The sequence below is a fragment of the Culex quinquefasciatus genome, chromosome 3 (assembly GCF_015732765.1).
Source record: "Culex quinquefasciatus strain JHB chromosome 3, VPISU_Cqui_1.0_pri_paternal, whole genome shotgun sequence".
In the NCBI taxonomy this organism is placed as follows: Eukaryota; Metazoa; Arthropoda; class Insecta; order Diptera; family Culicidae; genus Culex; species Culex quinquefasciatus.
Genome location: NC_051863.1, coordinates 41,956,933 through 42,094,118, shown reverse-complemented (window position 1 = coordinate 42,094,118; position 137,186 = coordinate 41,956,933). Strand labels below are relative to the sequence as shown.

At 38.4% G+C, this 137,186-nt stretch overlaps 21 protein-coding genes and 1 long non-coding RNA gene across 27 annotated transcripts; 15 read left to right on the top strand and 7 right to left on the bottom strand.

The window, feature by feature from the left end:
- Positions 1-807: 807 nt before the first annotated feature.
- On the bottom strand, positions 808-1,497 carry LOC6050687 (general odorant-binding protein 19d). Its single transcript, XM_001867216.2, has 2 exons — positions 1,381-1,497; positions 808-1,319 (listed from the first exon to the last, which is right to left on the bottom strand). Exons 1-2 carry the CDS (start codon positions 1,435-1,437, stop codon positions 924-926), a joined length of 453 nt encoding a protein of 150 aa, XP_001867251.2. The 5' UTR covers positions 1,438-1,497; the 3' UTR covers positions 808-923.
- Positions 1,498-3,192: 1,695 nt separating this feature from the next.
- LOC6050686 (glutamate receptor ionotropic, kainate 5) lies at positions 3,193-5,831 on the top strand. 4 transcript variants are annotated; one of them, XM_038264788.1, is made up of 5 exons: positions 3,193-3,281; positions 3,341-4,021; positions 4,077-4,263; positions 4,317-4,725; positions 4,790-5,831. In XM_038264788.1, the coding sequence occupies exons 1-5, from the start codon at positions 3,197-3,199 to the stop codon at positions 5,285-5,287; spliced, it is 1,860 nt and encodes a 619-aa protein (XP_038120716.1). In that variant the 5' UTR covers positions 3,193-3,196; the 3' UTR covers positions 5,288-5,831. The 4 variants fall into 4 exon arrangements, with proteins under 4 accessions (XP_038120716.1, XP_038120718.1, XP_038120717.1 ...); XM_038264790.1 differs by lacking the exon at positions 4,790-5,831 and having other exon boundaries at positions 4,077-4,392; XM_038264789.1 differs by lacking the exon at positions 3,193-3,281 and having other exon boundaries at positions 3,987-4,263.
- On the top strand, positions 5,604-11,985 carry LOC6050684. Its single transcript, XM_038264787.1, is given in 6 exon segments — positions 5,604-5,698; positions 9,844-10,324; positions 10,326-10,522; positions 10,581-10,767; positions 10,824-11,241; positions 11,300-11,985. Coding segments are annotated over 6 exon segments (1,881 nt in total). The 5' UTR covers positions 5,604-5,625; the 3' UTR covers positions 11,825-11,985.
- On the top strand, positions 7,195-8,653 carry LOC6050685. Its single transcript, XM_038264793.1, has 2 exons — positions 7,195-8,066; positions 8,339-8,653. Exons 1-2 carry the CDS (start codon positions 7,412-7,414, stop codon positions 8,545-8,547), a joined length of 864 nt encoding a protein of 287 aa, XP_038120721.1. The 5' UTR covers positions 7,195-7,411; the 3' UTR covers positions 8,548-8,653.
- Positions 11,986-12,641: 656 nt separating the features above from the next.
- On the top strand, positions 12,642-15,496 carry LOC119770258. The gene is made up of 5 exons (XM_038264792.1): positions 12,642-13,316; positions 13,373-14,017; positions 14,078-14,264; positions 14,325-14,724; positions 14,783-15,496. Exons 1-5 carry the CDS (start codon positions 13,253-13,255, stop codon positions 15,287-15,289), a joined length of 1,803 nt encoding a protein of 600 aa, XP_038120720.1. The 5' UTR covers positions 12,642-13,252; the 3' UTR covers positions 15,290-15,496.
- Positions 15,497-16,427: 931 nt separating this feature from the next.
- Positions 16,428-18,291, top strand: LOC6050683 (glutamate receptor ionotropic, delta-2; the record flags this gene model as incomplete). Its single annotated transcript, XM_038260753.1, has 3 exons — positions 16,428-17,348; positions 17,400-17,987; positions 18,058-18,291. Coding segments are annotated over 3 exons (1,719 nt in total), but the record flags the coding sequence as incomplete, so codon positions are not given.
- On the bottom strand, positions 18,270-21,132 carry LOC6050682. Its single transcript, XM_038265877.1, has 5 exons — positions 20,554-21,132; positions 19,791-20,504; positions 19,549-19,735; positions 19,079-19,490; positions 18,270-19,020 (listed from the first exon to the last, which is right to left on the bottom strand). Exons 1-5 carry the CDS (start codon positions 20,624-20,626, stop codon positions 18,505-18,507), a joined length of 1,902 nt encoding a protein of 633 aa, XP_038121805.1. The 5' UTR covers positions 20,627-21,132; the 3' UTR covers positions 18,270-18,504.
- Positions 21,133-22,815: 1,683 nt separating this feature from the next.
- LOC119769440 lies at positions 22,816-23,525 on the bottom strand. Its single transcript, XR_005278355.1, has 2 exons — positions 23,099-23,525; positions 22,816-23,030 (listed from the first exon to the last, which is right to left on the bottom strand). It is a non-coding gene; the product is annotated as an uncharacterized LOC119769440 (long non-coding RNA).
- Positions 23,526-27,576: 4,051 nt separating this feature from the next.
- Positions 27,577-38,393, top strand: LOC6050680 (forkhead box protein A1-B). The gene is made up of 5 exons (XM_001867209.2): positions 27,577-28,352; positions 36,372-36,822; positions 36,887-37,076; positions 37,136-37,693; positions 37,754-38,393. Exons 1-5 carry the CDS (start codon positions 28,268-28,270, stop codon positions 37,982-37,984), a joined length of 1,515 nt encoding a protein of 504 aa, XP_001867244.2. The 5' UTR covers positions 27,577-28,267; the 3' UTR covers positions 37,985-38,393.
- On the bottom strand, positions 31,632-34,697 carry LOC6050681 (glutamate receptor ionotropic, delta-2). The gene is made up of 5 exons (XM_038261876.1): positions 33,830-34,697; positions 33,076-33,774; positions 32,835-33,021; positions 32,363-32,774; positions 31,632-32,302 (listed from the first exon to the last, which is right to left on the bottom strand). The coding sequence occupies exons 1-5, from the start codon at positions 33,900-33,902 to the stop codon at positions 31,784-31,786; spliced, it is 1,890 nt and encodes a 629-aa protein (XP_038117804.1). The 5' UTR covers positions 33,903-34,697; the 3' UTR covers positions 31,632-31,783.
- A 9,170-nt stretch (positions 38,394-47,563) lies between the features above and the next one.
- LOC119768933 lies at positions 47,564-48,613 on the top strand. The gene is made up of 6 exons (XM_038260752.1): positions 47,564-47,738; positions 47,789-47,997; positions 48,059-48,194; positions 48,250-48,355; positions 48,417-48,524; positions 48,604-48,613. The coding sequence occupies exons 1-6, from the start codon at positions 47,732-47,734 to the stop codon at positions 48,611-48,613; spliced, it is 576 nt and encodes a 191-aa protein (XP_038116680.1). The 5' UTR covers positions 47,564-47,731.
- Positions 48,614-48,747: 134 nt separating this feature from the next.
- LOC119768932 lies at positions 48,748-49,311 on the top strand. Its single transcript, XM_038260751.1, has 2 exons — positions 48,748-48,921; positions 48,986-49,311. The coding sequence occupies exons 1-2, from the start codon at positions 48,748-48,750 to the stop codon at positions 49,286-49,288; spliced, it is 477 nt and encodes a 158-aa protein (XP_038116679.1). The 3' UTR covers positions 49,289-49,311.
- Positions 49,312-49,528: 217 nt separating this feature from the next.
- LOC6050679 lies at positions 49,529-52,437 on the top strand. Its single transcript, XM_038260750.1, has 7 exons — positions 49,529-50,611; positions 50,708-50,885; positions 50,943-51,078; positions 51,138-51,243; positions 51,303-51,807; positions 51,869-52,162; positions 52,227-52,437. The coding sequence occupies exons 1-7, from the start codon at positions 50,589-50,591 to the stop codon at positions 52,416-52,418; spliced, it is 1,434 nt and encodes a 477-aa protein (XP_038116678.1). The 5' UTR covers positions 49,529-50,588; the 3' UTR covers positions 52,419-52,437.
- A 21,308-nt stretch (positions 52,438-73,745) lies between these two features.
- On the top strand, positions 73,746-80,078 carry LOC6050675. Its single transcript, XM_038260748.1, has 12 exons — positions 73,746-73,830; positions 73,888-74,023; positions 74,089-74,188; positions 74,251-74,752; positions 74,816-75,109; positions 75,169-75,357; positions 77,885-78,544; positions 78,599-78,734; positions 78,788-78,896; positions 78,954-79,452; positions 79,505-79,798; positions 79,858-80,078. The coding sequence occupies exons 1-12, from the start codon at positions 73,780-73,782 to the stop codon at positions 80,059-80,061; spliced, it is 3,174 nt and encodes a 1,057-aa protein (XP_038116676.1). The 5' UTR covers positions 73,746-73,779; the 3' UTR covers positions 80,062-80,078.
- A 1,309-nt stretch (positions 80,079-81,387) lies between these two features.
- Positions 81,388-84,605, top strand: LOC119768740. The gene is made up of 6 exons (XM_038259665.1): positions 81,388-82,611; positions 82,671-82,806; positions 82,869-82,977; positions 83,030-83,531; positions 83,594-83,887; positions 83,947-84,605. The coding sequence occupies exons 1-6, from the start codon at positions 82,003-82,005 to the stop codon at positions 84,181-84,183; spliced, it is 1,887 nt and encodes a 628-aa protein (XP_038115593.1). The 5' UTR covers positions 81,388-82,002; the 3' UTR covers positions 84,184-84,605.
- A 45-nt stretch (positions 84,606-84,650) lies between these two features.
- Positions 84,651-87,146, top strand: LOC6050674. Its single transcript, XM_038260747.1, has 6 exons — positions 84,651-85,250; positions 85,306-85,441; positions 85,498-85,606; positions 85,666-86,167; positions 86,225-86,518; positions 86,572-87,146. The coding sequence occupies exons 1-6, from the start codon at positions 84,651-84,653 to the stop codon at positions 86,809-86,811; spliced, it is 1,881 nt and encodes a 626-aa protein (XP_038116675.1). The 3' UTR covers positions 86,812-87,146.
- On the bottom strand, positions 86,790-107,824 carry LOC6050673. Its single transcript, XM_001867203.2, has 8 exons — positions 107,714-107,824; positions 107,469-107,642; positions 98,310-98,421; positions 98,156-98,240; positions 91,627-91,775; positions 91,518-91,570; positions 87,105-87,140; positions 86,790-87,048 (listed from the first exon to the last, which is right to left on the bottom strand). Exons 1-8 carry the CDS (start codon positions 107,783-107,785, stop codon positions 86,854-86,856), a joined length of 876 nt encoding a protein of 291 aa, XP_001867238.2. The 5' UTR covers positions 107,786-107,824; the 3' UTR covers positions 86,790-86,853.
- LOC6050670 (general odorant-binding protein 72) lies at positions 96,972-98,088 on the top strand. 3 transcript variants are annotated; one of them, XM_038259667.1, is made up of 5 exons: positions 96,972-97,076; positions 97,161-97,361; positions 97,449-97,527; positions 97,589-97,677; positions 97,737-97,934. In XM_038259667.1, the coding sequence occupies exons 2-5, from the start codon at positions 97,287-97,289 to the stop codon at positions 97,932-97,934; spliced, it is 441 nt and encodes a 146-aa protein (XP_038115595.1). In that variant the 5' UTR covers positions 96,972-97,076; positions 97,161-97,286. The 3 variants fall into 3 exon arrangements, with proteins under 3 accessions (XP_038115595.1, XP_038115596.1, XP_038115594.1); XM_038259668.1 differs by adding an exon at positions 97,935-98,088 and having other exon boundaries at positions 96,999-97,361; positions 97,737-97,879; XM_038259666.1 differs by having other exon boundaries at positions 97,000-97,361; positions 97,737-98,088.
- A 207-nt stretch (positions 107,825-108,031) lies between the features above and the next one.
- On the bottom strand, positions 108,032-120,043 carry LOC6050666 (glycosylated lysosomal membrane protein). The gene is made up of 4 exons (XM_001867198.2): positions 119,727-120,043; positions 119,360-119,626; positions 119,132-119,293; positions 108,032-108,946 (listed from the first exon to the last, which is right to left on the bottom strand). Exons 1-4 carry the CDS (start codon positions 119,808-119,810, stop codon positions 108,272-108,274), a joined length of 1,188 nt encoding a protein of 395 aa, XP_001867233.1. The 5' UTR covers positions 119,811-120,043; the 3' UTR covers positions 108,032-108,271.
- A 1,458-nt stretch (positions 120,044-121,501) lies between these two features.
- LOC6050665 (zinc finger protein 271) lies at positions 121,502-124,550 on the bottom strand. Its single transcript, XM_001867197.2, has 3 exons — positions 124,265-124,550; positions 121,983-122,692; positions 121,502-121,923 (listed from the first exon to the last, which is right to left on the bottom strand). The coding sequence occupies exons 1-3, from the start codon at positions 124,415-124,417 to the stop codon at positions 121,617-121,619; spliced, it is 1,170 nt and encodes a 389-aa protein (XP_001867232.2). The 5' UTR covers positions 124,418-124,550; the 3' UTR covers positions 121,502-121,616.
- A 336-nt stretch (positions 124,551-124,886) lies between these two features.
- On the top strand, positions 124,887-133,650 carry LOC6050667 (histone H4 transcription factor). Its single transcript, XM_038264027.1, has 6 exons — positions 124,887-125,342; positions 125,404-125,584; positions 127,440-127,922; positions 127,985-128,183; positions 132,549-132,666; positions 132,737-133,650. The coding sequence occupies exons 1-6, from the start codon at positions 125,004-125,006 to the stop codon at positions 133,520-133,522; spliced, it is 2,106 nt and encodes a 701-aa protein (XP_038119955.1). The 5' UTR covers positions 124,887-125,003; the 3' UTR covers positions 133,523-133,650.
- On the top strand, positions 128,333-129,659 carry LOC119770006. The gene is made up of 2 exons (XM_038264028.1): positions 128,333-128,966; positions 129,043-129,659. Exon 2 carries the CDS (start codon positions 129,073-129,075, stop codon positions 129,490-129,492), a length of 420 nt encoding a protein of 139 aa, XP_038119956.1. The 5' UTR covers positions 128,333-128,966; positions 129,043-129,072; the 3' UTR covers positions 129,493-129,659.
- Positions 133,651-137,186: the final 3,536 nt, after the last annotated feature.

Sequence of the window (137,186 nt, the reverse complement as noted above, 5' to 3'; positions counted from 1 at the left end):
ACGCAGGGTTCAGTTTTAAATGGATTCATGTGTTAAAGATCGTTGTTCCCCAGATAAATTTAGATATATTCTAACGTTAATTTAACGTTGATGACTCACTTACAGTGTTGATTATGATCTCAACCATCTTATTTAGTTTATTATGTGACATAAAAATACAATTTCAATTGCAACATATCACAAAGTAGAAGAAGAATTATGGAAATTTCAAGACAAATTATTAACAAAAGTGTGTCAAAATGGATTCGCAGATTAATCAGAATGCATTGTTTAATGCATATAAATAGAAATTAGGTTCCAGATCATTCAAATTTCAAATCTGTTTGTTGAAATCTTATGTGAACTAGCAGCAGGTGCTCTCAGGTCACGTCACCAGTAACACGTTATTTTAATTAACTTGTTTGGCAATTGCAGGTTTGCATGTATAAATATTGGCTCAGAAATAGCCCAGGTAATATTTTTGGCTTTGAAAGAAATTGCTTTACAAAATTGAAGTGGGTGTGTGGTCTATTATGCCAATTGACAAAATCATTACAAGACTTGTACTACACTTAGTGTAAACAGTATTGTATAATTGATAAATCAACCATGAAAAAATATCGTTTGCAAATGACGTCACAATCGTGTTACGTTATATCGTGTTCATAAGCCCGTCCCATTTTGATAGATAGATATAAAATAGATAGATTATGAGGTGGGATTTGCTATAATAAACAATCGACAAGTTAAAACAACAAACTATTTTGTTGATACAAACAGGCCTGATTTTTTTGCGTGTAGTAAAATTTAAGCACAATGCAAAGTGTAATACGGTGTAATATAATTTATTGCGGCAATCAATCCATTTAAATGCTCGTGATTCATTTTTATAAAGTCAATTAGTACATGCCAGGGTCATCACACATCAACAACGAATGCTCTTCTCACCGATCCACCTTCATGCCCCGTTTTTCCATGCCCTGTTTGACGCAGGTCATGATGTCCACGGCCAGCTGGCACCGGTTCTCGTTCGCCACACCGTCACACTCCTCCGCGACCTCTTTGGCGTGTCCCTGCTGTTGCTCGTCATTTCCCACGGCCATCAGCATGATCTCCAGAAAGCCCTGCTGGAGAAACTTTTGCCCGTCGGAAACGCCAAACTGTTGCTGCACGCACGAGTGAAAGCATTTCTGCACCTGGCTTTCCGGCATGACGTCATCTATCATGGCTTCTACGTCATCGTCGGACGCCCCCTCGGCTTCCTTGCACTTCTGGGTCATGCTGCGGAGCATCTGTTTCGCCTGCTCCTTGGCCTGCTCTTTGTCTGAAGCCTCATCGGCCTTTAAAGATATTTGGGGTTTTTGTTCAATTTTATCCATTTAAGTTTTCAAACAAATTTACCTGAACGTGTGCAAGTACGAAAACCGTCAAAAACAACGCCACTTGCAAGCGATTCATCTTCGCTGTCCCAGCTGCCCATCCAGTGGGACAATTCCCTGTACACTGTGGTCGACTCCCACAAGCCATCGGTGTTTATAAAGCGCTCCGCTATTCAATCATGTAAGTGTGATCACATTTCCTATAATTATTCATGCGTCCGATTACCAATTGCATGACCATGGGTCATTCAATTTAAAGCTGAGCTTTTTTTTACTCAAGTGGGTGTAGGTTAAGTCCGTGGATAACGTATGAGTAAAATAGGGGCAAATGGGGTGAAAGTGCATTTTTTTACATTTTTAATTTGCCCTCTCTTATGTTGCTTAGCTGAAGGTATCGCAGATTTGGTTTAAGCCCGTGATGTTGAGCCAGTTTGATGACATTCGAACCGGGCAATGAGATAAGAGTGAGTCAGCTTAATTACCTTTCAGTTTTGTAATAACGACATCTCGTTGTAATAACGTGGGGAAACAAGCAATGTCGTCTGCTATCACCGAAAATGATTTTGTTCCGGTCTGTGCTGTACGACACTGCTCGGGGTTGTTATTTATTTTTATTAATTATTTTATTGAGACATTCAAACAGTAAACCAGCACTTTATTTAAATTCAATTGACAAGAACTTTTGTAAGATTTCGTTTACGGATTACATATAGCTAAGGCTCCCAACTCTACGGATTTTTTCCTTACCGTACAGATTTTCGATCCTCTCCGAGGATTTTTAACAGGCCGGAATTTTTGTACGGAATTTTTTGCATGGTACGGATTTGTACGAATTTAAACAACTTTTTAAAAATTTCATTGCTTTTTTGATTGGGCCAAAGTTTTTGCTAATTAGATATTTATGTTTTTAAGCAGGGGTAAATACCGTAAACTGGGGTCAATCGGGACACATGGGGCGAATTGGGACAGCAGTTTTAACCATGTTAGAGCACAATATTTTGATTTTTCTGGTTGGTTTCGGTTAGAACAGACTCTGGCCAACAATATGTGTACATCCATTTCCAAATTTAAAAGCTTTAAGTGCTCTAAAAACTGCTGTCCCTATTCAGACTGTAGTCCCGATTCACCCCAGATTACGGTAACACGGAAATACCAAATTTTGGTATTACTTGTGCAAATACCACCGACCAAAATGTGCCCTTGGTTGCCCAGTCATAAATGGTAAAATACCATGAAATCATACCAAAGTTTTGTATGTAGAAGGGCACAACAACATCAAACCATGTTATTCCAAGGGTAAAATAATACCACAAAATAAAACCATTTTAATACCAAGTTGAGGTCTTCTGGATTTTTGACATTGCTTGAATATTCCCGTTTTCATTGAAAGCATTCGCTTTGAGACATCATTTCAGCGCAAATTTAATTATTTTGTCAAAATTTGGTGTCCGACCAGTTTTAGCTAGTTTTGGCCAAAATCGACTTGCGATAAGATGGTGCCATGGTTTCGAAACTGTTTTTGAACTTTTGATTGTTTTTAAATATTATTTTACATGCCAAAACGGACTTTAAAGGGTGGTACTGTTCTTCCGCCACGAGACATCGACAAATGGGCCTTAGGGACTAAGATTACCCATCAAGACTAAGTTCCACGAAAATTGCAGAGGGCTGGCGACAACTGTTTCTGATTTCGTGTGCGTTGGCAGGGTATAACCCCTTTTTAATTACAATGCAAATTCATTATCCGAATGAGTATCATAGCACATATCACGCTCTCCTCACTTTCAGCTCAAGCCGTGACTAAGCAGTATTGTTAGTATTTACTTGATCTACGCACAATGCAGTCACTAAATGAAACTCACAGGATCATTAGTGCGCAATCCAAATTTTACAATTCCTACGAAGGGCTCATTAATCATATTCGTAAATGTTAATGTTTACATTTTCTAGAACTTCACTGATGATTTTTTTTTATTTTGCAGTGGTTTTCTACGTAGTAGAATTATTCACCGTTTGTCGAATTTCCAGCAATAAAAGTTCTCTTTTGAGCCGAACGCCAGGTCCTTCCATTCTGCTCACTTTGGATTCCACCAGCGAAGATGATCAATTGCTGATGGGAATCGAACTGGGCTGCAACGTGTTTGTTGTTGAGCAAGAGTTTGTCGAAGCTTTTCTGGATCGCTTTGTCCACGCACATGATCAAGCAACGTACAGATATACCAACAAAACAGTCTTGCTTCTGCTTGATCCTTACCGACCAGAAAGTTTGAACCAAGTAGCAGTGCATTACGCGTTGGATGAGATAAAAAATTTGTTGGTTTTCGAACCCAATGAGCTAAACCATACGATTAATCTTCGTAAAAAACGCTGGATTTCTAAAAAGCAAGGCTTTGATCTGCCACTTTGGAAACGGTTTGACCTGTTAAATGTTCCATCACTCGAGGACGTATTAAGCCTTTCCGGGGAATCAACTAACCTTTTTGGAAAAAGTATTCGATTTGCCACCTTCAACGTCATTCCTCACATAATTTTTGAGGAAACAAATGATGTTACATTTCCGATTATTCGTCATTCAAACAAAACATACACATTGGATGGTCTGGACGGATTGTTTGTTGTTGAATTTTGTAAACGGCTGAACTGCACCGTCGAATTGATTCTCGGTAAAGCTACAGGTAAGGAGCTCACGCAGTATTGTGTTATAATGAACCTTTACAGATGAAGTCAACATGTGGGGAACCATCCATGAAAACAAAACAGGCAATGGGGTGATGGGAAGTGTGATTGAACGAAAGGCTGATGTTGGGGCATGTGCTATGAGCAGTTGGTTTCATAGCATCAAACATTTGAGATTCTCAAAGGCTTTTCTTAGAGGAGGCGTAACCTGCCTTACGCCTAAACCAGAGTACGTATTGTAATTCTTTGTTTTTTTGCAAAGGTTTAACGAATAATTTTCAGGATGATCATGCCTTGGAAAACTATGGTCTTGGTTTTCACGGATACCACTTGGTTTTTGATTTTGATTACGTTTGGTCTAGCAGTTACTGTATATTTCGCCATAGCTCGCACTAGCAATGATCAAGCTAAATATCGTAGTCTAGTCTGGAATGTACTCAACGTCCTGTCGATATTCATGTTACAATCAACTCACGTCCGTACACGTAGTCCGTCTGAAGTCATCCTATCTTTGGCGCTGTTGCTGTTCGCGCTCAACCTCTGCAACATCTACACCAGCAAAAATGCTAGTTTTAGAACTATTCCACCCTATAAAAATCCAATAGATACCATCGATCAGCTTGCGGAAAGTGACATCACCTGGCTTCAAGCTCACGAGGCGTGGATTTCCTCGCTGAAACTGTCGGAAAATGTCTGATTTTTTCTATAATTTTTCAATGGAACAAAATACATAATTCAGTATCATCTTTTTTCAGCCCACAATTCAAAATTTGATATCCAACTTTAAGGTATACCAACCTCCAGAATTACTTCAAATGGCAAATGAAGGTGGCATTGGGTTGGCCATAGGTCGTCTGCAAAATGGTCATCTCATGCTGGGAAGCTGGATAACAGTGGAAAATGTCCACCAATACAGACTTATGAGGCAGGACCTGTACTACGAGTACGAAGTTGCGATGGCCACCAAAACTTGGCCCCTGATGGACCAGTTTGACGAGTTGATCATGCGTACATACGAGGCCGGCCTGCGTTACTTCCAGGAACTGCAAGTCATCTACAAACACAGCAATTATGTTGTACAAACTACCCTTTTAAATTCTCATTTGCGTGCACCGAATGCACCCCATGCACTAGGGGTGATGCACCTGATGGGAGGATTCTTCATTCATGGAGTAGGAACCATGGCCTCGGTGGTCGTTTTTCTCGTGGAAAAGTTTACCATAAAATTCCGTTCAGTAGTCCAGCAGCAATGATTCAAGAAACATCACGCTAAGTTTAGCACTCCAATATTGGATTAGAGAAAAAGGTCACCGAGCAAACCACTGTTTGGTATCAACACAGCTGCTTGCACAAGGAAGAAATACTGCACATTTTCTTCGGACCCACCAACATCTTGACTAGTTCAAAAAAATTGTCAACATCGAATCTGTTGACGATCCGCCGGTCAACACGGGGAAATCGATGTGAAAATTTACACAAAATGTTTCCCAAATAACAACAAAAATGCTACCACTTGCCACTATAAATGCCACCGAGAGGTAGCCGGAACTGCTAGAAGTATTTCTGAACAAGTGAAAAAGTGATCAAAATAATGGAAGCCTTGGAAAAAGTTACTTCGGAGTTGGTTTTCCTAACCAGCCAGGAAACGCTGTTGTCAGAAATTTGTAAGTTGTTCAACTCGCAAAAAAACTGTTTTTTTTTTTGTTTCACTGCACTGCAATTTGAACCCTTTTAGTAGGATATTGCTCGTTAAAAGAGTGAAATAATTTATAAATAAAAGGTAATGATTTAAAACGATTCCGCTCGTTTTTTTTCTATTATTTTATTGCAAAAATATTTTTAGTATGAAAAATAACATATACTTTCACAGAGTGTGATATAATTCTATTAGTTGTCTGGCAATGAAATAGGACACAGTACAATTTAGCGACTTAGAAAATTTGCAATGTGCTTCTTTTGGACTAGCACCCTCCTAAGGATGGTAAACCTTTAGCTTAATTTGGACCGAAATTTAGCCAAGCTGTTCCATAGACAGAATATACTTTTCCATTGTTTTCTAGCAAGATTAATCTGTGTAATATTTGAGAATAGCTAAAGTTTAAGCAGACAGAATCCTACCAACATGATTTTTGTGGCCTCTCAGATTTTTTGTTTAAACGTTTTCATAAAAAAATAGTTCAATTATGTAATTTAAAATATGAACACCACTCAACTCACTGGCTGTTAAACTTCTTGATATCAATATCTGCAAATTAACTTTTTAGTCCCTGGAAATATAATGCTTTGAATTTTCGTTCTATAATTTGATATCTCCTGCTCTCGACGGTCCCTCAATATCGATAAAGAGAGATTGCACAGTACAACAAATTAATAAAAAATAATAAAAAAAATATGCATGTCACACAAACGAGAGTATAATTTCGAATTGATATACTCTAAAACCATATTGTTATCTAACATAACTAGCACCTAACCATACCAGCATAGGAAACTCTTAGCAGAGAGGTTGAATCGGGTTTTTTTCAGTTACAGCGATTCAAGACTTTAAAATAAGCAAATTTAATTATTATAGGACCTTTTCAAATATTCAGCAAGTTTTTTATTTGAACCTCAACATATTTTTTCTTAAAAGCCCAAGTAATAAACATTCTTTTGGAACGCGGCATTCTTTTGATTCAGCCATTCCGTTTTTTTTTAAATGTCCTTTTTGCGAAAAACCGAGATTCCATTTTTTTCAGCCAGGGAACTCCCGTGCCAAATTTGAGCCAGATCGAAGCACTTTCAATTTGGGACCATCCATAAACCACGTGGACACTTTAGGGGGGGGGGGGTATGGCGATTGACCACGCATACAAAAAAGTTTTTTTTGTATGAACAGTTGTCCACGAGGGGGAGGGGGTTTAGATTTCCAAAAAGAGTCCACGTGGTTTGTGGATGGTCTTCCTGTTTGACTTGGAATTGCCGGTAATAAAAAAATCAATCAAAATCAAAAGATTCACTCGTAATAAAATCTAGTAAAATTATCAAAACAGCAGATGCAATAGAAGCCGTAAATCACGTGTTCTGTGATCTTAGCATTTAAATTCCCTTTTTAACAATTAATTTAGTGACTGTTTTGCATTTTTTTAATTAGACGAGTTGGTGGTAGTCTAAGTATAATTATAAGAAAGATACAAAAAACCAGAAACTGTGTTTTTCAGTCTAGTCAATCCATTTCTGGTATTTTTTTCAGCCGTAAAAAAACAAAGGTGCTTCTTATTCTTTTGTGGCTTATTAAATGAAAAAAATGTATTGAGAAAAAACTAACGGTACGTGGCGGTTCATGTGTAATTCCAGTATCAACCTATTTTGTGGGAATTTTTACTCTATGCAGAGTGATGGCCCAGCACAATTTTACGAAACGTTCAACGCACGTTCAAACCGAGCTTCCCTTCACGGTAATCCATCTCGAACATACGCCCGCAATTCAAGACAACCCACTGTTCCAGGCAATCGAACTTGGAAGCACTGTTTTCGTTGTTGATGAAGACGCTGCCCTAAGTTTTCTCGACAAGTTTATTCCGTTTCATGACTATGCAATGTTTAGAAATCCTGGAAAATGTCTTATAATTACGATTAACTCTGTCGGTGCTGAAGCTAGTGATCTACTGGAGAAAATAAAATTGCATCCAACAATTCTTGAGATTGCGAATTTGCTAATCGTCGTCCCGAATGGTAAAGTGTTTGAATTAATTACACATCGTTGGGTTGGGGATCCCCCGGAGGCATTGGAGTTGCTACATTTGGATACCTATCAACCGGACAGTGGCACATTCGTTGATGGCAATGACCTGTTTCCGGACAAGATGAACAATCTGATGGGTAAGACAATCCGGCTTGCGGCATTCTATCTGCTCCCTTGGATCATGATGCGTCAAAAAGATGATGGAGTCGTACGGTATCTGAATCAATCGTACACTATAGATGGGATCGACGGGTACATGCTGGTACAGTTTTGTATACGATTCAACTGCACTTGGGATTTATCAGTTGGTAAGTGGCATCGACACTCATCAGTAGCAGAAAGCAAGAGAAGTTCTACTTGAGCTCTTTAAGATATGTATCTACAGCATGGCAGTTTGAACTGTGGCAGGATGGAACCCTCGTCAAATACTTTACCGAACCCTTACAGAAGGTTTAAGCAAATTTTATTCTGACGCGGTCTACACTACTATGCTGAATTAAAGAGCTCTTGTAGATTTCATAAACTTGTTGCTACGTGGAGTATGTGAGTTTGAATAAACTCAGCTAAGAAACGATTCTAGATCAATACTGGCAGTATGGACAAGTGTTTGAGAATCGGACCGGAAATGGAATGACCGGGGCCTTGGTCGCACGAAAGGTAGATTTTGCCCTAGCAGCAATGGGTAGCTGGTTTCAACTATTCAAATACTTCAGCTTCTCGATTTCCATTCAGTGGATCGGGATTACCACTCTGACTCCAAAACCCAAGTATGTGCTTAACGTTAGTTAAAGGAAAGGATCAGTTACAGTGATTCCATTGCAGATTGATACCGGCCTGGAAGATTATATTTCTGATGTTCTCCGGACCAGTGTGGACTTTGGTAATAGTGACATACATATTTTATTCTACCTTTTTATATCTTCTACCAACTGAAATTGGCCGCAACTCCGCCCGTAATAAGAAGGGCATCACATGGAACTTGTTGAATGTATTTGCCGGTTTTTTGTTGCTACCATCTGTTTCCCGACGTAGCCGAGCTTCGGAAGTTATCGTTTCCATCACTCTGCACATATTTACCCTCATTGTCGGATATGTATACATAGGCCAAACCCACAGCATTCGAGCATTTCCGGTGTTCCAACCTCCGGTGGACACTGTTAAGGACTTGGCATTAAGCAATTTAAGATGGAATGCCCCGCACGAAGTGTGGACCTACATGATTAGCCAATCTCAAGATGTAATGCCTGTGTAAAATCCACATTAAGTCCCTACTAAAAGCAAGCCTCATTTTAGCCGTACATGAAAATGATTTTGTCGGCATTTCACGTGGCCCCGATACCAGCCCTAAAGACTTTAGCTGACGAAGGCAACGAACCACTTTGTATGGCCGCGCTTCACAACGGAAATTTCATGGTAGGATCTTGGTTCACGGCTGAGAACATTGAAAACTACCGAATGATGTCCGAGTACCTGTATTTTGAGTATGACACAGCATATGCCACCAAAACTTGGCCATTGCTGCCGAACTTTGATGATCTAACCGGTTGGATGCGCGATGTTTGTCTATTCCAGTACGTGGAGTTGGTGGACGTTTTCCGCTACATGGACTACAGGGTGCAAATTTCTATCAAACATTCCAGAGATCGGCAAAAGAGTGAGCTTAAACCGTTTAAGGTTGGAGATATCGAGAGTGGTTTGATTATCATTGGAGTGGGGTACTTCATGGCCTTTGTTTCGTTTATCTTTGAGTTTATCTTCAAATATTTTGAAAGAAAACGTCTAGTCAAAAGACTAGCCGCAAAATGGAAAGCCCGTGTCAAACATGATCGTAATGCAATATTTTTAAAATGAAATTGATAAACCAAACGGTTAATTTTTTATGAAGACCTTATGCTAATGCTACAATGACTTGATGACTATTATCAATAAAAAATCACATTTGAAGCACATTCCAGTTTAAAATTTTATGAAGCTATTAGATTTGTTCAACTCACAATATCACCCAAGTAACTAAACGACTTTCAAAAATGTAATACAAATATTACGAAAGGGTGCGAATGACTAAACTCATTGATATCTTTCCAGTGTACACGTATTTTTTTGGAGTCTATACCGTGTGTAGAGTTATCCAAGCGAACATCCACAACACTCCGTTACCAGCGATACAAACCGCTTTGCCAATGACTGTCGTAAACTTCGATGATAAAAGTGCCAACAGCACTTTGATTGATGCCATCAACTTGGGAAGCACTGTGTTTGTAACCGATGAAGGATCTGTACTCAATTTTCTTGATTTGTTCATCCCAGCCCACGATGAATGTTTGTTTCGAAACCCGGTGAAATACCTGATCGTTTCCGTCGGATGCACTGGATCTAACCAAAAGCAGCTGCTCGACGATATCCAAAACCATCCCGCAATTCTAGAAATAGCAAATCTTCTACTTGTCGTCACTGTGGACAATTCCTTCGACCTGATAACACATCGTTGGGTCGGTAATCCACCGGAATGTTTTGAATTCTTACTGCTGGATAAATACTATCCAAAAAATGACACATTTCTCAACGGAGCCGAACAAATTCGACGACTTGAAGGGTAAAACAATGAAGGTGGCAACGTTCTACTTGCTTCCGTGGGCAATGATGCGCAAGACGGACGACGGCATCGTGCAATATCTGAACCAAACGTACACGATCGACGGGTTGGACGGACACATTTTGGTTCAGTTCTGTCAGTGGTATAACTGCACGTGGGATCTCTCGGTGGGTATGTGTATCAATAATACAAAGTATTAAAGGAACTATAGATTCACTTGCATCTCCAGACCAGTACTGGCAGTACGGACAGGTGTTTGAGAATCACACCGGAAATGGAATGATTGGAGCTTTGGTTGAGCGCAAAGTGGACTTTGCAATCGGCGCTGTTGGTGGCTGGTTTCAACTGTTTAAATATTTTAGTTTTTCAACACCAATTCAATGGATTGGAGTTACCAGCTTAGCTCCAAAACCCGAGTAGGATTCAAAAAAGAGGCCTGAAAATGTTGACCTCTCTAAATTATTTTTTGCAGGCTGATTCCTTCTTGGACCATTATCTTTCTCATGTTCTCCAAACCCGTCTGGTTCGTTCTGATCGCTACCTTCATCCTTTGTTCATTACTGTTGTACGTCATACCAAAAGTTATGAACCCAAATGACCCAACAACTCAATCCAAGGATCTATCGTGGTGCTTCTTAAGCGTCCTAGCATCATTACTATTGTTACCAGCACCACTGCGAAGGAATCGACCAACCGATGTCATCTTTGTAGTCGCTTTGCTCAGCTTCTGCCTTCTTGTTGCATCGATCTACATAAGCAAGATTCATAGCATTCTGGCGTTTCCCATCTTCCAGCCGCCTATCGATACCATCTACGATCTTGCCGTCAGTGAAATCCCATGGAACGCACCTCACGAGGCCTGGATGTATGCCCTGGTTGGCACCGAAAATGTAACTCTTTGAACAGTCCCTTCCGGATCACCTACTCATGTTTCTACTCATTCAACAGCCCTACGTCAAGAAAATCCTGACCACATTTCGCGTGGCACCGATTCCCGACCTGCACACCAAAGCCAACGAAGGCTCCGAGGCGCTGGTCATGGCCGAACTCAACTACGGTCACTACATGGTCGGTAACTGGGTCACCGCTGAGAACGTAGAAAACTACCGGCTTATGACTGAGTTTATATACTTTGAGTACGACACCGGATACGCCACAAAGACGTGGCCGATGCTGGATCGGTTCGACTATTTGACCATGTGGATCCGGGATGCCTGTCTGTATCAGTACGTTGAGTTGAACGAAGTGTACAACTACATGGACTACTGGGTGGAAACTTCTATTGCGCACTCCCGGGATCATCCACCGAACGAGTTGAAGCCATTCGTGGTAGAAGACATCACGGGGGGACTAATCATTTTGGGCATAGGATACCTTATTGCAATTGTAGTTTATGCTTTGGAAATAATTGTTCGTTTTGCTAGGAAGACAACGGTTACTAGAAGAGTAGAATATTTGTGTAGACTTTCTTAAACATTGAAAAGACAGGTTTACTGCGCTGAACTATAATATATAAATATATAAATTCAAAAGATTTTATTATAACCAACAGTAGATTTCACACAAAAAATGTCGTTTCACCATAACATGTCAGGGTGGCAACATGACATTAAAACTAGGGCCAACTCCTTGTTTTTATTTTTCAAAAAGCCGTAAGAGCCATTGGTAAACAAAGTCCTTTTTGCATCGGTATTCGACCTACTTACGAAAAACCAATATCAAAAATGCTCGAGATTGTTCATCTACACGTTCTTCAAGTGCCCCATACTTGATATAAATGAAATTTTGTTTCATTTTCGAGAAAAACGAAAACTAATGTCAGAGGTCACAGTGGCTCTTACGGCTTTTTGAAAACTCACCCGAGAAATACAGATTTATCTGTATAGAGTTATCTAAGCCCGCGCTCACGCACACTTGCACACCATTTGTTTTGCTGGTCGGTACAAAATTTAACCTCAATCTTTTTCGTGTACGTATACGCAATACATGCGCACGTAGATAACTCTATTAGACAGATTTTTTAAGTGATTAGGTCATACAGACACTGTTTATACAGAAAAACCGATCTTATGAAAAACATGTAGATATACAGATTTTCCCAAATTTTAATTAAAATTAAATAATTCCATAGGTCGCCTTCCCTAAGGTGTCGTGAACCACCGCTTACGAGACATAAGCGTTAGTACTAGACTATGTGGCTCGGACATATTTCGAGCAAAATCGTTTAAGATTCAGTAGAGCGTAGAAGTTTGTGTTGCTGAAATTCAAAAATATATGAAGGGATAAAGAGCTGTCAACTTTGGCTATGTCAAGTATGAGATTCTTATGACACCTCTGTTGAAGACCACAAAACGACCCATGTTTAACCACAAAAGTTATCAGGGATACGATGTAAAGTTTTTATGTAAAACTAATTTCCTTATCTAATCAATCACCAATGCAGTCAAAGATATTTCTGAAGCTGCTCCTGAACCTTAGTCAATTTAGCTCATATTTGGCAATAACACTTAATTTTGGAAATGATATTAGACAAAGGTATGGGCCAAAAAGTATTTATTTAGCTGTCACTCTTTAAACACATTCCACCAATCCCGACACCCCCTAAGAATTTGCTGAATTAGTAATTTTATCATGTTAATCAATTAGGCTTTTCAATGTTAATACTTCTAATTGCACATAGGGGATGCACACATCTGAAGAGGAGCCAGACGATGTGCAGTTGATAAGAATGTTGTAAACACTACGCAATGTTTTCATTAATTTAATGAGTTTATAAAATCGTACAACAAACATTTACGGAAAGCAATTATTGTAGTATTGGCTCATTAGGTCACGAATGTTCAGCTATAATTACTGGTTCTTTCAATTGTTACTCTTCGTGGTACGAGTAGTTCGGAAGAAATGGAGGTTGAAGAGGATTTAAATCAAAGTGGAGAATCCGTTGAGTTGTTAATAAATTACATCTGTAAGCACACTCCCGCAGTTTCAGCTAACCTAATTTAATTAAACAAAAATTTGCAGATGCTTTACTACCTCTTGGTAGCTATACTATTTGTCAATTGTTTAAATATGATGCATTCCAGACCAACCTTCCTAGCATTCTGATCAATATGAGCAAATCGAATGAAACTTTGAACACACTACTAGTACCTGCTATAGAGCAAGGTTGCTCTATATTTTTAATAGATCAAGCAGTGGCTTTTACATTTCTCGATTCTTTTACCATGGCACATGATGCAGCTATGATAAGAAATCCTAACAAAGTGCTGATTATAACAGATATAAAAAACGAGTTGGAATTGGAAGAAATTCTACTACACCCATCTCTCCACGAAATAAGAGATGTGTTTGCGATTTTATCCGCTAACGAATCAGTCTGTCTTTTAAAAATCGACGGACAACGAAAATGGAAACAAATTTGCGAATGGATACGAAACGAAACCATGTCTATGGATAGCAGTGAAATGTTTTTATCGAACAAAGCACACCTGGATAATCGTGTGATAAAACTTGCAACGTTTGAAGTAATTCCATTTATACAACTAATCCCCCGGGAAAATGGCCGATCAGTACTAAACAACAAAACATATTTTATTGACGGTTTGGATGGTAGATTAGTCGAAGGATTTTGTGAAGCTTTTAACTGTACTTGGGAACTTACTATAAGTATGTACAAAAGAATGACTCTGAAAAAGTTGATGTTGTTAGTTTTCTATTTGCTTGCAGAGCAAGAAGCCCAGTACGGTAAATTGTACGGAAATAAAACGGCCGATGGCATAACTGGATCGCTGTTAAACAGGCAGGTTGACGTTGCAATTGGAGGTATAGCAGGATGGTACCATCTTCACCCGTTCTTCAGTTTTACAAGTCCCATGCAACCGATTAGCGTGACCTGTTTAACGCCACAGCCAAGGTTGTCATTCTTAAACATTAGGATAAGTATGTCTTCCAATTAAATTTTCTTTTTTCTCAGGCTCTTACCATCCTGGACACTTGCAATACGGATTTATAAGCCACAAGTTTGGATATTACTACTGGTTACTATTGTCGCCATCATAGTTTTTACTCACGTGCTACTGAAACTTAACAATGTACTACATAATTTGCTTCCCATACCTTTTCAAGTTATTGGAGGACTTTTGCTGCAACCGGCCAATCTTCGTGTTCGGTCAACTTCCGAAACGATATTTTCCTTCTCGCTCATCACCTTTCTGTTCCTTGTAACAAACATGTACCTGGCAAAAGCCGTCAGTATGAGAACCAACCCTGCGTATGCTGCATCCATCGACACCGTTGACCATTTGGCGGCCAGTGGATTACCCTGGAATGCCCCGCACGAAGCCTGGAAATATTCAATTCTTTCATCCGAAAAGGTAAACCATGATTACAATGATCGTTTAAAATCAATTAGCTAATTTTGCACCCTTGAAGCCTTCACTCCGGCAACTTTTGCAAACTTTTCGTGCCCCAGATGTTTCCAAACTTGAGCAAATTGCCAACGAAGGCGATGAAAGTCTTGCAATAGCTTTCCTTGCCTACGGACACTACATGGTTGGTAACTGGATAAACACTGACAACGTTGCGCTGTATCGATTGATGCAAGAGGACCTGTACTGGGAGTACGAACTAGTCTGGACAACCAAAACGTGGCCCATGTACGACGCGCTCAATGAGTATATCATGCGCATCGTAGAGGCAAACTTGCAACGTTACGAAGAGTTGATAGTAGCTCAACAGTATCTGAACCACCGCGTCCAAAACGTTATCGCCCATTCAACTGATAGAGTACAAGTACATCGAATAGTATCAAAGTTTCAGAACATAAAAGGATACCTGAATCTCTTTTTGGTAGGTGCTACTATAGCATGTTTAGTGTTTGGCGTTGAAGTTCTTTGGGAGAAAAAGAATGATATTTTCAAATGGTACAAGGGAAGATAAAAACTAATTATGTAAAACTGTGTCTTAAAATTGCAACACACCAAAACGCAAAAATAAAGCTTTCTTAAATTTAAACTACACAAGGATCATCCATAAACGTTGTCTTGAAATCCGAAGCTATCATTTTTTTGTTCGATCTTTGTATGGACCTTAGTCATCTTAGTATGAAGAATAAACGCAAACAAAACGCTCACGTATTCAGCGAAAGAAGCAGACATTTTAGCTTTCCCCACCTTGTTGAAGAAAGGCCCCACCACTCGAAAAATGAAATTCTTCATTGCACCTCTCTTGACGTATACATATCGACTCAGAACAGACTAACTCGTCACTGATGTTGATTATGACCGCATTAGTGACAAATATGCCTCAAAAAGTTACATATCCTCGTATGGATTACCTTTCAACAGCTAATTTTTTCGAAGTGGGGAGAGAGCTTACTGGTAGGAGAACGAATTGAACAGAGAAGGTAAAAAAATGTAAAAAAAAACCTTCGAATAAGACGCAAAACATTCGATACACATATTTTAGGCCAAACAGTTTAAAATACTTTATGATTTTTTCTTCTACCAATGGCTAGTTTTCATGTTCCTGTCAAGCACGTATCAATGAAAATGTGAAATGAAATTCAGAGCAGAACAGTGTAATTGACTGACCAAGTTGTCGACAGCAAAACTGTTTGCACAAAGGATTTCTTTCAAATTGGCGTCAACAGGATCGAATTACAAGAGAGTCATTACCCTAATGGTATCATTATTGGTTGGTCTAGCTGTGAATAGTTGGTGGCATGAAATTGAAACTATTGTGCAACATTTATCACTTCAAGTGCAGCAAAGCGCCTTGTAATTGGTTTTGAAAGGTTAGTTTAATGGTTATAAAAGGTGGTTCGCAATGTTTCCGATCGCTTAAAGTCAAAATGTTCAACGTTAGTATCAGCTCTTGGAATACAACAGGTGAAAGTAACTTCCTGGCAGTTTCGACCATATTAAGTTTGATAAGTAATTATATGTTTTTGCATGCTTGAAAACTTTATTAAACACATCATTCAGTTCCACAGTATTTCAACGATCTCTACTGTACCTGCTTTATCAGCAATACAAACGATATTGATTTCGAGCTAAACTTCGAGTTGTCTCAACCAGTCATCTGGATCGATATAGAGAAAGCTAACAGTGAAGACCTCCTGTCCAGCATCGAGAATGGCTGCCAATCGTTTATTTTAACAGAAGATTCTTGGTTGCCATTTTTCGAAGGCTTCTGGTATCTACACGATCGAACCGTTCAACGTTTTGCTAACAAGAAGGTCATTATTGCGCTAGATTACGACTCGGAATACTTCAAAGTTGAGCCGATTTTCGAGCACGTTGTCGTGCACGACATTCCCCAACTGCTGGTAATTGTTCAAGTAGAAGATGATCGCATAGATGTTGTCACGAACAAGTTCACGGGCAGAGATACTCAACAGGAGGTTATCCTCTTGGACAGCTTCGTTCCTTCTTTGGGAACGTTTCTGTATGGAAATGAGCTGTTTCCAGACAAACTGTTGAATCTGCAGGGACGATTCTTGAGGCTAGCAATTTTCAACTACTCTCCGTATACATTTTGGAACGAGGTAAACATCAGTTCAGATTCAAATGCATATTTCGAACACGAAGCAAGTCTTCAAGTGGACGGTACTGAGTCGAGAATATTCTCACTGTTTTGTGATACCTTCAACTGTAGCCTGGAAATATCGCTGGATGAGGCCGGCGAGTGGGGTGAAATATTTGACAACCGCACCGGAAACGGTATTATTGGGGCGGTCGTTGAACGGCGTGCCGACATTGGTGTAGGCGCACTGTATTCGTGGTATCACGAGTTTACGTTTTTGACGCTGTCGAAACCGATTTCACGGACGGGGGTAACATGTATAACGCCCAAGCCAAAGTTGCTGAGTTCCTGGATGACACCGATCTTACCGTTTACGCCCAACTTGTGGGCGGCTGTTGCGGTTACGTTTGTTCTGGCAAGCATCTTTGCACTGTTTATCAATTTCATGGTGAATAAAATCGTCTTAACACAGGTAAGCCTTAAGATGTGCTGTTTATTAAAAACTAAATGTGATACATTGCAGGATATACAAGTTGATATCTGTGAATCCTTTATGATTATTGGTAGCATGTTCATTCTGCAAACTGTGCTTCTTCGGATCAATCGAAACAAGTATATCTCTCAAATGGTGCTTATTGGCTCGGTCCTGTTCGTTGGGATGATGCTAGGGAATGTCTACTCCGGAGGGCTATCCAGTGTGATGACAATTCCCCGTTACCAAAAACCGATTGATACCTTACTCGATCTGGCCAACAATGACCTGCATTGGGCATCAACACACGACGCTTGGATCTTTTCGATACTGATGGCAACCCAGCCGACCATCCTGAAATTGCTGCAAAACTTTGAAACACATCCTAAGGAAGTGCTCCACCGGCACGCCATTCAACAGGACTTGGCCTACAGCGTCGAACGGCTTCCGTATGGTCATTTCGCCATCGGCGAGTACATCGATCGCGAAGTTTCGCACTATTTTCACCTGATGATTGAGGACATTTACTGGGAGAACTGTGTCGCGATGTCCACCAAAACGTGGCCCATGATGGACCATTTGGATGGGTTGATATTGCGCGTGTTTGAAAGTGGCATCCAGCGCTACTGGGAACTGCAGGTTTGGGATGGCCTTCAATGCGCATGCTCCACGAAATACACGTACACGCAATTCTCAATTTGCTTTATAGGTGGTATCGAAATACGCAGACAACAAGGTCCAGCTGACCATCGCTACTTCGCGCCACCAGGAGAGTAGCGGACCGACGATTTTGCAACCCTCGCATCTGGTTGGTGCATTTCTTCTGCTGGCCTTCGGATTGGCTAGCGGATTTATGATCTTCGTAATGGAGATAGCGGTTGGCAAGCTGCACGGTGCAAAATGGTTCCATCAGGATTGATGTGATTACCTTCATCGATGATTTTTCCAACACTTATATTAATATAAAGTAAACAAAAACGTATCAACAGAACAATAGTGCTATTTAGGATAAACATTGACTAACTACTTCAAAAATGTTTTCTTTTTAAAGGTAGGTGCAAATTTCTAACCCATTATCAAACAATACTACAATGTAATACAAAATGAATTTTTAAATATATCGTCACAAAACTATCCTCAAACCTGAGGAGTTCAATCAAATTACAACAGGTTCTTTCAAGGAAATCGCATATTTCTCATACCTCACCCTTAAAATTTCTCCCAAGAAAGCAACAACCGACAGCAAAATTCCAGCCCCCAAAACCATAAAAGCAGCCAGCAAGTCCTCACATCTCATGGGATGCGGCAAACTTCCCTCCTGGTCCTGCGAGTGAAAGATCTTGATCTGTACCCCATAGTCCATGTACCGTTTGGCAACGACCGCTTCCTGGTACGCACGAACGCCGGACGCCACAATTCTCAAAATCAAATCCGACAACATGTCCTTCAAAGGCCACGTCTTGGTAGTCATCGACACTTCGTACTCAAAGTAAAGATCTTCCGACATCATCCGGTACTGCATGACGTTTTTCAAAGTTATAAAGGTTCCAATCATAAAATGTCCGTAGTTTAGCTTGCTCACGGCAAACCCAACCTCACCTTGGTCAGCCAATTCATTCATCTCTGGAATCGAATGAATCCTAAAGTTTTCAGCAACCTTCATTAAGTAGGGCTGTAATTTAAGAATAAAATTAGTTAAAAATCACTTCTTCCTTGATGCATTATCTTACATTCTGCGTCAGCAACAACGAGTGAACCCAAGCTTCGTGGGTTTGAACCCAAATCAAATCCTTGTTGGCTATGTCCTCCACGGTATCAATCGGTGGCTCAAACAGTGGAAATGCCCTCAAACTGGCGTTCTTCCCGATGAAAATATTTCCAAGGTTAATGGTGAACGCAACCAGTGCAATCGAAAGTATACATTCCGACATGGATCCGTACAGAATCTTGGCCCCGTTGAACAGAAAAATGGCCACCACATTCATGGCGTTCCAGCCAAAACTTCTGCGTTCGGCGTTAGGAGATGGATCATGGTGTGAAAGAAAGCTGTACATCCCGATACAGCAAGCCACACTAAGAACACTGCAAAGCCAGACACTCGGACTGAACGCCAGTGCAACGGTTTGCCACGATGGGATCATCCTAAAAGTTTAGAAGTTTAGTTACTATAGAAATGGTTTTCAAAAATGACTCCACTTACCGTGGTCTTGGAACGAAACAGCCGATTCCAACCTTACGAATCGTGGCCGTGAAGCCAAAGAATCGATGAGCACTGACCCAGGTTAGCAGAGATCCTATCCCAACATCTGCTCGACGTTCGGCAACGGCTCCCATAATTCCATCCCCCGTCCAGTTGTCATAGACCCTTCCCCATTCACCGGCTTGATCTACAGCAAAATTTCTATTTTATAACATTATTACCACCTAAGATTCTAAGCTTACCAATTGACAAATCCCAAGTGCAGTTGAACTTCATGCAAAACTCAACCGCCACTAACCCACCCATTCCATCGACTTTGACAGTTTGGTTCTTATATGTGGCCAACCATTGACTGCCCTCAATCGGCGTATATATGAAATGAGGAATCAGTCGAAAACTCGCTAGTTTGAACAACTTTCGCGCCAAATTAGTTGTTTTATCTGGGAACAACTCATTCCCAAGCGCAAAGGATCCATTCACCAGATAAAAGCTGTCCAGAAAGACCAACTCCTTTGCTTCCTCTACTGAGGACACGTATCGATGAGTCCACAGGTTAATCCTGTCCCCGGCTGGATTAACCACCAGAAATCGCACAATATCTCTCAACGCTGGATGTCTGCAGATATCCTCCAAAAATACCGCACCATCCACTTCAGCCTGCGGATCCCGCAGCACAATGACCGTTTTGTTCGGATTGCGAAACATGGCCAAGTCATGGCTGCGAATGAATGCATCGAGAAAGATTCCGGCCAACTCCTCATCCATTATGAACGCGTGACAGCCCAGATTGATCACTTCCGTTAACTTTTCCGGATTGAAAGGTGCTTCCGAGTCAATTTCTATCTCAATCGACACCAGTGGGTGGTTCGGAAAAGCTGCAAATTTTCTTATGAAAGCATTCATGTTCTTGCTTAGTAATAGACAAGTTGCGTACAACTCCAACATGTAGGTTGAAACTGTAAAAATTACAATTATTTTTGGGATAATTTCAAGTCGGACACTTACAAATATGAGCAACCAAACTTTGCAAAGATGTTTCCATGGGCTCCCACGAGAGAATTTCCGTTGAATTGTCCATCTTGAACCTTTTTTTGACTTTGATGCTGACCACGCACCATTTTAAAGGATTTGCGGTAAAAAAATGCAAAACAATTGTTTGTTTTGCAAATTGGGAACGACCATCTTTGGTATCGTTATGAGGGGTTGGTCTAGATATTTACATGTTTGTGTTTTCCTGCAAACGCAAATAGGCAAAGTTGGCCCATGAGACGGTTATGCTTTATAATGCAAATTGAAACGTGGCGTTCAAACAGCAACAATCATCAAAGCAAATGTTTACCCAAAACACGTGCCATTATCAATAAGGTTATACTTTTAAAATAATTATATTTGTAATGAATCTGAACAAAATAGGATCGCATCTTATTACATTGCTGAAAAAACGTATTCAGTTTAGTCAAAAGCTACCAATTTTAAATTCCATGCACACTGTCGGCATGCTGATTTTGCTAAAACTCTAATCATGAACAACTCACTGTTATACTAATCTTTTTTTATTTACCAGAAATCTTTTGTCAAATGTTGGCCAACGCAAATTTCATTTGAAGTTTTTGTCCCCCTCCCCTTCATAATATTTCCAAAATCGGGCGAACAACAAAATAAAAAAAAACATTTTTTGATTATGAGTCTAGGCATGCAAAAATACTGGAAAAATAGAGACGACTTCCCAACGTATGTATTTTTGATCACGGATTTTCAAATGTTTTAACGGTAATATTTGATGAATATTTTGTAAAAAAATAACTTATTGTTTTTAAATGACCATTACACAAAGTTTCCAAGGAAAAACTAATTTCTACTCTTAAACCTTCAATGTCTGGAACAACACAACAATTACTGCATACTTATTATTACATAAAGTATGCAAAATTACATAGGCCGTTGCAAATATTTTTTTTAAGTTTATGTCCCTCGACTCTGGTTAAAGTCAGGCACAAAAACATTTGAAAAAATAAGTAAAATGCATTATACACCAGCCCAGTTGATTTACATTCACTTCTAGAGATTTTTTTTTAATTGGTTAGGTAAACATATAAAAGACAATAGCTTATAGGACCTTTAAAAAAACACTGGACTTGTTTTCAAAATACCCAAGCACAGACGAAATAAGTAAGTAATAGATAAAAATAAATAAATAATAAACAATTATCAAATAAATAATAGATAAATAATAAATAATAAATAAATAAGTATTAAATAAAAAATAAGCAAATAAAATAGTAGTATTGTAAATATCATGATATTCGGTGGATTTCTCAAGGGTTGACACATTGGTAGAAAATGTTTGATTTATTGAGGAAGCGCCTTAATATTTTTACATATTTTGGAAGTGCGTAAAATTTGCCATAATAATCAACTGTCCTGTCCTACGAGCGCATATGAAACATTACAAAGGGGGAGAATATTTTATTGAAAAGGCTTTGATTCTGCTTATTCAAACATCATAAATAAAAAAAACATAAAATTGACTGATGATTATATTGCCATCATCAATAATTGAGAAAAATGCTTTACATTTCGGGACGTTACATGCAGCCTTTTACTAAAAGGTTTTTTTTCCTTGCGTTGTGACGTCACGCAAATTCTCAATGCTGTATCCTTGCGAATTGACCGATTTCTATCTACCCAGTTGCATTTGACGGGAAATTTATCAGGATATGAGCTTTGAAAAAATAGTTCCTGGAGAAATTTAGGGTGTTTGGAGGTGGATTTGAGGTGCATTTTAGCTGATTGAACTGCCCCTGATCGCAAAAATGTCCCACATGCATTTTCATCGCTTTTGAGTTATCGTGTGCTCTTTCAACGCGTTTTCAGCTTGTTATTTTTGCATATGGGACATTTATGCGAACATGGGCAGTGAAGTGCGTGAAAACATGAATCCAATCACAACATCTATTTTACTGTTGAAATTAGATTTGAAATTGTTGCACAGGTATACCACCCCGGAAAATGTGTTAAAACCAGTTTTTTCACCAAAAGGTAGCCTTATGTGTGGGGCAAACTTGTATTGCGTTTTTAACAGCCTGCGTGCTGTACAAGTATGGGAAATTTATGCCAACATGGACTTTTTATTACGTTTGAAATTTACATTTATTTGAGAACCGAATAAATAAATTACTTTTATAGAACCGAATAAATAAATTATCATCACGCAATTTTGTAGCTGATTAAATTTCAATAATGTTTTATAATAATAGCTGTTTTTGCGATGATAAAGTTTAAACAAAATAAATTTTAATTTTTGTCGAATATTCAAAAATGGAACAAGGCACGCCAAGTGTTAATTTTGTCAGCATATGTGCGCATGTCCGGATACGCCCCCTCACCCGTCCTAGCTGGGTCTGTGTGCGGTGAGATGAAATCCAACAGATCCTAATTCCATGGCTTCTCTTCCTTAGCAAGGTGCTCAAGGCAAAGTATTCCTACAAAAATACAAGTTTTCCATTACTCAGCAAAAAAAAAACAGTCCAAATCAAATTCGTGAGCAAACATGTTTTCCCAAACGTATCCGACAAGCACCAAATCCATACTGAACGCCTATCCTGGGACAGGTACGCGAGGCGATTGATAAGTAAACACCTCCACTTTATACATAACTGGCGGGCTTCTAAAGTGGCACATAAAATTATCATTGCCACTATGCTGTGTCCTGCTGACCAGAAACTTTCAAAAGAAGGGCCATTCAACAACCCTCGCACCACTGAACCGATTGAGAATCAGATAGCCGGTCCCTCCACGTGCAAGTTGTGGGACATTTATTATTCTGCTTTTTCTCCCCCTCGTTTTTTTTTCTCATTCCCACAAGACACCTGCAACATTTTGTGTCCATTCCGTTCCGTTGCAGGAGCCCAGGATCAACGCTCGGTGGTGGACTGTCCGTAATTGCGGCACACACATGTCCTTTTTTACCTTTGTTTGTATCGTTTTCCCTCTACGTATAGGGTAAGAAGTTGAGAATAGTTTTGGCAATGTCTTTTCAACTAATAATTTCGTTACGTGCAACGTTACAACCAACGCATTGGTGAAAAGTTCAACTGCACGGTAGCTTTCACATGAGTCCAAACAACACTGCTAGGTGATTCGCAGCGTGTACACGAAACATAATTGATTTCAAACTTTCTCTGCTGTAATGTTGTGTGTGGTGCAGTTTTCTGTCCATAATTGAAAATTCGGCTAGTATTCCGAGAAAAACGCGTTTTAGTGTTTATCACAAAATCTCCGTCAAGGAAATTTCCCATAAGAGTGGCATATTAGCCGTTTGGTTTTTCGCATCGGCAGCCAAGTCTAAACACTATTTCAGTGAAATTCGAGTTCCAGAAGATGCGTTGGAACATCCTCTACCACCTGGTGCTAAGATCTCGTTTTTGCCAAAAGTGGATATTAGTCGTTTTTTCAATGGTGGGCAGTTTTGGGCTCATGAAATCTTTATAAAGACTAGAATATTGTTTTAAGACTCTATAAGCTCCGTATGTTTATAAGACATTTTCAAATAAAACCCTAGAATTAAATCATTCTGATGAGCAAGCACTCAAAAATAAGTGAAGAAACTCGTTATTCCCATGACCCATGAAGAGTATCGGGGCCAAATTTACAAAGCGGACTCTGTGGCTATTTCTTAACTTAATGTTAACACTAGTGCGTCCATCTCGGGAATTCCCGGGACAAAATTCATGGAACAAAATTCCCGGGACAAAATTCCCGGGATTTTTCCAAAAGCGGGAATTCTCGAATTCCGGGATTAAAAAAAACGTGTTTGGTCTGGAAATTCAGCTTAGGTTGTGAAAACAGATGGACAGTTAAAACTTAAGGAGTTATTAGACTACGACAAACAAAAAACAAACTCTTTGACAGTTTGGCAGTTTGCTTGCTATGTTTCTTTGCCTGCATTTGTTTGCAAAAACTTAAGCCTGCATACATTTGCCTTGTTTGCGAGTTTCCTACAAACAATTTCGCAAGCGTGGAAAACTGTCAAACATATAGTCTGATAGCTCCTCTATAAATCGCATTTAAATTTTTATTTAGCATATATCAGCATAAATTTTAGTTATGAGAAAAAAAAAATAAATTTTGTTTACAGATCCGCAAAATGTTTGGCGCTTTAAATATTTATTAGTCAATTTTATATATATTTTTTTATAGATTGAGTATTATATAAATGTACTAAAAAAATGAATTGTTATATTTAATTATTTTTCATTAAAAAAATAATTAAGACAGCTTTTGAGCCGAATTCGTTGCATGATGTTTCTATTTTTTTTTATTGATGTCGGTAAAAACAATAACAGAATAAAAAAAGTAGTACCCCAATTTCCAAATTTATCGCTCTAAAATCTCCTGTACCTATTCAGACTATGGTCCCTATTTTTTCCAGTTGGTGGCAGTGACTCAAAGATAATTTTTAAAATATTTGTAATAAAAAACATGAAATTTTAAACATTCCTGAATTTTTACATTGACTGGCATCATTTTATTTGTTGACGTATTTTTGATTACATTTTAAACGAAATTTATTAAGCTTTTCCAGTCATGTCATATTAAATAATAAATAAACAAAAATATACAGTAGACACTTATTCAATTTGAATCACGTTGGATTAAAAACTGTGGTATATTTAAAATCCAAAGCAGAACAAAGAACTTTTTTTGTTACTGTTAAGCTATCGAAAAACTTCTATCCTTGTTAAGATTGAAATGTAAATTATAACCAATTAATAGTTTCGTGGTAATTTTATGAGTTTAAGCATGAAAAACATTACAAATGCAATAAAAACTAAGATTTTCCCGGATTTAGAAAATATTTTTCCCTTTTCCCGGAAAATTGGACGCCCTAGTTTACATGTTAAGGTTAATGAAAACCTTACCTAATTTTTATGATAAGGTCCAGCTTGTGACTATACACTACCTTCCCATTACTAAGCATTGAACCCAAAACAGAAACGATAGCGTTGGTCTGAACCGGGATTTGAATTCCGATCTACCGTTTACGCGGCTACGTGGCTCGGTCATTCAGCACTCAAATGGATGCTGAAAAATAGTCAACAAGTCAACGAATAACACCGCGTTCTAATCTAATAAATACGACGATAAATCGAGAGTGCTGAAAAAAATCTAGTTTTACATTAAGTTGCATTTAGAGCAGTTCTCACAAATTTCGGTCATTCGATTTTTTTTTTGAATTTTTTTTTTTTTGAGTTAAATATACTTTATTGAATCTTTCTTATAATAATGACATTTAGTTTACATTATAAGTGGTCAGCTGTGGCTCTTCAGCTTTAGTTTGCTTTTCGTAAGTTAAACACTGTTCATTTTTATAACTTTAAAAGTATATGATTTATCATTTTTGTAACACTAGGTACAATGAAGAGAAAAAAAATTGTGAAGAAAACATAACCTAACCTAAAACTAACTTAAACTAAACCGTAGACTAAACCAATCTCGATTTTTTTGTATTTTTTAATCCGACTGAAACTTTTTAATGCCTTTGGTATGCCATAAGAAGCCATTTTGCATAATTAGTTTGTCCATATAATTTTCCATACAAATTTGGCAACATTCAATATTACGCCGTTTTAAAATGTGAGTCTTGGTTTAAAAATTTTGAAAATATTTTTTTCGAAAAGATCGAAAAATTTCACAAATTTTTCATATTTTGACATTGAAAATCGGACCATTAGTTGCTGAGATATCGACTTTAGAAAAAGGGTTGTTGTTTGGGTTCATTATCATTTTTACAATTCCGGAAAAAACCCTTTGAATGAGTCCGGGAAATTCCGGAAAATTTTAAATTTATAGAATTTTTTTCTGATCTTGCCTCTGATTGCACCAAAAGCGGCTATAATAGTAATAATAAGTGTGAAGATCAACTAAAAGCTTGACTGCATGTCAAAATATTATACAACTACAAGTAAATATTTTTTTCCCTGCAACTTCCCTCCCTTAAACGATCTTGTCAACATCGTTCATCCATGAAAAAATCGCAAATCTCTAAAAAAAATGCACAAAACTGAATAAAATTTCATATTCCTTTCCAACTAACGGATGCTAAACGCAAATTGCCACCTTATGTTTCCAAAGACATTTAAAATTCAAATTCTTGAGAATCTTCGTTTCCTTCCCTGAGACATCGCCAACCATATGGTTGCTTAAAAAACTCGAAAACTTTAAAGTTCATCAAAACTCAAGCATATGTTGCATGTATTTATGCAACACACAGAAGAAAGGTAGGAAAAACCGTGTCGCAACCTTTCGTTGCTTGTATTACACATCGCACCGTTCTGGTGGAGAAAAAAAAGTATAAATCGTCATTAAATTGCCTTATGTACAAATTCGGACGTCCTATCCCCACACAGCTTACGGACGTATTCCGTCTGCTACTCACAGAACAATCCAGCCAGAGAAACACATCGATTCGCTCGAATGCACCTGTGATGAGCCCGCTCGTACGTGGCCAATCGATGTTCATCACGGGTGTAGGAGGGACTGGGGTCTCACTTTCTGGATGTTGATCTTTTGTAGAGCTAAATGGTGAAGGAAGTTTTATTTAAGTTTTGGATAAATAATCAAAATAAGGTATTTCAACCATACTTTAAGTCAGAATGCAAATCAACCTTACACAAGTAATGTAGAAACAACTTGGAGTCCAACTTAAATCGCTTGGACACTTGAGGGTTAGAATACATAAAAGCTACCAACGGCATAGAAAATTCCTCCCTGGGCAAACACATGCCTGACGTCAGCCCGTCCACCTCGCGACCTCGCGGCTTATATACTTGCGTATAGGCACAGCCGCGGCGTCACTTCCTTACTGCACGCTTCACTTGTTCTACCCTTCTCACGTGCAAGGGTCCTTGCTGGCGAGCTCCTCTCGGCCTGAACGCCGCTCGCTGTTGACAGTATCCCTTTCTACGCCGCCGTTTGCTCACTTACCTGGCCGTCCACTTTGTTCCAGTTGTCCGGGCTTACTCACGCCGCAAGTCCTGTACGTACAGGATTGGTCAACGAGGACCTTTTTGCGCTCTCTATTGTAGTAACTCTCGGTAGTGTCTCGCGGAGAACCGTGCGAGAGAACAGCCAGTTGTCCAGTTGGAGAGCTGAGGTGTCCAGCTCGTGAGCACAGGCGTCCTCGGTCAGCGTTCTTCTCTCCAAAAGTCCCCAACGACGCAGAACAAAAGATGGTGGACACCAGGACGACGTTGGTCAACTGGACGTGCAGTTTTCAAAAGGATTAAATCTAGCTAAAAGTGTTGATTTTTCATCAAATTTCGGGATACACACCAACTTATGAGCTGTTTGTAACGGAAAAAGTTCAAAATGTTACGCTCCACTTCCGGAAGAGTGAAAAAACTAGAACATGGAACCATGTTGTGTCTTTCTGTGTCTGAATAATTGATCAGCCACCTTCACAAGAAAAATTGTTTTTAAAGTGACATCAGCCTTTTGGCTCAATAATTAAATGAAAGCTCAAACCTAAAAACTTTGAAACAGTGAACCAAACCTCCGTCCGATGGTCCAGAAAAGTTCAAACCCCAGTCCAGTAACCTAAATCGCAGACTGCACCAAACCCAGCGAAAAAGAAGAAGAAATCCAAGGGGGAAAAAGCACAAGAAGACCCCAGTCGGGTTCAGCGTCCGCCTCAGGGGGGCCTCCCCATTGGGCCACGATGACGCAACTGGAGGATGATGGGCTGCTCAACAATCTGCTCAAATTTCCCGGGACAATCATCCTCTACAACAACGACCTGAACAGTAAGTTTGGCTGCTGGCACGGACGGAGAGACAAAGAGAAAAGCTTTCGCACTGCGTAATAGCGCTTGGGCACCGTGATTTGCATAATTGGAAAAAAAGGATTCGGTTCTTGGAAGGAAACAGTAATTATTTAATGATGATGAGTGAGAGAAAGTGAGGTTGCCAAATTACTTTGGAATAAACAATAGTATTGTTAATTTTGGATGACCTAAAACATTTTACACATCAGTTTTATGAGGTCATTCCGTTGAGTGAAATTGTCAAGAAAGCCAGATAACAATAAGTGGTACTATTATAGTACAATATGGAAAAACTATAACTTTTCTATATTGTCATCATTAATTCATTGCCATTAATCCATCAATATTGTACAATTTGAAAATGGTGGTGATGAATTCATATTACTTCTTTTTTGCTTGATGTCTGCTTGACTTGCAATATTGTAACAATCAATAGAACAAATTACTTCGCATTGTCATAAAACTGGATGAAGAACGAAGAAAAATCTTCACAGTAGATAATTTGATAAATTGTAGGTTGAAAACGTTACTTAATCCACATTTAGGTGGTTGGTGCCTACACAGTAAAAATTTGTGTAACGAATATTTTTGGTACCGTAAACCGGGGTGACTTTGATAGGATTGCAATTTGTTTTTTGAATATTTTTCAACAGGTAAGGTTTTACTCAAGATTATTATTTTTAAAACATGTACTGGGGCAGGCCACACAAAGTCCATGCACTATTTTGGAAAAAAAAAGTTTTTTCAATAGAGTTTAGAAAAATAGTTACGTTAAAAATTCTTAGTTTAAATTCCGGGGTGACTTTGATAGTCATAGTTTTTGTTGTTAAAATCATATTTAAGATGTTCAAACTTTATGTGTACGTTAAATGTACCATCACTGAAGTTGCTGGTATTGTTTTTAAGAAAAAAAAATGTTTGTATTTAGATGTTTAAGTTTATAAGCTTTTTAACAAAATAAATATAAATTTTAGGTAAAATTGTTAAAAAGTCGGAATTTTGCCTGAAATTTGTAAAAACTAGTTTTGTTTATAAAATTATACTGAATTCGAAGCACTAATCACAAGTTTTCGCATTTTACATGAAATTTGTTCAACTGAAATTGCCTATAAATTTGGAGATTTTTTTAAATTGTGTTTCAAAAACACATATTATTTATTATTTACAAACTTATTTAACCTTCTCCTAGTGGAAAATTGTCCAAAAAATCCTAAAATGCATTCCGTTTTCCGATTCAAAATCATGTTCATTGAGAAAACCATGACACTTTGAGAAGTTTAAAATAATTACTTTCATCAACATTTTCTTAACTACAGTTAACTAACTTTTTAAAGTTTCCAAAATTTTAAGAAAAGTTCTTTTTGAGGTTCTTTGAACACTTCTCTACCATAGTCAGAATGATTCTAAACAATTCCGTAAGTATTTTAATTATACTCTTCATTTTGCGGAAAAATCGCGAACCTATCAAAGTCACCCCGACTATCAAAGTCACCCCGTTTTACGGTACTTTTGTTAAAAACATGCGGTTTTGCAAAAATGAATGACAAAACAAATTTTTAAGTGTAGTTTGACAATCAAACTTGTAAATTGTTGCTGATTTGCTCGAAAATTTGATAAAAAATAATAAGTTTTTGCAGCACCCCTTTGGACGGACATTTCTGTTGCCACCTTTTAGTTCTTTGGATTAGCCATGGATAATTTCACAGTGTAATAAACAGGGCAGCTACCACCACGCGGCGCCACCGTTTTATCTAAGCATTTATGAATTTATTATGGAAATATTGTTCCCAAACCAATCGCTACTGCTGCTAAAACATCAAAATTTATAAAATTAACATAAACAGGGGCAAAACTGGGACTACAGTAAGAATAGGGACATCAGTTTTAGAGCACATAAAAGCTCAAGAGGCAGTATTTGTAAATATTGCTCGGTTTGTTTTAGAGGTCGTATCGATTTGGATGAAACTTTCAGCGTTTGTTTGTCTATACATGAGATGAACTCATGCCAAATATGAGCCCTCTACGACAAATGGAAGTGGGGTAAAACGGGCATTGAAGTTTGAGGTCCAAAAAACATAAAAAAAATCTTAAAATTGCTCGCATTTCAGTAAAACTTCATCATTTCCAACTCTCTTAAATGCATTCGACAGATCTTTTGAAGCACTTCAAAATGAGCCATAGACATTTAGGATTGGTTCAACTTTTTCTCATAGCTTTTGCAAATTATCGTTAAAAATGGATTTTTTTAAAACCTTAATATCTTTTTGCAACAGCCTCCAGCACCCATACTTCCATAGGTCAAAAGTTAGGGAATTTCATGGACTATTGAAAAGTGTTGCTATTCGATTCTGTTATTTTTGGTACAGAAAAGTAGGCTATTTCGTCGTTCAAGAATGACAGGAAAAGTAAGTAGTTTCACGTCGGAATTGCAAAAAATATTTTTTAACAATTTGTTGGATTAGGGGTAAAACAGGTTTTCGCCTACTTGATACAGCATTTGACGTATTGACCACAGAGTAAATAAAATCTATTTCTTTTTTCAAAAATGTTTTATTTAATTATTTTTAAAACAAATTTACAACTTCAATAATTATATCTAACGTGAAATTTTCCTAGGATTCCGAATATCACAAAATTGAGACCAAAAAGTGCCGCTATGGGAGCCTACAGGGCAAAAACTAACGTTGTAAAAAGTTTGTAATAGAAAAATCGAAAAACTATGACAAAAACTACGATTGGCCAAAAAGTTATTACCGTAGGCTTATAGTCCATGAAATTCCCCAACTTTTGACTTATGGAAGTATGGGTGTTGGAGGCAGTTGCAAAAAGATATTAAGGTTTTAAAAAAATCCATTTTTAACAGTAATTTGCAAAAGCTATGAGAAAAAGTTAAACCAATCCTGGATGTCTATGGCTCATTTTGAAGTGCTTCAAAAGATCTGTCGAATGCATCTAAGATAGTTGGAAATAATGAAGTTTTACTGAAATGCGAGCAATTTTAAGATTTTTTATGTTTTTTGGACCTCAAACTTCAATGCCCGTTTTACCCTACATCTCTTTGTCGAAGAGGGCTCATATTTGGCATGAGTTCATCTCATGTATAGACAAACAAACGCTGAAAGTTTCATCCAAATCGGAGCACCTCGATACGACCTGTTACAAATGTGTAAATCAAATCCGAAACTAGTCAAAAATATCCAAATAATTGTTCATTGGTCCACATGGGTTAAGGGGAGATCTCAAACTTAAAAAAATGTCCGCGGCCCTCAAGGAGAGAAATCATCTATTTCATCAGCATACAAATATATTTGAACGTAGATTCTAAAAGCAAGAAGCAAAGCTTTCTTCATTAAGCTTTAAAGCATAAGCCACATCTTCAGCCACAATTCAAACCCAAGCTCACGTAACATCTCACTTGAACACGACCCACTTCAAGTTCTTGGGCATCCTGCTCTCAACCCAGCTCCAGGTCATCTCGCCAACGAATGTCACCAGTGCCACCACAACTCCCGCCCCCAGCACAATGAAGGGCGCCAGCAAGTCTTCGCAGCCCATCGCGTGGGGTGGCACCTCCTCGCGGTCCTGCGAGTGAAAGATTTTGATCTGCACCCCGTAGTCCATGTGGCGTTTGGCCTGAACCGGCTCCTGAAACTCGCGCAGACCTCCGTCGTTGAAGCGCAGTATCATATCCGAGAGCAGGTCCTTGAGGGGCCAGGTTTTGGTGACCTTGGAGACCTCCCAATCGAAGTAGAGATCCTCCGTCATCATGCGATAGAGCATTACGTTTTTGGCTGTTATGAAATCACCGATCATGAAGTGACCGTAGTTCATCTTACTAACGGCAAACCCGACCTTGCCTTGGTCTGCTAACACGTTCAACTCGGGAATTGGGTGAATGCGATAGTTAGTGGCAACCTGCATCAAATAGGGCTGTAACGTTGGGATTTTGCTTTGAGAAGTGCTATTATTAACTGCATAATTAGTACTTACATTAGAAGTTTTCCGCACCGAATGTGCCCACGCCTCATGGGTGTGGGACCAGATCATGCCCGCTTTGGCCATATCTTCGATGGTATCTATGGGTGGATCGAACAGTGGAAAGGCTTGCAAGCTTGCATTCTTTCCGATGAAGATGTTCCCAAAATTGATGGTGAACGCAATCAGGGCAATCGATAGGACACACTCGGACAACGAACCATACAAAATCTTGGCACCGTTGAACAGAAACATGGCCACAACATTGACCGCGTTCCAGCCCAAACTTCTATGCTCGGCCTCCGGAGATGGATCGTACCTGGAAATCAGATCGTACATTGCAATGCAACACACCACACTCAGGACGCTGCAAATCCAGACAGTAGGACTAAACACCAGCGCGACTGTTTTCCACGTGGGGATCAAACTGCAAATTATGGGTTTAAATCATACTCGCTGTTCAAAAACCTTCATCAAGATCACTTACTGAGGTCGAGGAACAAAGCAACCAATCCCAACCTTGCGCAGCACCGCTGTAAAACCCAGATATTGATGGCTAGTCCACCAAGACAGCAACGAACCTATTCCAACGTCCGCACGACGTTCGGCCAACGTCCCAACGATTCCGTTTCCAGTCCAATTCTCGTAGATTGTTCCCCACTCACCAAGTTGATCTGAAATTATACAGGGCTAATGCTCTTCAGGTTCCAACTGTTCGCCGGACTCACCTATCGATACATCCCATGTGCAGTTAAACTTAATACAAAATTCTGCCATCAGCAAACCACCCATTCCGTCGATTGTAACGTTTTGTCTGTGAAAGGTAGCCAACGGATACGGATCATCGGTTGGCTTTACAATGAAATGTGGAATAAGCCGGAAGCTTGCCAACCGGAACGTTCTCCGTTCCATATTTAGCAGTTTGTTGGGGAACAAATGGTTACCAAAGACAAAAGTTCCATTAGATAACAAGTAGCTATCCAGAAGAATCATCTCTCGTCCCCTCTCCGATGTCGAAACATATCTATGAGTCCACAAGTCCACTCTATCGTCCTTCGGTAGCAAAATCAACATATTCACAATCTCCCTCATCGCCGGATGGCGATGGAACATATCAAAAAGGACAGCCCGATCAATCGCAGAGTCAGAATCCCGCAGCACAATGATTGTTTTGTTCGGATTACGAAACATGGCCAAATCGTGGCTACGAATGTACACATCCAGAAACGTTTCCAACACGTCCTGGTCCATAACGAACGCGTGACAGCCCAGATCGATGAACTCGGTCAACTGTTCCGGTTTGTGCCCTTCCGGCGACATCGTCGCCAACGGATAGTTGGGAAACAGTGCGAACTGGCGTATGAAGGCCGTGCGATTCTTGCTCAACAGCAGGCATGTCGCGTAAATCTCCAGCATGTACGTTGAATCTTTGGAGACAATTTTAATTAGTCGTTTCAAAATCTTGTACAGCGGAACACTTACAAATGTGTGCAATCAAAGCTTGAAGCCCACTTTCTAATAGATCACCAGAGGAAGCTATTGCTCGGGAGTCCATCTTGAAACCTATGAAATTATGGCTTTGTGAACCTACCTTTTATAAGCAAGCTTGAAACCTGTTGCAACATGGCGGACCAACCAGAAAACTAATATTTGGATTGCGAATTCGAAGAAGGTTCACATCGGCTAAGGTAAAAGCTCGTATTGGGGATTTTTTAATCCAATTTCAAACATATGGCACAAATTTAACAGCACCAATCAAGCTTATATCAAAAATTAAAATGTTTAATTTTGAACAATATAAATGTCATTCTAAGTACGTTCGAGCATTGACCACATTACCTTAATTTTTTCGCTAGTGCAAATATTTTCTCTAAAAACGAAAAGGGCTGCTGTTCCAATTTCAGAATTCAAGTGAACTGAACAACGTCTTTTTGAAAGCTCTGTTTTCTGTCCTCACACTAATTGTCAATCTTTTGAAGTTGACTAAAATGAAACAATGTTACTATTTAAAAAAAACTAATCAATTTATTTAATTTATTTCTTTGTTTAAGCATTATTTGTATACAACTACAATTATGAGCTCAGATATGCACTACCTTTCAACAACTGATCAATGAAAAGTATTTCAACTATGTTGAGAAAATATTTTAAAAAGGTTAGCTTAACTTGAATTTTGCTTGGTACTTAAATGGTATTATTTAATGAAAACTAAAATTTCAATATTTTTCAAATAGTTCACACATTTTAGGTAATTTTAGCTTGTCTCGAATTTACCCAAAAATTTTACTTAATAAATCGTTCACTTTGATAGGGGTCATTCTCCGCCAACTCACTCAGCAGTTGCCCGACCCCTTTTCGATTTGCGTGAAACTTTATCCTTAATGGTAATGGCCTATCTACAATCACTTAGCTTAGCATAGTTAAGTAAAGTAAAACTTAGAAAATGTACACAACTTACGGCCGTCATCCACAATCAACTTAGAAAATTTGCTGGGCTGATATACGTTGCTATGCAGTTGTTTGTTTACCTTTGATATGGAAACGTCAACTTACCGTAGATTTTGAAATTTTCCAAACCATACGTCAAGTTTCTAATTTTATTCCTTTTCATTGTAGAAGATCAGATTCATTTCCATTGATTCTAACTCCTAAGCTAAGTGAAATTTTCTAAGTTAAGTGATTGTAGATAGGCCATAACTTTTGTCCCTGATCATGGATCCGAGGTCAGTTTTTTGAACTACCTTTTGAACCGTGACGGAGGGGTGGTTTGACCCCTTTAAAATGTTCATTTAATTTTTTTGTATATTTTGTAACTTTGAAGGGTTGTATAGCAGATAGTTACATAATTTTTTATATATAAATAAAAGGAATACGCTTACAACCATCACGAGTTATCGCGATTTTACGAAAAAAAATTTTTTTTTAAGGTTACTTTTTGCGTTTCCTTTTTCTAACACTATTTAGGATACAGTTTCACGCAAATCGAAGAGTTGGTAGATAATTACCCAAAGACAAAAAAAAGAAATAATTTTTAAAAAAAATAAAGATTAGTTTTAAAAAATGGACCTAATCGAAAAAAGTCTAGATTTGTTTATATGATTGAATTTTACCAGTTTTCAAATTTAGCTTTGTTAGTTCTATGACACAAATGACAGAAATTTATTATTATTAAAAAAATGCGAATTATCAAAAAACATTTAAACATGACGATGTAACTTATATTTAGAGAGTCAATGGACAAATTTGTGGATTCATTTAAAACCTACGTCCAGTGTTGCAAATGAGTGATAAAAAAGCTATCAATAGATTATCTCTGCACCAAAAATATCCGAGAGTATAGCGGCCGTCACTGTAGCTTGTGAGATCTCTTCTTGTGTCTCGTGATTCCCAGCGATGTCATTCTCTCTCTATCACTCCTCCCCTTTTTCTAGACTATGCGCTCTCACCGCTGAGTCTCTCAATCTCTCCGAAAACTGCAATGAGAGAACGCGAGATGGCAATTAGGAGCCGACCACGCATGACGTCCTGTTAAACTGCGTTTGCGAAATTGGTTTTGTGGCGGCTTTTGTGGTTAAACGCTGTTGCGGTAGCATGATCGTGGAAGCGGGAATGAGAGAGAAAAGGAAAATGTCAATCGCGAGTGGGTAAACACGAAAACGTGTTCGGCTATGTTCGGCGCTGAGAGTTTCAATGAAGAGAGAAGAGCAGTTGTATTTGAGGCATGAATATTCAGGCGAGATAATTGTAGTTGCTGAGAGCTGATACTTTGATATTTTAACAACCCTGCCTACGTCCTTTAAAAAATATACGAAACTGACAATTTAAAATAACAATAATGCAAATCCATTCAAATAAAACCTGAAATTGTTGGGCGATAGCTAACTTGAAAACACACAAACAAGTTCATATGAAATCAATTAACTTGGGTTACATTAATAAACAATCAATTGATGTCGAAGTTCTCGATTTCGCAAAAACGATTTACAAGAACTAATGCAAACACGATCCCCCTTTAACCCTCCAGCCTACAACTATGTCCTGAACGGCCACAACTCGATTCCGTTCACGGCGGCTAGCACAACCACCCTGCCCGAGGGCGTGCTCGATCTGAATGGCGCCGTGTCCATCAACGTCGAAACAGTGCCGTCCGAAACGGGGTTGGCATCGCCGGGTTCGGACGCCGGAACGGGATCCGACCTGCTGCTGGCGCACCACGGCGAGGACACCAACAGTGCCAGCAGCAGCAGCAATGCCAGCGTCGCCAACGAGTCCATGGCCAATACCAGCGTGGGGAGCATCCCGGACCAGGACTACGAAGGGGATGACATGGAAGTGGACGACGATTCCGAACCGGAACTGACGAACCTTTCCTGGCTAACCGAGCTGAAGAACATCACCAACCTGACACCTTCGGATGTTCCGCAGACGGATTTGCCAACGGCACGGTTCAACAAGTTCATTGCGCAAGTGCGAAGGTAAGTCGTTGGGATCGATTGCTTTATTACGGATTGCAAAACAACTTTTTTTTTTGGTTTTCAGGAGTCGTGAGACGTACGACAAGCGCAAGGATCAGTACACATCGGTCGCAAGTTCTGGCGAGAAACCACCCTTCAACTATGCCCAGATCATTGCGATGGCCATGCTGGAACAAGGACGTATGACGCTGAAGCAGATCTGCAAGTGGATACAGGAGAAGTTTTCCTACTACAAAGTGCACAAGAACTGGAATGTAGGCTTGCTTGTTAATCCTTTAGTTCAACGTAATTCATCATCTCTATCTCTTTTCAGAACTCAATTCGGCACAACCTTTCGTTGAGCTTTTACTTTACCAAAGTTTCACGAGCCAAAGACGAAAAGGGAAAGGGTGGATACTGGGAGCTGTCGATGGATGTGTCCAAAAGTGAACGAAAGCGGGTTCGGGTTCGCCACCGGAACAAGGGCAACTCGGCCGGTTCTTCAATCCGCAGTCGGAACAGGTCTCGCAGAAGTGATGCCAGCACTTTTGATACGGTTGATGAACCAAAAGGGCGCGCGATCGACACAAATAACAACAACAACAGTCAGGCAGAAGTGATCCACTATACAGCCACCAGTGCCGAACCGATCGTAATTGATGATCAGATCATACAAAACATAACCATTGAAGCATTGGATTCTTCTGAATCTGAAAGTGCTTCTCCCGTGGCAGATCATACGTCGGCTGTTAACGAATCTCCGGTTTTTGCCATCAACGAGGATCAACTGATCAAGACCAGCACGCTGGTGGAGAACTGCAGCATCAACTTTGACTCGATCATCAACGCCGACAATGGCTCAAACATTTTCACCAGTCTCAACGTTGACGAAGTGAGTAGCGAGAAGCACCTCCCAAGTCTGATAAGCTCTAATCCATCTCTTTTCTCGTAGATATTCTCCGACAACGAGATCCCGCAGCCCGCCAACGACGACATCATCGTGCCATTCTTCGGCACCAGCGGCCAGCAATCAATCCAGACCGGGCCGAACGTGATCGTCGAAACCATCCCCTACTTCCTTCCCGACATGGGCACCTTTGACGAGCAGGACTTTGGCAATCTGATCAACATCAACGAGCAGGAGATTAGCGACGAGTTCCTGAACGAGCATGGATTCTTGTAAATCGCGTAACACGACAGATGTTGCGTTTGAAGTTTATTTTTTATGCGTTTTCAACCGTAAAAATTGGAAACCAATGTGCATTCGTTGGTGCCTTTCTCAACCAGTGTTTAGTCCGTCCAAGCCATTAACATTAACACAAACACACATTCGTAACCAAGGAATGTAATTTCTAGTCTCTAATTGTAAAACTTAGGAAGCTTAAGGATGTGGGAGGAAAAAGAAAGTGGAGTGAAAACGTGCCGAGAACGCACCCACGCATTGTGGGTGGTGGCAGAAGTCTGAAAAACGGAAATCACATCTTGTCTTAGCTGTTACTGCTATGTTTTGTAGTGAATAAGGCATGATACGTAGTGTGATTAATAAAGGCACAAATACATAATTTCTGCACAAATTGACATCAGATCATGAACCTGAGTTTTATTTTTATTTTTATTCTTTTCAACGGGATCGCTAGGCCGGGGTCCATTTATCGATATCTCTTGGTAGAAGGATTTTATAGGTTCTACGAATTAATTTCCAAAATAAACCCTATCTTCAATTAAATAACTTTTCTTCATTTCGCACCAAATATTTTTTTGGCGAAATGAGGCAGGTGTTCAAACCAGACAGTAGTTCTGATTCACCCCAGTTGACGTACTCTTTCAGCATCAATGAGTTTTTATTCGTTTTATTGTGGGCGTTCTTTATTTTTTTGAGTATTGGATAATTGTTTCATAAAATGGAAAAGTTGTGGAACGTTAAAAAAGTTATTGCTATATTTAGACAAATTTAAAAAAAAAAAAGTTGCATTGTTTGGATTGTTATAAAAACTGAAAATGAACATTTTATGATTTTATCTTGCGATAATAAAAACATAAATCTGGTAATAAGCATTCCATCTGCATTTTTTTAATTTATATGAGGGAGGAATGAAGTTCTTGATAAATAAGCGCGAAGGGGAATACGAAAAGCATGAGAACCTCTTAAGTTCAATAACAATATATTTAGATTAGAATAAAATAAAGCTGCATCGGTTACTATCAGGGCCGTGCACAGGATTTTCGAAAGGGGAGGGTTTTCTCGAAAGGGGCGCATGGGGTGCTTGTTTAGATTGCGAAAGGGCGCTAACAGTCAATCTTTAAACTCAATAAATAATACTTTGGTATATTTTACATATATTTTGCTGGTTCGAATCCCGCGGCGGACGCTCTAAAATTCTAAGTGTAAATATGGGTATCCGGCGCCGTCGCTCTGTGCCTTACTCAAACAGGGCGGCGAAGTCCTTGTAGTTAAAAGGATGACAGTGGTTGGTCTAGTCCCGGGTGACAGATATAAAGTCAACTTCGTTTTTTATATATTTTACATTGGTGCAACAAGAGACTACACTTTTTGAATTGGTGCTGCAAATCGTGTTGAATAGCACCATGAAGGGGGGGCGTTAATTCGGAGTTTGAGCGAATTTGAGATTTTTGCGCAAATGAGAGTTTTGGCGTAAATCGGAAGAGGCATGGGCCGTTCACTTGTGGAGCGTAAAACGGGGTTTTAGTGAACAAGTGTAGCGGTAATTGCTCAAAACAAGTTTTCATAAGTTTTTTTTTTAATATTAAGAGTAGTTCTCTACGATTTCGCAAATTTTTTTCACGATTTTTAGCTTTTCATTTTTTTGATTTGGATGAAACTTTGCCATGCACCATGCATTCCATATGTCAAAAGAAGCACAATTGCATAATTCGTTTTTCTATACAAATGTCCATACAATTCTGGGGCCGGTCATATTATTCATCTAGTTTAGGAGATATGATTTTTTTTAAGAAAAAAAAACGTAAAAGTGGACAAAAATTGTTGAAGCAATTTTGTTAACAAAATGTACCGTTTTCAGGTTAAAGCTAATTTTAGGACTGCATTTTCAATTTATTTTGGTTTCTTTTCAAGAAAATTTTGTACAATTTTCTCTCTGAAACTTTCAAATCGAGCAATTTGTTTCTGAGATACACAATCTCAAAGAAATCAAATCGATGAACTTGATTTTTTCTAAGAGTTAACCCTTTGCTGCCCAATTTTTTTTAAATTTTTCCCTTGTCATTTTGAGCAACTTTTGTTCTACGAAAAAGTTTACGTCTCTTGTTTTTTGTTGTTTTTGTTTCATTAATAGTTTTTATATTTGCATTTATCTTGTTTAGTTGATATTTGTTTTTGGTAGTATTTGGCCTATTCTAGCACCTAATTTGTCAAGTTTTTACAGCATATTTTTCATTATTTTTTTGTATGTTTTTATTTTTTTTACTCTAGAACAAACCATTATCATTTAAATTGTTAAAAAATGCTTAGAGGTATAGTCTGAAATAATAGAAAAAAAGTACAGAAAATATTAGTGAAAAACACAGCCAAGAAAAATTTTCATTTTTTCAAACATTGGTAAAGTCAAATAAAACAAGTCACACGTTCAACCCTAAAAAAATCAAATTTTAAGAGTTCACCTTTCCAATTCTTTTTAAAGGTCGAAAATTGGTAAAAAAAAAGATTTTTGGCGAATTATTAGATCGAACCCCGCCTAGAGGTGGGGTTGGGTTGTAGCTGGATAAACTGAAAGTGTTCAACTGATCATAACTCGGAAACTACTGGTTTTCAATCGACTTTTCTTTGCATTCCCTATGTCAAAAGAAGCAATTTTGCATCATTTGTTTTTTCATGCAAGTCTCCATACAATTTTGAGGGCTGGAATGGGTATGTAAACGTATGAAATTTTGTATCTTTGGACGGAATTTTCTGAAAATCTGAAAAATAAGATAAGAAACTTCATTTTTGGGTCAAACATTTGTAACAGATTTTTTGAGTATAAAAAATTAAAAAAGATAATTTTGAATATATTTCTATCGATTCCTTGACTTTTCTGAAGAAACGTCCTAGAAAATCGATAAAAAGTAACAAAGTTGCTACAGGAAACAAAGATATATTTCGATTTACCCCAGAAAATGTTCCGAAAAGGCACCTCTCTCATAAACAAAATTTAAAAAATGATAAAATAATTAACATATTAAAAAAAATACTATCAACGCCTGAATAGCACCATAGAAATGATGAAAATATTTTGAAAATTAGATTTCAAAGAAAGTTTCACAACACGTAAAAAAAATAATCAAAAAAAGTTAGCTAAAGCAACATAAAAACTAACTTAATCCACCTATGTGGTTGGAGCCTTCCTCACTCATTACCAACAATTGCTGATTTGATGGGGTTGTACACAAATTTCATCTATTTTTAGATCCGGATTAAGAAAGTACATAAATATCACTTAATGGACATATCTCGAGACAGGGTTGCCAGATCTTCAATGTTTTGGACTCGTTGGAAAGGTCTTTTGATAACCTAACCAAGGATGGGTCGGATGGTGGATCCGGACATAGTTTACATACATTTAAGTAAGATCCGGCTTCCAAAAAGTACATAAATATCACTTAAATGGCCATATCTCGAGACAGGGTTGCCAGATATTCAATGTTTTGGACTCGTTGGAAAGGTCTTTTGATAACCTAATCAACAATGTGTCGGATGGTGGATCCGGACATAGTTTACATACATTTAAGTGAGATCCGGCTTCAAAAAAGTACATAAATATCACTTAAATGGCCATATCTCGAGACAGGGTTGCCAGATCTTCAATGTTTTGGACTTGTTGGAAAGGTCTTTTGATAACCTAACCAACGATGGGTCGGATGGTGGATCCGGACATAGTTTACATACATTTAAGTGAGATCCGGCTTCCAAAAAGTGCATAAATATCACTTAAGTGGACATATCTCGAAACAGGGTTGCCAGATCTTCAATGTTTTGGACTCGTTGGAAAGATTTTTTGATAACCTATCCAACGATGGGTCGGATGGTGGATCCGGACATAGTTTACATACATTTAAGTGAGATCCGGCTTCAAAAAAGTACATAAATATCACTTAAATGGCCATATCTCGAGACAGGGTTGCCAGATCTTCAATGTTTTGGACTTGTTGGAAAGGTCTTTTGATAACCTAACCAACGATGGGTCGGATGGTGGATCCGGACATAGTTTACATACATTTAAGTGAGATCCGGCTTCCAAAAAGTGCATAAATATCACTTAAATGGCCATATCTCGAGACAGGGTTGCCAGATCTTCAATGTTTTGGACTCGTTGAAAAGATTTTTTGATAACCTATCCAACGATGGGTCGGATGGTGGATCCGGACATAGTTTACATACATTTAAGTGAGATCCAGATGTATGTGAAAACACATTTTTATACTACTTATTGAACTACTTATCGAAACTTCAATCTTTATAAAACTCGATCTATGGGACCCTTAACCAAGTCGAATGCAACAGGTTCGGGTCAAATCGGTTCAGCCAGTGCCGAGAAACATGAGCTAGTTTGTTGGTCACATACATACATACACACACACATACACACACACATACACACAGACATTTGCTCAGTTTTCGATTCTGAGTCGATATGTATACATGAAGGTGGGTCTACGACGTTTTTATACAAAGTTCATTTTTAGAGCAGGATTATAGCCTTACCTCAGTGAGGAAGGCAAAATGATAAAAAGTTGCGCCTTGAGATGAAATATTTTTTTTAAATAAAACAATTTGACTACCTTTTTGAAAATAAAATTTCACTAGAGGTGGCCTCATGACAAAATAAAAAAAATGAAAAAAGTAGAGCAACATAAAAAAAGATCAAAGATAAATATTTTAAAAATAGGATTTTACCAGCGGCGTTTTGTTGATAAAATTATTTGACTATCGGCGCTCCTCAAGCTATAAAGACTATTCAAAATTAGTCAAACAAAGTTTGCCAACCGGCGCAAAAAATTGTTGTAGCTAGAACGCTAAACAGAATTTTTATTTTTTTATGTTACCGTACGCCAAACTTTGTTTTGCTCTTATTAAACAGTCTTTATGTTGCTAGAGGGGCGTCGATAGTCAAACTATTTTTTGTTGAATGTTTTAATTTTGTCATAATAGCGTTTCCAGTAAAATCTTATTTTTAAAATATTGCTATCATTTTTAAGCTGCTTTGGGCACCGATTAATCATCTTTTTTTTTCAATAATTTTACCAATTTTTCCCCACTCATAAGGGCGCCTCCAGTAAAACTTACATATTGAGAATTTACATAAAAATGTTTACGTCATAGGGGCGCCCCCATTCCATTTTCCATATCGAGAATTTGCATGATTTTTTAAGTCGTAGGGGCGCCTCAAATCAAAATGTTCATATCGAGAATTTGCATGATTTTTTTTTAGTCATAAGGGCGCCTCCAGTCAAATTTTCATAAAAAATTTGTATGATTTTTTTAAAGTCATAGTCACGCATCCATTAAATTTTTCATAGCGAAAATTTTCATGATTGTTTAAGTCGTAGGGGCGCCTTCTGTCAAATTTTTGGTATTGAAAATTTGTTCTAAAAATTTAAGTCACAAGTTGAATTTTCATAATAAGAATTTGTATGATTTTTTAAGTCATAAGGGCGCCTCAATCCAAGTTGCCATATCGAGAATATGCCTTTAAAGTCGTAGAGGCGTCTTCAGTCATATTTTTACATTAACATTATTTTTTTAAATACATATTTAAAAAAATAATTCATAGGGTGCTTCAGTCAATTTTTCATATCCAAAATTTGCATGATATTTTTAAGTCGTAGGGCGCCTCCAGTCAAATTTTAAATGTTGAGAATATGTTTAAAAAAAATTAGGTCGTAGTGGCGCCTCCAGTTAAATTTTCGTATTGAGAATTTTCATAAAAATGTTTCATTCATAATTATCATAGGTCACATTTTCATAATAAGAATTTGTATGATTTTTTTTTTGAGTCAAAAGAGCGCCTCCATTCATTTTTTCATATCGAAAGTTGGCCTGATTTTTTTAAGTCGTTAGGGCGTCTCCAGTCAAAATTTTATATTGAGAATTTGAATTGGAAAAAATTAAATCGTAGGGGCGCCTCCAGTAAAATTTTCATAATTTTCATAAAAAAAATTTAGTCATAGGGGCGCCTCCAATAAAATTTTTCATGAATTTTTTGAAGTCGTAGGGAAGCCTCCATTCAATTTTTTATATCGTGAATTTGCATGATTTTTTTAAGTCGTAGGGGCGCCTCCAATTCAATTTTCATATCAAGAATTTTCATAAAAATGTTTTTGTCATAGAGGCGCCTGCAACCAAATTTTAATATCGAGAATTTTCATGTTTTTTTCAAGTCATAAGGGCGCCTCCAGTCATTTTTTAAAATATAATTAATATGTTTTTTTAATGTCGTAGGGGCGCCTCCATTCAATATTTCATATGGAGAATTTGCATGATATTTTTAAGTTAAAAGGGCACCTCCAGTCAAGTTTCTATATTGTGAACTTTTATTTTAAAAAAATTAAGTCGTAGGCCTCCAGTTAAATTTTCATGATTTTCATAAAAATGTTTAAGTCAAAGGGACGCCTCCAGTCAAATTTTTCATATCGAGAATTTGCATGATTTTTTAAGTCATAAGGGCGCCTCCAATGAAATTTTCATAATAAAATTTGTATGATTTTTTTAAAGTCGTAGTGGAGCCTCCAATCAATTTTTCATATCGAGAATTTGCATGATTTTGTTAGGTCGTAGGGGCGCCTTCAATTCAATTTTCATATCGAGAATTTTCATAAAAATGTTTAAGCCATAGGGCGCCTCCAGTCATTTTTTCATAATAAGAAATTGTATGATTTTTTTCAAAGTCGTAGGGACGCATTCATTAAATTTTTCATAGCGAAAATTTTCATGATTTTTTAAGTCGCCTCCTGTCAAATTTTTAATATTGAGAATTTGTTTAAAAAAATTAAGTCGTAGGGGCGGCACCAGTTAAATTTTCATAATAAGAATTTGTATGATTTTTTTAAGTCATAAGGGCGCCTCAATTCAAGTTGCCATATCGAGCATATGCCTTTAAAGTCGCAGGGGCGTCTTCAGTCATATTTTTACATTGGGAATTTGTATTTAAAAAAAATAATTCATAGGGGCGCTTTCAGTCAATTTTTCATATCAAGAATTCGCATGATTTTTTTAATTCTAAGGGACGCCTCCAGTCAAATCTTTAATGTTGAGAATATGTTTTAAAAAATTAGGTCATAGGGGCGCCTGCAGTCAAATTTTTCATATCGACAATTTGCAAGATTTTTTAAAGTCATAAGGGTGCCTCCAGTCAAATTTTCATAACAAAATTTGTATGATTTTTTAAAGTCGTAGGGGCGCCTATATTTAATTTGCATGATTTTTTTAAGTAATAAGGGCGCCTCCAGTCAAATTTTCATAACAAAATTTGTATGATTTTTTTTAAAGTCGTAGGGGCGCCTCCAGTCAAATTTTTATATTGCATATTCGTATTGAAAGAAATTAAGTCTAAGGGGCGCGTTCAGTTAAATTTTCATAAAAATGTGGTAGTCATAGGGGCGCCTCCAGTCAAATTTTTTATATCGAGAATTTTCATGGTTTTTTCAAGTCATAAGGGCGCCTCCAGTCAATTATAATAAAATTAATATGATTTTTTTAAAGTCGTAGGGGCACCTCCATTCAATATTTCATTTCGAGAATTTGCATGATTTTTTTAAGTCGTAGGGGCGCTTCCAGTCAATTTTTTATATTGCATATTCGTATTGAAAAAAAAATAAGTCTTAGGGACGCCTCCAGTTAAATTTTCATAATTTTCATGAAAATGTTTTAATCGTTAGGGCGCCTCCAGTCAAATTTTTCATATCGACAATTTGCATGATTTTTTAAAGTCGTAGGGGCGCCTTCAGTCAAATTTTTATATTGCATATTCGTATTGAAAAAATATAAGTGTTAGGGGCGCCTCCAGTTAAATTTTCATAATTTTCATAAAAATGTTATAGTCATTAGGGCGCCTCCAGTCAAATTTTTCATATCGATTTGAAAAAAAAATCTCTTTGGCATTTTAGCAACATAGCTAAAAAAAATCGGCCCTTCGGGCCGAGGGGCCCATGGGGTGTAACTAACTTAATTTGCCAGGGGGGGGTTAAACCCCTAAAACCCCCCCCTTGTACACGGCCCTGGTTACTATACTTTCAGGACCATCCATAAACCATCCATTTTAAATTTCGTGTTTTGCCTTTGAATGAACATATTAGTGTACTTGACCATATGAAGTTTTGTAAAAGGTGTCTAATTTTTTCACGAATGATTGATTTACACACAATTCCAGATAACTTTTTCATAAGCTCTTTTAGATTTATGTAACAAAAGCATTGCAGCGACGAGGATGATAAATAACTTATCCATCTAATTATTTTTCATTAAAGCCGATGCAAATATTTTTCTAAGTTTTTGTTGCTCGGCTTCGTACAATAATTTTTGCAATTCCGAAAAACACCCATTGAGTGAAATTTTAAGTCAAAATTTTTTTTAAATAAAAAAAATGTTGAAAAGTGTTACTTTTCAGCATTTATTTTGGAAAGTGTTGCTATTCGATTCTGTTATTTTTGGTACAGAAAAGTAGGCTATTTCGGCGTTCAAGAATGACAGGAAAATGGAAAATTAATACTTCTCAATACCATACCAAAGTTGAACTTTTCAACACTAGTATCGAAAAGTAAAATTTTTCAATTTTTTTTTTTATTTGAACTGTGAATTGACTAAACACATGAAAGTTTGACATAAAATTTCATTCAAGAGTTTTTCGGAAATTCAAAAAATATTGTAAGCAACTCGTTGTAAAACTTGTTTTTTTTTTCAGCACTCGTCGTATTTATCCAACTAGGTAAAACTCGTTGGATAAATGAACAACTCGTGCTGAATAAATCTTCTTTTTGCAACTTGTTGCTAAACTACTATTAAACGCAGGGGAATGCGATTGCACTTGAATTTTTGAAACTTTTGAAAAAATATTGTTTTGTCCCCTGTTTTTCGGGTCAACTTTAAAGGGGGAGGTGACAAAAACTTTAAATAAAATTTGTACCATCCTAATAATTCATAAAATAAAAAAAAATGCTGAGTCATTCGTTCTTCAATTTCGAAATTATTTCATTCACTATGGTTTCAATCAATTTATCCCTTTCAGAACGGAGCGGTTAAAAATCATAAATTAGACACTATTCAATTTTGTTTTTGTTTTCACAAGGTGACCTTTGTAACAGTTTGAATTATACACTTGATTTTATTGTGATTTAAGTGGCGTTGTGAACATAAAACGTTCATTACCACATTTTTATGCAAAATCAGACTTCAAGGGTTTATCGATCGCTTCGATAAGGCAATTGAATGTCAGTTTATTATAATATACTAAACAATAATGAATTATTTGTCACATAAACATACATATAATGGGATAGTGATCTAAATTCCACTGATGATTTTTCCACAGTAAGTGCAATGGAGTCACTTCAAGGTTTACTTCCTTCAAATGCCGCCGAATCCGCGTTATCATCTCTGATTAACAGTGTAGTGTTAGCTTTTATGACTGAGTATTTCAGCGTTTGCATAATAAGATCTAAACATGACAAATTAACACTTCACATCCCCACGCCATCGTTATCCATCCTGGTTGACGGCAATTTTGCAAGTAACTTTCAGCGAGGAGTTGATGCCGGATGTCAGGCGTTCATCGTTGAAAATGAATCAGTTTGGCCGTTTCTGGACTCATTCACTGCGGTTCATGATTTTTCCGACCAAAGATTTTCAGGAAAGAAGCTTATCGTGTTGCTGGATGGACTCGATGTGCAAACCACAGAACGTCTATGTCAACATTATGCCATGAGAGGTAAACCATTTAACATGTTTTTTTTTCATATTTCTGAATGTATGTTTTAGATTTGCCCGAGGTACTTTTTATCGTATTGCAAAGCAACAATTCCATTGAGTTCTACACCACCCGTGTTTTGAGCAACGGGCCATTCAATACAGAACTAGTGCCGATTTCTCCTCCAAACTATTTCCCGGACAAATTCGAAAGTTTAGATGGCATACCAGTACGATTTCATACAGTCATGTATCCTCCCTATTCCTATTATGAAAGAACGGTATGTTATAATCAAGTAAATACACAAATCAATCAACGAAGTATGTGATGTGCACTTTCAGACTGTTGAGAAGGCAAATGCCTGGTCCAGATTACCAGACGGTACAGATGTAGTCCCAATGTTCATAGATGGACAAGAATCTCTCATACTTGTAGAATTTTGTCGCAAACATAATTGTACGGTTGAAGTTCTCTATGGTAAGAAAGAGTCAAAAGTTTTAACAGCTTACAAGTTTACGTTTTGGTTTTGTAGATGATGACATGTGGGGAGAAGTGTTTGAAAATCAAACCGGCACAGGCTCGTTAGGTGCGGTAGCCATGCATAAAGCCGATATTGCTCTCGGTGCCATCTATTACTGGTATAATGCGCTGAGATTTGTAATGGTTTTCCCTTTCAATTATCGATTAATTCTGTTCTAGCCTGGACCCTTACAATTTTACTACATTTACAGTTTCTCTGAGTAGGTCTGGCCTCACCGTAGTCGTTCCGAAACCTGGCATTCTTGCTCCATGGAAAACTCCATTCTTGTCCTTTTCCGGATTACTTTGGGTGGCAGTAGCAGCGTCATTCGTCGTGGGTCTTTTCTTTATTTGGTTTCTCGGAAAGGCTCAGATAAAACTTGTAGGGAATCTCACAAGGAATGTGCAATCAGTCACTGATGCAGCTATTATGTTGATTGGACTTTTCATGGAGCAAGGAATAAACACTCGGCCACGTGAACTAGCCTCCGGTACAGTACTTTTTGTTTCGATGTTATTCGCTGGATTTATGATTGGAAACATTTACACCGCTGGCCTTGCAAGCATTATGACCATCCCTCAGTACGCGAAATCAATCAACACTGCTCAGGATCTCGCTGCTAGCGGACTTCCTTGGGGTGGTACGGCAATTGCTTGGATATTCGCAATATCAACTGCTAGTGAGGTATATTTCTAAAATTGAAATGGTTAAAAAAAATCACTTATATAAACACACACATTGCACACAGGCCTACCTTAAAACTATCGTCAGCAATTATCAAGTTGTTGAACCGGAAACCTTGACAAGATACGCAAAATTCGGAAACTTTGGATTCGTTGGTGAACGCACCGAATTTGGTCACTTTGTCCCGATCGATTATCTGGACGAGGAATCTTCCCAAATGCTAAGACTGCTCAAAAGTGATCTGTCCTGGGAAAACTGCGCGGCAGTTGTTTCGAAAACAAGCCCAATAAAGCCTCGTCTGAACGATCTCATAATGAACGTCCGCCAGTCTGGAGTTCAGTTCTACTGGGAATTGATGGTAAAATAGTTCTGAAATGCTTTAATGTTCAAATTAAAACAAGTTTGATTTGTAGGCTTCCAACAAATATCTAAATATGGCTCACGAGAAAAATATTTTGAATGGAAGACAAACCAACAACGAAAAAAAAGCTAAACAGCTGACTGTGTTCCACTTTCTGGGAGCTTTTCTGATACTTTTATCTGGATTTGTCATTGGCAGTGTTGTGTTCGTGGTTGAAATAGTAAATACATTTATTTTTTGAACGCGAATACTGACACATGAAGTGAAACACATGGAGTGAAAAATTGTCCAAATTTAGTCCCGAATAACTCCCCAAAGTTTGGCAACGATTGGTTTAGTCTTTACTTGGCGCAAAGCGATTCAATTTCTTATGGCAATTTGTATGTGAAAACATTTCTTTTTCGGATTTTGATATTAATAAAATTTATACATGATTAACCTTTTAAAAGTTGCCTTCCTTAGAAGTCCAGATTGAAAGGTTCAGCTTGTGGTACAATGAAAGTGTATAATTTAAATTTGCTCGATTTCAACGAAGATTTAGGACAACGTCATGGAAAAATAGGTAATTTTCTATACTGCCTTCTATATTAGATCGATTGCTGTGCTCAGTTACATTGATTGGATAGAGTACACACATCACATCTATTTTAAATAAGCGAGTTTTATATGGAAGGATCTACATGTTATTGCAATTATGATGTACATTGATACTCATCAAGTCAATTTAGGCCGCGGTGAGTAGCTTCGCTTTTAGACTTATCAAAATGACTCAATAGAAAGAACCCGTTATAGAAGAATCTACCCTACAGAATCTGAGCACGTGCTGACTCGTACAAAACACGTGCTAATATTTTTGCAGTGATTGGCAATCAATTTTGGCATTGATCAGCTAATATAAAATAGAAATAAAACCTACTCGTTACAGTCATTCGTCGCGTATAATGGAACTATTTCAACAGCAGCTCGGCACAAGTGTCTCAGACTCAGCACTGACAACGCTTATTCAGAACATCGTTTTGGCATTCATGGCGGAATATTTTTGCGTTTGCGTAATAAAATCGAAAAACCAAAGCCTGAATCTAAACATTCCTACGCCAGTCGCGATTATAACGGTTGATATCGACTTCAAGGAGAATTTTCAGCGAGGAATCGATGCGGGATGTCAAGCATTCATCGTTCAAAATCAATCGATTTGGACGTTTTTGGATGCATTCATTCCCATTCACGATATTTCCGACCAACGATTTACTGGGAAAAAGCTTATTGCTGTACTGGATAGCCTAGATGCTGAAACCACCAATCGTCTATGCCAGCATCCCGCTATGAATGGTAATGAAAGAGCTAACTTAAATTGAATACTTTTAAAATTTTAACAACGTGTTTAGACTTAACGGATGTACTTATCATTACATCACAAAACGTCAGCAACATTGAGTTGTATACTACACGCATATTTAGCAATGGATACAAAGATTTGCCTGAAATAGGAATAGTTCCAGTTTCTGCTCCCAACTACTTTCCAGATAAATCCAGAAACTTAGAACAAAGAGCTGTTCGGTTCAGTCCTGTTCTATATCCTCCGTTTTCGTTTTACGGGAATTCAGTGAGTTATCGAAAGCAGGGCATTCATTTATAATAGTACAAGATTGTTCCCTCACAGACCAAGGAAAAAGCGAATGCCTGGTATACTTCCAGTGATGCTTCTGAAGTCACACCAATGGTCGTCGACGGTCAAGAGTCTCTGTTTCTTGTTGAATTTTGTCACAAATACAACTGTTCGATTAAAGTTGTGTACGGTATGATCTTAAGTATATTTTAAAAGTATTTCAAATAATAAGTTGAGCCATGATTAAAGATAACGACTCGTGGGGAGAAGTGTTTGAAGATCAAACTGGCACTGGATCGTTAGGAGCCGTTGCAATGCATAAAGCCGATATCGCAGTGGGCGCCATCTACTATTGGTTTGCTTGGACAATCCTTTTTAACTAAATTTATTTTTTAAATAACTGCCTTCTTTCAGGTTAGGCCCATACAAATTTAGCACATTTACAGTTCCTCTCAGCAGATCCGGTCTCACTGTAGTCGTGCCGAAGCCAATCATTCTTGCTCCATGGAAAACACCCTTTTTGTCATTTCCACTTCTACTCTGGATAGCGGTAGCAGTTTCATTCGTCGTGGGAGTATTCTTTACTTGGTTTGTCGAAAAAGCACGCATCAAAATCTTGGGAAACTCTTCTCAAAATCCTGTGTCAGTAAGCGATGCTGCCCTCTTATTGATTGGTTTATTCATAGAACAAGGTGTAGACACGCGACGGCGGGATCTGGCATCGAGTACCGTGTTGTTTGTTTCGATGTTATTCGCTGGATTTATGATTGGTAACATGTACAATGCTGGTCTAGCGGCGGTCATGACCATCCCGCAGTACGGGATATCGATCGATACAACATACGATCTTGCTACCAGTGGGCTACCCTGGGGTGGGACGGCAATTGCCTGGATATTTGCGATATGGAAAGCTACTGAGGTACATTACAAAACAATCACATGATTGACATTGAAAATAATCACTCCAATATCGTTTCAAGGAGTACCTCAAAGTGATAGTCAACAATTACCAAGTAGTCGAGCAGGAAACCCTTGTGAAGAACGCCAAATCAGGAAACTTTGGATTCGTCGGAGAACGGACAGAGTTCGGCCACTTTGTACCGGTAGATTATCTGGACGAAGAATCTTCCCAAATGCTCAGATTACTCAAGGACGATCTATCGTGGGAAACCTGTGTCGCACTCGTTTCAAAAACGTGCCCATTCAAGCCTCGCTTGGACGAGCTGATTATGAACATTCGCCAATCGGGCGTTCAATTTTATTGGGAGTTAATGGTAAATATATGTCGTTTAACAAGTTAAAAATAGTTATAATAATCAGTGCTACAATTTGTGACAGGCTTCGAGCAAATATCTCAACATGACTCACGAGAAAAACATTTTAAATGGAAGGCAAACAAACACTGAAGAAGAGGCAACGCGCCTGACGGTGCTGCATTTTGTCGGAGCATTTTTGATTCTAGGGACAGGATTTGTTGGTGGAAGCATTGTGTTTGTACTTGAAACAATTTACATAAAAGTGAGAGCATAAAAATCAACATTCTCAAAATTATTCATTCTTTTAAGTGTAACGTCATGATTCGAAAGCCGGACACTTAGTAGCCAATTATTTTTGTATTAGCTGGCAAAAAAACATGCAATAAGTTGTAAATGTATAAATATCATTAGGAAATAGTATAAACACTCAATTTTAAGAGAAATCATGCAAAATATGTCTTTTCTAACAATTTTTCATTAGAATTTTAAAATTTAATGACTTTATATGCTTCGAATCCAGAACACTAATAGAAGCAGATTCGAATTCCGGACACTCGTTTTTTCTTACAAATCGCACAAATTTGGATTGAAATTTTAGTGAATGGCATTCTTTAGGTCTCAAATAAGCTGTTAACATCAAAACAATCGATACCTTGTATAGAATTTTACTAGAATTTAAGGTAATCAGAACCATAACTTTCTGCTTTGCCTTCCCGGTGCTTCGCAGGCCTCTGAAATATTTCAGTGAAATGTTTCTCATTTTTGGTAAACTGATATTTTTAATTAATTTAATTGTTTTGGCATTGACTACAGCATCCAAACCAATTTGAAATGGAAGTTGATGTTTGAATTCAACAAATAATACAGTTTTGACACTTATTTTGCAACATTATATCAAAATAATTGAGATGAGCTGTCCGGGTTTCGAAGCGTTCGGGAATTCAAATCATGACGTTATTTATAATAATTATACTAACAGAAAAAAATCATATACTTTGAAAAAAGTAGAATAAAAAAATGAAATCCAACTACAAATAATCTTTTTGCAAATCTGTCGTGAAACTTCTTACTTTTCCTGCCATTCTCAAACGGTGAAACCAAAAAAAGTTCTACTTTTCGCACTGAAATGGGTGCTGAAAAGTTGTACATTTGGCACTTTAAATTTAGCACTGACACCAAGTGCAGAGCTTGCTATTGCTGCCCAGTGCTAGTGCTTTTATTTAGCACTCCCATTCAGCACTCATACGATTTTTTTAATCGAATAAAAGTTCCGAAACAATTTGGTCTATAGCCACCGCGAACTGTTGTAACTGCAAAAGACTTTTTCGAGATACTTCCATAGACAAAGACTTGGAAGGCCGTAAAATCTTCAAAGTTTCAAAATTAAAATTCTGCAACCTTTCTATTAAAAACAAGGCAACGTCCTGTTAAGTCGAGAACATCATGACCCGCTTTTTGGGTACATTCACAGTGACCACTTTCACAATTTTTGCAGTTCACCATTTTTATTCCAGGGCATTCATCTGCGATGATTAAGAAAAATGTAACGTTTGAACTAAAGGAAAAAAAAGTATACCTTGGAGGGTTCAGAACCGTGGATCTTTTGCTTACTTGCCACAAACACTAACACTTAACCAAATTTACAGATGAAAGTGATTGTTGTTTGTTTAATCGCATTCTAGATAACGGTAACAGTAGATTTCAAATCAATAAATGAAAAACCAACCTAGTTACCATTTTTGCTGGCGTGCGTGTGCTATGTTCGAAAGCGCAGTGCTATCTGTTAAAATAGCACGCAGCGCCAATACATGTCTGCTTTTGAGCACTAGTATCAATAAATAAATCAATATTTTTTTGTAATTGAACAATGAGTTGACATAAAATTCCATTCAAAAATAGTTTGCTTATAAAATCTTCTTTTTGCAACTTATTGCATAAACTACGTTTATGATTCACACACACAGAAAAAAGGAAATTGTTCAATTTGAGATTTCTTAAGTCAAAAGGTATGTGAAGCTGGGTCAGAGAAGTTTTACAATATTGAATTCACGAACCCTTCAAGATTTTCAATATATGTAATGCCAAAACAACCAAACATCGTTCAAGGTTCAAGTAATGGTGAGCCAGCAAAACGTCTCCAAGATAACTGTGTTTGTTAAGTTACAAACGAACTGTTAATAGAGCCATTACATGTGCAAACAAGTTATTGCAAACATTTCATAGCGGCTGCATGACATTGATCCACAATTTGTCTGGTTTAGTTTTTGTGATTATCTTCAGAACAATGGACGCTTTTAACATAGCAGAATCAAATGTTAACAATGCATCATTGGCTGCATTTATTAACATTATTGTTCTTAAATTCTTCGTAGAATTCCATTGTACTTGTATAGTTACAAATGATAATGAATATCTCCACCAACATGTGGATATCCCATCGGTGATAATCGCATTTGATCGAAATTTTGAAAATAACTTCAGAAACGGTATAGACATCGGATGTCAGGCGTTCATCGTGTATGGAAAATCCGTGACGCCATTTCTGGACTCATTCCTGCCTGTTCACGATTCAGCTGATCAGCGATTTTCCGGCAAGAAGCTTATTGCTGTGATCGATTCGGGCGATTTCGACACTTTTGAGTATTTATTCGCCCATGAGGCTACAAAAGGTAAGAACGATCAGAAACACATTAGATAACATGACTGAGAGAAATAGTTTAGACATTCCAGATATTTTGATAATCCTCCAGAGTCAACATCATCCCATGGAGCTGTACACAACGTACATTTTTAGCAACGGTTCGCGCGGATCCAAAATTGTAGAACCTCTCAAAATTTCATCTTCTGACTACTTTCCCGAAAAATCTAAAAATCTAAACGGCACTCCAATGCGCTACCGTGCAATAAAATACTTACCTTTTACATACTACTCGGAAACGGTATGTTATCGACATATAGATGGTGTATATGCTCTTATTATATTCGTTTTTTTTTCAGACTCCGGAGCAGGCAAACGCTCGTTATGATAAGGACTACTCTGAGGAGGACATTCCGGTCCAATTAGATGGCCACGAAAGTCTTATTCTAGTTGAGTTTTGTCAGCGACATAACTGCTCTATCGAGGCGTATCCAGGTAAGAACTATGCCCCAAATTCGACCAATATTAACTAATGAGCCTGCTTTAAGATGATTGGGGTAATGCTGAGGAAAATGGTACATCAACTGGGGCGATTGGGGCAGTAGCAAAACGTCATGCAGACTTTCTTGTAGGAGCACTTTACTATTGGTACCGCATTAAGTGTTATTTAATTTTAGAAAATGTGTTGAATTTATTTTATCTTTTTCTCAGGATCGAACCATACAATCTGTTAACCTACACGGCTCAACTAAGTCGTTCTGGTGTAACCGTCGTTGTACCCAGACCTCAAATACTTCCACCGTGGCGAACACCTTTCCTTTCGTTTTCAGAACATTTATGGATTGCTGTTATGGTGGCGTTTGCCGTTGGAGCTGTGTCAGTTTGGTTAGTGGAAAAAAATCGTCTCAAACTTGTCCCTGCTGGCAGCGAACAACCAAAGTCCTTCAGCGACTCGGTTCTAACCATCATTGGATTCTTCATGGAGCAGAACGCGTCCATGAGAAATGACCTGGCGGCTTGCGTTTTTTTGTACACCTCGCTACTGTTTGCCGGATTCATGGTAAGCAACCTGTACGGTGCCGGACTGTCCAGTGTGATGACGATTCCTCAATACGAAGGCTCTATCGATACACCGGAAGCGTTGGCTGACAGTGGAATGCTTTGGGGAGCAGACTCCTTGGTCTGGATAAACTCACTTATTGCAGGTACCGAAGTATGTGATGAACTATTTTTTTATTTTTTTTTATAGAGATACCTATTTTCAATTACTCTTCCTCCATCAGCCATACCAACAGACGTTGGTGAAAAATTACCGCGTGATGGACCTGGAGCAACTTGTGCAACGGGCGAAAACTCGAGAATTCGGCTTCGTTGGAGAACGCACTGAATTTGGCCACTTTGGTCCGACTGATTTCCTCGATAAGGAAACATCTCGCCAGAAGAAATTGCTTGCAAACGACATACTCTGGCAAAGTTGCACTGCTTTTGTTTCCAAAACTTGCCCGTTCAAACCCCGCTTGAATGATCTCATCATGAACATACGACAGTCGGGTATTCAATACTACTGGGAGCTAAGGGTTAGCTAAAATGCAAGGGGTAGGACAGTGAGTCATTTTGAGAAATCTTGAATAGAATTGAGTAACATTGAGCCACTCAGAATTTCTCAATCTTAATGTGAGTTCACAACCGACGTAACAAATTTTGACACTGACATTTGAAAGCGAGACAACTGACGTTGATAAATAATGCAAAACAAAATCAACTTGAAGCTGAAAAACCCCAACGAATCAGAAAGATAGGTTCAATTATTGAAAATTCCGTTAGATTCGGCGGATGCAAAGGCCGATTCATTGGGAAGGATGGTTCCGGAAGCAATCCTGAACAGTTTTGGGCGACGGCCAGTAGAATGGTAGAATAATTCAGACAGGTCGCTTAAACTACCCCCGGAAGGCAATTTGATTTATAGAAGATTTATAGAAAATGACGCCATCAACAATCGGAACGTGGTCAAACCCCGGTCCAGCAAACATCTCCGATCGACATGGACATACTTTGATCTTGCGAAACAAAGGTGTACAATACGACACGGTAGCCAGGATTACGGTTGCCGATGTGATCGTCGATTTGTGGACGTGGAATCGATGAGAAATTTCGTGCGCGGTACGAAGCATTTTATCCCGTTTCGACCAACCTGAAATCAACGATTTCTTGAACGGGATACGTTCGTAATGATTTGTTGCAGGTGATACGCGTAAAGTTTGGATTTATGGCGATGACTCCACCTCAGGAAGTGCTGAAAGCTCTGCTGGCCGGAATCCACCCAGCACAAACCGCTCCTTGAACGCGCCGAAGTCATCACCGGAAGTAATGATAGCATTAATTATGGCCAGACGAACGGGAAGGAAAAATAATATGAAAGAAAAACGAGGCCAAGTCAAAAAGTGCCTCGTGGCAATGACCGGAAAGGTCCTGATCGACATTAAGACCGCAAAAAGGAATTTTTCGCGACCAAGCGAATCGAATCCTCAACAGAAATAACTGGAAACGGGCTGACACGATGGACTGCCGGCCGGCCAAGCGGAAGGATAAATATCTAGACGCGAGAAATGATCTACTAGATTTTCTGGCCAGATTCGGTCGGACCCCCAGATGAACAGCTGGCATTCCGAGTGTACGGTGAGGTGGATCTAACTTCAAAGCCAAAAAGAAATGGTAGACAATACGGAACAATCCGGCCAAACGTAGTGAAAACAATGCAAATTTCTGCCCATTTCTAAAATTTACCAATTTTTCTCCCCTAAACAGAGGGGTCTTGAAAAACTGGACTGGCTGTCAGGTGGCCCGATCGGTGCTGGCCACGATCGGATCGAGGAGGGCGATGATGGTGCGGATTAGATTTTGTGGAACCGGTTTCCGAAAGGAAGGCCATTACGAACACCTTCCCGAGAACGACTACAAAAAGCTGAGCCAAGAGGACATTTGACGATGACTCAATCCAGCAATGACCGTTCTTCTGCAGCTTTACCCAAACATCAACCTCCACTAGCAAAATCATTCATCAATAAAGTTTTGTTCAGTTTCTTTTTTTTTCATCCCACTATTCCCCTCCGACTTAGGCCACTTACTGGGAGAATGTTTGATACTATAAGCAGCCCGTCTCAGGTTCTGGCCACCATGATAAGAACGCGAACGACATAAGAAAACAGATCCTTGACTCATCCAGGCGGCTGAGGACCCCTTTCAAAATGATTGCCACTTCGATATCCGGAAGCACGGCATCCGCCGCGGAACAACCGCCATATTCGAGTCGTAGTAAGGGGATCCCGAGGGTCTTCCTCGTCCGCCCATTCTGATGGGATTCCAAAAATGGTGCTAGGTCACTTTGGCACGACGAGGTCAGCAGCTTGACGGAACGGTCGTACGGTGACATTCAAAGAGCGTGAAGCTTGGCTAGGCCAGCAAACCAAAAACCACTTCGTTGTAAATGATCACGTGCGGCAACGGAGAAATCTTCCACCTTCCGCATCACAATCCGGAACATTTTTTTCGCAGCAAAAACCAAATCGAAAAAAAAATGCGGCAGCCTCTTGGGATGAAATAATTTTTTGCTATCACGCTGATCTGTCAAAACATCTATCCACAAATTCCGTAACCTGGCTTCCAATTACTCAGGAGAAAAATTGAGTAACATTGAGTAAGATTGAGTAACTTTGAGAAATTGAGTCACTCAGTTTCTCTCTGTCCTACCCCTTGCTAAAATGTCTACAAATCCGTTGTGGATTTTCTAACAATATTTTCCATTCAAGGCAGTGAACCGATACTTGGATGTACGCCTCCAACAAAACGTTTTGAGTGCACGAAAATCTGGTGCAGGCGATGAAATTGAAGCACTCACGGTGTCACATTTTTTGGGAGCTTTTTTAATCCTGTCGTCTGGATATTTTGTTGGATTAATTGTTTTCATTTTAGAGTTATGCGTCTGCAGGTTTACAGTGAATGGTCGTCGGCAAAACATAGTTTTTGCAAGATCTAATACACATTGATAGGAAAGGATTAAAACTTTTTGTTTAAGATTCATGGTTTAAGTACAGTCGACTCTCTGCACGGATAGAAATCCTGTCCGGGAAATCGACAACATTGTTCTCGATTCGTTCTGAAATTCGTTTCAGAATGTTGTCGACCAGTCGTCCGGTAACATTTGCATTGAAATCGACAACAATGTTCTCGATTCTGAAGCGTGACGATTGGGTACGCCTGGCTCAAAACAAAAAGCACGCAGCCACCCCGAACGGTTTAATCGGTTTTGAATTGACCGTTGGTTTTGGTTTTTGAATTGACCGTTGGATATTTCTTTTGGTTCAGTAAAACAGTTGATTCGTTTTTTTTATTTATTGAAGCAAAAAATACATCATTCATTAATAAACTTATCTTTGTGTGTGAGTGTGTGTGTGTGTGTGTGTGTGTGTGTGTGTGTGTGTGTGTGTGTGTGTGTGTGTGTGTTTGTTTGGAATATGGAAAAACAAGAAATTAGTTTTTTGACAATCAGGAAATATGGGAATCTGGGGATTAAAGAATGTGGAGTTTTGAGAATTTGGGATTTTCTGAATCTGGGAATCCTGAATCAAAATTAGGAATTTGTGATTTTAGGAACTTGATATTATGTTATTTTAGAAATTTGGGAATATCGGAATTAGAAAATTTAGGATTTGGAGATTTAGAAATTAAGGAATTTGGTAATTTGGGATTTTGGGAATTTGAGAATTTGTCATTTGGGAATTTGGGAATTTAGGAATTTGAGAATTTAAGAATTTGGGAATTTGGGATTTTGGGAATTTGGAAATTTGGGAATTTGGTAATTTGAAAATTTGGGAATTTGGGATTTTGGGAATTTGAGAATTTGGGCATTTGGGAATTTGGGAACTTAGGAATTTAGGAATTTAAGAATTTGAGAATTTGGGAATTTGTGAATTTAGGAATTTGGGATTTTGGGATTTTGGGAATTTGGGAATTTGGGAATTTGGGAATTTGGGAATTTGGGAATTTGGGAATTTGGGAACTTGAGAATTTGGGAATATAGGAATTTGGGAATTTGGGAATTTGGGAATTTAAGAATTTAGGAATGTAGGAATTTAGGAATTTAAGAATTTAGGAATTTATGAATTTATGAATTTATGAATTTAGGAATTTGAGAATTTAGGAATTTGGGAATTAGAGAATTGAAGAATTTGGGGATTTGGGAATTTGGAAATTTGTGAATTTGGGATTTGGGAATTGAAGAATTTGGGGATTTGGGAATTTAGGAAATTGAGAATTTAGGAATTTAGGAATTTGGGAATTTGAGAATTTGGAAATTTAGAAATTTAGAAATTTAAGAATTTGGAAATTAGGAATTTAAGAAATTATGAATTTAGGAATTTGAGAATTTGGAAATTTGGGAATTTAAGAATTTGGGTATTTGGAAATTTGTGAATTTGGGAATTTAATAATTTAAGAATTTGGGAATTTGGAAATTTGTGAATTTGGGAATTTGGGATTTTGGTTATTTGAGAATTTTATAATTTGGGAATTTGGGCATTTGGGAATTTAAGAATTTGGGAATTTTGGAACTTAGGAATTTAGGAATTTGAGAATTTATGAATTAAGGAAATTGGGAATTTGGGAATTAAAGAATTTGGGGATTTGAGAATTTGTGAATTTGGGAATTCAGGAATTTGAGAATTTAGGAATTTGGGAATTTGAGAATTTTGGAATTTGAAACTTTGGGAATTTGTGAATTTGGGAATTTAAGAATTTGGGAATTTAAGAATTTGGGAATTTAAGAATTTGAGAATTTGGGAATTAAGGAATTTGAGAATTTAGGAATATGGGAATTTAAGAATTTGGGAATGTAAAAATTTGGGAATTTAGGAATTTGAGAATTTAGGAATTTGGGCATTTGGGAATTAAAGAATTTGGGAATTTAAGAATTAAGGAATTTGAGAATTTAGGAATATAAGAAATTAGGAATTTGGGAATTGAAGAATTTGGGGATTTGAGAATTTGGGAATTTGTTAATTTGGGAATGTTGGAATTAGTGACCTTGTTAATTTGGGAATGTGGGAATGTGGGAATTTAAGAATTTGGGAATTTTGGGAATTTGAGAATTACGGAATTTGGAAATTTGGGAATTTAAGAATATGGGAATTTGGGAAATTGGGAATTTAAGAATTTGGGAATTTGGGATTTTGGGAATTTGAGAATTTGGGAATTTAAGAATTTTGGAATTTAAGAACCAGCGAATTTGGAAATTTAAGGATTTGGGCATTTAGGAATTTGGGAATTTAAGAATTTGGGAATTTAAGAATTTGGGAATTAAGGAATTTGGGAATTTGGGAATTAATAAATTTGGGAATTTGGGAATTTAGGAATTTTGGAATTAAGGAATTTGGGAATTAGAAAATTTGGAATTTAAGAATTTGGAAATTTGGGAATTTGGGAATTTAAGAATTTGGGAATTCGGGAATTTAAGAATATGGGAATTTGAGAACTTGGGAATTTATGAATTAAGAAATTTATTAATTTGAGAATTAAGGAATCAAGGAATTTAGGAATTGAGAATTTGGGAATTTAGGAATTTGGGAGATTAGGAATTTAGGAATTTAGTAATTTAGGAATTTAAGAATTCAGAATTTAGGAATTTAGGAATTTAGGAATTTAGGAATTTAGGAATTTAGGAATTTAGGAATTTAGGAATTTAGGAATTTAGGAATTTAGGAATTTAGAATTTAGAATTTAGGAATTTAGGAATTTAGGAATTTAGGATTTAGGAATTTAGGAATTTAGGAATTTAGAATTTAGTAATTTAGAATTTAAGAATTCAGGAATTTAGGAATTTGAGAATTTAGGAATTTAAGAAAATAGGAATTTTTAAATTTTACAATTTTTAAATTTTTAATTTTTTGAATTTTTGAATTTTTCAATTTTTGAATTTTTGAATTTTCGAATTGTCGAATTTTCGAATTTTCGAATTTTCGAATTTTCGAATTTTCGAATTTTCGAATTTTCGAATTTTAGAATTTTAGAATTTAAGAATTTAAGAATTTAAGAATTTAAGAATTTAAGAATTTAAGAATTTAAGAATTTAAGAATTTAAGAATTTAAGAATTTAAGAATTTAAGAATTTAAGAATTTAAGAATTTAAGAATTTAAGAATTTTAGAATTTTAGAATTTTAGAATTTTAGAATTTTAGAATTTTAGAATTTTAGAATTTTAGAATATTAGAATTTTAGAATTTTTGATTTTTAGAATTTTAGAATTTTAGAATTTTAGAATTTTAGAATTTTAGAATTTTAGAATTTTAGAATTTTAGATTTTAAATTTTAGAATTTTAGAATTTTAGAATTTTAGAATTTTAGAATTTTATAATTTTAAATTTTAGAATTTTAGAATTTTAGAATTTTAAATTTTAGAATTTTAGAATTTTAAATTTTAGAATTTTAAATTTTAGAATTTTAGAATTTTAAATTTTAAATTTTAGAATTTTAGAATTTTAGAATTTTAGAATTTTAGAATTTTAGAATTTTAAATTTTAGAATTTTAGAATTTTAAATTTTAGAATTTTAAATTTTAGAATTTTAGAATTTTAGAATTTTAGAATTTTAGAATTTTAGAATTTTAGAATTTTAGAATTTTAAATTTTAGAATTTTAGAATTTTAGAATTTTAGAATTTTAAAATTTTAAATTTTAAATTTTAGAATTTTAAATTTTAAATTTTAGAATTTTAGAATTTTAAATTTTAGAATTTTAGAATTTTAAATTTTAGAATTTTAGAATTTTAGAATTTTAAATTTTAAATTTTAAATTTTAAATTTTAGAATTTTAGAATTTTAGAATTTTAAATTTTAAATTTTAGAATTTTAGAATTTTAAATTTTAAATTTTAAATTTTAGAATTTTAAATTTTAGAATTTTAAATTTTAGAATTTTAAATTTTAGAATTTTAAATTTTAAATTTTAGAATTTTAAATTTTAAATTTTAAATTTAAGAATTTAAATTTAAGAATTTAAGAATTTAAGAATTTAAGAATTTAAGAATTTTAGAATTTTAGAATTTTAGAATTTTAGAATTTTAGAATTTTAGAATTTTAGAATTTTAGAATTTTAGAATTTTAGAATTTTAGAATATTAGAATTTTAGAATTTTTGATTTTTAGAATTTTAGAATTTTAGAATTTTAGAATATTAGAATTTTAGAATTTTTGATTTTTAGAATTTTAGAATTTTAGAATTTTAGAATTTTAGAATTTTAGAATTTTAGAATTTTAGAATTTTAGAATTTTAGATTTTTAGAATTTTAGAATTTTAGAATTTTAGAATTTTAGAATTTTAGAATTTTAAATTTTAGAATTTTAAATTTTAAATTTTAGAATTTTAAATTTTAGAATTTTAAATTTTAAATTTTAGAATTTTAGATTTTTAAATTTTAAATTTTAAATTTTAGAATTTTAGAATTTTAAATTTTAAATTTTAGAATTTTAGAATTTTAGAATTTTAGAATTTTAGAATTTTAAATTTTAGAATTTTAGAATTTTAGAATTTTAGAATTTTAAATTTTAGAATTTTAAATTTTAGAATTTTAGAATTTTAAATTTTAGAATTTTAAATTTTAGAATTTTAGAATTTTAGAATTTTAAATTTTAAATTTTAGAATTTTAGAATTTTAAATTTTAAATTTTAGAATTTTAGAATTTTAGAATTTTAGAATTTTAGAATTTTAGAATTTTAGAATTTTAGAATTTTAGAATTTTAGAATTTTAGAATTTTAGAATTTTAGAATTTTAAAATTTTAGAATTTTAGAATTTTAGAATTTTAGAATTTTAGAATTTTAGAAGATTAGAATTTTAGAAGATTAGAATTTTAGAATTTTAGAATTTTAGAATTTTAGAATTTTAGAATTTTAGAATTTTAGAATTTTAGAATTTTAGAATTTTAGAATTTTAGAATTTTAGAATTTTAAATTTTAAATTTTAGAATTTTAAATTTTAGAATTTTAGAATTTTAAATTTTAGAATTTTAGAATTTTAGAATTTTAGAATTTTAGAATTTTAGAATTTTAGAATTTTAGAATTTTAGAATTTTAAATTTTAGAATTTTAGAATTTTAGAATTTTAAATTTTAAATTTTAGAATTTTAGAATTTTAGAATTTTAGAATTTTAGAATTTTAGAATTTTAGAATTTTAGAATTTTAGAATTTTAGAATTTTAGAATTTTAGAATTTTAGAATTTTAGAATTTTAGAATTTTAGAATTTTAGAATTTTAGAATCTTAGAATTTTAGAATTTTAGAATTTTAATATTTTAGAATTCTTGAATTTTAGAATTATTTTTTTTTTGAATTTTAGAAATTGAGAATTTAAGAATTGTAGTATTTTATGATTTTAGAATTTCAGAATTTAATTATTTATGGATTTCAGAATTTTACAATTTAATGTTATGATTTAAGAATTTTGAAATTTCTAGAACTTAGGAATTTAGAATTAAAAAAAGAATTTAAGTATTTTAGAATTTTAGTATCTTTGAATTTTAAAATTTTAGAATTTAACCATTTAGGGTTTTAAGGATTTAAGAATATTGAAATTATAGAATTTAAGAATCTTATAATTAAGAATTTCCGATATTTAGGTTTAGAGAATTTTAGGAATTTGTGATTATAGAATATTAGAAATTAGAATAGAATTAGAATAGAATTAAAGAAATTTAGAAGTGTTTTGTGGTGGTAGAGTGTAACAAAGTGAGTGTGGGTTTTCAGCGCCTTCCGCACGACCGAAGAGCTTGACCGAGATCGCTTCCAGGATGCCGACGGAGCTCGAGTTCGGTAGATGCGCCTTATTGTCCAACAACCCAGACTGGTACGCGGATGATGTTGGCCGCCCGGCCCGTCGTCGTGGTTCAATTCTGGTGGAAGAGGTCGGTGTCGGAGCCTGTGGCGAATGAAGGTCGATTAGATCGATCGATTACGAATTTTGGGAGATTTTTTTCATTCAAATTTTACCTAGCTTCTCAGGGACGTATCTAAATCAGATTACTAGCCAGCCTATTCGCTCGTTGATGATTTCCTCCCGCTGCACAACCACATCATCCTCGGTTTCCGGTGGTGGGTGAGTTTGAGGAGGAGGAGGAGGAGGAGGAGGAGGAGGAGGAGGAGGAGGAGGAGGAGGAGGAGGAGGAGGAGGAGGAGGAGGAGGAGGAGGAGGAGGAGGAGGAGGAGGAGGAGGAGGCGCAGCTTCGTGGAACGTCTCGCCTCGTGATGAATTCGGCGGGTCAGCGTGGTTCTGTGTAAGCAGATCTGCGCGATCTGCCATCTGGAAGAGGTAGCGTCGCCAAATTTACTACACTTTTTGGAAGCACGATTTGATGGCATTGGACGCTACTCGTGGTGCGAAGCCCGAATCCGTCCTCTTTCGATTCCGCTGTCCGTGTCCACTTTGGCTTAAGAGTAACCTACCTACGGGCCGGGCTCCGCTAAACTCAACGCCGCTAGCTTCAGCACCGACATTTCCTTCTTGTCCGATACACCGGCCAGCTGCGTTCGGTCGGTCGGTCCTTGCATGAGCCTTCCTTGCGGTCATCGCGATCGCCCCGGGGCCCTCCGGAATCGCCGGAACAGCAGGCTTCAGTGTCGACGGAACAATCTCTGGAGGGCAGGGCAGGTACTTTCGCCACCGGTTCCAACGCGCACCAAGTTTTTGGCCAGCACTCGAAAAAAAAACAAACATAAACAAACTGTCGCACTCACAGTCGTCCGTGTGGAATTGGGTTGCGTTTGACAGTTGTTACGCTTGAAAAAACTTTGAGGAAATCGAGGAACGTTTTCGAAAACAAAATGTTTCGAAAGTGATGAAAATGTTGTCGTTTTTGAAAACATATGAAACAAAATCGAAAACAAACGATGTTCTCGATTTCAACACAATTTGGTTTCGGTATTGCGGACCGGATTTCTATCCGTGTGGTTGTCAATATCCAAGGGGCCGTCGAGGAAGAGAATCATCAGTTTACATAACGATGCAAAATGAAGATTCGATTGAAAATATTTTTTTCTTGATACCCAGCTATGGGAGAGAATCATGGCAACGTCGATCAAACAAAAACAAACTAATGTCAAACACCCTTCAAAGCATCGTTTCGCCAAGAAAAATGTCTATGCAAGCCACGAGAAAGTGAAATAATTGACAACCGGAAGAGATTTTTAAAGCAAACAGAATCCAAGGGACCGTCGAGGAAGAGATCCTTCAAGCAAGGGAAAATATAGAGGAATGAAGATAACTGAAGTATGCAGATTGAAGGGACTGAAGAATTCATCGATAGATGGAGAATTATTGATATCGAGAAGATCGACAGCCAGAGAGTCGACTGTAGTATGTATAAGATTTGTAATAACGCAATGTTTTCCTAACAATTTACATAACATACACATAACTTTTAACTAATGTACCTACAGTAGGTTCTATGGAACAAAAAAATAACAATAATAACATTACATTATTTTTTTTTTCGTGACGGTGCGCATGTACGTAAAAGACCATAGATATGTTTTCATCTAACAAATGTTACAAAAAAAATCAAACAAAATAATGGGTCATTCCGCAACAACTCACACAGCAATTGCCCCGACCCCTCTTCGATTTGCGTGAAACTTTGTCATCAGGGTAACTTTTGTCCCTGCTCACGAATCCGAGTTCCATTTTTTGATATCTCGTGACGGAGGGGCGGTACGACCCCTTCCATTAATGGACATGAAAAAAACACGTTTTTCAATAATTTCCAGTCTGAAATGATGATGATGATATAAGCTATTTCGAAGGTTATTTTTGCAATTTTTTTCCTTCTCTGTCCAATTCGTTCTCCTTAGCACCAGTAAACTCTCCCCCCATTTTGAACAAATCAGCTGTTGAAAGGTAGTCCATATCTCAGCTCAGGATAACAACTGCACCAATGTAATTGTTAAAGCAACCTAATAAAATTAAATGAAATTAAATGAAATGAAAAATTAAATGATGATGAGATGGAAATTTGATGTCAGAGGGACTTTTATATTTTAAATTCCGAAAAAAAAAACATATTTTTCATCAAAAAAAACACTTAAAAAGTTTTAAAAACTTTGCCATTTACCGTTACTCAACTGTTAAAAAATTGTAACTTGTCATTTAAAGGGAAATTTTATTTACTTTTCAAATCTATATGAACCCAGAAGGATCGTTTTTTCATGTAGAACAAAAATTTTCATTTTATAATTTCGTGTTTTTTCAAACTTTGCAGGGTTATTTTCTAGAGTGTAATATTATTCTACAATGTTGTTGAGCAGACAATTGGGTCCTAAAATGAAGCTTAGATTGCTGATATTATTGTTTACAGCGATAAAGCTTATTTTTCTAAGTACAATGACCCTTTGTACGACCACAAAGAGTTTAAAATGGATTTTTAAATCAATTTTGAAAAATTAACCTCGCGGTCCTTCTTGACAGAAAAGCTCCTACTTGACAGCTCGTTCCAAGGGGACCATAGTTAATCCATCGAAAAAATGTTGTCTTGTCAAAAAAAATTGCATTTAAATGAAAAAAAAAGTGGTCAGAAATGGTTTTTTATCGTGTTTTTTAACGTTGTACATAAAAATTGACATAGGGCTTTAGTACCCAATTGCAAAAAAAATTATCGCGAAAATTTGTCCGTCGTCGATCATAGGGACGTGGCGTTACATCGTGCTGCCACCTGGTTTTTTGAGGTGCAAGAGTGGAAAAGTGCTGAGTCATCGTCTAAAATTAGACGGCGTCCTATCTCGCCCAGCAAAATTAAGTCGATAAAGTAGTGATTACAAGCAATCCACTTATGTTTGTAAATCATTTTTTTGCAATTGTCTAGCGAAATTGTAAAATGAAAAATTTTGTTCCAAATGAAAAAATGACCCTTGGTTAATATAGATTCGAAAAGTACATTCAATTTGCTTAAAAATTACATGTTCCAGAAAGTTTTACAGTTGAGTAAGGCCGTTGCAATTTTTTTTCAAAATTATGTCCCTCAACTCTGACCAAAGTCGAGGGGGGGGGGGGTTCCATCATTAGTTTCCAAAATATCCAAGTATTGACGAAAATTTTATTTTTTGTGAAACTTAAGAGCCAGATTTTTGCTAAGGGGCACGCTGCTCGCATCGATGAGCTCCGATTTTGATGAAACTTTCAGCGTTTGTTGGTCTACACAAAAGATGAACTCATGCCAATTATGAGCCTTCTACGATGCGGGGAAGTGAGGTAAAATATCAATTCAAAATTTTGCAAAAATGTTTAAAAAAAAATAGGCCTAATTTTTAAAATGCTCATAACTCAAGTTTGATAATACGTAAACCTGCTCGCTTGGTTTCATTTGAAAGGTTTTTACATGCACTACAACTTCGACTTTGAATGACATCTGTCGGATACTTACTTCCAGAGATATTTACTAATTACTGAAAAGTCGTGATTTTTTTCAAAATTGTCGTATCTTTCTCAAAAACGTAGATACCACCATACCCTATGTGGCGAAATTGAGGCATGGCTTGTACTCCAAGTCTGCAATAAAAACTTTTTGATACCTCCGATTGTGGTAAAAAAATCAATAATTCTTTGAAAATCATTTTTTATTAATAAAATTTTACAATTCCACCAAACCCAAAACAATGTTTCTATATGAAATTGTTCTTGTTGAGTCTCAATTTTATAACCGAATATGTTTTACACGCTAGAGATATTAAATATGAAATAATTTGACATATATTTCAGCTTGTATGCCAAACTAATTCCAATAACTGTATTGAAAAAAATAAAAAAATGTTTGTGAATGCAAGCTGAAACTTTTTTTAAAACTATTATCTTTATTGCTGTTGTTACATTGAATTTAAATCCCCATTTATGACTTTTTGGAGATACTTTAATATAGGAGAAGGTGAGAAAATAAAAATGAGTAAAATTGAATTGAAAATGGATGTTAATGTCATTTCTCATTATGACCGCTAGGTCGCAAAGATGATCACAAAATGAACGCCAAAAAAACAGATGAAATAACAATCAAACTATGTAAACGTTTGTATCCGATGCAGGATGAGATGTATAAACTTTCAGCAGACATTTTTGTTGAATCAACCATTAGCATTGACAAAATCAAGAGAAGCAGGTGACATCACAAGTTTTAATGAATCCAGTATTTTATATTATAGCAAAGTTTGGTGTATTAGTAATCGGGAAACTCAACGCTTTGACCCCTATATGAAGCAGTACATGTTGGAATTGTTTAGTCTTGGGGAATTAACGGGCAAAATATTCACTGCTGCTGAAGTTTTCATAGCAATGCGTTCGAAAAGAGATTATTGAGAAATTTTTAAAAAGAATGATTGCAAATCAACTGAACGCGTGTACAATACATTTTCTAACCATTTTTTCACTGATTTTTTTTCAAATTCTGACTTGTAATTTCACTTTTTAAATTTCTTTTAACTTTTTTTGCCTCCCCTCGACCATAGCCAGAGTCAAATTGTTGGAATATCACGTCCAAAACGTTACAATTGATTGAAAGATAAATTTACGCCATTACATAAACTGTTCAGAATTCAAAATATTTAAAAAAAACTCTAAAATTGCAAAAAACACAAGAACATTTAACTAAATACCTTATTTCAAATACCTAAAACAATAAAATCAACAAAACTGAATGACAACTTTCATTTTCTGTTTTCTATTATTTTTTCAAATACCAAAAATTTCCAAAAAAATTACAGAAATTTAAAAAAAATCAAGTGATCGATGAACTTTTTAGAATTCTAAATTAAAATAGCGTAATTTATTTTTTCAATAACCAATTTTATACATTTAGCCCGTAAGCTCATTTGAGCTTCAAAGTTGCATTCAAAAACTTTCAGCACCCCAGTCCTAAAAAAAATGGTTTTTTTGAATGAAAACTGATGTTTTGCGCAAAGTCTTGTATCAAAATATGCCATATACAACATCTCCAGCGTATAAAACATATTCGGTGATAAAATTGAGACTCAACAAGAACAATTTCATATAGAAACATTGTTTTGGGTTTGGTGGAATTGTAAAATTTTATTAATAAAAAATGATTTTCAAAGAATTATTGATTTTTTTACCACAATCGGAGGTACCAAAAAGTTTTTATTGCAGACTTGGAGTACAAGCCATGCCTCAATTTCGCCACATAGGGTATGGTGGTATCTACGTTTTTGAGAAAGATACGACAATTTTGAAAAAAATCACGACTTTTCAGTAATTAGTAAATATCTCTGGAAGTAAGTATCCGACAGATGTCATTCAAAGTCGAAGTTGTAGTGCATGTAAAAACCTTTCAAATGAAACCAAGCGAGCAGGTTTACGTATTAATTAAAAATTAGGCCTATTTTTTTTTTTTTTTTTGAACATTTTTGCAAAATTTTGAATTGATATTTTACCTCACTTCCCCGCATCGTAGAGGGCTCATAATTGGCATGAGTTCATCTTTTGTGTAGACCAACAAACGCTGAAAGTTTCATCAAAATTGGAGCTCATCGATACGACTTCTAGAACAAAGCCGTGCCCCTTAGAGCAGTTCTCTAGGATTTCGGTCATTCGATATTTTTTGTATTTTTTAATCCGACTGAATTTTTTTTTGGTGCCTTCGGTATGCCCAAAGAAGCCATTTTGCATCATTAGTTTGTCCATATAATTTTCCATACAAATTTGGCAGCTGTCCATACAAAAATGATGTATGAAAATTCAAAAATCTGTATCTTTTGAAGGAATTTTTTGATCGATTTGGTGTCTTCGGCAAAGTTGTAGGTATGGATATGGACTACACTGAAAAAAGATACACGGTAAAAAAATTTGGTGATTTTTTTATTTAACTTTTGTCACTAAAACTTGATTTACAAAAACACTATTTTTAATTTTTTAATTTTTGATATGTTTTAGAGGACATAAAATGCCAACTTTTCAGAAATTTCAGGTTGTGCAAAAATCATTGACCGAGTTATGATTTTTTAATCAATACTGATTTTTCAAAAATCGAAATTTTGGTCGTAAAATTTTTAACTTCATTTTTGATGTAAAATCAAATTTGCAATAAAAAGTACTGTAGTGAAATTTTGATAAAGTGCACCGTTTTCAAGTTATAGCCATATTTAAGTGATTTTTTGAAAATAGTCGCAGTTTTCATTTTTAAAATTAGTGCACATGTTTGCCCAGTTTTGAAAAAAATATTTTTGAAAAGCTGAGAAAATTCTCTATATTTTGCTTATTCGGACTTTGTTGATACGACCTTTAGTTGCTGAGATATTGCAATGCAAAGGTTTAAAAACAGGAAAATTGATGTTTTCTAAGTTTCACCCAAACAACCCACCATTTTCTATCTTCAATATCTTAGCAACTAATGGTCCGATTTTCAATGTTAATATATGAAACAATTGTGAAATTTTCCGATCTTTTTGAAAAAAATATTTTCAAAATTTTCAAATCAAGACTAACATTTTAAAAGGGCATAATATTGAATGTTTGGCCTTTTTGAAATGTTAGTCTTGATTTGAAAATTCCGAAAATATTTTTTTCAAAAAGATCGGAAAATTTCACAAATGTTTCATATATTAACATTGAAAATTGGACCATTAGTTGCTAAGATATTGAAGATAAAAAATGGTGGGTTGTTTGGGTGAAACTTAGAAAACATCAATTTTCCTGTTTTTAAACCTTTGCATTGCAATATCTCAGCAACTAAAGGTCGTATCAACAAAGTCCGAATAAGCAAAATATAGAGAATTTTCTCAGCTTTTCAAAATATTTTTTCAAAACTGGGCAAACATGTGCACTAATTTTAAAAATGAAAAACTGCGACTATTTTCAAAAAGTCACTTAAATATGGCTATAACTTGAAAACGGTGCACTTTATCAAAATTTCACTACAGTACTTTTTATTGCAAATTTGATTTTACATCGAAAATGAAGTTGAAAAATTTTTACGACCAAAATTTCGATTTTTTGAAAAAATCAGTATTGATTAAAAAAATCATAACTCGGTCAATGATTTTTTGCACAACCTGGAAATTTCTGAAAAGTTGGCATTTTATGTCATCTAAAACATATCAAAAAATTAAAAATAGTGTTTTTTTGTAAATCAAGTTTTAGTGACAAAAAGTTAAATAAAAAAATCACCAAATTTTTTTTACCGTGTATTATTTTTTTCCAGTGTAGTCCGTATCCATACCTACAACTTTGCCGAAGACACCAAATCGATCAAAAAATTCCTTCAAAAGATACAGATTTTTGAATTTTCATACATCATTTTTGTATGGACAGCTGCCAAATTTGTATGGAAAATTATATGGACAAACTAATGATGCAAAATGGCTTCTTTGGGCATACCGAAGGCACCAAAAAAGTTTCAGTCGGATTAAAAAATACAAAAATTAAAATTGAAGAAAAAAGACCGATTTCGTAGAGAATTGCTCCTTAGCGAAAATATGGCTCTTAAAATTTTGGCGGTGCTGTACGTTGGAATTCCATAAAAATCTTTTTTTTTTAAACAAACCAACATGCTTAATATGATTATCATCGCAGAAAAAGCATTTTATATTGTTTTCAGTTGATTAGACTTCTATTTTCATACGTTTTTTTATATTTTGAGTACGCCACCAAATCGGGCGTCTTTTACATATTTCCCCTTTAGGACAAATTTTCACACAAATCGAAGAGGGGTCGGGGCAACTGCTGTGTGAGTTGGTGGAGAATTACCCCAATATAAAAAAAAGTTTAAAAATGCCCTGTTCAAAATTGACAAAATTCAAAACATTGTACGATTACATCTCGTATGATGTATAGGAGAGTATTATTACTATTATTATAAATAAAATCAACAAACAACAACAGCTGCTCTATAACTTACCAAAATCACCTAACAGATGGGTTTACCATAATTAAGACATAATAATTGTATGTTCAATTGATCCGAGTTGTATAACAGCACTATTTAAAATTAGAGTAAACAATGAAACAGAAGTGCATGAAAAAAAATAAAGCAAATGGAAAAAATAAAAATAAGAGCTAATTATTGACTTGAAGACAACTTATGAAGCATTGACAGAGTTTTACGACAATCGACGAGTAAACTACTAAAGCTTCTGTGTTCTCTTGTATTAAGCTGGTTTTTTTATTTAGCATAGCAGAGCGGCATCGTAATATATCGAATGGCCCGCAGTAACACTGAATGAAAAATAATCATTATTTTCACGAGATTGCAAACAAGCAGTTAAAACAGCAGTCTAAACCCGTCATCAAAGCAGTGAGCGGAAACTTTCCATCGATCATTTATCAATCACTCCTCTTGTGAATAGCTGGTAGCTTCTCACACACCATGGAGACACTAAACCAAGTGACTCATAATTTGACAAATTCATCGTTGTCTTTGCTTCTGAACTATGTTGTGAACATTTTCTTCAATGAATTTCATGGAACTTGTATCATCAAAACCAAAGACGAACCTCTTTATCAGAATGTGATTATTCCGTCAGTTATCATTACGATGGATCAAGATTTCAACACAATTTTCCGGCTGGGCATAGACACCGGATGTCAGGCGTTCATCGTCTATGGGAAAGCCATAGAACCGTTTCTAGACTCGTTTCTACCCGTGCACGATTCCGCTGATCAACGTTTTTCCGGCAAAAAGTTAATATCCGTTCTTAACTCTGACGACTTGAAAACTTTTGAACTTTTATTTTCTCACTCCTCTATCAAAGGTTAAAAGTTGCCTAGAGTGACATCCCTTTTATTCATACCAGTTTTAGATATTCCAGATATTTTGATAATTCTTGAAAACGCGAACAGTTCCATGCAACTCTACACAACACACATTGTAGGTGGCGGTTCTAGAGGACCATCGGTAGTCGAACCACGTGCGATTATCCCTCCTGACTACTTCCCCGATAAATCTAGAAATTTGAATGGCATCCCAATGCGATACCGTGCGATGATGTATCCCCCTTACACGTATTACGAGCAAACGGTGAGTTTTATCATGGGAACCAAAGCTTAAAAAAGAATTTTTACTTGAATTTTACAGATTCCGGAGCTGGCTAATGCCCAATACGATATCGATTACAGTGATCAAAATGTGCCTATAATGTTAGATGGTCACGAAAGCTTGGTTTTGGTGGAATTTTGCCAAAAGTATAACTGTTCAATTCAAGTATATCCAGGTAATTTGCATCAATTTTGAAGTTCATCATATGGTTTGAGTGTATATGATTTTGCAATTTTCTAGATGACTGGGGAACCGTACTCGAAAACGGAACAGCCACAGGAGCAATAGGAGCTGTTGCGAATCGCCAAGCAGATTTTGTTGTAGGTGCACTCTACTACTGGTAAGTTTGTAATTTGATGCAGGTCATTTAGTCGCATACCAATGTGAGATTAACACCTGCAGGGTTGAACCATACAAGCTATTGACCTACACGTTCCAACTCAGTCGTTCTGGGGTCAACGTGCTCGTACCAAGCCCGCAGATGCTGCCTCCATGGCAAACACCTTTTCTGTCCTTCACTAGTCATCTGTGGATTGCTGTATCGGTGGTATTTTGCATTGGAGTCGGTTCTGTTTGGCTGGTGGAAAAAATCCGTCACAAAATGGTCACTCAAAGCAGCGGAAGATCTAAAACATTCAGCGACTCCGTACTCACCATAACCGGATTCTTTATGGAACAAAATGCTTCGATGCACAACGATTTGATAGCGTGTATCTTTCTGTACACATCGTTACTTTTTGCGGGATACATGGTTAGTAACAAGTACGGAGCTGGACTAGCCTGTGTGATGACAATTCCCCTGTACGAAAAGTCCATCGAAACCCCCAAAGACCTAGCGGACAGTGGTATGCTTTGGGGAGCTGAAGTAGTAGCCTGGGTGAACTCATTTACGTTAGCCAGCGAAGTAAGAACTTTTAGATGAGTACATCATTAACGCTTAAATTACATTTTAAATTGTGCTTTCCAGTCCTACCTGCAAACACTGGTGAAAAACTACCGCGTAGAAGATCTGGACCACCTGAAACAACTAGCAAAAACTCGCGATTTTGGTTTCGTCGGAGAACACAGCGAGTTTGGACACTTTGTACCGACGGAATTTCTCGACGAGGAAACTTCCAGGCAAAAAAGACTGCTGTCGAAAGATCTGCTCTGGCAAAGCTGTACCGCGTACGTGTCCAAGACGTGCCCCTTCAAATCTCGGCTCAACGACCTCATCATGGAAATCCGCCAGTCGGGCGTCCAACACTTCTGGGAACTTCGGGTTAGTCCGGTCAGCTATTATTTCTCTCATGCAAAAAAAAAGTTTTTGATTACTTTTAGGCAGTGAACAGATATCTGGGTACAAACCTCCAGCGGAACATTCTAAGGGGGCATCTTTTCGGCACGGACAGTGAAGCTGAAATTCTAACTGTGTCACATTTTCTGGGTGCATTTTTCCTCCTTACTTTGGGGCACGTTTCTGGATTTCTATTTTTGTTCGCGGAATTACTCTCATCGAAATTTACCATGAAAAAATGAACAATATCTGTTGAGTTGGTGTCTGACACTAGCTTTTATGACAGCAAGAATAAATGCTACGTGTAAAACTACTTTGTGTTAAATTATTGTACTTTTTAGAAGCCGGATCTCACTTATATTCATGTCTGGAGTTTTTTTTTTAAATGGTCCAATAAACCAAATTTCCAATTTTTGTTTTTTGGGTGTTTTTGAAACCGCCTTGAGTCAGGGGTATTAAAAAACACCCAAAAAGCAAAAACTGAAAACTTGGTTTATTGGACCTTTTAAAAAAAACTCCAGATGTGTACTATGTCCAGATCCATCATGCGACACATAGTTGGTTAGGTAATCGCAAGACCTTTTTATCGAGTCTAAAACATTAAAGATCCGGGAACCCTGTCTCAAGTTATGACTACTTATGTGATATTTATGTACTTTTTTGAAGCAGGATCCTGATTTTCTATGAAATTTGTGTCCAAACCCATCTTATCAGCATGTTGCATACAAGCAAACATTGCATGCAATATGTGGGAGTAGCGAACAGCATTAATTCTCCATATTAGCTTTGGAGAAAAACCATTCGGCCCTGTCTAAATATTTTTGAAACAATCAAAGTTCACGTATTTCTGGGGACCCCAAGCTTTATGCTTCCTCTCGATTTGAGCCTGCGCAGAAATTTTGTTGGTCGGTGTAAGTGGTGCTCTGTATTCTAAACAGTTTGCAATTGATTTCACTTTTTTTTTTTTTTTCAATGAAAAAAATCTATTCCAGACATCCCCCCCCCCCCCATTTTTGGAAAATAAATTAAGGGGGAACCTTAACAGATTTGGCAAAAAATTCGGCAACGATATCATTTTTCAATCTTTGTGTAATAATTGCTTGATAGAGATTGATCGCAGCAACCGGTGCGCGAGGTTGAACTTTTTTTTCGCTCTGCGTCATTTTTCCCAATTTTGGAATTTCGGGTCTGAAGAAAAAGTTAATTTTGTGTTTAAGTCGTCGGGAAGTGAAGTGGTTTTCTCACATCCGGCCTGGATGGATCGCGGTGCTGGAGGAGGACGGTTCAATCAAGGACGTGTGCTCGTTCCAGGGCGGCCGTCAAAAAACCCGGTAGGCCAGGGTGGTGATGGGTTCGACCGGAACCGGAAGCATGTGAGACCTGGCCCGAGTTTGAGAGCGCAGAAAGTTAGGCAGCCCTCGGTCACAGCATGAACGGTCCCCGTCGGGGCACGGATTAGTGCGCCGGCAGCGTTTTTCGTGGCAAGTTCCCTAAGAGATGGAAAAGGAGGACGACGGAGGCAAGCAGAAGCAGCCCAAGCGGTAACTGGCATATTTCGCCGCGTGCTTACCATAGCAAATCTGGTGTCCGCTGTTGTTACAAGCCCCCTGAAGACGTTTGAAGAGAAGTTAACTGGTGAGCTCGTTCTATTTATGAGACATCCATTCTTTCATATATTCTGACATACACACACGACATTCAAGACAACCACACCAAATTATTACTATAAAGGAGCGGCCGTGGCTGACTGGTTACGTCGTTCGCTTTGTAAGCGAATGGTCATGGGTTTGATTCCCATCTGCTCCCAACGAGAAATTTAAGGAAATATAAATTCTTGAAGCTCTGAACATGAACGAAAATTCAAAGTTGCTCGAGTCGGGGTTCAATTCCCCGTCGTTTGGGTTGGTAAGCAAAAATGCCACTACGGCTTGGTGAGCTATGACTGGAATAAGAATATTGTTACTACCAACTAAATACGTGCTGGGTCTTTGTCCATTTGACAAGGGTCCGGAAGTTCTAAATAACGTTTGAATCCGATTGATGCAAACGTTCTTCAGGGCGGGGCTTGTCGATTCAAGCTGAGGTACCTCGCGCTCGGCTAGCCAGCGTAGAAATGGGTCACCGAAGCTCGGCAGAGCTAACACCATCTAAATGCCTATGCGAGTTATTTGCATGTATAGAATGTAAATCTAAAATACATGGAAACAACTCAATTTGTAAGAAGCGACCGCGTGGTTCCGTTTGGTTGGTTGCACACACACACGCACACACACTTTGTGTAATAATTGCTTGATATCCGAGAATTGCTCTGTCATGTTATTAATCTTCAAGATTTAGTTGTATAAAAAAGATAGACTCTTGACACGTGCTACACATGTTATTGTTAAATATTAAATTACATTCTCAGCGATTTGCTTAGTCATGTTGTCACAATTCAATATATATTTAAAAAAAAACAAGGTTCTTTGGCACGTGTTACAAACATTATTGAAATCTATGTTTATAAAAATGCTGTGTATTTTGTAATAAATACATTGAGCGGTCATGGCACTTCAAAATAAATAATCAAACCAAAGACAAATAGAAAAAAACTTGAGATCTGATTTAAGTATACATTTCCAGGTATTCATATCCACAAAGGCACATCTGTTTATTGGTGACACACCGATAATATCAATGAGAACATTTACGTTGACCGATAAAATCAGAATGATCAAAACGAGCACGCAATCAAATGTGCATTAATGCCAACGTACTCGACTACTTTCAAAAGATTTCCTTCCGCATACCTTCAGTTTCGATTCTACAATGAACACATCAAGCTTTTTCCAACATTTTGATACTTCAGATTATTCCTATGTTGCGAACTTTTTCAATAATTTAATACTGTCACATTTCTCAGCTTATTACTGCTTCTGCATAATTCAACCGGTTGATTTCGATGTATTTTTCAACGTGGAAAGTCCCTCAATGGTCATCACAGAGGATCAGCAGTTTTTGCATCATTTCCAAAATGGCGTTGACGGTGGATGCCAGGCCTTTATCGTCCAAGGGGAATCTGCAATCTTTGGATTTTTGGATGCCTTTTTTGAAGTTCACGAGCTTTCAGAACAACGAACCTCCAGCAAGAAGCTGGTCGCAGTAGTGGAAAACTTTGACTCGATTGAACGAATTTGCAACCATTCAGCTATAACCGAACTACCAGATGTATTATTCGTGGTGTTGTTGCGCGAAAGGAACTCGGATGTCCAGCTGTTTACAACCGAAACGTTCAGCGACGGTTCAAGAGGATCAAAGATCACCCGAATAGTTCCTGTGACGGATGAAAACTACTTTCCTGAAAAGGGTGCCGACTTCAAAGGTGTACCGATTCGGATGCGTACCTTGGATTACCCTCCCTTCTCGTATTATGAGGAAACGGTACGATTTGAACTTTCCTGAACGTTCTGAATGTAAAGTTGTTTCTTTCGTTAGACGCTCGATAAGGCCAATGCTCGTTACGACCCACAGTACGGGACGCCCGACACTCCACTGCTGGTTGATGGCCAAGAACCTTTGATACTGGTGGAATTTTGTCGATTATACAACTGCACCATTGAGGCCTTTTTCGGTATGATTTTTAATAGAAACGCTATCACGAAATTACTTTCAATGATCCTTCAGATGAGGATGAGCTTTGGGGAGAGGTCTTCGAGAACCACACGGGCACCGGAATGCTTGGAGCGGTACTTAGACGAGAGGCCGACTATGCCGTGGCTGCCATCTATTGCTGGTAGGATTGAATTGACGATCTTCTTTCTCCTTAAAAATAATAATTTTATACTTCTAGGGAAGAGCCATATAGATTCGTTACGTATACCGCACCCTTGAGTAGATCCGGTATCACCGTGCTTGTCCCCAAACCGCAATTACTCGCACCATGGCGAACTCCTTTGCTGTCGTTTAGCAGCATGCTTTGGCTTGCCGTTGGGGCAGCGTTCTGTCTGGGAATCTTCGCAGTCTGGATCAGCGATGGCATTCGAGTTCGTGTGACCGGATCCAACGGTCAAGCTAAAACATTCAGCGACTCTGTGCTGGTCCTCACCGGATTCTTCATGGAGCAAGGTTCGGACATGCATAACGATTTGATGTCCAGCATATTCCTCTATTCGACGTTACTTTTCGCTGGATTCATGATCGGCAACATGTACGGAGCCGGACTGGCAAGTACCATGACAATCCCTCAGTATGAAAAACCGATTGATACCACGTATGATTTGGCTGCGAGTGGAATGCTGTGGGCTGCAACTGCTGTGAATTGGATACTTTCCATCATGACTTCAACGCAGGTGAGCATTCTATTTAATTAATATAACGTTTAAAAAACAAAACTTATTCTAGCCCCACCTCCAAACACTTGTTGAAAACTACAGAATATTAGACACTGAGGAATTGATTGAACACCGGACCAAACGTGATCTCGGCTACGTCGGCGAGCGCAGCGAATTCGACCACTTTAGTCCGGTTGACTTTTTGGACGAGGAATCTTCCCTGCTGTTGCAACTGCTGAAGGATGATCTGTTCTGGCAGACCTGCATCGCAGCCATTACCAAAACTTGGCCCTTCAAAGAGCGCTTGAACGATCTTATCATGAGGGTTGACCAGTCAGGCATTCAGTACTACTGGGAGGCACAGGTTGGTTGATTCTTTTGAAGCTATAATGATAAATTACTATATACTACTTTGTTTCACAGACCGTAGTCCGATACATGAACACCAAAATTCAGCGCAACCTACTGTACAGCAGACAGATGGAGACCGAGGGTGAGGCGGAAGTTTTGACAGTGTCGCACTTTTTGGGTGCATTCATGATTCTTGGGTTTGGATCTACGTTTGGTACAGCTGTGTTTGTATTTGAAACATTTGTACACTACAAGTTTAAATCATCAAATAAATAGACACAATTCTTGAACTTTTTAAATTGTATTCACTGTTCGTACTCCCAAATCAAAGACTTGTCATGCTGATTGTTTTGTTTTTGTTTATCTTCTTCTTGGAATCGCTTGTGCAAAAGAAGTGCAGAAAATCGGCCAGTCAACTCAATTCCGTTTCATACGCAGCAACCGATTCCGTGTATCGTCACAAGCAATACCTTATCACGACACCTTAGGTAAGGCGACCTATGGAATGTTAACATTCAACTTAAAATGTTAACATTAAGTTAAGAAATAGCCACTGAATCCGCTTTGTAAATGCGGCCTGATACTCTTCATAGAAAAAATGATACTTTTTTGCAATTCCGCTGTGAAACTGTCAGCTTTTCCTGTTCTTATGGAGAAACGAAACGGACTATTTTTTCCTACAAAAAATAACAGAATGGAAAATTAATACCTTTCAAAACCAGTGCTGAAAAAATCTATTTTGCAGCGCTGAAATGGGTGCTTAAAAGTTGAACTTTTCAAAACCATTATCGAAAAAAAAAATGTACGACTCGTGCTGAAAAAATCTTCTTTTTGCAACTTGTTGAATAAACTACTATTTAACTTACACTTTCTCAAGTTTCAGTCGGTAAATGGACATCAAAAATAAAGTTGTCGTTTTGCTTTCCTCACATCAATGAGGAAAGGCTATAAAATCACTCGAAAAATGAACTTCTTTATTCGACCTCGTAGACCCACCTTCACATATACCTATCGAACAAATGTCTGTGCGTGTGTCTGGATGTGAGTCCGTGCACCGAAAAATATGCACTCGATTATCTCCGGACTGGCTTAACCGATTTGGACCGTTTTGGTCTCATTCGATCCGTCTTGGGGTCCCACAAGACCCTAGTTAATATCATGAAGTTTAGAAAAGTACTTCAAAAGTTATGCTGAAAAAACTATTTTAGCTCAATTTCGGAAGATTGTAAAAAGGGTGGTTTTTGTAAGAGAACCCGTCATGCTATACATTTTTGGAAAGGTATTTGGAAGACCTTTCCAACGCGTTGAAAAGGTTGAAGATCTGACAACCCCATCAAAAGTTATGAGCGCTTAAGTGTTATTTATACACTTTTTTGAGGGCGGATCTCAAATATTTTGATGAAAAAGTTGTCCGGATCTATCATGCGACCCATCGTTAGATAGGTAATCAAAGGACCTTTCAGACAAGCCCAAATGATTGAAGATCTGAGAACCTTATCAAAAGTTTTAAGTACTCTAGTGTTTTTAATACAATTTTTGAGGCCGGATCTCAGATATTTTGATAAAAATAAGAGATATTTATACACTTTGTTGAGGCTGTGTAGTGTATTCACTTATATTGCGAGGAAGGCACTAACCACCTTAAGGTGGATAAAGTAATGTTTTTTTACTTTAGATGACGCATATACTATCAATCTTGTCAGATGATGTTGCTTCCCTTTTTTGTGTGTATGAAGTTACTATTTCGCCCTGTCCCGCAAACGAAGCGATCATTAAAATCTTTGCCTTCTATGAAATAAATTAGTCATTGTTAAGTCTCACCGGATTGTTTCATAATTCAAAATGATTATCCTGAGATTGGCTCAATCAATCAGATTCCCATATGATGAAACACAATGAACATTAATGCGGTTCAAATTTTAATTTCATTCCCATTAATTAATCCAGGAAAAGTTCTTTGATATTAATTTGACACAAAATTATTTAAATAACCCATACAAAGCAATTTGTTACTAAAACTAGTAGGTAATCAGAAATACCGCACACAAAGATATGCTTCTCTACAGATTGTTCCAGCCGGTTTGTATTACATAAATTGAAGCCAGTCCCTTAAATTCATTTATTATTAACTCATAATTGAGAGCTGGATAAAAACAATAACGCAACAAAAGGCAAAACATTGCAAGATCGTCATTTGATATCCTTACCAGCCCTTCAATGGATCTTCTTGCAGTTGATGCGTTCCCCAACTCGACAATTGTGCAAGGTTTGACCATAGTAAACATTCTTGCACTAACGTTCTTCTCCGAGTACTTTGCAGTGTGCATAATCAAAGTGCCCAATGAGGACCTCCTTCTCAGCGAGTCCATACCGGTGCTCATCATCACCGTGGACTCGGAATTCAACGCGACGTTCCAACAGGGAGTGGACGGCGCCTGTCAAGCGTTTATAGTATCCGAAAAGGCCTTCATTTTGTTCTTGGACTTGTTCGTTTTCGTGCACGATCGCTCGGACCAGCGCTCGCCGGGTAAGAAGTTCATTGTCGTTATGGATTCAACTGACCGAGTTAAGCTCGAGCAGCTGACGGATCATCCGAATATTCTGGAGGTACCGGAGGTACTTTTCGTTTGCCCGGATGAGCCGAACGGTTCGATCGAGTACCACACTACCGACATCTCCAACAATGGCTCTCGGAGTACGTGGAACGTCAAAATTGTTCCGATCACGCCTCCGGACTACTTCCCGGACAAGTTCCGGAACATGCAGGGGTATCCGATCCGAGTGATCGCCTGCTCGTACCCTCCGTTTGTACACTATGAACAGTCGGTATGTTTTAAGAGTTTTCTATGTGAGTTCTTTGAAAGATATGACATGTTTAATTTAAGACTACCGAAAAGGCAAATGCTCGCTACGATCCCAAATATATGAAGGAAGATCTACCCTTATTCATGGATGGAACCGAGCCCATATTAATACTGGAGTTTTGCCGGATACACAATTGTACCGTGGAGGGGTCTTTCGGTGGGTTACGGTTCAACCGTAAATCAAAGTAATGGCATTGGGATTGATAACGCTCTTTCCAGATGAGACAGCGTACTGGGGTGAAGTCTTTGAAAATCGCACTGGAACGGGTCTTCTGGGAGCAGTGATTGAACGACGAGCTGATATAGCCGTGGCTGCTGTCTACTATTGGTAATTCTATGTTAAATTAATCAGATCGATATTTAAATCTGTCTTAATCCAGGAGAAGAGCATACGACTACGGAACCTACACCCACCAGATGAGCCGATCTGGGATCACCGTTTTGGTTCCAAAGCCACGACTTCTGGCTCCTTGGCGGACTCCTTTTCTGTCCTTCACCGGATCACTGTGGATCGCAGTCTTCGTAACATTTATTGTTGCTACCGTGGCAGTGTGGTTGATCGAGGGAGGTCGCTACAAGCTTCTACAGCCTCCGAACGAAACGCCAATCACGATGAGCGATTCCCTGTTGACGATGATCGGCTTCTACATGGAGCAAAGTGCCCGCATGCGTACCGACATGGTGTCGTGTATCTTTCTGTTCACGTCGCTTCTATTTGCCGGATTCATGGTAGGCAACAGCTACGGTGGAGGTTTAGCCGGGGTAATGACTGTGAAGCAGTACGAGAAACCCATCGACACTACGAAGGATCTGGCGGCAAGCGGGCTTCCGTTCGTAGGAGTAGCCTTGTCGTGGATATATTCAATTCTTTACTCAACTCAGGTTGTTCAATTACACGTGGTATCCTACTCAATGATAAGAAGAGCATTTCCGTACATTTTCAGCCCCATGTCCAAACTCTGGTCAAAAACTACCGAATCGTCGACGAGGACTACCTGGTCGATCACAGCAAAACACACGACGTGGGATTCTGCGTGGAGCAGTCTGAGTACGGCCACTTTGTGCCGTCCTCGTTCGTTGACGTGGAAGCGTCCACCATGCTGCAGAAGCTCAAGGATAACCTGTACTGGGAAACCGTAGCGGCGCTGGTGACAAAAACCTGCCCCTTCAAGCAACCGTTCAACGATCTGATCATGAAAGTGAAGCAGACGGGCGTTCAGCACTACTGGGAGCTGCAGGTAAGAGTGGAATTCCATACAGATTCAGGTATTCCTACGGTTGAACTATTTCTTCCCAGACCGTGAATCGCTACCTGCAGACTACGGTGCAGAAGAACATCATGGGCGCCCGCCAAGCCGGTGGTGACGATGAAGTTATAGCGCTTACCGTTTCACACTTCTTGGGAGCTTACCTTATTTTGGCAATTGGATGTGGCTTAGCAACGGTTGCATTTGTACTAGAGGCACTGCATTCTCGATTTAGTGGAAATTCAAGACAATTATTCAAACGAAGGGTCAATATGACCGTGACATGAATATTTGAAAGATTTCTCTCAAATCTTTTACACATTGTAACATCAATGCTACACACTTTAATTACATTTAATAAGCGGTAGTTCACCAAGGTCACTGTCATTCTATGTCACAGATTTAATATGGTTCATGCAAGAAACTGTCATTGTCAAGTTACACATAATTGGAGGAAAAGCTGTGGAATTTTTTGACTTCTCTAGAAAATTAATGTCCTTCTTCTAACAACTTCGAGAACATAGTTAAGTCAGGGATATAAGGAAACGCACGTCATCATATTTAATAAAATTATTATGCAGTACAAAGACTCACAACTACGCATCAAAATAGAATTAACTGCATTAATCAAACCAGTTCAATGTTAATCGCGTGGAAAGTTTTAAATTACCATCCAATTGTCAACTTCCCAATAAAAGCTACGCACAAAGCTGCACAAGACGCATTCTAGTGGCGGCTCTTCGCAACCTTAACCATGGACCTACTAGCAGTTCATTCCACCCAAAACTACTCCGTCATCACCGCAATCAACTACCTGGCGGTGACGTTCATGTCCCAGTACTACACCGTGTGCCTCATCAAAGATCACGATGACGATCTCCACCTCAACGCGCCCATCCCACTGATCACGATCACCGTGGATTCCGAGTTCAACGAGACGTTCTTGCAAGCGGTGGACGCCGCATGCCAAGCCTTCGTAGTGTCCGAAGCGGCGTTCGCTCCGTTCCTGGATTCGTTTGTTTTCGTACACGATCAGTCCAACCAACGTGCCTCCGGAAAGAGGCTGATCGGCGTGATGGAATCGGCAGATGTTACCAAGCTCAACATGCTGAAAAGTCATCGGAATATTCTGGAACTGCCGGAAGTCGTTTTTGTCTGTCCAGATGAGGGGACTGAGTCGATCAAGTTCTACACTACCAATATCTTCAACAATGGAACTCGAGGTTCGTGGAATGTTGAAATCGTTCCCATCGAACCGCCGGACTACTTTCCGGACAAGTTCAAAGACATGCAAGGATTCCCGATACGGTTGAGCACTTTGATGTATCCACCTTATGCTTACTATGAACAATCGGTAAGCTTCGCAAAGAAGCTCAAGAAACAAATGTTCTAACCGTTTACAATTCAAGACCCCCGAGAAGGCCAATGCTCGCTATGACCCCAACTTTATGAAGGAAGACTTGCCGCTGTTTCTGGACGGTACCGAACCTACTCTAATTTTGGAATTTTGCCGAATTCACAACTGCACCATCGAGGCGTCGTTTGGTAAGGTTGTAGTCTTGCTGGGTATAAGGACCACGGTAAAAAGGTAAACATTTTAGACGAGTCCGCATTCTGGGGTGAAGTCTTTGACAACCGCACCGGAACGGGTTTGCTGGGAGCAGTCGTTGAACGGCGTGCTGATATAGCGGTAGCTGCCATCTACTTCTGGTATCGCTGACTTAAATTAAATGTTGAAGCAAGATTTCAACAATTCATTTTTATTTTAGGCGAAAACCGTACGATTACGCAAGTTATACTCATCACGTGAGTCGATCCGGAATCACTGTACTCGTTCCAAAACCACGACTCCTGGCACCTTGGCGGACTCCTTTCCTTTCATTTACGGCATCCCTGTGGATCGCGGTATTGATCACTTTCATTGTTGCCACCGTGGCAGTCTGGTTGATCGAGGGAGGTCGCTACAAGCTGCTGCAACCTCAGAACGAGATGCCAGTCACGCTGAGCGATTCCCTGCTGACCATGATCGGGTTCTACATGGAGCAAAGTGCCCGTATGCGGACGGATATGGTGTCGTCTGTTTTTCTGTTCACATCGCTTTTGTTTGCTGGATTTATGGTGGGCAATAGCTACGGTGGAGGATTGGCCGGTGTTATGACCATACCTCAGTACGAGAAACCCATTGACACTACCATGGATCTTGCCGATAGTGGAATGCCGTACGCGGGAAGAGCCCTTTCGTGGATCTTCTCTATCCTGTACGCTACACAGGTATAATTTCATCCAGCTAATCCTATTTAATACTCTTCAGATTTGTAACTGTTCCAGCCGTACGTCAAAACTCTCGTCAAAAACTACTTGGTCGTTGACGAGGACTACCTCGTAAGGCACAGCAAGACGCACGATCTCGGATACTGTGGCGAGCGGACCGAGTTCGAGCACTTTGTTCCGGCCGAGTTTGTCGATCTAGAAGCATCTAGCATGCTGCAGCTGCTGAAGGACGACCTGTACTGGGAAACTGTTGCTCACCTGGTGACCAAAACCTGCCCCTTCAAAGAGCCGTACAACGACATGATAATGACGGTCAAACAATCCGGCATGCAGGACTTCTGGGAATTGCGGGTAAGAATATCGTTCCAAGGATCAGCTCAAAATCTCACTTTCCCGCATTACAGACGGCTAATCGATATCTACTAACGACGGTACAACAGAACATTTGGAACGCTCGCAAAGTCGGTGGTGACGATGAGGTTATCAAGCTAACGGTTTCGCACTTCTTGGGAGCTTACCTCATTCTGACGTTCGGATGCAGCTTGGGAACACTTGCGTTTGCCTTGGAAGTTTCCCAAACTCGAATCAAGGCCACTTTCAACAAAATATTCAAAAGAAAACCTACTGCAAGCACATCTCTATAATTTTAAAAACATCCTTAAACTACGCCTTCATGCACCGATTCCCTACGGGAAAAAGAACTTGGGCGTTGCTTTGAAGAAGCAGGTCAACAGCACGTAGGCAACTTCGCACTTGTCTTCGATTCCGTCGGCGGCATACCTGCACGAATCCAGCCCGATTCGGAACGGTTCCTTGTATTCCTCGGGGAGAAGCTGAACCTGAGCATACGCAGCGTCGTAGTTGAGCTTGCCTTTTTTCGACTAAGAAAAATAGTTTCATCAACTTAAATTCGATTAAATTTCCTCAAATTTCTCACAGTTTGTGTTAGATCCATTAAACAGGAAGCGTAGCACTGCAGCAAAATAAAGCGGTTTTTTTTTTTGAATTAAATATACTTTATTGAATCAATCTTATAATAATTACATTTGGTTTACATAATAAGTGGTCAGCTGTGGCTCTTCAGCTTTAGTTTGCTTTTCGTGATTTAAACACTGTTCATTTTTATAACTTGGAAAGTATATGATTTATCATTTTTGTAACACTAGGTACAATGAGGAAAAAAATGTTAAGAAAACATAACCTAACCTAAAACTAACTTAAACTTACCATAAACTAAACCAATCCTTGAATCAAGGGGTATTCAGATATAGCACATTTTTCCCTGAATTTCAAACATTTTTCTTGAATCTTCTGATCCAACATTTTTACTTCTGCTAATTCATGAACCTCACTTGATCTTGTCCAGCCAGGAACATTCAAAACCATTTTGAGTACCTTGTTTTGGACACGCTGGAGCTTCAATTTATGAGTTCTAGCGCAACACTCCCAAACAGGTACTGCATACTCAATAACGGGGTAAATTATTTGTTTGTAAACTGCTAACTTATTTTTCAAAGATAGCTTTGATTTTCTGTTAATTAAAGGATACAAACACCTGATGAGAATGCTGCACTTGTTCAATATTTTGTCTACATGCTGCCGAAACAATAGTTTCGAGTCAAGTATGAGACCTAAATAGACAACTTCCTTTGACCAGGGTATCGAAACATCATTCATTTTTATCAAAACATCATCTTTTGGGGCAAATCTGGCCGATTTGGAAAGTGGAAAAATGATGGTTTGAGTTTTGGCTGCATTTATGCGAATTTTCCAGTCGCCAAAGTATTCGGAAAGAACGTCAAGACCCTTCTGAAGACGGCCAACTAAATATCTGGTTATTTTACCCTTATAAATAACGGCAGTGTCATCAGCAAAAAGTGACAACACACCATTACCAGGAAGAGTAGGCAAATCAGATGTAAAAATATTGTACAGAAGTGGGCCAAGAATACTTCCTTGGGGAACCCCAGCATCAATGTTGAATAATCCAGAAGCAATCCCATTCAGAAAAACCTTGAACGATCTCTCCGAAAGATAGTGCTGGATAATTTTGATAAGATACATTGGAAAACCGTATAAATACAGTTTATGTATCAAACCATCATGCCAAACATTGTCAAAAGCCTTCTCAACATCCAACAAAGCCATAGCAGTTGATTTAGACTCAAGCTTGTTCTGCTTGATGATTTTAGTTACTCTCGTAAGCTGATGAGCAGTATTATGTCCCTTTCGGAAGCCAAACTGCTCGTTCAAAATTATATTATTATCGTTGGTAAAATCCAAAAGCCTTGAATAGATGACCTTCTCAAAGAGTTTGGACAGACTACTCAAAAGACTAATGGGACGATAACTTGTTGGCGATGTTGGATCTTTTGAGGCTTCAAAATTGGTATGACTTTGCCCAGTTTCCAATTGGTGGGGAAGTAACCAAGTTGCAAACATTTATTGAAAATATTGGCTAGATGTTGAAAGAACTGATCACTCTGTTTTTTCAACACTAGATTAAAATGTTATCAAAGCCTGGAGCTTTCATATTTTTCATTTGTTTACTGCAACTTTGACTTCCTCACCAGAAACATGGGAATCTGCAGGAAATTCAAAGGTAGAGTTATTAATTGTTGAAATACTATTGGCAACTGATGTTTCTTTACGGCTGGTCATGGAAGCGCCAAGATTATGAGAACTAACAAAATGAAGCCCAAGTGCATTTGCCTTTTCCTCGGATGTAATCAAAGGAGAATCCTCAACAATAAGAGGAGGAATAGGCTTTGGTTTGTTTTTAAGAACTTTTGAAAGTTTCCAAAATGGTTTTGAATAATTCCCAAGCTGGCTTACATGTTTTGAAAATTCTTGATTTCTGATATTGTCAAGTCGGTCTTGTATGATTTTGTTCAAATTGTTAACTGAAATCTTTTGTCATAGTCCCCAGTCCGTTGATATTGTCTCCTATAAACATTCCTAAGTCTAATCAAGTGTTTAGTATCTACGTCAATATCAGTTACCTTAAAATTAACAGGAACCTCCCGAACGTTGGCAGCCTCTGCTTGGTTGATAGCCTGCTGGATCACCTCCAGCGAACGATCAATATCGGCAGAAGTTTCCGGGTGTTGATCATAGTCGATGTTGCTGTCGACCACTTGCTGAAACTGCTGCCAGTCAACGTTGTGGTAATCTTTCCGGGTTGGTTGCCGCTGCGGAGTAACGGAAGCTCCAACCTCCACAACCACCGGATAGTGATCAGAACTCAACTCTTCAAACACCTCAGGATGAGCCACGTTCTCAGCCATATTGGTAATGAAGAAGTCGATGATTGAGTGATTCCCAGACCGAGCCACCCTCGTTGGACGATCCGGACTCACAACGTTGTAGTATCCGTTTTGCAGATCGTTGTGCAGAATCACTCCGTTCCGATTCCTCCTGCTGTTGCCCCAAACTTCATGCTTCGCGTTGAGGTCACCAGCGATGATGTACTTTGCGCTCCGCCGTGTCAGCTTCTGGATATCGCTCTTCAGTTTTGCTGCTGAACCATCTCTGGAATTCACCTGACGTGGGCAGTATGCAGCAATGAAGAGTACTGGGCCAACAGAAGTGGGAATTTCCACCCCAACGGCCTCGATGATGTCCAGCTTAAAGTGTGGCAGCCGGCGTGGCTTGAGATCACGATGAACAGCGACAAGCACACCTCCTCCTCCAGAGGTGGTCCTGTCGAGCTGCGTCGCGATCTTGTAGTTTTGCAGATAAACTTTTTCACCGGGCTTCAGATGAGTTTCCGTGATGGCAGCTACGTCGATCTCCTTCTCGCGAAGAAAATCCACCAGCTCTAAGTTCTTCCTCCTAATGGAGCAAGCGTTCCAATTCAGCAGCTTGAGGGACCTACGATCCATACTGGATGACGAACGAGGTCAGCACTTCAATCTGCTGGGTCTTGGTTTTGCATCCACGCAGTGCAGCGGACATCTGTTTGAAAATATTGAGGAGTTCGGTTGAGGTGTAAAGATCATTACCATTTTCCTCAACTGCTGGTTCTTGGGTTGGTCTTGGCTCCTGGCTGAAGCCCGGTGGTGGCGGTCTCGGCTCCTGGCTGGAACCCGGCCGTGGATGATTCATCTCAGCTCTCTTCCTGGGATCCAACGGCAACGGTGCCAAGTTCGGGACCTGGCGTCGCGGTTGAAGAGGTGGAAAATTTTGCTCCACCAGGGCTGGAGGAGTTCTACGACGCTGAGGCTGATTCTTCGTCGATGCTTGCTGCCGAATTTTCACGAACTCAGCTCTCTTGGGGCACTTTCGGTCGGTTGACGAATGCTCACCGTTGCAGTTGAGGCACTTCACCAGCGAATCTTGGATGCACTGGGATGTGATGTGCGCATCGGTACCACATTTGGCGCAACGACGCTTCAGGTGGCAGTTCTTACCTCCGTGCCCGAAACCCAGGCAGTTGAAGCATTGTGTGACGTCACGATGCACTGGTCGGTATCGCTCCCACGACACGATAATGTTGAAAACCGCTCGAATTGCCTTCAGCTCAGGAAGCGTCGTCGATCCCTTAGCCAAATGCAGCAGGTAGAGCTGGTCACGGTACTTGATGTCTTTGTTGCGTCGGCTCATTTTGTGCACGGCCAACACATCCAGTTTCAAAACTTTTAGCTCGGCAGCTAATTCCTCCACTGGCATGTCGTACAGACCTCTGACGACGATTTTGAACGGCTTATCCATGACGACATCATGGGTAAAGTACTCCGCCTCGTTTTCGGTCAAGTAATCCTTGACCAGTTGATAGTGCTGCCTGGATTGCACCAGCACCTTAAATCCGTCCTGACACAGACGAATGTTGCCTAGGACTTTCCCAGACTTGATGAGTTCAACCAGCCCCGCTCGAAAGTCGATCGTTGCTGCTGATTGCCGCACATAAAAAGGAGGCAGTTTCTCCTTTCGCTGTTTCACTTCATTCTCCTTTGCTTCCGCTACCTGGTCCTCGTCAGGCAGTCCAGCAAACTTGTTGTTCTTCAAAAGCTGCTCCTCGTGCGATGAAGAGTTCTCCTCCTCCTCATCCATCGGTACAGTACCGTCGCTCTTTTTCGTCTTTTTGCTGTTCGATGTCACTTCCAAAAGCACCTTCCTTTTGGAAATCCCCGGTTTTTGGCCATCAGTTGAGGCCTCAACCTTCCTTTTGGAAATTCCCACTTTTTTGCCTGCTTGAGCCGCAGGTAGGGCAATATTGCCGGCGTTTTGCGCCGGGACGCGACGAGTCATGTTGATTCAGACAACCTTCACCAACGAATGCTCGGATAACAATCGCAAAATAAAGCGGTCTTTAGGTAAAGCAAAGAAAGTCCATCCTTCAATCGTTTACCTTAAACTCCGGTGTGTCCGGAAATACTCCTTTGGAAGCAGCGGAAGCAACATCTGAAGGAAGCACTCATAATTAAATCGTCCAAAAATGTTATTCCAGTACTTTTAACCTTCCGGAATCCCGAACTTTGGTTGACAAATGTTTCGCATCACTTTGGCGACTCGGCTCATGTCTTCAACGGTCATCGTACCAGACACGTGGTCCAACCCTGTTATGGATACGTATGAGCCGATGGCTAAAATCACTAGATATCGCATACTTCACTGCAATTGCTGTTACCTTCCTACTACGATAAAAACACAACTGATATTGAACCGTATCGAATGGGTAGCATTTATAACAATAACCCTCCAGATCGATGATTAAATGGTGAAAACGTACTGTCATCTCTAGTCAACACTCAACGTTTATGTTCGGTCATGGTTCCTAGAGCTGACAAAGCGATGAACAGGTAATTACATGTAGTGCAACATCTAGTTGCGAGTCATCGGGCTGGCAATCGCGATATATCAATTACTTGGAAACTACATTTCAAAAAACGACTGCATTTACAATAGAACTCGGAAATTCTGAAAAGAATCTTCCGCGACAAGTATTGATGTGGTGACAAAAGCATCAAAAGCATCAAAGATCGATTACAGTCCAGACTCGATTATCCGAAGGCCTTGGCAAAATTTCACTTCGGATTCTTCCTTTTATTTTGATTTTTGTCAAATTAACCATTTTGCATAATTAGTTTTTCCATACAAAGCTCCATACAACTTTTCGGGCTGGTCATACAAAATGGGCAAGTGAAAATCTCTATCTTTAGAATGGTTTTTCGGATCAATTTGGTGACTTATGCAAAGTTGTAGGTTATGGCCTTACCGCTGTTCGCATAAATGTCCCATATGTATTTTTGTTGATTTTAAGATTCATAATGGAATAGGCTCTATTTCTGGAGCAACATTTGAAAGCAATAGGTTCACTCATCTAGTTTACGATTTTTTCGATATTAGCTAGGATATCTTGATTTTACTTAGTTGCAAGACGTTTCCAATGAGAAATAAGAAATGCTCATAACTATAGCCTAGTCCCATCTGGCGAACTTTCCCAAAATGAAAGCAATAAATCAAGGTAATTTGCAAAACAAACTCAACAAAAGAATAAAAAGAGCATGTGTGAGATCACTGTTCATTGAAATTTCAGTGAAATGATTGTATTCGTGAAATTTCTCAAATTGCAGAAATTGCATAAGGGACATTTAAGCGAACAGGGGCAGGACAGGGACATATTATAAAAATAGGTACATGAAAACAAATCCGGATTGTTTCAGTTGACTATTTATCACTTAGTTGATTTCCTAAAATACGTATTTTCCAATTTTTCAAAATTTTTAGTTATGTTTTAAGAGATAAACCAACATCTTTTGCGCAAGATTTTATGATAGTGCAAAATCTGGTACCATATAATAGTTATACATTTAAAAAAAATATGATTTTTGAGAAAATCTAATTACTATCAAACAAAATTTCTAGAAACGAATTTAGATGTCAATGCCATCTAGCAATAGAAAAAGACTTTAGTTCATATCAAGAAGTAAAAGCACCACCGTATTTTTTTTTCAACAGGATGAATTTTTTTTTTTTTTTCTAGAGTGTACAAAAAAATTAGTTTCTGTGGTTTGTTGAAATGTGGGCTTTTATTGTTCAATTAAGGGGTTACATACATGTAAATCGGCAAAAATGTCAGAGGTTGGTACAAGCAGACATTTAAACATTTTATAAATCTGTATTCAGGGTATTAAAATTTATATTTTCTCACCCAACGTTAAAGAACGAGGGGATAGTCCTCACGAAAAGAAACGTGAGGGAAGTGCTATATTGCGAGAGTATAGTCACAGACAAACAGACGGGACACTCGAGTGCCGAACCATCGTCCTTTTAAAACAGTTATTTCAAATGCAATTTTGTTTCGGCATCCACTCACCATGCGCTGATGGCGCTGCTGTCGTGACAGCTCGCCCGGCTTTTCTCAGTGTGTATATTTTTAAGTTGAGCGTGAGCACGCGTGAGGCAGCAAATGAAAACAAAACAATTATGATGGAATTCAGGAATTCTAACGGTGATCCCCAATCCAGGCTTTGCTGGGCAAGATTGGGGCAGTCTTGGCCAGGGTCATATGAGCGGTAGCCTAGCGAGGACATACCTATTGCCTCACCCCCATCATGGGGACCAATTCTAGTAGATTTGAATTGTTTTTTTTTTCTATTTCAGCGACCACTACTGGTGTTTTCGTGACCAAGGGTATCGAGATTTCGGTGGAGGAGGAATCTTCGACAGAAGCAACCAGTTTTTTGATCTCTGTCGTTGCGCTTGTGGTGCGTCGTTGCTGATGCTGCCGCATGATTTGGCGCTTGAAGTTCTGCCATTGGAATCGGAACCAACCGTGGAACCGACCCACCGTCTGTCGTATAGTCCTCTCGCGTGTTCATTCGTTCATTGGAACAGTTCATCCTATGAGTGGCTTATATGGACAAACGACCGCCACTTAGTCACCGAACCATGGTGGCCCATACGGCAAAGGCACGGTTTAATATGCCGAAGGTCTTGGGTTCGAGTCTCGGTACCGGTACTTTTTTTTTGATTGATGAACTTTTTTGGAAAATGAACCATGAGTAAAGTACTCTCGGTAATTTCGGGATTTATCCTCTCCGTCCGCACACAGTACCATTTTACTACCGAATCGTACTCTTTATCCTCTCGTATGCCGATGCCCAGTTCTGGGTGCATCTATTAACAAAACAAATTTGAGGACATTTGGTTGTATCATTGCCGAGATATAGCTGTTTTAAGTTAGCAGTTTCTGCTTTGACCAAAAAGGCTCCAAATTTTGGTGAAGGATCGTTAAACTGGCCCTGTGCATGACAAAAACTGATTTTCAAAATGTTTTTGCCTTTCTTACAAAAGAAAGGTTTAAGGTTTGCTTTTGGAAACACGCTTTTCTCAGAAATCTTAAAAAATTCACGCACGGCGAGGAATCGTCCCAGAAAAAAAATATCATATGTGTAATTTGAAGGTTTTGATGCGCTCTTTCAATTGAATTTTGGTCCGAAACCCGGAACTCAAAGCCTGATTTTTGAGAGCTCTTTTTCTGACACACTTGTGCGATGTCTGTATCCGCTGTTAAAAATTTGTGTCTTCCATCATTGGAAAACCGCTCGTAAAACCCACAATTTTTATGTTTCAGATTTGTAGCCGTGGGGTCGGAGACGAACATTTTATTTTTCGTTTCACAATTTTCGACCGGTAAAGGTATTTTGTGGACTATTTTATAGATAACACTTTTAAATTAAAAGAATTCAGTTTCAAACAAAAAGCCATTCGAAAACATGCGCCATAAACTGCTTGGGCCCAAAATGTGAAGCTTTTCCAAAATTTATTTCCATATTAGTGTTTTACGTCTTATTTTTACCCTATTTTTCCTATTAAATTTTTGGTTTTATACAGAATCATATATTGAACATCAAATTCAAAGTCCCAGCTCATTCTCGCTCGCAAGATCGACAAGTCGTCAAGTCGAAGCATAAACGCTTGCGCATTTATTTTTGCGCGTTTTACGCTGCGCGTGACAGTGTTCTTTATGACTTTTCATAATTGATCGACAAAGTGCAATATCGATACATATTTTTTAAGTTAATCATAGACTAACATGAAAGGCTGAGTACCCTTTTTTTCTAATAATGTCAATCCAATATGTTTTTCTTAATTAAATATAATTATCTTGCGACCCATAATGTACCCCTAAAATTAAAAAAAAAAGATTCGAAGCTTTAGGTCAAATTCTCACTGGGTGGTATCATTATGTTTCCGAAAAAAAATAATTGCACCAATATATTTGTCGGAGTTTCATCATTTTGTAAGAAAGGCTCTATTTCACCTCAGGTGATATTGAATCGGGTTTTTAAAAAAAGATAAAATATGTTTAGGTTTTTTATATAATGAATCGTCAGTTTTTTGATTTTTGTGTTTCTTAAAAAACAAAATGTTAAAATCAGGCTTCGTCATGCACACGGGATATTAGGGTAGAATCTAGTTATATGGGAAAATTGAAAATGATTAAAATCGAATCAGCAACACATTTTTTGGGTCCCTTTTAGGGTCCCAAACAACCCCCCAAAATTTGGTAGCGATTGGTTAAGCCCACGATTGGCGCACAGCGAATGAAATTTGTATGGAATTCATATTTTTTAATTTACAAAATTCATGTTTTATTATTCTATCAAACCAACACCTTAGCAGTGTAGCCCTGGATGTCCTGAACAACTCTCCTGAAGAAAGTATGGTGCTTAAGTGCGTCATAAAAAAGATATAGAGTTTTCAATAGTCGTGTTTTGAAACAATCAATGATACTCAAATATTCTGCCAACATTGCCTAAGGAACCATGAAATTAAAAATAGACATGTATGTTCTTATATTTTGATAAACCTTACTTAAAATCGACGTAAAGAAGTGTTCAGAATACATTATTTAGTAAAGTTGCACCCCAAATCATCAAATATATAATTGTTTGCAAAAGATTCCGTTTGACTCGGCAGTGTTGGCAGAAAGTATGATTTTTACCGAGTATATCGAAATGTCTCTCTTGAACGATCTGTAACTTTTGTTAGAAGCAGGTTAGCACCGTACTGTCTTCGGGAGAGTTGTTCAGGACATTCAGGGCTAAACTTCTACGGTGTTAGTTTAATGAAACAATAAATCATGAATTTTGTAAAATTAAAAATGTGAAAATGCAAGTTTCTCCCCATACACAGAAAAAAATCAATTCTCGTAATCGTGAATTAAGTTCACGAATGTGATAACCACGAAGGAATTTATTCATGAGTATGGTGCATTTGCACTATAAACGTGAATATATTCCTTCGTGGTTCTCGCATTCGTGAATTTAATTCACGATTTCGAGAATTGGTTTTTTTCAGTGTAGTAATTTCTATACAAATTTCATTCGCTTTGCGCCAATCGTGGGCTTAACCAATTGCTCCCAAATTTTGGGAGGTTGTTTGGGACCCTAAAAAGGGACCCAAAAAATGTGTTGCTGAAAAAAACAATTTTCGATTCCACCCTGTAGCTCGGGATATGTCTTGAGAGTCTTCACCTTAAATTTCAGCCAATTTGGTCCATCCCATGTGCATACCTTACATTAATCATGAAATATCTTCATGAAACTTTTAGGACTGATTGAAAATCATCTTTTCAGCGGATTAAAAAAATTTCCTGTAATATGAAATTTTGTGATTTCTCACATGTATGTAACCCCTTAATAATTTTGCAATCCAAAACTTTTAAATGCACATCCAATATCGATACCAGTTAACACCTGGCTAATCACGAGGAAATCACCAATTAACACAATTCTAAAACACACAGGAAATCACTTCCCGATTAACAAAAACCTCTAATTATCCCTCACCGCAGATGGGGTAGATATAAAACCAACACTCCCTTCGAGGGTGCACTTCAGTCCCAGCTCGACAATCAATCTCAAGTGGAACCAATAAAAGTGAACACAACCCAAATCTCGTAAATCATCCGCCAAAAAAAACGCGAGGGATTCACCCTCGCTTCAATTTTCCCTAACATAAACCCACGTGTCTTTCTGTAAAGTTCACAGAGGGTGGTGGTGGAGCGATGACTTGTTGAAGTGAGCAAAAGTGAGCCGACCGCACCGCACCCACCAACCAAACAAGAAATGAAGACCTCCCTCGTGAAAACGTGATATAGCGTGACGACATGAAGTGCGACAGTTGGGCCACCCTACTGCTGACGGTTCTTATTTGGTACGCCAAGTTCTGCGGACATGATTGCGTAGGTGTTGTCGTTTGAAGGGGAGAAAAAGAGGGCTTTTGATTGGGTTGACCTGTTGCATCTCCTTTTTTTATTGCCCCCCCACAGGGAGTGACTAAGGAACAGATGGAAAAGACGGCCCGAATGTTTCGAAATGTTTGCCAACCGAAGCATAAGATGTCCGATGGTAGGCGCTAATAGCTTTGAACGGATTAATGAGGTTTTAACCCTGATTTTGATCCCATCAGATATCCTGGAAGAAGCAAAGAAAGGAGTGTTTCCCAACGAAAAGAACTTCAAATGCTACGTCAGCTGTCTGCTAGACATGATGCAAGCTGTAAGATTTGACCTTAATTACAGCTGGATTTATTTAAATTTGTCAACTTGTCCTTCCAGACCAAACGAGGCAAGATCAGCTATGAGAAATCGCTCAAGCAAATCGATACCCTGCTTCCGGACGACTTCAAGCCGGACTTTCGAAACGGACTGGAGGCCTGCAAGGATGTAGCTCAGGGCGTCAAAGATCACTGCGAGTCGGCGTACGTCCTGTTGAACTGCTTTTATCAAAACAATCCAAAGTTTATTTTCCCCTAGCTGAATTTCATGAACTGACCTAACGCAAACGAACAACGGACAACCCTACCATGATAGTTGATACATAAATGTGATATTAATTTGATAAGTTTGGCTCTTAGACTTATTGTGTGCACCTCAAAGGCGAAATAAAAGTTTGCGATTGATAAAATAACATGTTTATTGGTTTCAAACAAATCACAATATCACGACAGGGCCACCATTTCGCAACAACCGAAGCTTACGCAAAGAAAAACTTGGGATTATTATCCCTATTACACTTCAGAAAGGCATACGCAGCTTCACAGTTATTTTTGATACCATCCGCTGGAAAAGAAAATAGTTCCAAAACTCGATTGCACTTCAACTAAATTTAACCTCAAAACTTAAACCAACCAGAGTTTCTGCACATGTTGAAGGCCTTTACCGTTGGCTCAGCGATATCCTCCGGGAGCATCATGTCGATCTGTTTGATCGCACTATCCACTATCACCTTTCCTTTCCGCATCTATATTTCAAAATAAAAGTAAAGCCATGTGCAATGTTTTAAAGAGTGCATTTTGCTTTAATTTATTTTTTCTAATTTCTTTTTTATCAAAACAGAGATGTAATCAACTGAAAACAATTATTTTTCAATTGTTCAATTCAACGTTCAAATCAGAACAATATTGAAAAGTCTTGATTTCGATACGAGTGCCATACAGTTCAACTTATGGAGCAGCCGTGACTGACTGGTTACGGTGTTCGCTTTGTAAGCGAATGATCCTGGGTTCGATTCCCATCTGCTCCAAACGAGAAAGATCAGGAAATATGAATTTTTGAAACTCTAAACATGAACGAAACATCAAAGTCGCTCGATACGTGCTGGGTCTTTGTCCATTTGACAAGGACTCGGAAGTGCTAAATAACGTTTGAATCCGATTGATGCAAACGTTCTTTAGGGCGGGGCTTGTCGATTCAAACTGAAGTACCTCGCGCACGGCTAGCCTGCGTAGAAATGGGTCACCGAAGCTCGGCAGAGCTAACACCTGCCAAATGCCTATGCGAGTTATTTGCATGTATAAGATTCAAAATCTAAAATACATGGAAACAACTCAATTTGTAAGAAGCGACCGCGTGGTCCCGTTTGGTTGGTTGCACATACACACACACACAGTGCCATACAGTTCAACTTCAGCACCCAACAACAAAACCCTATCATACCATGTCAGCTCGATAAACATCATAACTCGCCGTTTGCACCGTTAATCAGTACCTCACTAAACATCAATCTTTTAAATCTCGTAAAATCATCTCTAGGGAATAGTTACACTGTTTAATCCTTCATTCTTTAATTACAAATGATTTTGGTTCTATATGTGCACAGCCGGTTGTCTAAGATTAAACCATTTCATTAAAATTTAACAACCGATAAACGGGAAATGTCTAATCCGGAGCATCCGATTGCTAGCCTTGAGAATAATACAAAATACCGTTCAACAAACACTATGATTTTGGGTCGCATCATCATATTTTATGATGAATCCTGACCAAACACCCTATCCTACTAACACATTTTCAGGTTCCTGGCGCTCGTGGGGAGTAAGCACAGGGTAAACCAGCTGCCCTAGTAGCAACCTGGGCTAACTAACATTCCCTTCCATGGATGCATGCATTAAAATCGAGATCTACAAACTGACATGGCGGGCACCGTTGGTGGCCAATGACTGTTACCAATTCGCGTTACCAAGCTTTAGTAATCATGGTGTTTTATCTTTTCGGCGCATTCATACATGCTGTTGATAAGGGAAACACCACTCGATCGTCGAAGCCTATAATCAGTAGTGCTGAAAAGATATTACGGTTCTGTTCAGCAACGGAGGAGCAACCATGGGTGGTCTCTCATGCTCATGTTCAATTCTGGAAAACACTTTTTGAATGGAATATTATGCCAAACATCCATGCGTTAAGTAGATTCATCGTTCAAAACAGAAAATACTGAACAAAAAAATTGTTTTTGATACAAGTGCCTAAAAGTTCAACTTATTTCCACTTATAGAGTGGTCCAAAAAATTGGATTTTTGGTGATATTACAAAAAAAAAAAATATTTCCAGAACGACACAAACAATTTAATCGCCACGTTGCCGAAGAAAGGTGCACAGAGAGAAATGTTGTTAGCATATCCGGTAACTCTATGTTTTTGAATTCGTAAACATTGAAATCTGGAGTTTTTTTTAAAAAAAGGTCCAATAAACCAAATTTCCAGTTTTTGCTTTTTGGGTGTTTTTGAAACCGCCTTGAGTCAGGGGTATTAAAAAAACACCCAAAAAGCAAAAACTTAAAATTTCGTTTATTTGACCTTTTCAAAAAAAACTCCAGAAATGTTTCCAAAATCGTCAGAACCCACCGAGGTTATTTTTTATAAGAACAGAAAATTTTCATGTTTCAATCATGCATTTTTGTAACACTGCAGGGTTATATTTTAAAGTGTACACTCAACCCCCTATCACTTTTTCGTTTGACACCTTTTTAGTTTGTACCCCGTTGGTTGGTCAAAGTCAAACTAAAAAGTGACGAACTGTCACTTTTTACTCAGCGCTCACGCACACTATCACAACAATCGTTTGGCAGTGTGTGTGAACTCCGTGTAAAAGAGGTGTCAAAAATACCCCGTTTGTTTGACAGTTGGTGTCAAACCATTGGGGTTTGATTGTACCAATGTTCTACAAAGTTGTGGCAAAGACAAAATCAAATATTTCGATGTACAAAGATAAAGGGTTTGAATGTATTCTTCACGAGTTGTCATAATCCTACAAAAAAAGTTAACTGATGAATTAGTCAGTTTTTACCATTTTTTCGGGGGTTTCACCCATCATCAAATGTCGATGAATCTACAATGGCAAATCGCAGATTGTTGCATCGGTCATTTTTGCCCCTGTTTACTTTGTTACTTCGATGTCAGAAAGGGATCGCTGCAACCGATGGTCGATACTCGACTAACTTTTGGATCAACTTGATGATTGTTTCCGCAAGAGTTTGCGTAAGTTTGAGTGTAGATAAGGCTTAAAACTAAATTGTGTACTTTTCAAAGTATTTGTTCGGAAAGTTCAGCAAATGTTGCATAAGCATGACTCTTTGGAAGTTTGTTGTGGCTCGTGCACTGTTTGAGTGTGCGGAATGTCCCATCTCGGTCACGGAAATTTCTAGCAGAGTTGGTTCTGCTAGAACCCTGCTAGAATTATTCTAGCAGGCCTGCCGGAATCCTCTAAGAATTTTACCGGAAAATTCTCACAGAGCGAAATCTGTAAGAATTTTGTTAGAATTTTGCTAGAAAACTCTTACAGGGCGAAATCTGTCAGATTTCTGTTAGAATTTTGCTAGAATGTTCTAGCAGGAAAAATATCTGTCGAAAATGACGTCATTTTCGCAAACCTCGTGGTTGATCGTGTTTTCACCGGTCATCTTTCTTCTCTTTCTTTCTTTCGGAGGTTTTTTTCTAAAAGACGGACGGTTTTTTTTTTCGTGCCACATTATTCTGGAACAAGGTAAGTTGATGAAATTGTGAAAATGGTATTTAAGAAACACCCAGGAACTGGAGAGTATAAAAGATTTCTAAGGTCTAAAATAATTCAACGGATAATCCGGGAATAACACCGCGTAATGCGTAAACTCCAGTTTCCTAGGTTATGTTCTTCTACAAGGATTTTCGTGAAATTATTTAAAGGAACCGTCTTGGGCGCTTACTGACAGAAATTTAACTTCCACCTCTTGGGAAACTTTGCGAAAACAATTAACAAAATATTTTTTTTTCTTTTTTGTCACAGGTTTTCGATGGTGTTGCGTTGCAAGCAGGAAAATGGCCGGATTTCAACCCCAAATAGACTTCCCAGATATGAAGGCAGAATCAGGATTGCCTTCATTCGAGAAAACCAGATAGACCGCTAGGAAGAGGAAAAATATGAAGCTGTGGTGTGATGAAATGAAAAAAATGACTAGTGTACATATATAAATAATAAAATAAATGTTAACTAAGTTATGTACAGTTATTGTTTTATTTTACTACAACAATTCTAGCAGAAAATAAATCTGACATATTCTAACAAAATTCTAGCAGGATTCTAGAAAAAATGCTCTCCGCTCCATTCCAGCAAAATTCTTACAGAATTCTAGCAGAAGGCCTGTCAGAATAGTTCTAGCAAAATTCTAGCAGGATTCTAACATAACCGTTTGATTTCGCCGCTTCTGCTAGAACCGGTTATTGCATTTGAGCTAGAATTCTTTGAGAATTCTCGCAAAGTTCTAGCGCGATGATGGCATAGTTCTAGTAAGAATATTTTCGCCCTGCTAGAATTCTATAAGAATCCTGTGAGAACGCCGTGACTGGGATACAATGGCATGTCTCTCGATTTTTGACAGCTGAGTAACGGGTAACATCTTAGCGCAGGGTCGGTGAACGGACACTAGAGCTGCGGTATTTTTTTACTACCTAAGCTCAGAGTTATTTCAAAACAAAATTCACAGTCTTTTTAAAGACTACCTGAGTTATTTTCCAAAATTCTAAACAGTCTTTTCAAGACTAACCCCGCCTGAAATTTTGTTGTATTTTACAAACGAAGCCATCTTTTTAAGAGAACTTTGCTTGCAAAATGCGTCAAAACAAAGGTAAACGCAAATCTTCTGAAGATTTGGTCGTTACGTCGGTGAAGCGTTTGAACGCTAAACCGGCTAACGGAAACAGAAAAGAAAACAGCCTCTTCTGAGGTCTGATTCTGATTCTGAATGTGAGGTCAATCCTCCAATTCCATTGACAAACAGTTTCGGTGTTTTATCCGAAACTGATGACAAGGAACCTTCTCCTCGTACTGAGCCTTCTGCCGTCGAGAAACGAGTAAAGGCTCCGCCAATTGTTGTGACTTCCGTCTCCGATTTGGCCAGCTTTCGAACGCAACTGAAGAATTGCAAGGAAACTTGCAATTTGAAGGTTTCGTTCCAGCTTGGTCGAAGAGGAGAATGTCGCTTGTTGACGGAATCTTTACAAGATCACCAAACTTTTGTTGGTTATTTGAAAACCACAAACACAATTTCTACACGTATGAGACCAAGAATGCTCGGCCATTCAAGGCGGTCTTGAAAGGTCTCTCCAACGACTTGTCGGTGGATGAGATCAAAAACGAACTTAAGGTGTTGCTTGGCTTTGCCCCATCCCAAGTAATACCAATGAAGAAAAAATCAAACGGGAATATTTCTCGCTTTGGTTTGACTTCACAATTTTATCTGATTCATTTCAACAGAAATGAAATCAACAATTTGAAACTTTTGGACAAAGTTCAGTTTTTGTTCCATGTACGGGTAAAGTGGGAGCATTTTAAGAAACATGGCGGTAATGGCCAGAATCTGACCCAGTGCCGGCGTTGCCAGGCATTCGGTCACGGTACTGATCATTGCGCCATGGTTCCAAAATGCATGGTTTGCGGGGATTCTTCTCACGACAAGGACAATTGTCCCGTGAAAGAAGTCACCCAATTTAAATGTGCAAATTGTGGTGGAAATCACAAATCAAATTTTTGGGATTGCCCCATCAGAAAAAAGGTTTTGGATTCTCGTGCTAAGCATCAGCCGAAATCCAAACCGAAATTTTCTCAAAGTCAGGTTGTACCTGGATCTTTAAATCAAACGTTCGTGCTGTCTCACTCGAACAATTCTAGAAATACCCCTACCGTGGAAAAGTTAGGTATCAACAATGGCATTTCTTATGCTAACGTCGTTTCGGGTTCGGGTTCATCCACGAATTTTAAATCCTCTACCAATCTTTCTGAAATTGGGCAGGTACCTCAAATCTCATTTGAAAATTTTTCTGCTGGCAACGCTTTGGGATCTTCTGATCTCGGCGATGTTACGTTTGAAAAATGACTTTTTGCAAAACTCACTGTTTGGTTTGATTCAAACAATGAGTAATGCTACATCCATGATGGAAGCAATCCAGATTGGATTAAAATTTGCGAATGATGTTGTTCTTACCCTGAAGTTTAATCATGGATCTAAGTAATTCCATCAATATTATGAATTTTAATGCTCGCTCTTTAAAAGCGAAAGAAAATGAATTTTTCAACTTTTACGAGTTCATAACGTGCATGTTGCTGTTATAACCGAAACATTTTTAAAAACTGGCACTTATTTGAAAAGTGATCCAGATTATAAAGTTATAACTAATAACCGAATGAATCGAAATGGCGGTGGAGTTGCAATAGTTATCCACCGTAGTATGACTTATAGCACGTTACGTGACTTTAAGTTAAAAGTTATTGAAAGTTTGGGCATTGAACTTGAAACTTCTTTTGGGAAAATTATGATTGCAGCTGCATATTTGCCTTTCCAATGCACTGGGGAAAATAAAAATTATTTCAAAGGGGATTTGAATAAACTTACTCGGCATAGATCTCGATTTTTGATCATCGGTGATTTTAATGCAAAACACCAATCTTGGAATAATTCAAAAGTAAATTCCAACGGTAAAATTCTATTCAGAGATTGCACTTCTGGTCTTTATTCGGTATTATACCCGAATGGGCCAACTTGCTTTTCTTCTGTTAGAAATCCATCAACAATTGATTTGGTTTTGACAAATCAAAGTCAGTATTGTGGTCCTTTAGTGACTCATGCTGATTTTGATTCTGATCACCTCCCAGTAACTTTTTCACTTTCTCATGAAGCAGTTACCAGACCCAATAGTTCTGTGTTTAATTACCACAAAGCTAATTGGGACAGGTATCAGCATCATATTGAGAATAATTTAAATCATGATTTTGTTTTAGAAACCAAAGCTGATATTGATTCAGCCTTGGAATCTTTAACTAATGCAATTTTGGATGCTAGGAATATTGCTATTCCTAAAGTCCAAGTCAAATTTGATTCTCCCATTATTGATGACGATCTTCAGCTTCTGATTCGTCTGAAAATGTTCGCCGAAGACAGTATCAACGTTCTCGTGATCCTGCACTGAAGCGAATTCAAAAGATTTGCAAAAGGTTATTGACCACAGATTCACTCTCCTGCGAAATGAAAAGTTCGCAAGAGATGTCGAACAAATTAAACCTTATTCCAAACCTTTTTGGAAACTTTCAAAGGTTCTTAAGAAACCTCAAAACCCATCCCTTCTTTAAAAGATGGTGATAATATTCTATTAACTAATGGGGAAAAAGCTCAAAAACTTGCTCAGCAGTTTGAGAGTGCTCATAATTTCAACTTGAATGTTTTGAGTCCTATTGAAAATCAAATTTCAATAGAATTTCAGAATATTGTTGAACAAGAATTTTCATCAGATGAAGTTTTTAATACGGATCTGAATGAAATAAAATCTATTATCAAAAATTTAAAAATATGAAAGCCCCTGGTGAGGATGGCATTTTTACATTTTAATTAAAAATTACCAGAAGCAACTTTAAGTAGCTTGGTCAAAATTTTCAACAAATGTTTTGATTTGGCATATTTTCCCAGTAGTTGGAAAAATGCCAAAGTAATTCCGATTTTGAAACCGGATAAAATCCTGCTGAAGCCTCAAGCTATCGGCCCATTAGTTTGCTTTCATCTATTAGTAAATTATTCGAAAGAATAATTCTTAATAGAATGATGACGCACATTAATGAAAATTCAATTTTCGCTGATGAGCAGTTTGGTTTTCGCCTTGGGCATTCAACTACTCATCAGTTGTTGAGAGTTTCAAATTTAATTCGGAGCAACAAATCTGAGGGCTATTCTACTGGCGCTGCTCTTCTAGACATAGAAAAAGCATTTGACAGTGTTTGGCATAAAGGTTTGATTGCGAAATTAAAAAGGTTTAATTTTCCGATTTATATCGTGAAAATTATTCAAAATTATTTGACGGATCGTACTCTGCAGGTATGTTATCAGAATAGCAAATCTGATCAACTACCTGTACGTGCTGGCGTCCCTCAGGGAAGCATTTTGGGTCCAATTTTATACAATATTTTTACTTCTGACTTGCCTGATTTGCCCCCAGGATGTCAGAAATCACTTTTTGCTGATGACACAAGCATCTCCGCCAAGGGTAGAAGCCTTCGTGTCATCACAAGAAGATTACAAAAAAGCTTGGATATTTTCAATTCTTATTTGAAAGAATGGAAAATTACTCCAAATGCTGCAAAAACTCAACTTATTATTTTCCCTCACAAAACAAGGGCTGATTTTCTTAAACCAAAAAGTCATCACATTATAAAGATGAATGAGGTAAATTTAAAGTGGGAGGATCAAGTGAAATATCTTGGACTTGCTTTTGACAAAACCTTACTTACAAGGATCACATTGAAAGTATCCAGGTTAAATGTAACAAATATATTAAATGTTTGTATCCACTTATAAACAGGAATTCTAGACTTTGTCTCAAGAATAAACTGTTAATTTATAAACAAATTTTCAGACCTGCCATGCTTTATGCTGTGCCGATCTGGACAAGCTGTTGCTTAACCAGGAAGAAAAAACTTCAGAGGATTCAGAACAAAATTCTGAAAATGATTCTGAAACTTCCTCCCTGGTTCAGCACCAGTGAACTTCATCAATTAGCCGAAGTTGACACTTTGGATGTTATGTCCAATAAGATAATTGATGCATTTCGACAAAAATCATTGCAGTCTTCAGCTGCATTGATCCGCTCTTTATATAGTTTATAAGTTAGTTTTAAGGTATCCCTTTTCCCTTTTGTACATGTAGGACCTCCTACATTTGAAATCACTGAATAGCGAAAGTTGCTAGTATTTAAAATTGAGGTGAAAAGTCATCGTTTGTGATTGGACACTCAATAATATTTTAACTGAATGAATGTACATGGAAAAGAAATTTGAATAAATATAAATTAAAAAAAAAAAAAAAAAAAAAAAAAAATCTTAGCGCAGGGTTTGATTAGATTAGATTAGATTAGAACTGCAGTAGCTCATGTTAGAAATATTGAAAAACCACAGACCATTTTTGAACTCGCAAAAATCATCCATATTATTTGAATTAGGACTTTTTCCCTTTTTGTCACTTTCGATCTTTTGTCCTTTCGACCTTTTTCTGACATCCTGTTTAGTCAACACCAGTTCGTGTAAAAATCTTGAGGCCAGTTTAAAAATATTCGAAAAATATATTGAAATGGCGGTAGGTACCTATTAGGTAGTTATATTAAGCAAAAAAAAACGATTTTAGTTGTCATTGGTCAGTCTATTATCAAATTACCGAAGTTTTTGGAAGTGATAATTCGGTATTTTGTACTACTTGGATGAGGAAAAATAATTGCTTCAAATTCTAGAGTTTTTTTAAAGGTCCTATTGTGTTTCATATTTTTATAATACCTATTCAAATAAAACTCTAGAATTTTTCTTGATGCACTTTTGTTCTTGACGAACTTCCGCACTTTCCAGATCATCAACCCGCTAATAATGTTATTTAAAAAAAGTGCATAAAGCATAATACAAAACAGCAGTACAAAGCAGCTTAAATGCTAAGCCTGCGGGCCACTCTGCTGGTTCCTTACAAAAAGGACAACTTTGATTATTTTAAGTGTTGAACAAATCAAAACCTACCGCCTGCATCATCTCGAGCACACAGTTTGCGTAGCACATGATCTCCTTTCCTTCCGGAAGCTGTTCCTCCCGCCGGGAGAGCGCCTCCACCTGGTCCAGCGATGCCCTCGACTTCCCGAGACACACGGTGCGCATAATTTCGCCCGTTTTCTGCAACTGCTCCATGGTCGTTTTCTGGCAGGTGTGAGAGGAGCATTTTTGATTAAAAAAATTTGTCGCGTGGAGCGTGAATTTGAACTAATTACACTTTGTACAGGATTGAAGAATACTTGCAGCAGGGCGAGCATCGCCAGCGGAAGAAATGCGCGAACACTCATTGTTAGTTTTTTTACGACATTTAATGAATGAATGAAGCATGTTTATATAGCTCCGATGGATGATTTGCCGCGTGACGATTGACAGCAGCAGAGTGCAATCATAGCTATTGATTATGAAGCGAGCAGGTCAACCCGGCTGCTCATTTGTTTAGACTTGGAGAAAATTCGCAGTAATTGCATGCGTACACAGATCGATATCCGCCCATCGGAGGGTAATTTTCTCATCATGAATGAAACATGGGTGGCTTATATTTGCCTAGAAAATTAAACTTTATTATACTATTTTGCCCAACGATCATACATTCTGCTATCACAATTGGATTACTTTACTTCGCTTACAGTTCAGGCATTGATATTGTTGGATTTCCTACAAAAAGCTTAACAATCGTTTCTTTACGCTCCCCTACGCAGTCAACCACTTAAGCCTAAATGAGAAATAAAACATAATTCTTGCTAAAAATACAGATGGCAGCGGCTGGCAATCGGTCAAACGTTGGTTCCACCCCGGGCCCGCATCTTTCGCAAACAAACGTACCCTCCGCCAAAGACCAGCATAACCAACGGAACGCCGATTCCGATCCCAGCCACAATCAACACAAACGCCGACAGCTGCTCAACCGGGGGCATTCCGACGCCCACCTGGAACGTCATCGTGGTGTAGTTCGTCTTCGTGTAGAACCCATCGCCGCTGAACCCGAACGAGATGTTCATGCCCTGAACCAGCAGCCGGTCCAGCTCCTGCCCGTAGATGGCGTACGCGAGCGTAGAGTTCAACGCGTTCGCCGGCGACTCCACCGTCTGCGGTTCGCTCTGGTGCGTCTCCGTCGAGGTGGACACGTCTCGCTCCGGATGGGTGTACGACACGGGCCTGTACTCGATGAACCCACCGGCGGAAAACTTGAACGCCCCAGGCGACAGCACGTCGATGATTTCGAAAATGCCCGGCGTGTGCTCGTCGTCCAGGCTTTTGCGCTTGGTGATCTCAAAGTCCGACCCGGCGACGGCTTGCTCCGACACGACAAAAAGAAGCTCCAGCGCGAACCGAGGCCGGTCAAACTTGGAGCTTACGTTGTTGAACACGATGTCCACCTGGGTCGAGTTGGACGAGTGCAGCAGGTGGGGAAAGTCTAGGCCGTGGTCGCGCATCGAGAAGGCGTTCAACTGGGGGGGGGGAGAGAAAGTAACGCTGTATTGCAAAAGTTCCTTTGGTTACAAATAGGGTGTTAACTGGTCAATCTATTCAAGTTACTGAACTTCTTCACGGTTCAAATTTGGTTTATTGGGCATTTAAAAAAAACACTACACAATATTATGCACTTGGATGATGGAAAATAAGTTATTTAAATTGTTCTTGATGCACTTACAAAAAAAAATGTTTTTTTGGCTACTATCCAGGAGTGCGGTAGCATGAGACAACCAAGAATGTCTAGATTTAAGGCAACTTTTTTCAACGCGCATAATGTCAGAAGTAGACAATGCTCACCTAATGTTTATTATCTTGGGCTTTACCCGATTAGTGCTGCCAACTGTGACAGCGTAGAAACATCGTTTTGCGTGCCTTTTTTCGCATTCGGGATCATTCCACTCGTGTCAGTTGAAGAGCTAAATACATTTTTGTTCGCGTAAACGAGTTCTTTCTTTTTTCACCGTTTCTCAAAGACTTCCGGCTGGGTGTGACTACGCCAAGAGGTTATGGGCCCAGCAGGAGAACGGAGTTGAAAAGTGACTTGCGAAAGAAATAATCCGCGGAGTGTTTTTCATTAGTGCTGGAAGAGTTGCTTCGACGACGTTGCGTGGCAATCAAAATGGCGGACGGCGTGCCGGTTAGCTTCCCAAAATTGAACAAAACCAACTGGGGATCCTGGAGGCAAAGGATGGAATGGTTTTTGGAGGACCTCGATTTGTGGGAAGTGGTCAGCCAAGCGAAGCCAGAGCCGGTGACGCCGGCGTGGCAGCGGCGGGATAAGAAGGCACGTGCGAAAATTGGACTATTCCTGGAGGAAAGCCAGTTCAAGGTCGTGAAGGACGCAGAAAGTGCAAGGGCAATGTGGCATGCACTTAAGGAACACCACGAGAAGGCCACTATGTCGACTATAATGCACTATCTGGTGATGTTGTGCAGTGCAAATATGGATGAAGGAGGAGATATGTCGAGCCATCTCGCCTTCATGGAGGATCTCTTGGACAAGCTCGCAGCGGCAGGCCAGAAAATCGATGAAATGCTGCAGATCGCGATGGTCTTTCGTAGTGTGCCTCCGTCGTACCGCAGCCTGGTGCAGACTCTTCAGTGCCAGATCGATGCTGATTGGACGCTGGTGATGGTGAAATCCAGGCTCTTGGAGGAGTACAACCAACGTAAGGATCGAGGCGAAGAGGAGGAGCTCAAGCAGGAAGTAGCGATGAAGATGGAAGTTGCTAGCGGCAGATCGGTGAAGTTGTGTTACTACTGCGGAGAACCAGGCCATTTCAAATACAACTGCGAAAGATGGCTGGCACAGAAAGGTACCGGAAACAGCGATTGGGACAGTGTGAAAATCAGGAAGAAGAAGGAGGTACCAAAAGTGAAGGCGCTTGGTGCAGATAGTGAGGATCGTGACTTGTGTTTACTTGCGGAAGGATTGATTCCTGGTCGTTGGGTGATTGATAGTGGAGCGACTCGCCATATGACCAACGATCGCTCGTTTTTCTCGTCGCTGGATGCCAACGTGAAATCGTTCGTAACGCTAGCGAATGGCAATGTAACAAAGGTCGTCGGGATTGGTAGCGGTGTGATTTTCGGAGAAGATGGTTGTGGCAAGAGAGTGAAGGTAACGCTGGAAAATGTTCTGTTTGTTCCGGGTCTGGATGGAGGACTGTTATCGGTCAGTCGACTGGTCGCTAAAGGATTTGTGGTCAAGTTCGGAGCACTATCGTGCGAAGTCCTGAACGTGAATGGAAGAACGGAGCTTATGGGTGATAGAATCGGAAGCCTTTACGAACTGCGGCTTCGAGAGCAACCACATAAGCTAACAGAGATAACAAGGTGCATGAAGGTGCAGACCTCGGTTGCAACGGATGCGATCGGAATGGACGTCGGGAAGGTTCAAGAAGCTGAGGATCTCGATGAATGGTTCGACGCCTGTGACGCCATGATGCAGGAGGAGTTCTGCGAACGTGACAAAGGTCCAGCTGAGGAGGAGATCAGTGAACCCGGCGGAGGGTCTGCTGAGATTGCAGTGTGCATTGAGGAGGAGTGTCAGAAGTAGACAATGCTCACCTAATGTTTATTATCTTGGGCTTTACCCGATTAGTGCTGCCAACTGTGACAGCGTAGAAACATCATTTTGCGTGCCTTTTTTCGCATTCGGGATCATTCCACTCGTGTCAGTTGAAGAGCTAAATACATTTTTGTTCGCGTAAACGAGTTCTTTCTTTTTTCACCGTTTCTCAAAGACTTCCGGCTGGGTGTGACTACGCCAAGACATAATAAAGTTGGACGATGTTTTTGATCGCAAAAATTACAGATTTGAGAAAATCGAGTTCTAGACATCCTTACTATTCACTCAAAAAAATAGTTGTACCGAGAACCAGGGTGATGAATAGAGAAAATGCGTAACGTGATTTTCGAATGATCCCACTTTGTTTACATCTACACACACAAAAAAAATTCCGAATGTTACATCATTTTTGATGTAACACTTTTGCACGTCGTTAAACATTTAAATTTAAATGCAATTTGATGTAAATTTGCAACCAAATATACGTAAAAACCTGATTTTATGTGTTATTCAACCGTTTACGTCGAATCTCAAGTTTACATCAACTGAGTTTACATGTGATTCATTTTTTTCCGTGTCGAGTAAATTCACATATTTTTTCTATGTAGGCTAGAGGTGGGCAAAACCGCTCTTTTTTAAGAGCCGCTCATTTTCGTTCGCTCATTAAAAAGAGCCGCTCTTTTGGACGGCTCTTTCGCTCTTTTTCAAAATATGTGTGAAATAGTAGTTTATGCAACAAGTTGCAAAAAGAGGATTTTTTCAGCACGAGTCGTACATTTATCCAACGAGGTTCACCGAGTTGGATAAATACGAAGAGTGCTGAAAAAATCAAGTTTTGCAACGAGTTCCATACAACATTTTTTGCAATTCCAAAAAACACACACTGAGTGAAATTTTATGTCAAATATTCATGTATTTTGTCGATAAATCGTTTAAATCAAAAAAAATTTGAAAAGTGTTACTTTTCAAAACAAGTGCTGAAAAGTTCAACTTTTCAGCACCCATTTGAGTGCTGAAAAGTAGAACTTTTCAGCATTTATTTTGAAAAGTGTTGCTATTCGATTCTGTTATTTTTGGTACAGAAAAGTAGGCTATTTCGTCGTTCAAGAATGACAGGAAAAGTAAGTAGTTTCAAGACGGAATTGCAAAAAGGATATTTTTAAAGAATGTTGTGATTTTTAAACCTATTTCACATTGGAAATAAATAAATTATATGAAACAAATCAACTCAAAACAAGATGATACCCTTGAACGCCGAAGTCCTTGGCGGTCTCTATGTCAACATTTCTACTCGAACCTAAACGTTCGAAAACTTGAATGGCATCCAAACTAAAATGTAGGATTTTGGAGAAATTGCTATTAATTTTAAAATTGCGTTTATTTCTGCCGAAATTGGACTAATGCTGATATTTTTATTAGAGAAAATATTCTGTTCACTCTTTTCTACAATCTGATTTGATCGATAAAGTCTACAACGCTCAAGTTTATTCGGGCTAGAGGCAAAAGCTCTAAGTTTCGTGATAATTTACAAGTTAAGCATTTTGAATTGCTCAAATTTGTATTCAGGTAATACTTTTATGTACGATCAGTACCATGAAAAGTTCCTTCATTTTCGTTTAGAAAATCATTTACTTTTGGAATAAAAAAAGTTGAAAACTGAAAATATAAGCTTGAAAACTCAAATATTGACTTATTGACATCAATGAGTCTTTCAATATATATCAATGTAAAAGTTGCTACGGACACTTTTTTTAACCTGCCGATTATTTTCCTAAAATACTTGAAAAAGTACACCAAAGGAAAATGTTTGGATTATTTTTTTATCAGCATTGAAATATTTGAAATTGTATTTTCAATTCTCAAAAACAAATTTAACATTAGAATTTGTTGCAAATTCAATAAATAATATTTATAACACGTTTAAAAATAATTCCATCTTGGAACGATGCTTTCAAAAGACCGGAGTTTAAAAAAGAACCGCGGTTCTTTTTTTGTGAGCCATGGTTCGTTCGCTCTTTTTAATGAACCGGCTCTTTGAGCGGCTCGCTCTTTTTTTGCCCACCTCTAGGTAGGCTGTTCAAGCACAAGCATGACTTTTTTTTAACTTGTAAATGAGCTGTTTTATAATCAGTGTGTTTCATTTTGTCTAGTTTTTGACTTTTTTGCTGTAAAACTGTGTGTATTTACAAATGAGCGAGTTGTGGCGCTATAACCACGGCAAATAGTGTCCAGGGCATTCGCGGAAATTCGATGTCCCATCCTCGAGGGTCCCGGAGCACCAAAACTTCTTAGCATGGTGCTCCCAACGATTAATTACCCAAACAAACAGGAACGTGAGCGGGGGATCCCCACGTTTCTTCCTCCCCTGTAGATTCAGAAATGAATTGCTGTGTGAACACTCGTGCTCATACTCAATCCAATTCAACGAATCATCTTTGCGGTTAACTTTACGCAGTTGGCCTGGCCGCTTCGACGTTTGTGATGTTTCAATGCATGTTAATGCAATGGCGCACTGCAAATGTTGATAATGACAAGAAGATGCTAGGCGTCAATCAACCTAAGGCATTCTCCAGGATGCCCTCGAAAGACTGGCTGCGCTAGGGTTAGATTAGAGATTAGATTAGAGTAAAACTGTGTGTATTTACAAGTTTCGAACGGTTAGAAGATGTTTTTCTTTTTACGAGTGACGACGAACTGCGGCGAGAGTGTCATTCTGCGTTATCGCAGATAAATTCCCTGGCTGATTTTGGAATCCCGCAGCTCTTTCTGATCCTAGAAAAAAATGAACGATAACAATACTTTCTACTTTTGGCGAACAGTAAATTTGTTCCACTTTGACAGTTCAAAGTTGAGGCCGTTTTGCGAACCACTATTCAGCACCCAGATTTTTACTAACATTTCCTATATTTAAAGTAAAAAGAAGTTTGCCTTTACGCATTTTTTAAGAAAAACAACGTACCGTAAAACGGGGTGACTTTGGTAGGTTCGCGATTTTTCCGCAAAATGAAGAGTACAATTAAAATACGTACGGAATGGTTTAGAATCATACTGACCGTGGTAGAGAAGTGTTCAAAGTACTTCAAGAAGAACTTTTTCATAAAATTTTGAAAAGTTTAAAAAGTTAGTTAACTTTAGTTAAGAAAATGTTGATGAAAGAGCAATTTCAGCTCAAATCAGGAAATTTGCTGGTACTTTTGTACCCGACCCTCTCCGATTTCAATGAAACTTTGTACACATGTTATCCTAGGCCTAAATAAGCAATTTTTGTGTATATGAAGCCAATTGTACTCGAAAATAACATTTGAGAAGGGCGTAAGTTATTTAAATATTTTTGATTTTGCAATTTAAAAATTACTGTATCTCGAAACCGTTGCTTCGTATCAAAAAGTGGTCAAAGACAAACTTGTAGGAAATTGGACGGGCTTTCTGAAAACAACACACTGAAATAAAAATACACGCCACTTCTATGAGATTTTTTTGACTTTTAAGACTAAAAGTCAAATTTTAAGGTGATGTCACGATTTTTTTCGTTCAAAATTTTTGAGGAAATAGCCTAACATGTTACAAAAAGACTGACGAAAAATTCAGGATGGTATGTATCTCCTAAAAAATACAAAAATCATTTACCAAAACTGTTTTTTTGAAAAGTAGTCTAAACGTAAAATTTTTTAAAAACTGATAGTGAGAATTGATTTGCCAGACAATTTTACATAAAAGTCTCCTCATTGACCATTGTCCTTTGTCCAATCCTTGGGAAGATACAGCGGTTTAAAAAAAATAAAATGTGAAAAAATGGTTTTTTGGTGGTTTTTGGCAATTTCTATATGACAGACTAGATTATTCAGTCTCGACAATATTTTTACCGGAAAGCTCGTCCAATTTCCCATAAGTTTGCCTAAAAACATCAAATTAGAATTAATTATTCAGGATTAAATAAATTGGGAAAGAATTAAAAAAAAATACAAATAAAAATAGAATAATTTTTCAGAGTTTTGTACAAAGTTCTTTGTCTTATTGGTCATGTAGAGACATAACCACCTGCACCTTTTTTTTAATGGAATTTGGAAAACGATGCACTACTTCGGTTGTTCTGTTTCTGTATTATCCGAAACCAGTAAAAAAGCAAATATTGTGCAGTAACAACTTGTTGCTAAAACAACTCTTCCAATTTGCCCCAGATGACGGAATCGAAAATTGTAAAAACGGAAAAAAATAAACAATTATCGGTAACTAAAAATTCTAAAATATAAAAATTCTATAATTTTCTTAATTTAAAATTTACTTAATTGATAAATATCTTAATTATTTTTTGAATCAAATTAAAAAAAAATATTTAGCTAAAATTCTGATGGTCTTAAACTCTTAATTTCTTAAATTTTGAAATTATCAAGTGATCAAATTTTTAATCTTTATTGTTTAATGCTTGAATGCCTCAAGAAAATCAAACATTTTGTTGGGTCATATTTTAAGTTTGGAACGAATTCCTAAATTTTTCAGATTTGTTTAGAACTCTTAAATTTTGTAATATTTTTTTAATAATAAGTTCTAGTATTTTTTTTGTAGCGAAGCAAGCTTTGAGAAAGTTGAGGTGCGATCGACAGGCCAGCTTCTAGTTCATTCAGTTGCGAACACTCAAGCGAGCAAGACGCAAAATAAAGATTCCTTACGAAAAACCCTAAACCGAGTCAAGAATTCCTTTAGGTTATGGGCACTATGAAGGACGGAATCCCGCTGCTGACCGGCCAGAATTTTGAAAACTGGAGCTATCGCGTGCAGCTGCACTTTGAAGGGGCGGAGTTGGCAGAAGTTTTCACGGCCGACGTTCCTGCTGCTGCAGCTGGAAATCAAGATCGCGAGAAGTTTCTTAAGTTAGACCGGAAGGCCAAGACGCAGCTTGTTGGATTCATATCCGAAGAATGCCTCGGGATTGTCAAGGGTAAGGAGACGACGAAGCTGATGTGGCAAGCACTGGAGGGCCACTTCTTGAAGAAGTCCGTGGCTAGTCAGACCATCATCCGGATGCAGCTGGCCAGATTGCGGATGAAAGAAGGGACCGGGATGCGGAGCCACTTCCAGAGCTTCGATGACCTCGTTCGGCAGCTCAAGTCCGTCGGAGCAAAGTTGGAGGAGGGTGACCTAATTGCCCAGTTATTCCTGTCACTGCCGGAGAGTTTCGACCCTCTGGTTACTGCGTTGGAGAACCTGGACGAGAAGGAAATCTCCCTGGATTTGTGTAAACAACGGTTGCTTGCTGAGGAGGCCAAGCGGATCAACCGTATGGAAGAGTCGTCGGAAGTTACGACTGCGGCGTTTGTTGGACAGAAGAGGAAGTTCAACGGTAAGTGCCATCGGTGCGGCATGAAGGGTCATATGGTCAAGGACTGCCGGGTGAAGTTGCCTGAAGGCGAAGCGAACGCGGTTATCAATGGGACACCTGTGTCGTTCGTTGCAAACCATGCCAAATCGGGAGCAGATTCAACCAAGGTGGTATTCTACGTGGATTCCGGGTGCAGTGACCACCTGGTGAACAACCTGGCCTGTTTGAAGGCCGTCCACAAGTTGAAGCAGCCGTTTGTTGTGGAAGTCGCCAAGGATGGCGTCTCGTTGACCGGATCTTACGAAGGTGTGCTGGAGGGCGTCACTATGGCGGGAGTTCCTGTGGAGATGAAACAAGTCGTTTTCCTGCCGGAGCTACGTGGGAACCTGCTGTCTGTGAAGAAGCTGTCGAAGGCTGGCGTTGACGTTCTGTTTACCGGCAGCCATGGACGTGAGAAGGCGGTCATGAAGTTCAACGGTGTTGTGATTGCAGAGGCATATCTACGAAACAACCTCTATGAACTGGAGCTCGAGGTAAATATGTTGGGAGGTACAGCGAACCTGTGTACTGCCGTGATGGGCAAGCAAACCCGTGAGTCGTTCAAGGGCCGACCTGAACCTGTTGTTCGGCTAGAGGAACGCGTGCACCCGCATGTGGATGGGTTGCTTAAGCTGTCAGTGTGTGACAGATCAAGTCAACAGAGGAAACAGCTGGACCTTAAAAGCCAAGAGTCATCGATGACCGGGAATATTCTCAACAAGCATGGAGACGCCCAATCCGAACCCCCGTTGTTGGTGCAAGCTCACTACGGTGAGCCAGAGGGGGATCAGTACGAAGCAGATGATGTTCCGGTGAGTCTGGATGCGGCTGAGGTTGAAATACCTCTGATCGAGGACAGCACGGATGGAGATGGACTCTGCGACGTTGCTAGAGGCGTAGGACCTGCGGATGGCGACGCGGACGACGTCGGACAGTTGGGTGCGGAACAGGACAATCCTGGGGGGCTCCCATCGCAACAAAGAGGTGACGGCTGCTTAGAGTCAAATACTAGGCGCAGCGATAGGGAGCGCAGACTCCCAGGTAAGTTCCTGGATGTTTCGACCTTTGGAGCACACTGCGCTGTTCAGAAATTCTACCTTGCAGATCCACCTGGTAGCGATAACGAAACTCGTAACGCTATAGAAACGGACGAACTGAAGAAGAGTCTGGTTCGTGTCAAGCCAAAGAAGTCGAAATGGGTAGTCCGAGTTGATGAGTACGAAGGCGGTGCTCCTGTACGCTGCAAGGCAAAGCTCGTTGTGGAACAATTCCAGTGTGAGACCGGCCTTGACTATCGCGAGACGGTCAAACGGGTAGCGAAGCTGGACTTTTTTCGGATGAAGCTGGCTGTTGGCGGTCAACAGAGTGGCTTGCGCGGGAAGCTGCAACAGACTATTTTCGAGGTCGTTCCGGACGGCGTGCAAGCAGAACGATGGATAGCATGTCAACTTCCTCAGTCGTTGTACGAGTTGAAGCTGTCTTCAAGGCACTGGAAAGACGATCGGTTCAACAAGAGGGGGAATGATGCTGTCCTTGTGCTGTACGTTGACGATCTGCTGATTATAGGTGACCGGGAAACGATGATCCAGACATTGAAGTTGGCAGGCTGTGGTAAAGTCTATTCCTACCTAGACATGAAGATCAACAAACATTGGCCGCGAAGAAAGGTGAAGCTGACCCTCGGAACCGGAATTGAAGAAACGGACTGGACATCGGAGTTCGGTGAAACGCTTACAACGTTGGCCACATCTACCTACAAAGCCGAGGCGTTCTGGCTGACTGTTCTTCGAGGAGATCTCGGAGGGCGTTTACGTATCCGGGACCATGTTGCTGATGGGAAGCTTGCTGGATCCTGGACTAACGTGAAGACCTTCACGGACAACTAGGTTTGCACGATCGAGAGGGGGTGTAGCGAAGCAAGCTTTGCGAAAGCTGAGGTGCGATCGACAGGCCAGCTTCTAGTTCATTCAGTTGCGAACACTCAAGCGAGCAAGACGCAAAATAAAGATTCCTTACGAAAAACCCTAAACCGAGTCAAGAATTCCTTTATTTTTAAATGTAGCATTATTTATTTTTTCCATAAATATTTTTTTTTAATTTACGAGTTTTAAATTTTAATTTCTTGAATTGGCCGTTGCAAATATTTGTTAAAGTTTATGTCGCCCCCCTTCAAAATTGGTCCAAAAAATCAGGGGCAAAAAATTTTTTTTCAAAAAAATATCAAAATTTTAATGGAAATTGAATTCTAATCAACTGAGAACAATCTTAAATGCCTTTTTCCGCATTGATAATCATATATAACAGGACTCGTTTAAAAATATTTTGAACTTTTATGAAATTTCAATGTACAGCACCGCCAAAATTTTTTTTCGCGCAATAATATTTTTTTTGGAAATCCGCCCCCCCCCCCTCGTGGACAATTGTCCATACAAAAACTTTTTGTATGGATCGTGGACAATCGCCATACCCCCTACAGTGTCCACGTGGTTTATGGATGGTCCCACAAGTGTATGATGCATTTTAAAACACTCATTCAAATGTTAACACCGTGCCCTGTAATTTCAATTTTTAGCTTTTTTTTTATTTTTTTCCCAAGGCAAGCCAGTTTTCAACCAAATGGGTTGAAATTTGGACTGAAGGACCCATTTTGAGTACTCTTTGGGGCAATCTCATAAAATTTAAATTTGAGCATTTTTAATATGTTTTGATCCGGACTACTGACCAATCACCTACCTTGAACAGAAAATCGTTTTTAGCGTTGATCGCTAGCATCACATCCCGCTCGCTGGCCCACAGCAGCGTCCGATTCCAAGCGAAAGTATGCGGGTCATACACAAAAGCCTTCGACTGGTTCGTCATGGTTCCCGTATCCCCGATGTCATCGAACTGGAATATCTGCAAAATTCAATCGATATAACGCTTACAATTAATTCCAACCGATAACCGCATAAATTAACGCACCCTGTTAATGACCGTCATAAACGTATAGACGGGCTGCTTGCTGAACCGAACCGACTCTGGCTTCCCACCAAGGAAGTCGTCCCACTGTATGTCCAACGTGGCGCTTTTGTCCGTCAGCGCCACCAGAATCGTCGGCTTGCCGGTGAAATCCCACACGTAATGGATGGTGTCCTTGGCCGAATCGGCCCGGATGTGGATCACGGTCACATCGGTCCCGTTCGGGGTGCACACGTCCTCCGGGCAGTGCGGGTTCAACCGGGCGGTCAACTGGGAAAAAGGAGCACAAAACCATGTTAATGCGTCATCGATTCAGCCCTTTGTGCCCTCGATTAAGACACGATTACGAAACATCGCCACCATTAGTCACCTTGCGTTCCAGTTCGATCGATTCCGTGCCGTGGCAGATTCCGACGGCCAGCAGCAGTTGCAGCGTCAGCGACGTCGTAAACATTGCGCTATTATCTTTGGGCGGCTGTTGTTTTTGGAATCCTCCCCCAAGCAGCTGCGAGACGCGCGTTCATTGACTCACACACAGCAGACACTCTCGAGTTGATAGCAAAGTTTTGGTTTGATAACACACACTTATCGCACACAAAGAATTTCCGCGACCTACTCGCGCGCGACGAAGAGCGCGGTGTTGTGTTCCAGTTCTGAATGAATTTCTGCTGACCGAAGCACTCCGGTCTGACATCAACATCTGTCAGTACGGGGGAAGCTTTCGCAAAAGCTCGTTTTGTTTACATCGTCACAGTTCCAACACGGCTCACATCTCTTTTCAATTTGGTCGATTTGGCCGTTTTAAGGGGCTACGTGCAGCGTTGTGGTTTAGAAATTAAAATTAAATGCTCATTCTTTTTAGGACTTTTCTTTAGCAAAGTTGAAAGTTTAGTTTTGCCCACGTTTTGCCCCCTATGTATATGTACACTCAAAGTATCCCTCAAAAGGGTACTTTCAATCCTCAAAAAGGATACTTTCTATCCTTTTTTTAAAGTTCACCCGGCGTCACCCTTTTAAAAGGGTATGTCAAATTCAGTACATTTTCGATACCCTTTTAAAGGGTGATGACGGGTAAACTTGAAAAAAGGATACTTTTTACTTTGAGTGTTTTTTTATTTAAACGAAGAAATTGAAGAGAAGAATTTCTAATTAATTACTGAAATAAAGATAAAATCAACTACAAACATGTTGATATGCATTTTCGTGATTTGATAATCGATTTTATGATGTTTAGACTCCTTTACAACATTTTTTGGTGAAATTTCGATGAACACTTGACTTTAGTGAGGATAAAGATTTCGTTGGTACGTACCAAGGTACGTACCAAGCCGGTGATGTGGAGGGGAAATCTACCAAATCTTTTTTGCTATGCCAAGTCCTCCAAAAATTTCGCGAGTGTCAGATTCCGATGCATCATCTGTTCAACGATTTCAAAGCCGAGTACGACTCGTTCGATCGCGAAGAGCTATGTAAGGTCATGTACGAGAACGGCTTTCCCAGGAAGCTGATCAAAATGGTGAAGTCAACTACGTACGTACGGTAGTTGCCAATGGACCTCCGCAAAGCTTTTTTGATTTTTTTGCCTATCAGTAAAGGATTGTACTATGATCATGTATCAATCACTTGTAGATATTTTACTAATGAACAACTTTGTAGAATAGCAATCATTTGGAGCAAAAATAAGTCCATCACAAAATGTCGGCATGTTGGATGAACTTGTTGGATGAAAATAAAAAAAAAATGATCAAAAATCTAGTCAAAAATTGAGGGCTTTTGTTAATTTGATTTGGTTAACCACGGTGGATTTTCTTAAAATAAAACGAACTGTCAAAAATCCACCAAAGCATCTATCGGTGGATACTTTTCTACCACAGATTTTTGTGCGATCAATGTGGTAGATGCTTTGGTGGATTTTTGACAGTTCGAATTATTTCAAGTAAATCCAGCGCGGTTAACCAAATCAAATTAACAAAAGCCCTTTGTTCTCCGATATGCCTTTTATCGATGTATGTTGTTCTTTTTTTAATCTTTGATTTTTAATCTTTTATAATTTAAAAAAAAATTTAATCATAATGTTTTCAGGTTATTTGGTTTAGGACTAGTATGGACGGTGACAATATTTAAAGAAAATAATTTCAACGTTTCGGTTTCTTAAAAAGTAGTAACATATATTTCTTAACTATTCCAAATATAAATTGTTGCTTTTTATTGTTATTCAAATTCCAGTTTAAAACTCATCCAACTTCACTGACCATCACTGTTACTCATTTGGAGTATATCTGGTCCGAATAAAAATCGACCCACTAGTCGGCGGCTTCACATCGCTCAGGTGTACACCCTCCTTCAACGTGCCACGCCTCAGCAGGTCTTCCTCGTCTTCTTCGGAGTGTTGCGATTTGAGATGTTTTTTGAGATGCACCTTCTGGGCAAAGTACCGGTCGGTACACTGGACGCACTGATAGTACCGCAGATCCGAGTGGGTGATTTTATGCTTCGTCAGGTCCGACTTGTTGGTGAAGCCCTTTTGGCAAATGTCACAAATGTAGTCTCGCGTGTTGGTATGAGATCTGCAAGGTACAATTAGGTTATTAGTTCCATTGGAAACGTAAAACTTGTTTCCAATTACCTCATGTGCGTTTTCAGCGCACTGGACTGACTGAAAGCCTTCCCGCAATCGCTGCACGTGAACGGTTTCTCCTGAGTGTGAGTTCGGATATGGCTCTTGAGGTTACCAGACTGAACGAACGCTGCGTCGCAGTAATTGCAAGAGAAGAGCTTCACGTTAGCGTGCAACCTTAGATGGTCAACCAGATTTGATTTCCGCTGGAACGTCTTGTGGCACACTTCGCACTCGTGTCTTTGCGAAACAATGGGCGGTGCTTTTTTCGCTTTCGTCGGCGAGTGCTGTTTGCTCACGTCCTTGAAGTTTTGCAAGATGAAATCCACAGCATCCGTCGGCTCATCAAACACAATGTGCGACGACTCGTCCGAGTCTTCCTCCAGCTGTTCCTCAGAATCGTTCCCAAAGTCGTTCTGCTCCTTTGAATCGTCGCAATCATCTTCAACGGTGTCTTCATGCAAACTGTCATCGTCCAGATACTCGACGCGGAAGCTATCTCCTCTATCAAAAGTTACGTTTACAACGTCATCCTGCTCGCCGGGGTCTACCTTAATTGGCGTGCATTGTTCTGCAGTAGCTCTCATAGCTGCCGCGATCTTGAGCGTCTTTAGCAAGTCCTGATTCACGCAGCCCTGCAGCATGAAGTTGTGCGCATCCTGCAGCCGGAGCTGGCAGCTCGAACAAATGTGCGATGGGAGCTCATCGTCGAAGGAGCACTGTAAGGTTTGGGTTTGAGAGGAGGATGCGAATTGTTTTATCGAGATACTATTTTAAGTAATTTATATTTTTATGGGTATTTTCTTTAAAGAATCAAGAATCAGAATAATTAAATTTTTGCTGGTACAGCGTTGCTGAAGATTAAAAATGTCTAGCATTTTCTACCATATTTTTAGTTGGTTAAAAAAAATCTAGTAAAATAACCTAAAAACATATTTTAATAATTGTTGCTCTACGTCCAATTTTCTTTACAGTGAGTCTTTGCTCAAACTTCTACGCTTTGTTGTTCCGGAGATATTGCAGTTTAAAAATGAAGGTTTTCACAAATTTCGCGAAGAAATAATTAAAATCAAGATTCATACTTGTTTTAGTGGTATCAACGGCCCCACCGAATTTGAGTTTTATCAGAAAATGTTGATTTAATTTTTGCTTTGTTTGCGTACGATTGATATGGAATGACTTTTAATTGGATTTTCTTCAAAACGACACATTTTCACCTAGATGTATGAACTTTTATTTTATTTGACATGAAACGAAATGTTCCTTGCATAGATTCGATGTTTTTTATTATTTGTGCAAATAAATAATATATCTGATTATTTTTCCATTGTTTTATCTTTAAAATGTTACATATAAATTTCAAATTAAAGTTCAATAAAATCTTTTAAATCTAACTTTCATATTTAGTCCAGATACGATTATCCGAAGTTCGATAATCCGAAGGTTTGTATGGGACTTTGGATAATCAACTCACAAACCAGCGATGGGATAATCATCATCAAGAGAAAATCTTTGAATGTTCATCAAGAGAAAAAATCCGAAATGAGCATGGCTCTCCTCTCTCGCGCACGAAAGATCGGCAAAAGGAATTCAAAAAATCACCATCTTGATTATTCGGCGGAACATATGTGTCACTACTACACTTGCAAGTGTAACGTCATAGAGTTATCTAAGCCCGAGCTCACGCACACTAGCACCCCATTTGTTTTGCTGGCGGGTACAAAATTTAACCTCAATCTTTTTCGTGTACGTACACGCAATACATGCGCACGTAGATAACTCTATACTTCGAAAAATGACTTGTCACATTTTGTAGATGGGCAATGTGTGTACACAAAGTGAAATAAATGATTTTAGTTTTGGCGAACAAAGAAAACTCACAAAAAATCATCAGCAGATTGATTTTCTTGGAGAATTTCGGGAGCGATTTTCTTTTGCGTGATTCGCCTCCTCTCTATTTCGCGGGTGAAGATGGTTCGCGAGCGCAAATGATTATTTTGCGATTACATAATCCATCCATGTCACGAACAAAAAAAAATATTTTCGGTTTTTTTATTTTCTTGCTTTTTACATAAAAATCGAGTAATTTTAGTCAAATTTAGGTGGTTCATTGCCTTCGGATAATCGAGTCTTGACCAAGGTCTTGACTGTACAATGTTTTTATTTTCCAAGATGTAACCCCTTAAATTATGTAGTAACATAAAAAAAAAGTTGGACAAGTCGGTGTTAACCGTTTTTTTGTTAATAATTTAATTTTTTGCATTAAATACTAAAAAATCCAAGACACTTACCTTGATACCCGTCGTCTTCTCCAGCGCCAGCTGGAGAGTTATTTCACTTCCCTCCAGCTTGGTGCTGAAAATGTTCTGGAACAGCTCGTGCTTGTCCAACTCCAGGCACATCCGGCAGCACAGCAAATAATTGTCCACTGTTATCACGGCCATCGACGGTAAACAAAAGCACAAATTTCACAGAATTAAAAGTTTTTTGAGAAGTTTATCCTGTAAAAATTTCAAACCAAAACGAACGTTTTCGAGAAACGCGAAGTTGCAAACGTAAACACGCGAAAGCTCTCACAAAAACAAGCGCGATTTGGGTTTGGAAATGTCAAATGAGGTTCAATCGAAAATTACGTTACGTTTGTGGATTACTATATTTTTTTAAAGTTTTTAAAATCAAAATATCAATGAGAACCTTGAATTTGGTAACACTTTTATACATTAGTTAGGTGTTAATAGGATTATTGAATTTTTTTTGATACAAATTAGAATATTTGAAAACAGCCATATGTTTTTTCTTATTTTTTTTTTGGGAAATAATTTGTTACGTCATGACTGCAACCTCCTTTTCAAAGCGCGACCCCAGCAAAGAGAGATGTGAGCCGACATTCGTTTAACGGCTTGTTTACGTTGGCCAACTTCGACAGGCTCGGTTTAGAATCGACACCCGCGTCGACGAGTCAAGTGGTCGGTGGCGCTTTCTTTTCTCCGCGTTCGTGTCGGTTGCGAGAAGGTTCTCCGAGTCCCCATCATGGGTCGCAAGCGGAAGTTGACCTCCCCGGTCAAGCAAGCCTCTTCGGCGGAAAAGCAGCCGAGAGAAGAGCAACCGCCTCACGAGGAAAAGGAGGAGGAAAAGGCGGAACCGACCGAGGTCGAACTCGCAATTGTCGAGGAACCGGAAAGTGATCCGCTGGCCACGCAAGGCCAGCAGGGCGAGGCCGACTCGGATGGCGGTGGTGACGATGGCACCGGGAGTGAATGGGAGGACAAGTGTCGCCAGTGGGTGGTGCGACAGGAGGAGCCGGAATCGACCGTACCGGAACCACTGCAGGATCACGACCACGACGAGGTGGCCCAGCTGACCTCGAATGTATGCTGAGTAATCGAAGCTGCTTTGTTTTGTTAAATTAACTTTCTTTTTTTAATGTTAGGCCCTGCGTCGTCCACTTCGGGACCAACTCAAGGATTTGACTGAGAAACAAATCCAGAACTCAGTCCTGTTTGACTGCGAGTGGGAGCGCTGCGAGTTCGAGAGCAACGACGACCTCGAGTACACGAAGCACGTTGAGGGACACGCGCAGCGTTACCTAGCGGAAGCCGTTGAGTCGGAAGGTATAATTGGAGTTTGTGTTCCTGAAAATCCTTGTATATTTGTTGCTCTGAAGGCAAACGCTACGTAACCACTTCCGGATGTCTGGAACAGTAATGAAATGAAAACGATGTGTCTCAATCGGACAAAACTTGTCATCTTTAAACAGTTTTAAAAAGATCCTAAAATTGGGTTTAATGTTGCGAGAAAGTTGTGCACAGAGACCTGAAATATCTAGACACAACGTCGCTGAGAAGTAAACAATCCTCAGAAGATAACGAACAAGAAGTGTTTTAAATGGATAGTTTGTTTCGTGAAGGTGATGTTCATTATGCTTTTATGGACGATCGGCTTGTTACAATCATTGTTTCAATATATTTGCAATTACTTCCAAAATCTTTCAGCAGGCCAAGTGCGAATGATGCTGATGATACCTCTTCAGTTGACGCTCAGGCGAGGAACATCCTGGAAGGAGCGTCACTGACTACGTCCGTAGTCCTGTTAGATCTAATTGATCAAGACAGTATAGCTCTGGTTCCTTGCAAGTGTCCTATTTTCTTACCTCCACGTTGGCTTGGTTTTCATGATGACCTAGCTGGTGGCCTGTGGAAACGGATCGTAAACCTTTGACCAAAGTCAAAGTCGAGACGGCTAAAAGAAAGGGGCGCGACAATGTGGGAAAGGGAAGTAATTTGTGATTGTAGACGGTATTGTTTTGATTCACAGTATGTTGAGTCAACTGCTGTGGATGTACCTGAAACATCGCACAACGGGGTTTCTCTTCTCTTCATTCTCAGCTACCACCTATCTTCTGTTTATTTTGTTTCACTGATTTTCTAACGCGGCTTCTGTTTACTATCCTTCATTTGATTTCGATTTTACTCATTTGATTCTCTTATTTCTCAACGCTTTTTCACTCTATTTTACCAATTGATGCTGCTGTAACATACTTTCTGCTTTCCCTTAATTTGGCAGCGATGTCAATTTTGTTATCATCTGCCTTTTCTTTATTTATCTATTTGAATAATTTTTCATTTGCCCTATAAATTGCCCTCAATACAATCTAAGCTTGTTTGTTATCTCTATTTATTAATTATTGTTAATTTCTTTATCTACTTCATAAATTACTATCTTTCTTTTACTATTGATTCTTCAAATAGTATATTTCTTTCACTGTCCATTGTTTTCAATCTTCACCCTTTTCTTCAAACAAATGAGGTTCGAGCCCTTACTCAATTTTTGGAGTGATCAAAAAATTAACACAAATATTACTATTGTACTTTTGAAAAACTTTTATAAAATGCTTAGGACCAAAAGTTGTAACAAAACACCGCGACAAAAGAAATAGCAACAGATAAACACGACTCAACACTAGGAAAGATTTCAGGAGAAAACAAAACACAGTAAAATAACAACTAGTTTTTGAATTCAAACTAAAAATAAAACAGTTTTTGCTTTAATGAAAGTTGATAGGCACACTATAAATGGTTAGGCGCTTATACTTACATCAAACCCTACGTAATGTACCACCCCCGGCCGAGTTAAAATGCGTAACCGGAAAAGAAGGTGTGCATGCCTGGCACGAACACTCAAAGCGTGTTCTAGCGTGCTGCTCGTACTGACTCAGAGCAAGGGTGAGATGTAGGTGTAAGGGCAGTGCGTGTTCGTCGGGAACCTAGTGCATAAGATCGGTCAAGGCCCGTTCTTACACTGAAAATTGCGAATTGCGAATTGCGAATTACTTCCAAAATCTTTCAGCCTCAATGAGCGATTTGTACATTTTCACGTCCGTAATCGTGATGAAATGTCCTTAAATGATTCACATGTTCTGGTTCCCGTTAAAATCTAACCAACATTATCAAATCACTTTCCTGACAGGGCTCGTCTGTTACTGGGATCTGTGCGACTTCCGTACGTCATCGGCTACCGAACTGGAGAGTCACGTGCACTTTCACGCGTACCACAGCCGCATCAAAACGTACGGCGCCAGCCTGAACACGTGCATCGACATTCCCAAGTGCAACAACGAGAGCCGACGGCGAAACCACATCGAGATGTACAAGGCGTCGTTCCGGTGCGAGTGGGGCAACTGCGACGAGCGGTTCAACAAGGTCGTTCCGTTCTTTCAGCACGTCAACGACCACGTACGGGATCAATTTCCGGTGGATAGAAAGTCCACCAAGGAAATTATAAAGTGCGAGTGGACGCACTGCCCCCAGCAGTACTGCCGTCGAAGCGTTGCGCTCGAGCACGTTCGCAGACACTCGACCGAGCGGACCATCGGCTGCTACAACTGTGGATCGGTGTACACGTCCCGGCTCAAGTACATCGAGCACTGCCGACGCCAGGTGGACTACCAGCGTAAGCTTTTCCCACGTTTGAAACAATCTTTGAGTAACTTCTCATTCCGTTTTTTGTTGCAGTTCGCGAGATTCCCTGCCCGGACTGTGATAAGCTGTTTGCGACCACGCAGCTCATGAAGGACCACCGGGCCGTGCACAATAAGCGGTACGAATGTCCGCAGTGCCCGATGAAGTGGCCCTCGCAGAAGGCACTGGCCTGCCACATCCGGTACCGCCACATCAACGAAAAGCCGTACAAGTGTCATCTGTGTGAGCACCGGTAAGTTTGATGGGAGCAATTCTTGCAGCTATTTTGGGATCTGTAGATATTCAAACTTCTGTAATATTGGAAAATTTAATATCCGGAATCTCAGTTGAGTTAGTACTTTACAATCTCAGTTTTACTGATAAAATTAAAGGAAGAAGCGAAGCAGATATTCTTCCGCTTCAAGGATCATTTCCTTTGGTATGGTCAGTACCTTCGCCCCCGATATGATCATGGTCGAACGAAACTTTATCATACTCATCAACGTTAATGTTCTGAGCGATGTTCAGAATACTTTAAGCAAGCTTAAGCCAAGGGGCTGGAAACTATAATATTACTTATGAATGTTAAGTAGGTATACTAACGCTATTTTAGTATACTTGTAAGTATACTAACTGAGTGATAAGACATTGTAAGTATATTAAGATATACTTTCAATATATTGGTCAGTGTACTGAAGATAAGGATAGGAATTAATAAGTATACTAACAAATGTTTTAATATACTGGTTAACATAATAAGTATAGTTTGAAGAGTTTCCAACCCTTGGCTTAAGCACCTTGACGTGTAAAAACTCCCCAGTTTCTAAAATTGAGTCTGAATTTGAACGAAATCGCGTCAGTTAACATCCGCAAGCAAGGAGAAACTTAGTTCTGTTTTATCTACCCTTCCCTTTGCAGAACGGTCTCGATACACGATCTTGAAGGTCATTTACTCAGCCACAAAACTAAAACCGAGTTTAAGTGTCCCTATAAGGGCTGCCTTAAGGCATCAAAGTACGAGGTCACCGTTCAAAAGGTAGGTCTTTCCCACCTTTCGAAAATATCAGCTTCTACTAACAAACCACTTCTACAACTCCGTCGCCTCCCCACAGCACATCTACAAGGATCACCTCGGCTATCCGATGATGGTGTACGCTTGTCACGTGTGCGGCAAAAGCACCGAAACGGCCGCCTCTATGTCGAAGCACATGATGAAGGTGCACGAGCTGAAGCGAGAACCGGGCTACAACCGGTTCGTGTACAAACAGGACACGGCCACGGACGGCAAGTACCGGCTGCGGTCGTTCCTGAAGAGCCGAGAGGTGCCGGCTGCCGAGGAGTCGAAACCCGACCTAGCGTTGAAGAAGGAAGTCATCACCGAGGTCAAGCCGCTGCCGATGGTTGCGGACATTAGCAATCTGGAGCGGTACCTGTGTCCGAAGCGGGAGGTGAAGGAAGTGCCAGAGTGGGAGATGGCCGAAATTGTTCCGGTGTGGCGTACGCAGGCAGCGAGGAAGACTTACGAGAATAAGACTAGAGTGCTTGCACTGAAGGAATTTTAGAGCAGTTTTAATGATTTCATTTTTGGTTTATTATTTTTTAAATTCATTTATATATGCATTGTAAACTAACGATGCTAACTTTTAACATTCAATCAATTTGAGTAAGGATATTATTACACCGAAAAAGTGAAGTTATAATTGTTGAAAATTGTTTTTTAAGAATCGCCGTACGCATAAGTTATAGCAAAACGAACATTGTTTACGGTTTTGGATAAATACAGATTGAATCAAACAGGGTGAAGTTTCATCTGTATTTCTTTAAGTGTGATTGAAAGTAAAGTTTACAAAGTATTTTTTAAAGATATTTAATCTTATAGAAAGCAGACTCGTAAATTAAATTGCATTCGAACCAACCAGAGCTGCGGGGTCTGGTAGCTATTGAAGCGACTCCGACTAAAAAAAATAATCTGAGACTTTGCGAGCGTTGCTGCAGGTGCATGATTCTGATGATACTCGTCGGTTGACGCCCAGACGAGGAACCCAACTACATCCATAGTGCTGTTTGTCAAAGCAGTATGGCTCTGGTTCCTTGCAAGTGTTCTAGTTTCTTACCTCCACGTTGGCTTGGTTTAGTCATCATGATGACAAGGTGTAACCTAGCTGGTGGCCTGTGGAAACGGCTCGTAAACCTTTGACCAGCGTGGGTCAGAGTCGAGACGGCTAGAAGAAAGCGTCAATGTGGGAAAGGGAAGTAATTTGTGATTGTAGACGGTATTGTTTTGATTCGCAGCATGTTGAGTCATCTGTCTGTTTTCCCTTAATTTGGCATCGATGGCCAATTTTGCAGGCCAAGGATTGATACCTAAGAGCATGCAATGCACTGACCTTGTTGAGTGCTCTTCGGTTGACGTCCACGTAAGGAACATCCTGGAAGGAGCGTAACTAACTACATCCGTAGTTCTGTTAGATCATCCGAATTATCTTGATCAGTACAGTATAGCTCTGGTTCCTTGCGAGTGTCCTATTTTCTTACCTCCACGTTGGCTTGGTTTTCATGATGACCTAGCTGGTGGCCTGTGGAAACGGATCGTAAACCTTTGACCACCGCGGGTCAGAGTCGAGACGGCTAAAGAAAGGGCGCGACAATGTGGGAAAGGGAAGCAATTTGTGATTGTAGACGGTATTGTTTTGATTCGCAGTATGTTGAGTCAACTGCTGTGGATGTACCTGAAACATCGCACAACGGGGTTTCTCTTCTCTTCATTCTCAGCTACCACCTATCTCCTATTTTTATTTTGCTCTTCTGATTCCCAATTCTTCACTGATTCTTATATTTAATATCCAACATTTGATTTTAATTTTACTAACTTTTGATTCTCTTATCTCTCAAAGCTTCCCCACTCTTTTCTATCAATTGATACTGCTGTAACAAACTTTGTTTTGTTTTTTTTTTTCCTTAAAAATATACTTTTCCTTAATGTACTAGTAATATCAAGTCTATTTATCATTCGCCTAATCTTTTTTGATTTTATTGCGAATTTATTTATTTGAATAATTCTTTATCTGTCCTATAAATTATCATTAATCTAAGCTTGTTTTGTATCTCTATTTATTAACTATTGTCTAATTCTACATCTAATACATCTAGCTTCTCATTTTTATTCTTCAAAATACGCTCATCATTCTCTTACTATTGATACTGATTTTTACAAAATAAATTCTCTTTTACTGTCTATTGTTTTCAATCTTCACCCTTTTTTTCAAACAAGTGAGGTTTGAGCCCTTACTCAATTTATGGAATGGTTAAAGGATTAACACAAATATTACTATTGTACTTTTGAAAAACTTTTATAAAATGCTTAGGACCAAAAATTGTAACAAAACACCGCGACAAAAGAAATAGCAACATATAAACACGACTCAACACTAGGAAAGATTTCAGGAGAAACAATACACAGTAAAATAACAACTAATTTTTTAATTCAAACTAAAAATAAAACAGTTTTTGCTTTAATGAAAGTTGTTATAGGCACACTTTAAATGGTTAAGCGCTTATACTTACATCAAACCCTACGTAATGTACCACCCCCGGCCGAGTTAAAATGCGTAACCGGAAAAGAAGGTGTGCATGCCTGGCACGAACACTCAAAGCGTGTTCTAGCGTGCTGCTCGTACTGACTCAGAGCAAGGGTGAGATGTAGGTGTAAGGGCAGTGCGTGTTCGTCGGGAACCTAGTGCATAAGATCGGTCAAGGTCCGTTTTTACACTGAAAATTGCGAATTGCGAATTTGGCATCGATGGCCAATTTTGTTTATGATGCCTTTTCTGTATTTATCTATTTGATTTTTTTCAACTGCCCTATAAACTGCTTTTTTGCAATTCCGTCGTGAAACTACTTACTTTTCCTGTCATCCTTGAACGACGAAATAGCCTACTTTTCTGCACCAAAAATAACAGAATCGAATAGCAACACTTTTCAAAATAAATGCTGAAAAGTTCTACTTTTCAGCACTGAAATGGGTGCTGAAAAGTTGAACTTTTCAGCACTTGTTTTAAAAAGTAATACTTTCAACATTTTTTTGATTTAAACGATTTATTGACAAAATACATGAAAATTTGACTTAAAATTTCACTCAATGGGTGTTTTTAGGAATTGCAAAAAATGTTGTATGGAACTCGTTGCAAAACTTGATTTTTTCAGCACTCGTCGTATTTATCCAACTCGGTGAACCTCGTTGGATAAATGTACGACTCGTGCTGAAAAAATCCTCTTTTTGCAACTTGTTGCATAAACTACTATTAATACAATCTAAGCTTGTTTGTTACCTCTATTTATTAACACTTGTTTATTTCTTTATCTACTTCAAAAATTACTATCTTCCTTATACTATTGATTCTATAAATAGTATTTTGCTTTCACTGTCCATTGTTTTTAATTTTCACTCTTTTCTTCAAACAAGTCAGGTTCGAGCCCTTACTCCAATTTTTGGAATGATCAAAGGATTGACACAAATGTTACAATTGTACTTTTGCTATTTTTAAATGGTTTACGTACTGATAACACTAAACTTAGCTTGAAATTTATTTATAATTTCATTGTTTTTTACTTTTTATAGCACCGTGACCAAGGCCGATCTCGACGAGCACATAATAACCCACGACGACCGTAAGACGTTCCGGTGCGAAGAGTACGGCTGCGACGCGGCCTACAAGTGCCAAAAGTCGTTGAAAAAGGTAATTCCTTCTATCCTCCCGTGTTGGTTTTCCTACTAATCTTGTTTTGAACCCATCAACCCCTTTACAGCACGTGGACATGGCCCACTACGGGTACGGTCCGTCCGTCTACGCGTGCCATCTCTGCACGAAAACGTACCGCGCGGGAACGAACCTGTCCAAACACCTGGAAAAGGTCCACCGCCTGAAGCGGCCGCCCGGCTTCAACCGGAACGTGTACCGAGCTGGCGATGACGGCATCTTCCGGTTGCGTATCGAAGACGACATGGCCTCAACGAGCGAGGATCCCCAGGCAAAGTCTCCCGCTGCGAGACCGCGCCAATTACGGAAGATTCTCCCAAAGCCAAGCTCCACCGATGATGATGATTCGGACGACCTGGCCGAGGACGAAGAACAGGAGGACCGGGAGCCGGAGACCTTCACCAGCTACGAGATTGCAACGGTTCAACCGCTGTCCAAGGCCAAGTTCGCGATCGAGCTGCGTCCCGGCGAAGAACTGCCCACGCCACGACTCACAAACCCACGCCGAAAGCGCTGCAAGTCCCCGGAGACAGCATCCTCTTCGGAGCCCCACTCGCCGTCTTCCCCACCGCCACCTGCCACCTGTCCAACGCCGCCGCTGGTGCAGCTCAAGCAGGAACCGCGGTGCGACTCGCCGGGTTCGTCGTCCGCATCGGCGGCCAAAAACATCGACGACTTTACCGTGATGAGGCGCTACCTGAAGGTGGAAAAGACGGAAAAACCGGTCCTGATCTCGTACGAGGAAACGAACGCGGCCGGCAGCGTGATCCGGAGCGAAACGGTGCAAACGAGCGAGATCAGCCGCGATCGGCTCGGGCGGAGCGAGTTGAATTAAGTGTGTTGTGAATGTGTTGAATTTTAAACCTAAATTGTAAGTAACTTATTGAACTAAAAGGAATAATCTCGCGTAGATGCGTATTAGAAATGATAATAAACAATTATTACGTATATGATGAAGAAGAAGATTTTCATGGGTTTTCTTAATAAATTGCTTTGTTGAAAAGCAATTCTCTAAGAAATCGATCGATTTCAAGACACCTTCATTTTTTATATGACTAAAGATGGATTTTATCACGTTCCCCAGAATGAACAATTTTCCAGAAATATTATGGACGCATTCCTACGTTGCAACGTCACTAATTTTATTATTTTTTAGATGTCTCGTAAGATATTTAAACCTTTCCAAAACATAAATATTATTACAGATTCAGATGAAAAAAATAATTATATGTCGAACTCTTCATTTCCCCCATCGATCACTCCGTGACGTTACAATGGAGTGAGACATTGCGAAGTTTCGACCCTTTTTGGTTTCATACAAATTAATAACTCATGTTTTAGCTATGATAAACATTTATCTTTGTTAATCCAGCAGCATTTTATGGTGAAACAAAAAAAAAATAAACGAATAAATATTTCAAATATTCGACCTATCAGCCAAAACGTGTCGTTTTTGTCGCTGGAAAATGTAAGTAATTATATGATGAAAATTTAATTTTTATATTTAAAATATGTTTTTATATATTTTTTTAAATGTTTCAATTTTTGAAGCATTGATTTTTTGTTTTACATGGTGTCGATTAAAATCTCAATATAAAATTCCCTGACTTTACCCTGACTTTTCCAGGCGACCATTTATTTTATATTTTTTGAAAAACTTATTTTTAATAGCTTGTTTATGGATTCTGGCAAAACTTATAAACTATATTTTTTGGAAAATTTATTTTTCGTATTGAAAATCCTAAATTAGCGACCATGAAAAAACCTTTTATTTTCTTTTAATTAAATATCCACAAAACAAAACAAAAATCGAATTGATTCAAATTATAAACTACATTTAATTGATTTCAGTTTTATTTCCTTAAACAGTTTAAGGTAAAGGATTTTAATTTGAAAATTTGAACTAACAAATGGAAATGAAATCTTGAAAGTTCGGTTTGAGTGCTTGTGGCGGTGCGCACTTGGGAGAAAATAAGTTGAAAAAAATGCAAAAAAAACAAACGCAAATTCAAACATTAAAAAGTTTTAAAATTAAAGAATCCAAAATATCAGCATTGAACAAAAAACCCGAAAATCACAAAAATCTAGATTTTATTCTTTAATTCTTAAATTTCATTTTTCATTATGAAATTATTAATTTTATTACATTTTTTAATTACTAAAATTTGTTTTTTTTTTTTTTGAACATTATATTTAAATTCTTAAACGCCGCTGCAAAATCAGACATTTTGAGAATGATATTTTAGGTTGGATTCAAATTCCTTTACATATTATTTTTTATTTTTTATCCATTGATTATTTTTTTAATTTTTTGAGGTTATATGTAATTTCTTTTCACTTTTCAATTGTTTTAATCTAAATTCAAATTATTCGCTCTACAGCATTGCCTTGACGTTCTTGATTGCGAGATTCCTACTCCGAAACTAGGTGTCTGAAGGCTTGATTGTTGAGGAAATTGCAAACTCTTTTCACACCTTAGCTTCCATCCACCCCGGGGATTCGAACTGACGACCTTTGGATTGTGAGTCCAACTGCCTGCTAGCGACTCCACCGAGATACAGGGTGACCACTCAAATCCCATTTTCAAATTATCGATTTTCCTCGGACTTTTCCATAAACCCCAAAAATAAGCAATCTTTATTTAAATAATGATTTAAAAAAAAGTTAACATCAACCATCCAAAAAATCAAAACTATAATTTAAAAAAAAACACACACTATTACATTTTTTGTAAAAAAAAGAAACCCAACATTTTTTTTTTTAAAACATACTTTAAAAATGAAAGCACTCATTATTTTGATTCAGAATAGAAACATAAACAAATAATAGTCTTTGAAAAATAACTTAAAGCAAAAAAAAATACTTATAATTTCAATGGTAATTTTTAAAACTGGAAAACGTATAGTTTTTGATACTTCATTTCAACTCGAAATTGCAAAAAGTTAAAGATAATTGAATGTAAACATTTATTCTTAATTTTATTATATTTGAAATCATAGAACGCTTAAAACATGATTACATGACTTCAAAAAATTTAAATAAATATCTAGGAATTTTTGCATTAAAAAAAATTCCAGGTTCCCTTCTAAATTTTGTTAATTTCGATTTCGATTTTCCAGTTGTCACAGTTAAATATGTTTTTAATTTTTTAATTGAAAAAAAAGCGAAATTTTCGAAGAGAATTTTTTTTAAACAAACCTACTTATCCGCAATAATTTTAATCAAACTGTCTTTTTTTTTACTTTTTCAATATTTTTTTCATGTTAAAAAACGTAATAAAGTTTTTCAATATTTTCATTCAGAACGAACAATGATTGGATTTTATTCGATATTTAAGTTTTCCCAAAACTGGAAATCTAGCCATACTCACAAAAAAAGTTCTAGATAAACCATTGAAAACAATGTTTGAAAAAACGTAATGAATATTTTCCATTAAGAAAACCCATTGCCAAACTCTAATTGGAATCATTTTTTTTTTTTTCAAATAATCAATTATGGATCATAACTTTACGCTGGCCAAAATCGTTAAAATTAGATTCTATTTTTCTATTAGTTTTTAATTTACTTTGTTTTTGTTTTCGTTAAGTTTGTTTGATACATTGAAAATTAGTAAAAATCTGTGTTAAATGCAATTAATATTTATTAGGATTTTTAATGTCTTTAATGGCCTTTTCATTCTGAAATAGACAGGAAACATTAAATTGGAAATAAATTATCTAGTAAATTACTTAAGAAAAATTTAGTGAATTTAATTTGTAAAAAATGTGACAAAATCAATAGTTAGAAAATAATTTTCAAACACGTATGCTTGAGATTTCCGACTTTTCCCAAGTTTTTGACAAACAAATCCAAAATTCCCGACTTTTTTGCGGTTTTTGGCGAATTTCCGACTTTCCCAACTTGAGTGGCCACCCTGGAGATAGAACCCAGGCAGACGACCCCTACACCTGATGGATTGAGCTAACGACCTAACTTTTAGGTTAGACCAGAGCCAACATTTACTTCCCCGTCCGACGAAAGGCGTGGCCAGACAAATCTCGTCTCAAAATTTGCCACCGGGATCTTTTAGGATCGAACCCAGGCCGACTGGGTGAGAGGCAGCCACGCTTGCCCCTACACCACGGATCCCGGTCAGTCAAATGGTGCTTTATTAAATGTTGTTTTTTTAATATTCTAAAAAAAACAAAACTTGACATTTCCGAGTTTTAAAATATTTAAGTTTTAATTTTTTTAATCATAGATTTTTTTTTATTTTTCAATGTTTCGAATATCAAATTTAAAAACTAAAAAAAAGATTTTTTATATTTAAATATTGTTTTTTATTCTACATTTCTTGAATTTTTCATGTATTTTTATTTTGTTATTTTTAATTTCCTAACTTGTTTTTATGTATTTGTATAATTAAGTTTCTTTTCTATTTTTTTAGTTCTCATTTCAACTAAATTTCAGATTTTCTAAATTTCTGTTTCATTATTTCAAAGTTTTCGATTTTTAATTTT

Excerpts from the sequence above, each read along its gene's own strand:
- LOC6050687 (XM_001867216.2), bottom strand. The coding sequence starts at position 1,437 with ATGAATCGCTTGCAAGTGGCGTTGTTTTTGACGGTTTTCGTACTTGCA. Across the intron at positions 1,320-1,380 it reads TCGTACTTGCACACGTTCAG|GCCGATGAGGCTTCAGACAA; the intron begins GTAAATTTGTTT and ends ATATCTTTAAAG.
- LOC6050686 (XM_038264788.1), top strand. The coding sequence starts at position 3,197 with ATGCAGTCACTAAATGAAACTCACAGGATCATTAGTGCGCAATCCAAA. Across the intron at positions 3,282-3,340 it reads AGGGCTCATTAATCATATTC|TGGTTTTCTACGTAGTAGAA; the intron begins GTAAATGTTAAT and ends TTTATTTTGCAG. Across the intron at positions 4,726-4,789 it reads CGCTGAAACTGTCGGAAAAT|CCCACAATTCAAAATTTGAT; the intron begins GTCTGATTTTTT and ends ATCTTTTTTCAG.
- LOC6050685 (XM_038264793.1), top strand. The coding sequence starts at position 7,412 with ATGGCCCAGCACAATTTTACGAAACGTTCAACGCACGTTCAAACCGAG. Across the intron at positions 8,067-8,338 it reads CACTTGGGATTTATCAGTTG|ATCAATACTGGCAGTATGGA; the intron begins GTAAGTGGCATC and ends AAACGATTCTAG.
- LOC119770258 (XM_038264792.1), top strand. The coding sequence starts at position 13,253 with ATGGAGGTTGAAGAGGATTTAAATCAAAGTGGAGAATCCGTTGAGTTG. Across the intron at positions 14,018-14,077 it reads TACTTGGGAACTTACTATAA|AGCAAGAAGCCCAGTACGGT; the intron begins GTATGTACAAAA and ends ATTTGCTTGCAG. Across the intron at positions 14,265-14,324 it reads TGTTTAACGCCACAGCCAAG|GCTCTTACCATCCTGGACAC; the intron begins GTTGTCATTCTT and ends CTTTTTTCTCAG.
- LOC6050682 (XM_038265877.1), bottom strand. The coding sequence starts at position 20,626 with ATGGACAATTCAACGGAAATTCTCTCGTGGGAGCCCATGGAAACATCT. Across the intron at positions 20,505-20,553 it reads AAGTTTGGTTGCTCATATTT|TTTCAACCTACATGTTGGAG; the intron begins GTAAGTGTCCGA and ends TAATTTTTACAG. Across the intron at positions 19,021-19,078 it reads CGTTGTTGCTGACGCAGAAT|CCCTACTTAATGAAGGTTGC; the intron begins GTAAGATAATGC and ends CTTAAATTACAG.
- LOC6050680 (XM_001867209.2), top strand. The coding sequence starts at position 28,268 with ATGACGCAACTGGAGGATGATGGGCTGCTCAACAATCTGCTCAAATTT. Across the intron at positions 36,823-36,886 it reads TTCATTGCGCAAGTGCGAAG|GAGTCGTGAGACGTACGACA; the intron begins GTAAGTCGTTGG and ends TTTGGTTTTCAG. Across the intron at positions 37,077-37,135 it reads AAGTGCACAAGAACTGGAAT|AACTCAATTCGGCACAACCT; the intron begins GTAGGCTTGCTT and ends ATCTCTTTTCAG.
- LOC6050681 (XM_038261876.1), bottom strand. The coding sequence starts at position 33,902 with ATGGACTCCCGAGCAATAGCTTCCTCTGGTGATCTATTAGAAAGTGGG. Across the intron at positions 33,022-33,075 it reads CACATGGGATGTATCGATAG|ATCAACTTGGTGAGTGGGGA; the intron begins GTGAGTCCGGCG and ends GTATAATTTCAG. Across the intron at positions 32,303-32,362 it reads CGGTGCGGAAAACTTCTAAT|CCCTATTTGATGCAGGTTGC; the intron begins GTAAGTACTAAT and ends CCAACGTTACAG.
- LOC119768933 (XM_038260752.1), top strand. Across the intron at positions 48,195-48,249 it reads TACGGTTGAAGTTCTCTATG|ATGATGACATGTGGGGAGAA; the intron begins GTAAGAAAGAGT and ends TTGGTTTTGTAG. Across the intron at positions 48,356-48,416 it reads CTCGGTGCCATCTATTACTG|CCTGGACCCTTACAATTTTA; the intron begins GTATAATGCGCT and ends ATTCTGTTCTAG.
- LOC119768932 (XM_038260751.1), top strand. The coding sequence starts at position 48,748 with ATGTTATTCGCTGGATTTATGATTGGAAACATTTACACCGCTGGCCTT. Across the intron at positions 48,922-48,985 it reads CAATATCAACTGCTAGTGAG|GCCTACCTTAAAACTATCGT; the intron begins GTATATTTCTAA and ends CATTGCACACAG.
- LOC6050679 (XM_038260750.1), top strand. The coding sequence starts at position 50,589 with ATGCCAGCATCCCGCTATGAATG. Across the intron at positions 51,079-51,137 it reads TTCGATTAAAGTTGTGTACG|ATAACGACTCGTGGGGAGAA; the intron begins GTATGATCTTAA and ends CCATGATTAAAG. Across the intron at positions 52,163-52,226 it reads AATTTTATTGGGAGTTAATG|GCTTCGAGCAAATATCTCAA; the intron begins GTAAATATATGT and ends AATTTGTGACAG.
- LOC6050675 (XM_038260748.1), top strand. The coding sequence starts at position 73,780 with ATGCGATACCGTGCGATGATGTATCCCCCTTACACGTATTACGAGCAA. Across the intron at positions 74,189-74,250 it reads GTAGGTGCACTCTACTACTG|GGTTGAACCATACAAGCTAT; the intron begins GTAAGTTTGTAA and ends TAACACCTGCAG. Across the intron at positions 78,545-78,598 it reads TCTCGTATTATGAGGAAACG|ACGCTCGATAAGGCCAATGC; the intron begins GTACGATTTGAA and ends TTCTTTCGTTAG.
- LOC119768740 (XM_038259665.1), top strand. The coding sequence starts at position 82,003 with ATGGATCTTCTTGCAGTTGATGCGTTCCCCAACTCGACAATTGTGCAA. Across the intron at positions 83,532-83,593 it reads CAATTCTTTACTCAACTCAG|CCCCATGTCCAAACTCTGGT; the intron begins GTTGTTCAATTA and ends GTACATTTTCAG. Across the intron at positions 83,888-83,946 it reads AGCACTACTGGGAGCTGCAG|ACCGTGAATCGCTACCTGCA; the intron begins GTAAGAGTGGAA and ends ATTTCTTCCCAG.
- LOC6050674 (XM_038260747.1), top strand. The coding sequence starts at position 84,651 with ATGGACCTACTAGCAGTTCATTCCACCCAAAACTACTCCGTCATCACC. Across the intron at positions 86,168-86,224 it reads CTATCCTGTACGCTACACAG|CCGTACGTCAAAACTCTCGT; the intron begins GTATAATTTCAT and ends TAACTGTTCCAG. Across the intron at positions 86,519-86,571 it reads AGGACTTCTGGGAATTGCGG|ACGGCTAATCGATATCTACT; the intron begins GTAAGAATATCG and ends CCCGCATTACAG.
- LOC6050670 (XM_038259666.1), top strand. The coding sequence starts at position 97,287 with ATGAAGTGCGACAGTTGGGCCACCCTACTGCTGACGGTTCTTATTTGG. Across the intron at positions 97,362-97,448 it reads AGTTCTGCGGACATGATTGC|GGAGTGACTAAGGAACAGAT; the intron begins GTAGGTGTTGTC and ends GCCCCCCCACAG. Across the intron at positions 97,678-97,736 it reads TGCTAGACATGATGCAAGCT|ACCAAACGAGGCAAGATCAG; the intron begins GTAAGATTTGAC and ends TTGTCCTTCCAG.
- LOC6050673 (XM_001867203.2), bottom strand. The coding sequence starts at position 107,785 with ATGAGTGTTCGCGCATTTCTTCCGCTGGCGATGCTCGCCCTGCTGCAA. Across the intron at positions 87,141-91,517 it reads CGGACACACCGGAGTTTAAG|TGCTACGCTTCCTGTTTAAT; the intron begins GTAAACGATTGA and ends ATTTTGCTGCAG. Across the intron at positions 87,049-87,104 it reads TAATGGATCTAACACAAACT|TCGAAAAAAGGCAAGCTCAA; the intron begins GTGAGAAATTTG and ends TATTTTTCTTAG.
- LOC6050666 (XM_001867198.2), bottom strand. The coding sequence starts at position 119,810 with ATGTTTACGACGTCGCTGACGCTGCAACTGCTGCTGGCCGTCGGAATC. Across the intron at positions 119,627-119,726 it reads CGATCGAACTGGAACGCAAG|TTGACCGCCCGGTTGAACCC; the intron begins GTGACTAATGGT and ends CCTTTTTCCCAG. Across the intron at positions 119,294-119,359 it reads TTATGACGGTCATTAACAGG|ATATTCCAGTTCGATGACAT; the intron begins GTGCGTTAATTT and ends TGAATTTTGCAG.
- LOC6050665 (XM_001867197.2), bottom strand. The coding sequence starts at position 124,417 with ATGGCCGTGATAACAGTGGACAATTATTTGCTGTGCTGCCGGATGTGC. Across the intron at positions 122,693-124,264 it reads AGAAGACGACGGGTATCAAG|TGCTCCTTCGACGATGAGCT; the intron begins GTAAGTGTCTTG and ends CAAACCTTACAG. Across the intron at positions 121,924-121,982 it reads GCGCTGAAAACGCACATGAG|ATCTCATACCAACACGCGAG; the intron begins GTAATTGGAAAC and ends TGTACCTTGCAG.
- LOC6050667 (XM_038264027.1), top strand. The coding sequence starts at position 125,004 with ATGGGTCGCAAGCGGAAGTTGACCTCCCCGGTCAAGCAAGCCTCTTCG. Across the intron at positions 125,343-125,403 it reads TGGCCCAGCTGACCTCGAAT|GCCCTGCGTCGTCCACTTCG; the intron begins GTATGCTGAGTA and ends TTTTAATGTTAG. Across the intron at positions 132,667-132,736 it reads GCCAAAAGTCGTTGAAAAAG|CACGTGGACATGGCCCACTA; the intron begins GTAATTCCTTCT and ends ACCCCTTTACAG.
- LOC119770006 (XM_038264028.1), top strand. The coding sequence starts at position 129,073 with ATGATGGTGTACGCTTGTCACGTGTGCGGCAAAAGCACCGAAACGGCC.